The sequence below is a fragment of the Balaenoptera acutorostrata genome, chromosome 9, assembly GCF_949987535.1.
Source record: "Balaenoptera acutorostrata chromosome 9, mBalAcu1.1, whole genome shotgun sequence".
Lineage (NCBI taxonomy): Eukaryota > Metazoa > Chordata > Mammalia > Artiodactyla > Balaenopteridae > Balaenoptera > Balaenoptera acutorostrata.
Genome location: NC_080072.1, coordinates 68383904 through 68528082, shown reverse-complemented (window position 1 = coordinate 68528082; position 144179 = coordinate 68383904). Strand labels below are relative to the sequence as shown.

The window sequence follows — 144179 nt, the reverse complement described above, 5'->3', positions numbered from 1 at the left end:
AATATAAGTCCCTTCCTCCTCTCCAACCCAGTGAGCTGGGTAAGGGGCTTCTCTAGAAGTGGGTGCCTGGTTACCCAAGTTCCAAGTTCTGTTGGGCGCTCTCGCCAGGGAAGTGAGGTCACTTTCTGCGGTCTGCTTACCTGGGTTTCCTCCTTACACAAAACTCCCCAAGGCATCTGTGGGCTGCCGACTTCTCACCCCCCCCCCCACCCCATGCCTTGTCCATGCACAGTAGCACCACACAGCCCACTTCCCAGCCCACAGCCCCTGGGAAGCCTGGGGGCAGCCAGGGTTCCAGCTCTGAGGACACAGCTGGGTTCAGACCTGGCTCCTCCTCCTCATCAGGGATGCGATCCTGGACAAGCCATGTGCCTCTCAGGGTTTCCCCAGTCCCCCATCTGCCCACCGGGCATCACTTTGGCATCTACTTCTTACGGAAGCCGTCAGGTTACCACCTTTAAACACCCAGAGTGACTGTAAAACCCATGGCCTGGTATCACATGGAGCTCATGCGCAGACTTAGCAAAGGAAGGATTACGTAAAGGGCTGGCATAGCACAGAATACAACTGAAACAGGCCTGGGTCTCCTCTGGGATTTAGGGAAAGTCACTCCCCTTCCTGCCTGTTTCCCAGTGCCCCCCCTCATGGGAGAGTTGAAATTCAATAAAATTCAGACATCCTCCCCTCTAGCATACAACCAAAAAAATAAATAAATAAAAGATGCTATGAACATTTATGTATGAGTATTTGCATAGACATATGCTTTCATTTCTCTTAGGTAAATACTTAGGACTCAAATGAATAGATCTTATGGTATTTATATGTCTAACTTTTTAATAAATGACAACGCGGTTGCACCATTTCATATTTCCAGTAGCAGCATATGAGCATTCTCGTTCCTTCATATTTTTGCCAATACTTAGTATGTACAGTCTTTTAAATTTTAAAAGTGGTATATTATTTTGATTTTAATTTGCATTTCTCTAATGATTAATGATGCTGAATATCATTCGATGTATTTGCCACCTATATATCTTGTCTGGTGAATAATCTGTTCAAATATCATACCCATATTTTACTGTACTGTTTTATTATTCATGAGTTTTGCCAGTTCTTATGGACAAGTTCTCTATCTGATATATGATTCACAAATATATTCTTCTGCCTTTCTTTGAAAAGAGTCTTTTGAGGGCAGATTTTTAAAAATAATTATAAAGTCCAATTTATCAACTGGTCATGCTTTTGTTGTTTTATTCTTCTCCTCATGACCACACTTCTCCAAAAAAAAAGAAGATTTTGCTGAACGCAATATTACAAAGATTTTCAAGTAGAAGTCTGATGGGCTTAGGTTTTATGTTTAGGCCTATAACCCATTTGAGCTGACTTTTGTGGATGATTTGTGTTACATACTGGAGTTCTTTTTTTTTTTTTTTGCAGTTAGTGTTTCAGCACAGTTTGTTGAAAAGAGTATCCTTTCTACACGGAATTGCCTTTGCACTTTTGTTAGAAAAATCCTTTGTCCACATATATGTAGGTCTATTTCTTTTTTTCTTTTTTTTTTAACATCTTTATTAGAGTATAATTGCTTTACAATGGTGTGTTACTTTCTGCTTTATAACAAAGTGAATCAGTTATACATATACATATGTTCCCATATCTCTTCCCTCTTGCGTCTCCCTCCCTCCCACCCTCCTTATCCCACCCCTCTAGGTGGTCACAAAGCACCAAGCTGATCTCCCTGTGCTATGCGGCTGCTTCCCACTAGCTATTTTACGTTTGGTAGTGTATATATGTCCAGGCCACTCTCTCAATTTGTCACAGCTTACCCTTCCCCCTCCCCGTATCCTCAAGTCCATTCTCTAGTAGGTCTGTGTCTTTATTCCCATCTTACCCTTAGGTTCTTCATGACCTTTTTTTTTTTTTCTTAGATTCCATATATATGTGTTAGCATATGGTATTTGTTTTTCTCTTTCTGACTTACTTCACTCTGTATGACAGACTCTTCTGAGCTCTCTATTTTGTGCCATTTATCTACTTATCTATTTGAACACCAATACCACACAGTTGTGATCACTGTGGCTTTAAGAAAGTCTTGACATTAGGTAGTGTTACTCCAACTTTGCTCGTTGTAGTAATGTAATGCTACAATGTTACATGACTATAATGTTGGGAGTCAGGTTCTATAAGTGTCCATTAGGGCAAGCTGGCTTATAGTGTTGTCCTGTACTTTATGGTTTTCAGTTTGATCTATGGATCTATTTGATCTATGGCTCTGTTAATCTATGGATTTCAAAATTCAAAGAGATACTGAAATCTCTGAATATAATTTCCATTTCTCTGGCAGTTCTGTCAGTTTTTGCCCCATGTAATGTGAAGCTCTGTTATTAGGTGCATAAACATTGAGGATTCTTATGTCCTTTTCAAGATTTGATCCCTTTATCACTGTGAAATGACCTCTTATATCCGTGGTAATAATATTCTTCGTTCTGAAATCTATTGTTTCTAATATTAATATAGGCACTCCTGTTCTTCTTAGAATAGTGTTCGCATGGTATAACTTTTCAATCACTTTACTTTAGCCAATTTGTGACTCTATATTTCAAGTGTATAGGCAACATATAGTTGTATCTTGCTTTCTTAACCATCTGAAAACATCTGCCTTTAATTGGGATGTTTCCACCAATGATATTAAATATGATTATTGATATGGTTATCAGTAAGTCTATCATATTGCTACTTGTTTACTCTTTTCCCAACTGTTTTACCCCCTTTTTTCTCTGTTCCTGTCTTTAAAAAATATTGTTTATGATTCCATTTTGTCACCTTTTTTGGCTTATTATTTGTAACCTCCTATTTAAAGTTATTTTAGTTGTTTCTAAAGGGTTTATAATATATATCTTTAACTTACCATACTCTACTTGTATGTGATATTTTACCGCTTCACACATAGTATAATAACCATATTTTATGTATAAATAGATATACATATGTTTATTTTTCTCCTCCCAAATTTTGTAATATGTTTGTCATACATTTTATATTTACATAGATTATAAAAGCTTCATAACATTGTTATGATTTTGTTTAAATAATCCATTACTTGAAACGTTTCTAATAACAAGAAAAAGTCTTATATATTTACCCATGTAATTACAATTTCTGGTGTTCCTCATTTTTGTGCGTGTGTATATCCTTTGTAACATGGGTGTACATCTATAAGACATAAATTCTTGCAGCTTTGGGATCATTCAGGAAGGAAAACCCAGTCTCTATTACTCTATCTTAAGAAGTAGAAGTCTCGCCTTATCTGTCTTTTGTAAGTAGTATTAAAATAATTTTTTAATTAAAAGAAAATGGATTTTCTACTAATTTTATTATTAGTACTATTGTTTCAGTATTTAAAAAGTTAACTGTTTCTGGATTGTTAGTGAGAATGAAAATATCTTAGATTGCTTATTCGGGGCATACATACTTAAGGAAATATTAAATTAAGACGCACCAGTGGGAGACTGGAAAATATTGTGGTTGTTATCCATGGCTTCAATCTGGGTGATATTTTTACAAACAAATGTGTAGTTATGCATTTTTAAAAACATGTGGAAAAATAAGGTGATTTTTTTACTGACCATATACAATCCCATTGTCTCTTTGAAGAAATAATTATCTTGAATGTTTTACGGTAAATGGGCCAGAATTTTGAAGCCATTGACACTCTTTATTCCTTAAGGCCAACTTCTGTTTTATTTTTAAATAGACTTTATATTTTAGAGCAGTGTAAGTTCACCGCAAAATTGAGCGGAGCAAGGGGCTCCCCATATACGCCCTGCGCTCCCACATATGCACAGCCTCCCACACAAGCAATGTTTGCTACCATCGATGAAACTACATTGCACGTCATCACCAAAGCCCAGAGTGTAAAATTAGCGTTTACTGGTTGCTGTACATTCTATTTAAATAGAATAAATGTATAATGACACTTATTCTGTAAGTTTGAATAAGTGTATACAGAGTGTTTATCATACAGAATGTTTTTTTTTTTCCACTGCCCTAAAAATCCTTTGTGCTCCACCCTCCCTCCTCCCACCCCCTGGCAACCATTGATCTTTTTGCTATCTCCATAGTTTTGCCATTTCCAGAATGTCAGATAGTGGGAAGGATATATAGTATGCAGCCTTTTCAGATTGGCTTATTTCACTTAGTAGTATACAATTATGGTTGCTTCATGTCTTTTTTTTTTTTTTTTACTTGTGCCTAAAGTAAAAATTCAGTTTATTCATCTGTTTACAACACAGTACTCAAAAGGCAAAGTGTTTCACATCATAGATTTCACTTCCAGCTCCTTGGAATGTTCATTTCTTTGACTGTAAAGAGAGACTAGACCTGAAAGCCAGGTAATGCTTTTAGGCAACTAAACTAAGGATGAAGCAGGTGGGGTGGGCAGCGCTAACGTCATCCTCCCAGGGATGGGCACAAGGGGGCTCTAAGCCACAAGCTGATTGTGTAGAACTGTTAGCTGGGAGCGCGGAGCAGCCGTCCTGGACCCTCGGGCCACTGTGGGCTTCAGTCATCCCCACCACACAGGTACAGCAGCGCTTTCTGGGAGTCGCCCTTGGTGTCTTGCTGAATGTAGTAGTACAGGGACTTGCCGTACTTTTCCTTGAATTCAGATCTAATTTTCAACATGTTCACTTCACTGCGGGAGATCATGATTCTAATCAGGACCTTATCGCGAGTGCCCTTGCCCTTCATGGAGTCGTACAGTCTGTCAGCAAAATACAGGGGCTTGTTCTGAATGCACTGGACTCGGTTCAGGAAAGCATTTTCCAGGTCTCCTTTGACCTCCTCCTTGATGCTCTCCAGCATGTCATAAGGGCTGTAGCTCTTGTACCTTTCAAGTACTTTCTGGAGGCGGCACACACTCGGCTCGCTCATGATGCTGACCCACTTGGAAACATCAGTTCCTCTCCGCTTCACGCCAGCATCATAGAGATGCCGGGCATCTTGGTCAATCAGTTCATAATCAATGACAGAGCCATCCTCTGCTCTTCGACCCTTCCATAGGGCAACCATCGAAGACTTGAGGAAGTCATCAGATGTGTCAGAAATGATATCCTTCTCCAGATCGGTCTTGTATATTTCCTTGTAGACTCTGTTGATTTCCTGCAGCTCCTGGTTGGTCCTTGAGCAGATGATCTCAATGAGGGAGTCCTCATCGGTCCCCAGCCCCTTCATGGAAGCTTTCAGCTCGGAAGCCTCATACTGAGCAGGTGTCTTCAATAGGCCCCAAATCGCTGTCTCCAGGTGGCCGGAAAAGGCTGACTTCAGTGCTGATGCAAGTTCCTTTTTGGTCCTCCTCTGGTAGGTGAAGGCAATATCCTGTCTCTGTTCATTGCTGCAGTTGGTCAAAATGTTGACGATGGTGACCTTATCCACACCTTTAGTCTTGATGGCCTTTTCAATGTTCATCAAAATTGGTGTATGCTTTGACGGACCCGTATGCACTTGGAGGTGTGGAGTGATCACCCTCCAAGCTGAGCTTGCAGAGAATTTCATGAACGGTAGACATTTTGAAAGAAGCTGGGCCGGGTGCGGTGCGCTGAGAGCGTCGCCAGATGCAAAGCCTACATCATGTCTTTTTGTGGCTTGATAGCTCCTTTTAGTATTGAATAATATTCTGTTGTGTGGATGTACCATGATTTATTTATCCCCTCACCTAGTGAAGGACACCTTGGTTGCTTCTATGTTTCAACAATTATGAATAAAGCAGCTGCAAACAGGTTTTTGATAGACATAAGGTTTCTACTCCTTTGTGCAAATAACAAAGAGTGAGATTGCTGGACACAAGCATGTTTAGTTTTGTAAGAACTGCCAAACTTTCTTCCAAAGTGTCTGTGCCATTTAGCATTCCCACCAGCAATGACAGTTTCTGTTGCTCCACATCCTTGCCAGCATTTGACACAAGTTTTCTACTCCTTCATATTTTATATGGCAGTCCAGTACTTGTTAATAAATTTTTATTGAAATAAATAGATTAAGACAAACAGCATGGTATTCACAGGTGAAAACAAACAACAATCAGGAAGTCCCAGCTGTATTTACCCCAGAGGAAGAAGACCAGCGCTGGGAGCAGCTTACCTCCGCTCGCCGGCCCCCTGCCGGCTGCACCTGGCCTGGGATGTCTGGGCAGCTCCGGGGCTTCTCTTCTCGGGTCGCACTGGACAAAGGAGCCCGCCTGAGTCCTCGCCCAGGAAGAGGAGCGGGATCCGCAGACCGGGCACGCGGAGTCCTCAGGGGTTAGGTGCCGGCAGGGCGAGATAAGAGAGCCCAAGATGAGGGTTGCAGCCACAAAGGTCCCGCGAATCTCTGCCGTGCCCTTGTTTTCAGCACTGAATCTCACCACGACCCGCACACGATGCCCGCAGATCCGACTTCTTTTCTGACACTCGAACCACCTCCATCACGCGACAGTATCCTAAGGGACGGCCAGGACTCCTTGGCACCGCCAGGCACTTGTGGACACAATGATTTCTGGGTTCCTTAAGAGCAGCCTGTTTAACATCCAGGAATACGACCGTTCTCCCATCGCCATCCACGTCCTGCCAACTCCAACTCGGCCGCGGCGACTCCTGGCGGGACGGAACCTAAGATCTTTCCCAGACCGACGCGGGATCCGGCGCACTGCGGGCATCTTCCGCGTTCCTCGCCGAGCTCCTGGGAGCCGGTGTCCGGAGCGCCGCCCCGCCCCAGCGCTCCTCCCTCGGGCGGGTACCCTCAGCGGGCTGGGGGCCAGGAACCCACAGACCCCAGCGAGGGCCCTGGAAGATCTGATCCGCCGCCAGAACACTTTCTCCTGAAAAGGCACGCCTTTCTCTGAGATGGTGGATTTCTTTGGAAGGAGGAGGTTCCATTAGCGAGGATGCCAGAACCAAGGACGGAGCCTAAGCTCCCACCCGGACTCCAAACGGTCTGTCTCCAAGCGGCGACCTTGAACCTGAGGCGCGGCTGGGGCTGGGAGTCTCCAGACCTGCAGGGTCAGAGGAGCCTTAGGGCGGCCCTCAGCTCTCGCTCCCGCCCCATGGCCAAGGAATTCTGGGCTGTAGGGGTTCAGTCCGGGGACCTGAAGCCTTTATATACTATCTTTGGTTCAATATTTTTCTGTAGCACCACTTACTTTTTTTTACTAGATGCATTTATTTTTTAAAAGAAAAATTCATATTGTTTTCGTTAAAAAGCAGAATCCCTTGATATTTTAAAAGATAACACAATAAATACAGTGAAAACCATGTTTCTAAATTAAACAGATAGAAAATAAATACAAATAATAAATCTAATCAATTTACAAAAGCATAAAATATCATATACATTCATGAAAGAGGAGACTGGAATTGTTTATAGTAAGACAGAAATATATTTATTTATCTTTATATATTCTTAAGATAATAATATTCTTTATGTAAAAAGGCATCTAATGTAGAAATGTGCTCAAATTTTATATAACCCAAATTCATTTAACCCATTTCCAGGCTCTGTCATTTTTAAGTCATTTTGGACAAAACTTGCTACTCCGCCTTTACTCTTCCATGTAGTTTCTCATTAAGTAGGTTATAAGAAGGGGCTCTGGAGTTATAGGTCTCACTCTATATAGGGGAGTAATCAGGCCACAACTTCAATCCAGACAACTATTTTCCCATCAATAGAATTCCTGACATAGTCATCTCATTTAAAAATTCCATGTCTTAGATTATATGTATGAAAGCCAGATTAGATCATTTCAAACTGTGTTCAGAGGCTAAGAAGTAGAATACTTACTAGTGGCTTCAGTCTCCAGAGTAAGGTTGCCAGATCTCTCCTCCTACTGATCCAGAAACAAAAAATATAAGTAGGGATTTTTTTTTCTGTCCCCACATTAAGGTGGTTTTAATTTTTCTTGGAGCTGACAGAGTTTCGAGGAGAGAGGAGAGAGAAATTGGGAACAGTGGGTCAGAGCAGGGGAAGGGGAGAGGAATAGGAAGCACACCTGGAAATTGTAAACACTGTACTGGCCCATTGGCTTTCTGTGACTTACTGTTCTGCCTCTCCTACCTCATTCTCATTATTACTTTCACGTATTCATCTTGGCTCCTTTATCAGTCATCCTTTGTGCATTGTGACTAAGTGTGTTTTGCATGCCTCCCTCAGTGATCTCACCATCCCTATGGCTTCCATTATAATTCATGAATGTACATCTTCAAATAGAAGATGTCCCCCATGTTCCAAATTTGTATTTTTAAATATCTATAGGGCAAATCCAATTATATGTTATACGAACTGCTCGCTCCTAATTTATTTAATATAGCCCTGAATAGCTTCACTCTACCTCCACCTTCAATCATCTTCCAAAGTTCTGTTTCTTTTTAAAAAATCATTTGAAATAAATTTAAATTCTAACTTTATTTTGTCAAGTAATTATGGCAAAGAAGAGCAACCTAAGCACTAACAAAATGACGATGAGAACGATTTATTGTTTTATAGTATAGAATCAATGTGATGTTTAACTAAAAGATGATTTATGAGTGATCTGAAAACAAAGCCTGTCTAACTCTCCCCAGTCACATGACACTGGTCTTGTTACAGCTCCCCTGTCACCTCTGGTACCTCTGGGACTAGGATGGTAGGTCCAAGGCTAAGGACATGGACTGAATGGCAATTCATGGACATTCTGGATCAAGAGTTCAGGTCATTCTCCTGAAACTGGACAGATGGATCAGAATGACATGATAGGTTAAAATGAGGGGCTGCTTGGTTGTGTTAAGGAGAACATTCATTATAATGCTTTTCCCACACTCCCACTTTTATCAATAGGTGGCAAGATCTATTTCTTGCAGTGCAGCATGCCTGGATTATAAAGTAGAAGTGTGAGCTTTGTTAATGTTGCCCAAAGATCCCTTATACATAGCAACCCCTCTCGCTCTTTTTTCTAATTCTCAGACCTTTCTTTTGCTATAAGCACATTTGACCAGGAACAAATTCAGGAATAAGAATGACTGTCAGGAGGTTGCCAAAATCTGAGAAACCCCTACTCCTGTGCACTCTTTTTTTTTTTTTTTAAATATTTTATTTATTATTTATTTATTTATTTATTTTTTATTTTTGGCTGTGTTGGGTCTTCGTTTCTGTGTGAGGGCTTTCTCCAGTTACGGTGAGTGGGGGCCACTCTTCATTGCGGTGCACGGGCCTCTCACTATCGCGGCCTCTCTTGTTGCGGAGCAGAGGCTCCAGACGCTCAGGCTCAGTAGTTGTGGCTCACGGGCCTAGTTGCTCCGTGGCATGTGGGATCTTCCCAGACCAGGGCTTGAACCCGTGTCCCCTGCATTGGCAGGCAGATTCTCAACCACTGCGCCACCAGGGAAGCCCCCTGTGCACTCTTAAACAAAACAAATAGATGATATCTGATTGCCTTCAGGTTCTCTCTAATGTAATGAAAATCATAATTTTATATTAAGTAAGGTGGTAATGTAAAAGGTATGTATTTGAAATGTATGTATTAATTATGGTGAAAAATCATATGTTATAAATCTCAGAATATATGCAGTGGCTTCATCTTAATTTCTCAACACATAAGTGAAAAAAAAATCATTGATGTTTTAATGTGTTTTAATGTCCGGTACAAGAAAGGCTTATTTTTCTTCCCAAACTTGTGTTACCTTGAAATTTTTCTCTTCATTTTCTCCCAACTATATCATACTTATCCATCATACCCAAATTTAGTAATCCATTCTTTGAGGGTAATTTTGATCACTGATTCTGTATTTTCTTTGTAATTTCAAATAATGTGCATAAATATTTATTCTCTATCAGTGTTCTTTAATAATCTGTAAGTTACAAGAGGGTAAGATAAGTCTGAGTCAATTATGGTTTTAAATATAGACAAAAATCTTAAGCTGTATCACAGTGTATAAAATAATTCCACATCAGTGCAATGATAACAGTGAAAAAGAATAATAGAGAAAAATAGGGGCTTCCCTCGTGGTGCAGTGGTTAAGAATCCGCCTGCCAATGCAGGGGACACGGGTTTGAGCTCTGGTCCGGGAAGATCCTACATGCCACAGAGCAACTAAGCCCATGCGCCACAACTACTGAGCCAGCGCACCACAACTACTGAAGCCTGTGAGCCTAGAGCCCATGCACCACAACGAAGAGCGGCCCCCGCTCACCGCAACGAAGACCCAATGCAACCAAAAATAAATAAATAAATTTTAAAAATAAATTTATTTAAAAAAAAGAAAAAGAAAGCTCTCAGAAAAGTTGAGGAGTATATATTGTCAGAGAAAGTTTTCCTTAGTAGTTTTCTTAAGTCACTAAACAAAGAGGAAAGTAAATTGGAATGTATTAGAATTCATAACCCTGTGCATTGAGACACCATTGAAAATGCAAAGCAGTAATGGAAGAAGAGATTTGACATATCTCCATCCAACAAATGACTCTCTAGAGGAGAAAGGAAGAATCCAGAAAGTCAAAAAAAAAATAAAAAGACAAGTCAACTCAGTCGAAAAATGGGAGTGGGAGTTGATTTGAGCAGGCACCTCACCAAAAACGTGTATCCAAACGGCTGATAAACCTATGAAAAAGTGTTCCACTGCATTTGTCATCGAGTAAATAAATGCAAATTAAAACCACAGTGTCAAACACAAAATGACAAAAATATTAAAACAGGTAGAGGCATGTGTTAGCAAAAAAATGGAGGAAACAAAACAATTGTCTATTGCTTAAAAGTGTGTAAATTGGTATCATCACTTTGGAAAGCTCTTTGTGAGGCATAACTTATGCATTATGACTCAACTATTTCACTCCTAGTTACACACCTAGTATCAATATGGACATATGATCAATAAAAAGATATGCACAATGTCTTCATGACAGCAGTATTTATGCTTACTCAATTGGAAATGAACATGTTCGTCAGTAGTAGAAAGAGTAAATTGTGGTATACTCATATAATGAAATACTATGAAACAAAATAATAAAAACACTACATGTAACAGAGTGGATGAATCTCACCAACATAATTTTAAACGAAAGAAACCACACAGAGAAGAGTATATGCTGTTTGATTTCACTTATATAAATTTCAAAAAATGACAATTAGTATCAGAGTATATTAATCACCAGGTGTGATTACCTTTATGGGAGAGGGGTTACAGTTGGGACAGGGTTGGCAGTAGTGGAGCTGGATGTGGGAATATGTTTACTTGGTGTTATGAAATAGAACATTCTTTTGACAATTTCTTCACCATTATTCCATAATGTTTAGAGACTTCTAAGCAAGGAAGGTATATTCTTGCATCAGGAATGTGGAACTGTATAATTTTATTATGTTTCCAAATATTCTTTCAGATATGGTTTCCTGACTTGAATTCCAGGGACCTCTAAGGGCATTATTTCCCCCATATCATTACAAAGGGAGAGAAAATTACATCAGCGCACAGCATTTTCTAAGATGTGCTCAAATGGTCTCTTCCTGATTACTTTGTTACTGTGTGAAACCCACTTATTTTCCTTATTAAATGTGAAGGGTTCAAACCAATTTCATAAACATGCTCCTTTTCAAGGGATAATCATCTCTTTTGTTGTGTTGCCTAAAATACTAGCTATAGTTTGTCATTTCCTTTTCAACATGGCTCTATACATATATCAAAATTTACTAAACTGTACACTTAAAGTTGTTAAATAATATTGTATATAAATCATGCATCAAAAAAGCTAACAACAAAAAATGTTGCCAGAGTTAAAAAAAAAAAAAAGTGTATTGGAAGATAGAAACAAAAGGAGAGAAAAGAATAAAAGAATGAAGACAGATAGAGAAAAAGCAAAAACCAGCAGATTATTTAGAATTTGGGTGCTTGGATCAGATCGTCAACTTTCTTCAATTTTCCAATTGATAAAATGAAAAACAATTAGAAAGTAGTATGCTAACCATAGAGGAGCAACTTCATAGAAGTGAAGAGCAATTTTGCACCTTGACCAGCAGATATGTGGGAGAAACGCTGCCTGCTACCATCTGCAGAGCCTGTGAAGACTTGTGAGAAAGAAAGTGGTGCATATTTTTGTTGTGTCTGTCGTTTCTAATTTTGTTCTCCTCTCCTAGTATAACCTTTTGTTCTTTCTTCTTTCTCTCTCCGTCCAGTCTTTGCAAGAGCTTCAGCACTTTGCTAAAGGAGGTGAAAATTCCAGCCCAGCAGATATATTTCAAAGTTGCCAAGCAGCTCTCAGGAAGACCCCCAGGAATGTCAGAAGCTAGATTGCCCCGGCTCCTGAACCTCATCTCTTAGAGAAGCGGCCTGTTTTCCTTTCCCTGTTTGGTAAATGTATTATTTTCCCTATGACTTAGTAAAATCAGTCATTCTCTCCCTTGTATTTGTTAGAAAATTCACATGAAAAAGTGTTGCTAGAGGGGCAAGTGTCTCTGTCTGCTTCTCTTCATCCATCCATTTGTCTATCCTCCACCCAGTGCCCGGAATCGACTGCCCAAAAGTCCTAGGCAGATAAGAAATCCTTCAGAAGATGATGCACTTTCATGTAAAATCTGACGAGTTATAATTACCATTAAGAGATTCTCATAATTACCTGGAGTGAGATGAGGGTCAGAGGGAGCTAGCGCTTCGGGGCCGCCCATTTTACAAAGCCTTAGAAATCCTGAGGAAAAGCGGGGCAGGTGTTGACCCTAGTCAGGGATTTGAGTTGTGAATTTTGGTTTCACTTTTAAGACACGCCCTCTCTGAGTTCCTCCCGTGATCTCTTGTGTTTGGTTTAGGTCCTTAGATACATCCCAGGTTCCTTTTCGGACCCCAAAGGCGATCAGCATCAGCATCCTCATGTTTTTCTATGTCATCACTAACTTCAACACTCTGAGAAAGGGTCCCTGGACGGGCGGGCTGGGCGGACCCTGTCTCCCCCTAACGAAGGGCGCAGAGCCCGGCAGGGTCACCGGACGCTGGAGGCGCTGGCGACTCCTCTTGGCTCGCAGCCCCGCCGGCCCTCGCTCGCTGGCTCTCGGGCTCCCTCTAGCGGGCTCTCATTTTCCGCCCAGGTGAGAGAGGCTCTCCATCGTCCTCTCCCCGCTCTTGGTCTGTTCCATAGGCCCTCCCTATCCTTGTGTTGTTTTTTATTTTACCCCACCCGCCAGATTGCCCCGCGAATACACCCCTCTTCCCCTCTCTCCAGGTTCCCGACCTGAGACCCGAGTCACTAGCGGGAGCCGGAGAGTCATTGTGCGAATGGGCCTTGGACTCGGGACCAGTTGGGGCTTGTGGGCTCTTCTAGGCAGAAGAAGGTGGCGGTGCACGCCCTGGCCTGAGTTCCCGAGTCTGAACCCATGCGAATTGGAGAAGGACATATTGCTGTAGGCCTTCTAGGCTTTTCTCTCACCCTGGAGAGAAGTAGAACCTCACCCTCCACTGATCCTTCGTGTTTCCGCGATAAACAAAGTCTTAGCCTTGGGGACAATGGGACTCTACAGGTCCGGGTAGGCGTCCTCGCCAAGCCCTGCCTTCTTCTGTAGGTCTCGATGGTGATTCAGTTGGTTTTGTTGAAAATGACACATTTTCCTGGAGATCACTCATTTTTCACCCATGCACTCCTCCTTTTGCAAACACAGAAAGGAGTGGGCAGAATGTAGTGTTCTCTTTTATCTTGGAGCTGTGGATGAAGTAGGGAAGCAGCCTCTGCTCTATAAAAGGTTTAACCCCTCCCCTGTCTCTCAAGACCTTCAGATGTGAGGATTTCTCCACTCACTTGGGGACTGTCCCAACGACCAAAGTTCTCCACCATATTAGCCCCCAATACAGAGAAACAGCTGCCCAGGTATTCCCCTCACCTCCAGGGTTTTTTCACTGGTACTAATGAATAGTCAGGATCAAATCTTTTGGCACTTTGTTTCCTCCCTCTATCCTTTGAGGGTGGCTGGCTTACTTGAGTTATTTCCTAAGTCCAAATAATTCACAGATAAGTGGAAATACCTTGTGGTCCCCAGACATATCTGAGTCCTTTGTGTCGTATAGAAAAGTATTAAACCCTTGTGAGAGCTGGGTGTGTGGTCTACAATTAGGAATTAGAAAACCTGGGTCCTCAGGGGAGATTTTATATATATATATATATGTATGTATATATAGGACTCAAAACTATAAATTTTGGATATTCTTAGTCCTAGCAGTTCTAATTTATTTGAACTATTTCAACAAATTAGTTGGATAAATTTACAATTTATATGTAAACCATGTTTACTGCATAGGAAATTTGTAGCTAGTATACAGACCCCCCAAACATGGCTTGCATATTAATTTGTTTATCAATACACCCAAAAGGATGTGCACAAAATTTCATTAATACTAGATAACATAGACACCCCTACTATATAGACAGGACCTCATCAATCTTGTCCCCCAGTGTTTATGTGGGTATCTTTCCTAAAACTGTACAAATATTACATGTTTAATCTTTTGTAATATGATATTACAAAGAAATTGCTTTTATTCTTGTTCAGCTCGGTCATCTTCATATATGTTTAATCCTTACTAGTCACTTGTGTTGTTTCACTTTCTTCTTCTTCTTTTGTTTTTTTTTTTAAATTTACCTTGGTATATATAACGTCTTCGTTACTGGTTTCTAAGAACTCATTTATGAGTAAGAATGTTAACCATTTGTGAGGCAATGCAAATCAAATACCATATTTTATTGCCATCAATTTACTATGGTGTTTTGTATTTTGGTTGTGTATTAAAGTATAATCATGTTGTGTTTTCTGTAGTGAGTTCTTAGAAAAGTCCATTATTGTTAAGCCAGGACAAAATGACTTACAGATGGCTCCTTAGGGGGAGAAACTCGAGGGACTAGAGAAGGTGTGTGGAAGAGAGATCATAAAACACTGCAGAACTGACCTTCAGGAACAGCTAGAGGTGGCTAGCACAGTGGTAGAGATAGATCCAGGGAGACGAAGCTGTGCGTCTGCGAGGTTCTGGGGCAAAGGAGCAGAGAGGGCCTCTCAGGGTCATGGTCTCCCAAAATGGGAGTGCAAGGCTGCGATCTTAATGTAGCTCTGGCATCAGGGCTCTTCTAGCAACTGTCTCTCTAAAGGCCACTTCATGAACAGTAATACCGAGTTCTATTATATTAGGAAAGGTATTTTCTTCCCTCTGGATCCTTCCTAAATAGGAAGTGAAAAACGTGCTCTACTGATGGTATTTATATGCGATTAGTCTTCTTGGACTTTTATAAGGTGAAGATAGGTCAAGGTAGCTTTCTTCACTTCATAAGTCTAGAGGACTCGGTTGTTTTCATAAGGTGTTCAGTAATATGAACTCAACTTTTTGCCATCTTCTGGTTCTGCTTCTCTTCCCACTTCTTTTCTTGAGACATTCTCCTTCTTTGCTCCTGCCGCCTAAGTCTTGCTCCGTACATATTTTACTCCCAGTACTTTTTTCTCAGTATGAAGCTTGGTCCTGGAAGGGAGTTTTAGTTGGTTATGTCTGAGACTTGTAGGATGGTACCAGCCCCTTCACATGTTATTGTGGATTCCTTGCATATTTCAGCCTGCAAGCACTCACCCTACTCAGGTTCATCAGTTGTTCTTTAGGTGACCTGCCAGCTTTCAATGAATCCCTATTGCTAACTTTTGGGGTTCTGAAATTTATCAGATATCGTGTCCTTTCCTTCTGTTTCCTCCTAAACAGACTCTGATACCCCATGAATCTTAGATACCCCTGATTTGTCTCCATCTGTTCAAATTTTGGGACTTTCAGCCAATTTTGTTGGAGAAAAGGTTCACGAATTTTGATAGTGTATCCTAGTTTTTCTTCTGTTTTATTTAGAGTTTTGGAAATATTCCTAACGTACATTGCACTTCTTTTATATTGCCAGAATTCCCAAGTGTAGTTTGGAGAAATGCACTGTATAAAAAAATGAAGAGTGCCTCCAATCTGGATCGCAGTGTTTTTAGCAGTTTCCATAAGTTGTATATAAGAGAGAACTAGGACAAAGGAATTGTGAAGTAGTTCTCCAAGGCATCATGCTCTCCTTCACTTTGAATTTTTGAACATGCTGTTTCCTCTATCTGAACACTTCCATTACCCCTTTTCCTACTTAATCTCTATTTGTTCAAGGGCAAATTGTGGAATAATTTCCTTTCAGAAAATGTTTACATTTCAAAAAATGTGCTGCACTTCTAGCAATTTCGTTTGTACCATGGATCTCCTCCTATTATTTTGTGTAAATATACCTATATAGCAACAGCACTATTTTAAAAATTTCTAGAATGATGCTTTGGGCCAGAGTTAGAACCACATTCTAACAAGATTATAGGTCATCATGACATATATATTGTAGAATAATTTCATTAAGTGTATTTAATTTTTTAATGTAATTTATTTTGCTATCTGTTATGTATTAATGGTTTCTTGTCGGAATTCAGTAAAAGATAAGTATGGTAGATGGATGAAATAAAGGAATAAAGGAAGCTAAGTGCTATGATCTTAATGTCTGTGTCACCTCCAAATTCATATATTGAACCCTAATGCCCGACGTGATGGCATTAGGAGATGAGCTCTTTGAGAGGTGCTTAAGTTGTGAGAGTGGAGCCCTCATGAATAGGATTAGTGCCTTATAAAAGAGGCTCCAGAGAGATCTGGAGTGCCTTCTGCCAAGTGAGGACACAAGAAGTCTGCCCCCGAAACAGAGCCATCAGCCAACCACATTGGCACCCTGATCTGAGACTTCCAGTCTCCAGAATTGTGAGAAATAAATTTCTGTTGTTTGTCCAGTTTATGATTTTTTTATAGCAGCTCCAATGTATTAACCTAACATTTTCTATGAATCTACTGTGAGCCAGGTATTGTATAGGCATTAAATTTAATCTTCACTTATACTTATTCTCATTTCATGAATGTATACATGAGGAAACAGATAAGCAATGAGCTAATTATTTTAACCAATGTCATCTTATTGTAATAGCAAATTCACAATTTTAATCCATATTTGCCCAATTCCAGTATTTGTACTTTTTTGACCAAATAATGCTTTCTATTACTGATTACACTTACTGGTCATTCTTCAAAGTTAGAATGATATATTAAAGTTAAGAATTGTAACTTTTATCTCTGTATCCCATGCAACAAGGCATGGCTTAGAAAACATTAGGTGCTGAATGAATTAGAAAATGCATGCGTTAAATTCACAAGAAGAGCCCCACTTGACTGGATATCTCACTATCTATTCTGGGTTATAATCCTTACTAGCACTTCAGGGCAAAAATGACTTATGGGAAAATCTGCTGATTTTCAGGTAAAAAGAATGATCTCTTAGACCTAATTTTGCAAATTTAAAGTCAAGGAAGGAAGCAAGTAACACAAACTGCTAAAGGATTTTCCAAATAAATTCAACATGTTAGCCATCTAGAAGACATATAAAATTGATAAATCTCCAGTAACTTTAAGAGATTAAAAGCATATATTTACAGAGCATACCTGTGCATGAAATTGCATATGTCGGACTCTACGGGAAATAAATGTATTATTTTTTGAATACCAAATGCCTTGTGCACTACTTATCTGCTTGTTTTTTTCAATGAAAACTCAAAATCAGCTTTAATAAATATTTGTTTTAATAAAGTAAAACATAAAAACGTGTTTAAGAGTGTGCAATAGCCATCTATCTATCTATCTATCTAACCATCTATTTATCTAATTCAATGATCTTTATGTATTAAAATAAAACTATTTTCATATACCAATAGTGAACACTATAGACTTGGGTGACAATGATGCGTCACTGTGGGTTCATCAGTGGTAAAAAATATATGCTGCATACAGAGAGACAACCTATACTAGACGTGAGAACATGATCATAAAGGGATCCCTGAAAACCAAGATCAGACAGGCAGATCTACAGTCCCCAGAGCAGCATATTCTTCAGGAAACAGACTCTTGAGCCAGTGGTCCAGGTCCACCTTGTACTGTTTCTGCACCTCCTCAACCTGTTTCTTATCGTGCTCCTTCTGACTCTTCAGGATGTCTTGCCAGGTTCTCCACCATGTGATCCCTCAGGGGCCTATCTTGCAACTCCTGACTTGACCATGAATCTTGGTGGAACATCTGATATGTGTCCTTGGAGGTTGTTCAGTATCTCCATGAAATCTAATCCTCATGGAAAAATAGTTTTCTGGGGGAGACTTCACTACTTGCACATTTTCCTGAAACTTCTTTTGGCCTTTGATTTAGATTCCTTTGGGGACATCCGATTTCTTGGAATATTAGACTAGTTCAGAGTGGTGTTCCCCGAACTGAGCAATTTTCTCCTCAAACTCCTGTTTCTCCTTCTGGAAATCTTGAATATGTTTCAGCTTCATGTTCTCTGGGAACTCCTTGTCTTTCTCCTGGTACACAGTTTGGGGTGTTTTGGGGAGGACTAGGGATACATCTCCTTTAAAAAATGGGAGTAAGTTGTCAGGGGCTTCTTGGGTAACTCAGAATGTTTCTTCTGTGTGTGTGTGTGTGTGTGTGTGTGTGTGTGTGTTTGTGTGTGTGTGTGTGTTTTGCTTTTGTGAGGATTTTTAACATCTTCCTTAACTTCCAGGACTAATTCTTTTAAGGTGCAACATTTTCTCAAGTTATAAAACGTTTCTAACCATTGGAGTTTACACATTTCTCCAGAAATATCTTTAAAAGCTGCTTTTTCCCAGTCCATCAGTGACTGAGTTGTTTTCAATGCGTGGCTGTCATTGAACAGGGGATTATTCTCCACGTCTTCCAGGAACTTCACAATGTCATCTTTCTTTGCACCAATTGTGTTGGCCATTGGGCAACACCATTTCTAGGATTTGAGGCTACTTACAAGGTCCCAGTTCTGCAAACACCATCACAAGAGCTCCAACTTCCTCGCACTCAAGACTCAGCAGGTGAATTATTTCTTGAGGTTCTGTAGTGTGAGTGATGCCATGTTTCTGCAGAGAAAGGGAAGGAAAGGAACTTTCCTTCTATGCCATAAATGAGATAATCACACCTCGTCTAAGTCAATTCCATAATTTAATTGACCCTTAAAAGTAAAATGAAAACTGTCCCAAATTCTAATTTGAAATTTATGTTTCGTTTTCAGATGCATCATCTGTACTCTTTAAAATTCCCCTTGCCTCTCCAGCCTTCATTCCACCCAATTTTACAGGGCTTATCATAAATGGAACTTCTTAACAAAAAAATGAGTCATTCAATCAAGAGGCTTAGGATAAGAGATATAATCCAAGAAAATGGAGCAAAAAGATCAAAATGAGAAGAGAAATGGCTAAAAGGGAAGGACTTTCACTCCATAGTGCACTGAATACTTCCTTTGAATTGTAGGACTGAAGGTACAGTGAAGGATCTGGAGATAAAAATGAGACAAACCAAGAAGCTCCTTCTTGTACTCTGTAAAAAGAAAACAAAATACATCCAGCTCTTGAGTTTTTGTGGATAGGATATTATAGATTGAACTTGAACAAATTATTGTTTAATATATTCTTGTGGAGATGTGCCTGAGAATGAATGCTTTCTAGTGAACCATACTGTTTGTGCTTTCAAATGACCAGGGTATAATGAACATTATAGAACAATTACAATATTTTTTAGGTATCACATTATATTACAGAATTCTGTATTTCTGTCATCTGAATTATTCTTCGAATTTAAATTGGCTTTGGCCTTCCCACTGCTAAGGAAATTATACCACCTTATGCTTAGTAATATTTTATATGTCAGTTTAAATCCTGACAGTCACCATTATGTGAAGTCCTGTTTTCTGTTTCCATATCACTTTATGTAGGGTCTTCATCTTCCATTAGATTGTACTGATCGTCTTAGGGAAATCTCAAAATCAACGCTGTAAAACGAAATTATGCAGTAGTTATTTTAAACCTGAAAATAATGGAATTTTCTTAGGCTGTAAAGCTGCAAATCAATTACCTCTCTTTTGTTGACATTATCAGTTAGCATTTTATGTCTATTATGTTAGCTACATTTTGGAAAACCTTATCAATGCTGGAATAATATTTGTTTATATTAATTCTTTCATTCATGTATTTGTTCATTGATTCATCCTATACTTCTATGTATCATGTTATAAGTCTGCACTGGATAGTAGGAATATAGTAGTAAATAATATACTGTCCCTACTGTCTCCGAATTGCCTGTCAAGTAGTAAAAGTGCTAATTTGAGGAAGGTTTGTTGAATATTATGATAGGACGGTATATGCTCAGGGAGTGTGTAATAAGAGGAACTACACTGGTCTGTGTAGTCACGAAAAACTTCCCTGGAAAACTGTTGTTGAGCTGAAATGTGCTTAATGACTAGGGTTTAGAGAAATGATAAAGTCTGTCAAACACTTGGTTCTAACCAACTAGGTCAGCTTTGAAGAGAAAACTAAGCACCATTCCTTTTGTTTACTAACCTGATATATATATCACCTCATTCTTTCACCCCAATCTGGTTCAGATATGCAAGTAAAGCACACTGTTTACAATGTAGATGAATCTTGAAAGCATTAAGTGAAAGTAAACAGATATAAAAAGCCACACATTGTGTGATCCAATTTATTTGAAACAGTATAATAGAAAAATCCATGAAGAATAAAACTGGATTAGGCGGTGACTTGGGGAGGAGGGGGAATGGGGAGTAAATGTTAATGGGCATTGGTTTATTTTTGAGGTGATGGATATGTCCTAGAATTAGATAGTTATGGTTTCACCTTTTGAATATTACTAAAAGCCACTGAATTATATAGTTTAAATGGGGTGACCTTTACGGTATGTAACTTTTATTTTAATAAAACTATTATTTATGACAGAAGAAAAGCAACTGATTATACTCTATGAAATATTCCATAATAAGTTTTTATTACAAGAAAATTTAATTAACAAATTTATACATTCAACATGGTTATGCCATTTTATAAACATACACTCGTATGTTCCATTAAATTACAATGTGCTCAGAGATAGTCAGATATCATCCTGTGGCCTCACGTGAGGTTTAGGACAGCAATTTGTTCAGGCGAGAATTTCATCAATTAAATGGTCACGGAACTTGACTAGTCATGGAGATCTAAGGCAAAGGAAAGGCATCAGAGGGGAGGAGAAGGAGGAAGGAAGGAAACTATATATGAGGGAACCTCTGCAAACATCATAGAAGCTCACAATTCCATTGTCATAATCCAGAAACACTCCGATCCTACCCAAAGGCCTTTTCACATACTGAATTAAGGGTGGGGAGTTTGTGGACAAACTATAATGATTGTTCACCTTCACAGAAAATAGAAAAAATGCTTCTTCAGAATCAATAATGATATCAGTATCACTCGTCAAGATATCTTTACAGACTCCCAGAATCCAGTTCGAGGAGTGTGTCACATCCACCTCCCAGTAATGCCTCCCGGAGGTGAAGGCCACAGCTCCCCAGGCCACAAATCTCTCCACAATCTGGGGCTGTCTGGGCACACCTTGATGGTCACCTCCAAACGTCACACTTGTACCATCCTCAGAAAGGCTCACATTGTGAATGGCCGTTTTCTGACTCAGAACGTTATCCACTGCAGAAAGAGAAAAAATCAGGTCAGCAAGTGGGATTTCCATGGCCTGAGAGGCAGAGGCTCTCTACCCAATGAGTCTTTTCATTTTTCCTCCTCCAAGGAAATACAAAACGAAGACAAAAGGGAGTTCAGACTGGCTCTTCTATGAAGAACAAGAGTTATAACTATCTCTACAGCACATAGAAACACCTCAAATCATATAGAAAAAGAAAAAATCATGCAGACATATCATGAACTCTGTGAAGTCTGATTTAATGTCAATGTCTTGATAATTTATTTCAGGACTCACCGAAAACATTATTTTTTTTCTTTCATTTAGAAAACTTTTCTTGTGTCCTTTGTCTTTAATACGATCTAACAGGTAGCTAGCACTTGCTATCATGTGGGTATTTATTGGGCTATAGTCTCTACTTACTACCTTTTCAAAGGTCAAAATGTTGATAGAAATCCATCAATGAATAGTTTGGAAGCTTCTAAAAGGATGTTCTGGCTAACCATGTTCAAATATCCCTTGCCTTTCAGTTGTTTTGAAATTGATCTAATAGCATTACAATTATCCTGCCTAAGCCAATTTTAGTCTTTTCTGTCAATTCTTGCTGATTTTAGAAATAATAAATATTTTTGTACAATGCATAATAAATGCGCTTGTAATAGAGAACAAATTAAAAACCAGCGATGCCATATTTAACTTTTTAAGAGTGAAATAAACTGAATAAACACAATATTGATGGTTACTCACAAAAGTAAATATTCTATCTCTTTATAACCACATGAGCAAGCTGGTTGCTCTCTTCTTGCTCTGCTTATGTCATATTTAACTGAATATATATATATTTAGCTTTGCATTTTCGGTAAACTATAGGTTGCAAAGTTCAGCCTTGATCTTTGTAATACGACTATACAGGCAGGAAAAATGTAACAACTTTGGGAAGTTATGTACTACCTTCATGTCAGAAAAAATAAAATAACAATAAAAGAAGGCTCCTTCCCAAGAAGTTCTAATGAAATGTAGTCCTGCTCACCGAAGGTTGACTCTTACCTCTGAAGTTGCTCAGCATGTCTAGGATTCCAGTGACAGGCCAGGAAGTGAGCTCTGGGTTCACTGACTGAGGCTTTTGCATCTGTACAAAATCAGTCCTGTAACAAATGACGTCAGTTACATTTCAAGGTTAAAGGCTAATCACAGGACCATTACAAAAAAGCAGTTTTCAATCCAGGATATTTTGTCAGAATTCTCCTATTTTTCGTTAATTGGATATACATTATATTCTACACACTTGGGAATATAAAAAGTTACCATACTTTTTTCTAAATATAAATTACATCAAATTTCAACTTCCCCATTCTTCTCAGACTTTACTCCAATTTTCAACTTATTGAACTTCATTCACTTCCTCTATTCCAACTCAGGTAATGCAAAGATCCTGGGCATTTTACAGAGAGCAAAAAATTCAGGCAAAGCTTTTGGGACTTCAGTCAGCAAGTTGTCATCAAGGATACATTCAGTGTCTAAAAGGAAGAGTTCACTGAGCCAGACATGTTTGCTCTCAGCCCAGCAAGGGAATCCAATTCCGGCCTGGCTGCCTTGGTCCTGAAGGTCTAAATTTCCAGTGGGCACCAGGAAGCCATTAGCTCTGAGGTCCTACGTACAAGGGGGCTTGCTGTAATGGAACAGGCTGATTCACTGCTACTCCTAGGAACAAAATCACAGCCCCTCTTCCTATTAGGGAATTTGCCTCTTTCCTGCATTTTTCACCTTCCAACTCACTAGTGTAGGTGCTTCCTCTGTGATATCTTAGAAAAATCCCTTCCCTAAGTTTTATTGTGGTGAGTCTGGAGAGGATGGGGTGAGTGGGTGGAACAAAGCCCAGAATGTCAGAAAGTTTTCAGGTATATTTGAATTCAGCCAAATAAAAAGGAAACTTCTCAGACCAAGGATCAGAAGGCCTCTAGAATCCTTTTGAAATACAACAGAAAATAGCCAAAAAGACGATGTTAATAGATCAAAAGATGTACTGTTTGTCATCCATGTGCGAGGAGGTTCTGCACCTATGGATTCAACCATGGATTGAATCTGTAATTTCTGTTTTATTTTATTTATTTATTTAGTTAGTTAGTTAGTTAGTTAGTTATTTTACAGTAGGTCCTTGTTTGTTATCTATTTTTTTGTTAAATTTATTTTACTTATAGAATAATACATAGATACATTCTTTTCAAAAAGTTTGAACATTATAGGTAAAGCTAAAGTCTCCTTTGACCACCATTTTTAGTCCTGATCTTCTTCCCTATGGCTTGAGATAACCACTGTGTGTTATTTATTTTAAATCTAGCAGTGTACATGTCAATCTCAAATTCTAAATCTATCCCTCCCCTACATTCTTCCTCCCTGGTTCTAAATGGAAAATATTCAGAAAAAAAAATTCCTGGAAGTTCCAAAAAGTGAAACTTGAAAATGCCACATACCTGGGGACTATTTACATAGCATTTAATTTACATTTTATTAGGTGTTATAAATAGTCTAGAAATGACTAAAGTGTATGGGAGCACGCTTGTAAGTTATCTGCAAATACTATGGCATTTTCTATAAGGGATTGTGCATCCCGGGATTTAGATTTTGGGGATGGCCTGAAAACAACTCCCCGTGGTACCAAGGAATGACTATCCAACCACTTCATCAAAAAGACAACAACTTTTCCAGAAATCAAAAATCGTTAGCGTACACTCACATTTCGAATACATTTCCCGAAGCCTGCAATGAAAAAAAAAAAAAAATCATGTTAATCATGAGAGTTCTGTCCTTTTGCATCTTCTTTACTATTCTTGTTTGTTCAATAAGGTATTGTTTTTCTCATGCTCCTCTAAGGAACAATCAGAGGCTATCTTAATAACAGAACTTAAACTAAATCATGATGCGCTTCCTCAGGGCACGTTAAGGAAGGAAGGAAGGAGGCCAGGAAGAGTTTGTGTAATGATGCAACAACATCAGGTTTCCAATGTCAGTCATTGCTCAATCCTATTCCCAAGGAGAGATCTCACCATTTATGATAACAATTAAAGCAAAATAAGGAACCATATAAAACGAATTATAGAGTGCGTTGAAATTGACTACCAGTTCTAAAAATTTTACCTAGACAATGGGCAAAACCTCAATGTCTTCAGTAAGTGTGGGATAATAGAGAGTGACAATGTATTGAGAATTACTCCAAGAAAATTAACTTTGCCCTGGTCCCAGAATTTTGCTGATTTTGGATAATCTGTCTGGATAGTACTCCTGATCACACTGAAAAAATTTTGTCCTGTGTTAGCTAGTGAAAGGATTAAAAAAAAAACCTCCCAAAGATTACCAGGCTGTGAGAAATAAGGGATTGGACAAATAAAATAATGGGAGTCAAGGAACATCATCCCTTAGCTGAGATAAGAGTATATGCAGGTACCATTTCAATGTCATGGCAACGGTGCCCAGAACAGTACTTCTGTCTCTGAGGATGGGACCTCCCTTCTCACCTGGAGCAGCTCCACGTCAGGCTTGTGGCACACCTCAGTCAGCTCTCTGTACATTTCTTTCAGACTCTCTTTCTGTTGAGTCATTCTGAATTCACTCTCCCTGAGTTGCTGGAGAGTCTCCTTCGCTTCTTTCTCCAGTGCCTCCAGATGGAGTTGTTCCTCCTCCCGGAGGAACAGGTGGATCCTCTGATACTGAACTTTGATCATCACCTTCCTTACGGCCACATAGTTCTGCAGAGATAATAGATTCAAAGAATCACTCATCCTCATTCCCAACAGAAAACGTCAAATATTATTTCCTTACTGTCATCAGGAAAGTTCTTGACAGACTTTCTGCCTCACATTTCAAAAGGCCTGGAATATTTGCTGGTCCTTCCAGCCCGTCCTTTCTCTAAGTTTCTCGCCTCTTTTCCTGTTTAAATCAAGCCGTCTGAGGGGGTCCCAGTTTTTCTCCCTAGGAGGATTCTTCAGGGTTCTTACTCCATCAATTATTTCCTCTCTTACCCAAATCTTGTTTTTTCTTGTTCCTTTCCCTGACTTTTCTAAATATTCTTTTATTAGGTAAACCCCATACTGTGCATCTTTAAAAACATGCACTAATTCTCCTCTAGGTACTACTGCATTCCTCTCCTCACCTTCACAGACACACTTGGCACAATGTTGTCTTATACTTCATGTCTGAGAAGGTTTATTCACATCTTCAAAATGTGGCCTAGGAATACGTTTCATGCCTTGGTTTTCCCATATACTAGCACTCTTTGAACTAGTTTGTATTGATCTATTATAATCATGATTACTGATAGGTCATTTGAAACCACTACTCTTTCCAAGGAAAAGACCACTGTCCTTTACCTGGCAATTTGAATTTTGCTAAAAGTCTAAGCCAGGATTATATCTGTCTCCATGCAAACAAATAGAATATTTTTATTCTTACCTCTAACGACTGAATTTTGTTAGCTTCTTGATCCAGACTGTTTTGCATTTCTTGTGTCATTTTCCTTAAAGAGTCCATTCTCTTCAGAAGTTTCTCCTGCAAAATAACCATGAGCTTTAGTGACATAGATGATGATACCATAAATTCCATCCCCTTATGTATGAGCAAAGGCGGTCATTTAGAGCAAGGGTCCCCACCCCACTGGGCCGAAGACCACTACCAGTCCGCAGCCTGTTAGGAATGGGGCCGCACAGCAGGAGGTGAGCGGTGGGCAAGCAAGTGAAGCTTCATCTGCTGCACCCCATCGACCCCCATCCCTTGCATTACCACCTGAACCATCCCCCCAGCCTCCCCCTGCCCCCGTCCATGGAAAAATTGTCTTCCACGAAACTGGTCGCTGGTGCCAAATAGGATGGGAACCCCTGGTTTAGAAAATAGAAATCTTGAGTTTGAATAATGTGGTCAGATTTTTCCACATTAATCTAATTTGATTCTAATATTTTGAATATTAAAGTGACAGAAACATATAATGAAGAATTGAGGGGGACTTCCCTGGTGGTGCAGTGGTTAAGAATCTGCCTGCCAATGCAGGGGACACAGGTTAGATCCCTGGTCCTGGAAGACCCCACATGCTGCGGAGCAACTAAGCCTGTGTGCTCTAGTGAGCCTGTGCTCTAGACCCCATAAGCCACACCTACTGAGCTCGCGAGCCACAAGTACTGAAGCCTGAGTGCCTAGAGCCCATGCTCCGCAACAAGAGAAGCTACTGCAATGAGAAGCCTGTGCACCACAGCGAAGAGTAGCTCCCGCTCGCTGCAACTAGAGAAAGCCCACACGCAGCAACAAAGACCCAATGCAGCCAAAAATAAATAAATTAATTAAAAATTTAAAAAAGAAAGAAAGAATTGGGGGAACTTTACAGATAATGGAATCTCTCATTTCCATGCGAGAAATGAAATTTCTCATGTCCTAAGAAATTGAGACTCAGATTTTTATATAACTTGACTAAGGATGCGTCAACCTCACGTCAGGAGCCAGTGTGCCTGGTGCTGCCACATGCCCCAGGATACAGCAGTTCCACGTGTTTGGACAATTGGGCAACAACATTAAGACAATACACTTACATGATCGACACTGAAAAATCTCCCCCTCGACCATCTCCATCCCCATCAACTTCATTATCATCTTCATCTTTCTCTCTGATTTAGGAGCCTATAGGTTCCTAATTGCTTTAAAAGCATCACCTACCCGGTATTCCTCAGCAGCCCATTGTACTGGACTGTGGTTGTGAGCTGCATGCTCTGGGGACTCAGAGCAGGGGCCACAGAGCAGGGTCTTGTCAACCTCACAGAAGAGTCCTTTGGCTTCTTTGTGTGTCACGCAGATCTGCGCCTCCAAGCTGTTGGTTTGTTTAGCTGCGTCCTGTCTGGCGAGGGAAGCCAGACTCTTGAGTACAATATTGGTTTTGAAATCGGGCTTCTCTGATAGCCCCCTGCACTCAGGGCAGCTCTTTGGAGTCTGGTCTTCCTCCCAGCAGAGGTACAGGCAGGGACGGCAAAAGCTGTGCCCACAGTCTATGGTGACGGGGTCTATGAAGTAGTTCATACAGATGGAGCAGGTTAGTTCATTCTGGAAGGCTTGCAATGTGTCTGAATCCATGTTTCTGAAAATTCAAGACAGAAATAGAGAGGGTAAGAGAGAAAGTCTTTCTTCTGCCCTGATAAGGGAAAATAAAGCCTTTGGACAAAGTACTGTCTATTTGAACTCTATCTAAGTTACCTATTTGCTAACCCTCAGTACAAACCTAGAAATGGTGAATACAGACAGGTTCATGCTGATACAAATGATAAAATTAGATAAGCGAGTCCCTAGCAACTTTTTGGTTTAAAATAAACCGTGTTCTCAGTCATACCTAAATTACGTGGATGTGCTTAAAGCTTAGACCAGAGGGTAAATGGTAAGATGACTCCAGAGTTACCTTTATTGGCTGACTGGTACAGAAGCACATATATAGTCTCAATCTGTCTCTCTCTCTCTCTCTCTCCATGACTCCATGACTGGAACCCATACTTGCACACACTTTGTCTCTATGCTAACATTCTCTATGTCTCCTGCCTCTGAACTGACAGATGTGCTTTTCTAAAGACAAATAAAATTGTTTAGAATAATTTAAACTTAATATAATCAATGTTGGCTTTACCTTTGGCATCTTAAAACTATAAACATTTCAGTGTTTGCTTCCAACTTAAATAGCAAAACTCCTCCTTTCAAGACAAAAAGGAAAAAAATATGTTATTTCTAGTTCAGGAAAACAATTTTTCCTGGAGTCAGTTCAGATCATCAGAGCACTTCACATTTTGAACTAGTGAATGTTCAAGCTATAACAGTAATCAGTAAAAATTAATCAGTTGTTTTTTAAAACCAAAGAAAAAATTTGAATATACATGAGGATTTTCTCTCTACACTAGAAATTCCAAAGATGTAGTTAATGGAAGCAACATCATATCCTCTCTGTTTCTGATATTTCCCTATTTGACCAATGCCACTTCTTGGGAGTCCCTATGAGTTCATTGGATCTATCCTGAACACTTTTCAAATCTAGACTGCAAACTGAAGTCTTTAAAAATATAGCGCCTTTATTCTGGCATGGACATATATACATTACCAAATGTAAAACTGATAGCTAGTGGGAAGCAGCCGCATAGCACAGGGATATCAGCTCGGTGCTTTGTGACCACCTAGAGGGGTGGGATAGGGAGGGTGGGAGGGAAGGAGACGCAAGAGGGAAAAGATATGGGGATATATGTATACGTATAGCTGATTCACTCTGTTATAAAGCAGAAACTAACCCACCATTGTAAAGCAATTATACTCCAATAAAAATGTTTAAAAATATATATATAGCGCATATGACCTTTACAGGAAGATATTCTAATTAATTCAACACATTTAACTCTTATGTTCATCTGTATAAAGACTATGAAATGTATACATTATGTTGAACATTTTAGGTGCTCTACGTGTTTCATAAATACATATGTCTGTAGAAATCTCATTTAAAACCTAAAAACATCTAATATCATGTAAGGTAATGGAATAAAAATGATTACATATGTTAATATTACAAATATCAATATATTACAATTGCTCTAGTTACAGATATTTTAAATATTGAGGTCATTTAAAAAAAACTAAGACAACTACTTGTTTGCTTGGACAAAACCCAAGCAGGCCAATAGGTAAATGGAAAGGATTTGGATGAGAGAAAATAGGCATGAAGATATTTACAATCAATTCCTTACTTACCAGAGTCCACTGTGAGCGGTCTCACTTCTGGAAGGCTGCACGTCCTGGAAATCTGTGGATATCAGGGTCAACAAGAACTGCCCAACACCTGGTAGCTGCACTTTCCCTCAGTCACCCTGAGAGAAGCAGTTACCCCTGGACAAAGTTGCCTTTTAAAGGATTAGACTCTCCTGAGGCCACACCTACTTCTTGAGATTGGATAATACCTTCAAAGGGAAGTGGAAAAACTGATAAGTTTACTGAGAAAGGTGTGAAAATGGCTGATTGGGTTTTCGGTATATAGAAAACCCAATCTTAGGGAGCTGAGACCCTAAAAGAATATAGACTTCTTTTGGGGTAAATGCAAAAGAAAAAATTGGTGAAAACTTTTAAACAAAATACTTTATATATGTTATATATACATACATACTATATACATCAATGTATATGTTTATATTAATATGAATATAATATAGTAATTATTTACACAATAATTATGTGAGTAATTATATTTAATACAATGCATAAAGACGATTGTTTTTTACTGAGGTATAATTGACATATAACCTCATATAACTTTCAGGTATATAACGTAATGATTTGCTATTTGCATATATTGTGAAATGATCACCATATTAGTTAACATTCATCACAATACGTAGTTAAAAGTTATTTTTCTTGTTATGAGAACTTTTAAGATCTACTCTCCTAGCAACTTTTAAATATGCATTACAGTATTATTATCTGTAGTTACTATGTTATACATACTGTAGAATATTACTTTTAACAGAAGTGCCATAGTACCTGCATTTTGCTGACACCTATCACGGTTTATCAAATTACCAATGCTTACATACATGTTATTTCACAAAATTATCTATTGTTTGTTAATTGAAGCACTACTTATAAAAAAATATGAAAATAAATTGACCTTGCTAGAAATTTTTAAAGTGAAAATATAAAGGTCAATTTTTTTTGAATTTTTGAATTTTATTTAATTAATTTTTTTATACAGCAGGTTCTTATTAGTCATCCATTTTACACACATCAGTGTATACATGTCAATCCCAATCTCCCAATTCATCCCACCCCCACCCCCACCCCCCGCCACTTTCCCCCCCTTGGTGTCCATACGTTTGTTCTCTACATCTGTGTCTCAATTTCTGCTCTGCAAACCGGTTCATCTGTACCATTTTTCTAGGTTCCACATATATGTGTTAATATACGATATTTATTTTTCACTTTCTGACTTACTTCACTCTGTATGACAGTCTCTAGATCCAACCACGTCTCTACAAATGACCCAATTTCGTTCCTTTTTATAGCTGAGTAATATTCCATTGTATATATGTACCACATCTTCTTTATCCATTCGTCTGTTGATGGGCATTTAGGTTGGTCCATGACCTGGTTATTGTAAATAGTGCTGCAATGAACATTGGGGTGCATGTGTCATTTTGAATTATGGTTTTCCCTGGGTATATGCCCAGTAGTGGGATTGCTGGGTCATATGGTAATTCTATTTTTAGAATTGGAACAGTATGGAAACTCCATACTGTTCTCCATAGTGGCTGTATCAATTTACATTCCCACCAACAGTGCAAGAGGGCTCCCTTTTCTCCACACCCTCTCCAGCATTTGTTGTTTGTAGATTTTCTGATGATGCCCATTCTAACTGGTGTGAGGTGATACCTTATTGTAGTTTTGATTTGCATTTCTCTAATAATTAGTGATGTTGAGCAGCTTTTCATTTGCTTCTTGGCCATCTATATGTCTTCTTTGGAGAAATGTCTATTTAGGTCTTCTGCCCATTTTTGGATTGGGTTGTTTGTTTCTTTAATATTGAGCTGCATGAGCTGTTTATACATTTTGGAGATTAATCCTTTGTCCATTGATTCGTTTGCAAATATTTTCTCCCATTCTGAGGGTTGTCTTTTCATCTTGTTTATAGTTTCTTTTGCTGTGCAAAAGCTTTTAAGTTTCATTAGGTCCCATTTGCTTATTTTTGTTTTTATTTCCATTACTCTAGGAGATGGATCAAAAAAGATCTTGCTGTGATTTATGTCAAAGAGTGTTCTTCCTATGTTTTCCTCTAAGAGCTTTAGAGTGTCCAGTCTTACATTTAGGTCTCTAATCCATTTTGAGTTTATTTTTGTGTATGGTGTTAGGGAGTGTTCTAAATTCATTCATTTACATGTAGCTGTCCAGTTTTCCCAGCACCACTTATTGAAGAGGCTGTCTTTTCTCCATTGTATATCCTTCCCTCCTTTGTCATAGATTAGTTGACCACAGGTGCGTGGGTTTATCTCTGGGATTTCTATCCTGTTCCATTGATCTATATTTCTATTTTTGTGCCGGTACCATATTGTCTTGATTACTGTAGCTGTGTAGTATAGTCTGAAGTCAGAGAGTCTGATTCCTCCAACTCTGCTTTTTTCCCTCAAGACCGCTTTCGCTATTCAGGATCTTTTGTGTCTCCATACAAATTTAAAAATTTTTTTGTTCTAGTTCTGTAAAAATGCCATTGGTAATTTGATAGGGATGGCATTGAATCTATAGATTGCTTTGGGTAGTATAGTCATTTTCACAATATTGATTCTTCCAATCCAAGAACATGATATATCTCTCCATCTGTTTGTATCATCTTTGATTTCTTTCATCAGTGTCATAGATTTCTGCATACATATCTTTTTTCTCCCTAGGTAGGTTTATTCCTAGGTATTTTATTTTTTTGTTGCAATGGTAAATGGGAATGTTTCCTTAATTTCTCTTTCAGATTTCTCATCATTAGTGTATAGGAATGCAAGAGATTTCTGTGCATTAATTTTGTATCCTGCTACTTTACCAAATTCATTGATTAGCTCTAGTAGTTTTCTCGTGGCATCTTTAGGATTCTCTATATATAGTATCATATCATCTGCAAATAGTGACAGTTTTACTTCTTTTCCAACTTGTATCCTTTTATTTCTTTTTCTTTTCTGGTTTCCAAGGCTCAGACTTCCAAAACTATGTTGAATAATAGTGGCAAGAGTGGACATCCTTGTCTTACTCCTGATCTTAGAGGAAATGCTTTCAATTTTTCACCATTGAGAATGATGTTTGCTGTGGGTTTGTCATATATGGCCTTTATTATGTTGAGGTAGGTTCCCTCTATGCCCACTTTCTGGAGAGTTTTTATCATAAATGGGTGTTGAATTTTGTCAAAAGCTTTTTCTGCATCTATTGAGATGATCATATGGTTTTTTTTTTTTTTTTGATCATATGGTTTTTAGTCTTCAATTTGTTAATACAGTGTATCATGTTGATTGATTTGCATATACTGAAGAATCCTTGCATCCCTGGGATAAATCCCATTTGATCATGGTGTATGATCCTTTTAATGTGCTGTTGGATTCTGTTTGCTAGTATTTTGTTGAGAATTTTTGCATCTATATTCATCAGTGATATTGGTCTGTAGTTTTCTTATTTTGTAGTATCTTTGTCTGGTTTTGCTATCATGGTGATGGTAGCCTCATAGAATGAGTTTGGGAGTATTCCTTCCTATGCAATTTCTTGGAAGTATTTGAGAAGGATGGGTGTTAGGTCTTCTCTAAATGTTTGATAGAATTCACCTGTGAAGTCATCTGGTCCTGGACTTCTGTTTGTTGGAAGATTTTTAATCACAGTTTCAATTTCATTACTTGTGATTGTTCCGTTCATATTTTCTATTTCTTCCTGTTTCAGTCTTGGAAGGTTATACCTTTCTAAAAATTTGTCCATTTCTTCCAGGTTGTCCATTTTATTGGCGGAAAGTTGCTTGTAGTAGTCTCTTAGGATGCTTTGTATTTCTGTGGTGTCTGTTGTAACTTCTCCTTTTTCATTTCTAATTTTATTGATTTGAGTCCTCTCCCTCTTTTTCTTGATGAATCTGGCTAATGGTTTATCAATTTTGTTTATCTTCTCAAAGAGGCAGTTTAATTTTATTGATCTTTGATATTGATTTATTTCATTCATTTCTGCTCTGATCTTTATGATTTCTTTCCTTCTACTTACTTTGGGTTTTGTTTGTTCTTCTTTCTCTAATTCCTTAGGTGTAAAGTTCAATTATTTATTTGAGATGTTTGTTGTTTCTTGATGTAGGATAGTATTGGTGTAAACTTCCCTGTTAGAACTGCTTTTTCTTCATCCCATAGGTTTTGGATCATCGTGTTTTCATTGTCATTTGTCTCTAGGTATTTTTTGATTTCCTCTTTGATTACTTCAGTGATCTCTTGGTTATTTAGTAACGTATTGTTTAGCCTCCAAGGGTTTGTGTTTTTTACGTTTTTTTCCCTGTAATTCGTTTCTAATCTCATAGCGTTGTGGTCAGAAAAGATGCTTGATATGATTTCAGTTTTCTTAAATTTACTGAGGCTTGATTTGTGACCCAATTTGTGATCTATCCTGGAGAATATTCCATGCACACTTGAGAAGAAAGTGTAATCTGCTGTTTTTGGATGGAATGTCCGATAAATATCAATTAAATATATCTGGCCTATTGTGTCATTTAAAGCTTCTGTTTCCTTATTAGTTTTCTGTTTGGCTGATCTGTCCATTGGTGTAAGTGAGGTGTTAAAGTCCCCCACTATTATTGTGTTCCTGTCGATTTCCTCTTTTAGAGCTGCTAGCAGTTGCCTTATGTATTGAGGTGCTCCTATGTTGGGTGTATATATATTTATAATTGTTATATCTTCTTCTTGGATTGATCCCTTGATCATTATGTAGTGTCCTTCCTTGTCTCTTGTAACATTCTTTATTTTAAAGTCTATTTTATCTGATATGAGTATAGCTACTCCAGCTTTCTTTTGATTTCCATTTGCATGGAATATCTTTTTCCATCCCCTCACTTTCAGTCTATCTGTGTCCCTAGGTCTGATGTGGGTCTCTTGTAGACAGCATATATATGGGTCTTGTTTTTGTATCCATTCAGCGAACCTGTGTCTTTTGGTTGGAGCATCTAATCCATTCATGTTTAAGGTAATTATCGATATGTATGTTCCTATGACCATTTTCTTAATTGTTTTGGGTTTGTTTTTGTAGGTCCTTTTCTTCGCTTGTGTTTCCCACTTAGAGAAGTTCTTTTAGCATTTGTTGTAGGCTGGTTTGGTGGTGCTGACTTCTCTTAGCTTTTGCTTGTCTGTAAAGCTTTTGATTTCTCCATCGAATCTAAATGAGATCCTTGCCGGGTAGAGTAATCTTGGTTGTAGGTTCTTCCCTTTCATCACTTTAAGTATATCATGCCACTCCCTCCTGGCTTGTAGAGTTTCTGCTGAGAAATCACCTGTTAACCTTATGGGAGTTCCCTTGTATGTTATTTGTCATTTTTCCCTTGCTGCTTTCAATAATTTTTCTTTGTCTTTAATTTTTGCCAATTTGATTACTATGTGCCTCAACATGTTTCTCCTTGGGTTTATCCTGTATGGGACTCTCTGTGCTTCCTGGACTTGGGTGGTTATTTCCTTTCCCATGTTAGGGAAATTTTCGACTATAATCTCTTCAAATATTTTCTCTGGTCCTTTCTCTCTTTCTTCTCCTTCTGGTACCCCTATAATGCGAATGTTGTTGTGGTTAATGTTGTCCCAGAGGTCTCTTAGGCTGTCTTCATTTCTTTTCATTCTTTTTCCTTTAGTCTGTTCCACAGCAGTGAATTCCACCATTCTGTCTTCCAGGTCACTTATCCGTTCTTCTGCCTCAGTTATTCTGCTATTGAATCCTTCTAGTGTAGTTTTCATTTCAGTTATTGTATTGTTCATCTCTGTTTGTTTGTTCTTTAATTCTTCTAGGTCTTTGTTAAACATTTCTTGCATCTTCTTGATCTTTGTCTCCATTCTTATTCCAAGGTCCTGGATCATCTTCACTATCATTATTCTGAATTCTTTTTCTGGAAGGTTGCCTATCTCTACTTCATTTAGTTGTTTTTCTGGGGTTTCATCTTGTCCCTTCATCTGGTATATAGTCCTCTGCCTTTTCATCTTGTCTATCTTTCTGTGAATGTGGTTTTTGTCCCACAGGCTGCAAGATTATAGTTTTTCTGGCTTCTGCTCCAGGCATTTGATAAGAGAGGCAAGTAACTCTGAGAAACGGGCTGGAATTAGGTAAAGAAGAATAGTGAAAATAAATTTCCAAAAATGGAACAATTCTATTCCAGGAGAGTGGAGAAAGGATTTTGATGAAGAATGTTGAGCTGAAGGATGCTGACTTATCTTAGAGGCTGATTAACTGCATCTTCCTCCTTACAGGAGTGAGTCAACACAGCTGCACATGCCTCAGCCTCTGCTGCCAGAACTCCATGCACAGCCCATGTCTGGGCTGATGGACTGGCTCAACGGTTTCCGAGGTGAGTATCTCTCCATTGGTGTGTCCACCCTGAAAGATCCTTCAATAATGGTTTCCCCAGACAAACTTTCCCTCTTCATCTCTCACCTCATACAGGAGAACAGCCTACAAACAGGCACGTAGAGACATGTGTAGTCATAGAGTCACTAAAATCCTTACAAAATACATGCAGGCTGGTGCAGGGATAGATGTGATTCAGGCCTCATCAATTACTTATAAATTTGATAAATAATTTCTATAATGAATAAAAGGACATGTTCCAAAAATGGCTCCTTGAGCCCTAGAAATATCATCATATACAATGTCAGTTGTTCAATGAATTCTAGAAAATGGGTTATTAATCTAGGATATTCCAATTTCAGAGTCTAAGTGCAGTTACTTAGAGTTTGAAAACATTTTTGCTTGAAAGTTTCTTAGCAGTTGAATGTATAATGTGTTTTTCCATTGATATAATCAGAAAAAAATGCATAAGCTTCAAAAATTAAATGCAGAAACCACAAGGAGCCACATAAAGCTCCATGATAAACCTAACCCTGGAGGGTGCCTTAGCAGAAAGTGGAAGACTAGACCTCAGGTTGGAACCACATATCAAAGGGAGAAAATTCCTATAAGTAAACTACTTTTAAGAAGTCATCCTTAGTTTTTGTTTCTGCAGTGACCATTTGCTAACTTAACTGGAATAGTATAATACTGGCAGAGCGATCACCAATTCTTTAGTCAAGATGCACTGTGTTTCCGTTGATAGGGGTGGTGGAGGTGGAGTAAGGTACAGTGCCATGACCTTGGAGGTGACCAGTGCACATGTGCGCAGGCTTTTAGATGTCATGGAAAGCATCCATAGCCCTGACCTCCCTTGAGTTACAATCTCTGAACTTGTAGGAAGTGTTTTCCATGGGAACTATTTATTTGTTTCTTCAGCAGATATGCTGGCAACATTTGAATCCAATACTTTCCAGTGAGAGCTGCTCTTCTAATCTTAAAATATTTTTCCATTGAGACTCTAGGTGGACTCTCTTCTCTGGTAGAGAATTTGATTTTTAACATTGATTTTGACTGGCATATTCTCTCATCTCTCCACAGTAAAATTTTCATTCAATAATGAAGTAAGCAGTCAGCACATCAGGCTGTTTCATGATGCAAGAAGTTTGAAGTATGAACATGACAGCTTCTATGTGTCTTTGGATGGTGGAACTTCCAAGTATTTTGCTGCATGGGGATCCCGGGGCTTCACCTCTGGCAAACAATACTGGGAGGTGGATGTGGACAGCTCTTGGGACTGGGCTGTAGGCGTCTGTAAGGATTCCTGGACAAGGAAGGATGACGGCATACTGAAGGAATCCAACAGAGACAGCTTTCTCCTTGTGTGTGTGAAGGAGGATCATCATTACCATCTCTGGACCACCATCCCGACCACTCCTCTGTACATAGAGAAACCTCTGGGCAGGGTTGGCGTGTTCCTTGATTTTGACAGCGGGAGTATGAGTTTTGTGGATGTTGTCAAGCGCTCCCTCCTTTAGAGGTATGAGGATGGCCTGTTCACTTCCCCTGTCAGGCCTTTCATTTGTGCTGGCCACACGTGAGGCGGGCTAAGTCAGGACCCTGACTGGATGCTCAGGACTCCTTCTCTGAGGCAACCCTTCTCAGGTGCAGCAAGTCAAGGATACTTCATTGTCTTTAGGCTCTTTCTACTGTAATGGAACCTCCTTTATTGTTATTTGGTGTGAAGATAGTGTCAAATGCAACTTTTGTTGGTTTTGCTTCTTCTTGACAATAAATTCTTGTCCTGTAGCCATGTGTCTGGAGTATATGTTGTGGTTGTTCACCTCTTTTGTGAGCTTGCTGCATTCACCACAATATGACCGTGTGCTTCCCACTTCCTGGTCCCCAGTACAGGACCCCAGGGCTGGCACAGCATAGACAGACCTGGTCACCAACCAGATCCAAGTCAGTCCCTTACCTTCTCCTCCTTCCTCATGATCTACTCTGTCTTACACATCTATTCACCCTCAGGGCAAAAACCAATTTTCAAGGAAATCTCCACTGATCTTGGAGACTGGGATAAGCATTTCATTAAAGAACCCAGAATTTGCAGGTCCTTTTCTTTCACAATAGAATAAGGGAAAAGAGATAAAGAAAGATAACACCTCTTAAAGGAAGCACTTTATGGCTTCTCTTTGGTCTATCCGATATACCACCATCACTACTACCGCGCCTTGGGGCCATTATTAAACAAAATAAGGGTTGCTTGAACACAAGCAGTTTGATTTTAGGAGTGGATTTGATAACCCAGAAAGTTACTAAGTGAATGAGGGTTGGATAAGCAGGACAAAGGGGTGATTCACGTTCCTGGAGGGATTTCATCACACTGCAAAGAATGGCTCACAATTAAACAATCTGAATTATTTATTTCTGGGATTTTCCATTTAACATTTTCTGAGCAAGGTTTTAACAACCGGGTAACTGAACTCAAGGAAAGCAAAACTGTGGATAAGGGTGGATTACTCTATACTTAAAAAAAAAATCTAGGGAAGGGAGTGAAAGAAGTGCTTGGACTTCTGGTAATTTCCATGTTTCCCTGTGGGTCATGTTACTCTGGAACACACAATTAACACCTAGGTCATCAAAAACAAATACGAAGGTATGAATTTTACATACCCAGAGGGCTTGCATAAATGTGATTTTCCTGTTATAAGAAAGGCTGAGAGAATTTGCCTGAATTTATCATATTGTCAATAAAGCAGGAACATGTGGGTTCATTTCTGGAAAGTAACAGGATTTATTAAGTAACCCATTAATACAATTGCCTTCTATTAATGTATCTGAGGAAAAATCAGATTGATAGATGAAAGAAAGGATGTGATAAACTAATGTGACAAATTAAAGGATTTGATAAATTAATATCCATCATGGACTAAAAGCCTAAAATAAATAAGTAAACAGACATTGCCTTAACATATTAACAGTAATTTAAATTCTATGCAAATCAGCATTATTTTAGTAGTAGGAAACCCTGCTTTAAAGCTTTGAAGCATCAGCTTTAAAGTCACAATGAGAACAATAACACATCACCACTATTAACATTGTTTTAGACATATGGCAGAACACAGTGTGAAATAAACTTCACGTATAAAAAGTTAAATACTATCATTATTTCTGATATTACGATCGTTCACCTGAAACACACTTATAAACAGTAAAGTAAGTCACTAAGATTTCTAGAAACAAAATTAACACTCAAATATTAACGTTTGAGTGTAATTAATGTTAATGTTAAAAAAATTCACTTTTTTTGTATATAAAAGATACAACTACTTAGTAAATGCAAATGTTCTTGAAAACAAAAAATGAAAAAAGCCAGGAACTTTAAGGCAAAGAAAAAAAGAAAGAATAATGTGAGGGCATTAGTGTTAAACAGACTTTCCATTATTATTCATATGTCAGTGGGATAATTATATATATATATAAATATGTATAAAAATATATATTAAAAATATATATATATAAAAATATATATATTAGTAGAAAAGAGTCCGGGTTTCTGCTAAGAATAAATGCAGACACTGCCTGTAAAACAAGTGGAGCACCTCATTCAAATGAAACAGATGAGTATTTTTGATTTTTATTTTCTAAATCAGAAAGAAACACTTTATTGGCAGATCAAAGTTTAAATATACATATGGAAATACTGCTGCCCACAATCTATTCACTCTCAGTTGGAGAATGGCCTACTTCTAAACTGAGGAAGTAAGGAAAAGAGATAGCAAGACTTTGGCCATTTTCTTAAAGTCACCTAGCCCACCTCCCATCAAATATTCCCCACTGCATATCAAGTACAGGGGTCCATGAGGAGAAATCCACAGAGAAGGAATAGATCATAGACAGATGATAACAACACTTTTCACTCCAGGATAAACAGTTTAACCCATTGTTTCTTTACCCAACAGCTCAATCATTTCATTGTTTTTGCTTGTTTTGTTTTCCAAGAATCTTAATTGCATGGATTTCCAGGAGGAGGGATGGGTGGTATTGGAGGTGGGCGCAATATTAATTCGTATTTACAGTTATTCTGCCTGTAGTGTCCCCCTCCTCCCAAGTTTATGGACCTGATGCAGTGAATACTGCTTCAAGTTCTCTTCTTCCCAACCTGTCCTACTTTATATGGAGAAGGAAGGAAGGAGGAAGGAAGGAAGGAAGGAAGGAAGGAAGGAAGGAAGGAAAGGAGGGAGGGAAACTGGCAAGGAGGAGAGTCCCCTCCCTTTGGCATAGATTGCCTAGAGTTTTGCTTGAAATTCCTCGGTCCCACCCTTTAAGGGATGAAAACATATTCAGTTGGAATCTGAGTCAGAGGAGAAAACAGACAACCTCTGACTGAGTGTGAGATTCTTTCCTGCCTCATCTTCCCACGGGAAAAAGCCTCCTGAAAAAAAATTTTTATTAAAATGTCTTGAGCCCCTGAGATGGCCAACACTGAGCCTGCCAAAATGCAGAAAATACCTACTCCTCTGCCGTGTACTAACTCTGGAATAGCTGTCAGATGTGAATTCATCAAGGTTTATGGACTTAGCTTGATGAAAAAACTTAATATGAACATGAATCTAAAAATGGGCAGTTGAAAAAGATATCTTTTATTTGGCTAACAAATAGTAATATCATAAATATCAGGCACTTTGGAAATAAAAAACAGATGGAGCAAATAATATTTCCAAGAGAACACTAATAATCTGTTATGCCTAGTATTGCCCAGGGAAGATCCTTTTGCACCAGGGAGATTAAAAGAGACTTTCAGTTTATTCATCTCCCATGACAGGACCTAGGGCAGGTGAGAGATGCTGAGAGAAGCCAGGGTACCAGCAGTTATACATCCATCTGGACGGCAACATGGATTTTGACATGACCAGGCTCCCATCAAATTCTGGCACCTTCCTATCCTGAGTGGTGCAGCTCAACTTGGCTACAGGCAAATAGGAGTGAACTGCTGGTTGATATCAGCGTGGTTGGTGGGAAGAGTTGGTCAGTCTGTTTACCAGAAGGTGAACAAAAAAGTATAAAACTGCTGTCAGTACCACTTGGGCAACTAGAAATAGATGGAAACACTCACTTAGTAAAATAATGTGATAAGGCTCACCCAATCATCTGCTTTTCAACTTCTGTGAACAACTTCTGAGAAGATTTAAAACACACCGAGGGCCTAAAGCCTGCTATCAACCTGGCATTATCAATATGCTGGATAGCAAGAACCTGAATGCAGCAGCTAGCTACAAGCTTGTTAGGACTGGGTTTCAAGTGAGCATCTGAAAGTATTTTATAACACAGCTATCTCCACAACTTAGTGTATCATAGTGTTTTTCCTTCTATACCTAGGATGCAAGCGTTTCTAATCAGCATACTAGGAATCCAGTTTGAAATAATTCCATTTAAAGTGTTTGTCTTTCAAAGGTACTCAAGAAACCCAAATTTATAGGCCTGGGAGGAAAAGAGCTTTTCTGACTTGGGGAAATCTTGGTAGTTCTCTTAAAGTTTTTAGTTTTCCCTAAGATTGAAAAGGAGCTTGCCACCTTTTAAATCTAGAAATAGTTTCATGTAGTAGGTAATGAGTAATGAAAGGTATTATGACTTCCTGAGAATGTAAGTCCACTGCAGCAGCCTGGGTCACCAAATCCTATGTAAACTCAGGCTCACTGCTTGAAGGAGTGAAAAGCTGATATGGACCTTTTTAGACAGATCTTTATACCCTGTTCCTACTACAATTTATCTCCTTTTACACAAATGTTGCCCTCCATCATATGGTGGAATTTTCATTTGAGCCATTTAGGTATGGGAAGACTTGAGGTGATAAGGTTGATAACACAAATTCCTCTTTATGTGTGTGATCTATCCTTTATTCTCTGGAGCATAAACCATTTTCTAAGAGGCACAGCCACACACATACATTTAAAAATCAACATCTCAATTACACACACACACACACACACACACCCTACACACAGCTTCCTTGACTATTTATTTGAATGGTATTTACTTTAGAGTTCTATTTGGGGAGGATTGACATTTTTACCATATTTTGTATTCCTATCCACACATGTGGGCTTTCTCTCCATTCACTCATATTTCTTTAATTTCTTTGAATAGTAATTAATGGTTTATGTACATAAAATTTTACATTTTCCTTTAGACTTATTTATAGGTATTTGATGCTTTTGCTAATATTTTAAATGCATTTTTAATTTCCTTTTCCCCTTTTTATTGTTTATAGAAATGTATTTATCTCTCTTATTAATTCCACTAATTATAGCTTTCAGGAAATTTTCTAACCACACTATCATGTCATGTTAATAGTTCAAATTACTACAGCTTTATTTCTTCTTGACTCGTGTAAGATTTATTTCTTTTTCTTGTTCAATTGCATTGAATATGACATCTATAATGGTCTTGAATACAAGTGGTAATAGCAGACAATCTTGTTTCTTTCCTATTCTTAGGAGAAAACTTTCAAATTCTCCATAAATATGATACTACCTATACATTTTTTTAGATAATCTTTCTTAGATCGTAAAATTTTGCTCCTGTTTCTTCTTTAATAATTTTTAAAATTATGGATGAACATTGAGTTATACCAAATGCTTTTTTCCTGCATATATATATATATATTTTTTTTTCCTGCTAATGAGGTGATTTGCATTTATTCTGCTTTCAGATGTTAAAAGACTTTACCTTTCTAAAACAAACTCCACTAGGACATGGTATATTATGCCTTTATCTCTCACTAGGTTTGATTAGCTCATATCTTGTTTAGAATTGTTCCATCTATATTTATGTGAGAGTGTGCACCATAATTTTTATTTCTCATAATACCCTTGTCAGGCTTGGGTATCAAAATTATGACTTGGGAAGTATTATTTCTCTCTCTGATATATGGAAGAGTTTGTCTAAATTTGTGGTGTTTTGTTTTTTGTTTTCTTAAAATTTTGGAAAATTTCACCAAAAGATCAGTGGACAAAAATTTTTTTAAATAATGGATTCAGTTCCATCAGTATAAGTAATGTCATTCAGATTTTCTGTTTATCTTTCTGTCAGCTTTTGTAAGATGTGTTTTTCGAAGAATTTGTTCATATCATCTAAATTGTCAAGTGCCAAGACATGAAATTGTTCATAAAAACCTCTTATTACCTTATTAACATCTAAGGAATCTATACGTTTGCCTTTTTATTCTTGATTTAAACACCCCTCCTTTTTTGCTAGAGGATTATCAGTTTAATTCCTCTATTCAAAAAGCCAATTTTTGATGTTGTTGACTTTATCTATTGTCTGCTTTTTTTTTCAATTTCAGAATTTTCTGCAATTATTATTATTATTTTAATCCTAGTTTATTTGGCATGGATTTGCTTTTCTTTATTTACCTCTTTGAGGTAGGCTTTTCTTCTTTTTAATTATATGCATTTAGTGCTACAAATTGCCTTCTAAGCATTGCTTTAATTGCATCTCAAAAGTTTTGTTTGGATGCATCCTTAATATTATTCAATTAAAATATTCCATCATTGGTTTTTGTTTAATTCCTGCAGTTGCATAAGAAATACATAGTTGGAGGAAAATAGCTGTTGAGTGCCAAAAAGAATGGACTGTCCAAGCTGGGACTTGAATGTGTTCAGAATCTTTGCACATCTTCCCCCTACTTTCTTCTTTATCTCATGTAGCCTGACACTACAGGTTGAGATTCCAAAACTTTTATACAACCTGGTGTCTAGCAGGCTCTGGAAGGACATTAGAGGGTGAGAGAAAGGGAGAAGTCACTATATTTCTTCTCTTCCTCTCTGCCTAGGGCACCATGTCCTTCATGGTTCCAGCCTCCATCCTTGACTCTGGCTCTGAAAATAAGTAACATCACTACCATCCTACCTCCACAGTCTAGTTTGGTGGTGGCTCCTGCTGATGCTAACCTCTGAGTGGTTTCACTGTCTCTTATTTCTATTCTCGCCTCTCATTTCAGCAGTACAACCAATTCCTTGCATTACATTCCTTCTGTTTTAAATGACCAGAATATTTTCGATTTTTTTTGTTTAGATTCTTACTGACCCATTTTCCCTTCATATTTTAAAGCCTCAAGACCACAAGTTATAATGTGAATCAACTCCAGGTAACAAATTGTCCCTTATAAAATGGAATAAATGCAGTAATCTCTTCTAAAATGGACTAAGGGTGCCCTATTTGTGTTTCTGAGAGGAGACCATAATATTTTTGCTCTTTTTTTCCCCCAGAGTTTTTGATTTACACATAACCCTGAGCTGTCAATCAACAAGTTTAAATATTTATTTAAACTCGTTGAAATTTATTTAAAGGTACGTCTATAAACTAAAGGTGTTAAAGATATATAAAGTATGGCATTTCACTACCTGTGTTCTCAATTGATTCAACACAATCATCCAGTCTATATGAAACACTTACCTTTGCCTTTCAGGTATGGTGGGTGAACCAAAACAAGATAGCTGAGCCTTCTCCCCCAGAAAACTTACTGTATAGTTAGAAAGATAAGGCAAACACAAAACAATTTTTCAAAACGTGCTTAAATTAATCACAAGATTGAATAAAATACAACTGAAATGCTTAATGCAAGAAAGATTTAAAGAATAAAATAATAATAAAATTTTTATAGAAATATAATCTGAACCGTATATGTATTTTTAAACTTCTTAGTGTCCACATCATAAAAGGTAATTAAAAACATTTGAAATGAATTTCAATAATATACTTAAATATATTCAAAAATTATCAATAAAAATATAAATAATATTGAAAATATTAATGAGCTATTTTACATTCTTTTTTCTATACTAAGTTTTTGATGTCCAGCATGCATTTCATACTGACAGCACAGCTCAATTCAAACTAGTCACGTTTCAAGAGCTTGATATCTACATGTGGCTACCTTATTAGGCATTATGGAATTAGACAGACCACCTATTACATGGGAGACACAGTTTTCAAATCCTCAGCTGACAGAACAATTTCAAGCAGTCTTAGGAAGAGAGGGTGGTTTGGAACCCACTATCTCCAAATTCCATAGCAATAGATGAGCATCATAAACGGTCTCATGATGATAATTTTAGAGGAAAAGTTGTCAAAATCAGCCAGGCTGTTTGCTTTGTAAGAGAGGACTAATTGGCAGCTGTACTTGGCATCTTAATGTCCACCAGTGAAGATCTTTATTTTCTGGATACTGTGAATTGTATTCCTTAGGCCTTTTGTAGAATTTCCAAAGACTAGACTTTTCTTAGGATATTGTTCGTTAAAGAAGATTAGGTTATCTCAGGTGTAAACACAAGCTCAAATCATTTTGATTGGATTTACACAATGGCCTAATTTATTTTTAAGGAAACATCCACATGTTCCTGCAGTCCTCAATCCAAGGGACAGTGATTGCTCCATATATCTGTAATTCTTATATTCTGTTTTTTTAAAAAATAATTATTTATTTATTTGGCTGTGCCAGGTCTTAGCTGAGGCACACAGAACCTTCCTTGCGACATGCGGGCTCTTAGTTGCAGCACGTGGGATCTAGTTCCCTGACCAGGGGTTGAACCCGGGCCCCCTGCATTGGGAGTGCGGAGTCTTAGCCACTGGACCACCAGGGAAGTCCCTGTAATTCTTATATTCTTTAAACTTCTTTTTACCTTTTACTAGACAATACTTCATTGCTCCAAAGCTATTGTAATTAATCATTCTTTACGTTAACTTTCTCTGTTTATGTTTCTGTGTGGTTTCTCTGTCTTGACTGAATGCTAATGCATAAGTGTTATATCCACGCAAGGGAATGCTCTGTGTCAGTGGAATCTAATGACCTACAGCCACAATAATACATGGATGAAATGTCAAAGGTGAGTGAAAAAATCAAGTCCTAGAAAAATATACATGGTACAATTTTATTTATAAAAATTCTAAAAATACACAACAAATAACAAACTGATGTTTTCTACATGTGCAGTGACAGGAGTAGTTTTGTAAGTGCTGAATTAGACATGATTCTCTGATAATGCCACATAAGTGTATTAAAATTTTACTCTCTCCTTAATTTCAACACTTAGTTCAACTTCAGAATGACTTTCTATAATTACAGAATAAAAATCATCCATCTTTCTTATTCGATCTATATGGAGAAGAAAAAAGAATGCCAAGGTGGATATATGTATCTATCTGTATCTATATATGTATATATATGTACACAACTTTATTTTTCAGTTTATCAGTACATCCAACATGATTCTTTCTGAGTGATACATCATACTAATTCAATGTGTTCCCCAAAGAAACTTCTTAGGCTACTTCTCTCAGAGTCCCTGCTGCAGCCTGCACAGTGAAGGCTGCAATAGAAATGTGTCTCTTCACTTCTTCCCAGGCCTTGGAAGGATCCACCTTGCTTTCAATATCAAACAGAGCATCGAAGATCCCCGGGAATGACTCCCCCATATACTTGTTGTGGCTGCTTGGAGCATAGATGACATGTCTGTTGATAAAAATAGTTTGCTATCAGTTGCTCGAATTATATATACAAGGGAAAAAACAGGGACATTCTACAATTCATCGATTGTAAAATTCTAATTGCCACTTGTCAACTAAATTTACAAGTTCAATCTCCAAAGACTAGTCTATGAAATATGTGGCAATTAATTATATTTTGACTTTAGACGGATGACTTAAAGTGGCTCAGAGCAACAAAAATGATGACAACGATAGTAACAACAGCTTGTCACCTACTATGGATCACGCTTGGCATTAAATTATTTACCTATCATTTTTCTAATCCTTGAAAATAAACTCTACAGAGTTGATATTATAATTTCAAAGAGGAGGAAACTGAGGTCTGGGAGATGAAGTGATCACTCTCAAGGCACACTGCAAGTGATGACTTCAAAATACCACTTTATCCTCTGAAATGTAGCACAAATGTGATTATAGGGTTTCATTTGTGACCAGACAACCTATCATTGTGTTTTTCTCCTATTTAAAAAAGAAGTCATGTTATAATACCTAGCGTCAAGCATGAAGAATCATTAAAAACAGTTTTATAACATTCAACATGAACTAGGAAGAAAGTGATGTTTTACTGAAGGAGCTAAGCCAGTGCATGTAACAGCCCTGGAAGAGAAGGACAAGTTCCACAGTAAAGAGGTAAAGAAGGAAAGGAACATGATTATGCCACTAAGGGGAATCCATTCACCCTGTTTGGATGATGCCCTTACGCCCAATTCCAATTCTTTCATAGATAATCCCTAAACAGAAAGATGAGGTCGTTTCTGGCTGGTCAATGATCTAATTCTTTCTGAATACTTAGTAAGATCAACCTGGGGATAGTTGGTGTTTATCAGAAATAATTATGATTGTCAAAAATTAGAAGAAAACTAAATGTCAACATTAAGAGGTAGAGTAAATAAATATATATTTATTATGCCTTATGTATATGCATAAATACACATATATTCAAAATAAAATGAGAGGGGCTAAAATTATGTATTACCAAAGGACAAACATGATTTTATATCTGACAAGTAGAGTTGGGGAGATTTTTATTTTCTACTTCTGACTTCCTGGGTTTTCTAAATTTCCTGCAATGAACATATACTCTTTTATATACAGAAACAAAAAAGATAATAAAATAAAGATCTGTAGTAATCATATTACATTATATAAATAAGTAATATATTTATCATTTACTACATATATTTTGGAATTTTTTATATGCTTGCAAGAAATCAACTATATTTTTCCCACAGAGCAAAAAATAAGAAAAAAATTATATTAAAATAAAGAGTCATATTTTTATCCTTACCTATAAAAAGGCCTGTCTGGTAATCCTAAAGGATCAATAAATGCTCGTTCCAAAAACATAAGTTGATCATTCATAATTCTTAATAATATTGGGCTAGAAAAGGAAAGGAATACAGTTGTAGCTTCATGAAAATATGTGCACTACCCAGCAAAAAAAATTCAAAACAAAACTAAACACAGCTAATATATTTTAAATTCCTATAACATGCAAATTAAGAACAGTAGCATGCATAGTTACATTTTTTAAAATCCTACAAAATACTACTCTGCTGAGGCTTATAAAAGGACTGAAAAAGTTCAATGTGCCCATGGAAAAAAAATATAGTAATTTTTATTTATATTGAAATAATTAATTGATAAACCTAGGTATTCAAATATAGGCAAGACTTTTTTTCATCTTAAGTCTCATAATAATCTGTTCATAGAAGTCATTTCAATATTGAAATGGAATAGTCTATTAATGTTTAGTAGGGTACCTGGGGAATTATATATATTTACCAAATGACAGCTAATAATATTTTTATTATTATTTTTAAAGATAAACCTATCATGAACAAAAGGGGTGGTACTTATTTCACCCTTTCAACAATATTTGAATGCCTGCTATGTATCAGACACTTTTGGCTTTCACAGAGCTCACATTCCAAAGTGTGTGGGACAGTGTTACTGTAATAAAAATGACTCAATACAACTGAAAATTTACCAGCAAGCCTGGAGTAGGGCAACAACGTTATTAAATTCAACCTATTAAGTCTGTCATAATTTAATTAACTAATGAGAAATAACCATTACCATAAGGAATCATAAATTACTTTATATAAAAATTTAATTATCTTAGTTTTGTTATTTTTTAGATTTAATAATAAAACAATGTGCCCATTACTATTCTGAAAGTTTACAACATTTATTCTTTTTAATCTTCAGAGCAGTCCTCCAAATTATGCAGGATAATAGCCCTGTTCCACAGATGACATACTCAGATTCAGTAGATAAATGACTTGCCCAGGTCCACAACTAGAAAGTTTTAGAGTGAATAGTAGCTCAGTACTATTCCTTCAACTGCACTATGTTGACAACATGAAGACAGACTAATTAAAGGCCCCACAGTTTGGATTTGAGCTATTTTCAACTTTCATTTATTTAGCATCAAGAACTCGGGTTGTACAATAGTATAAAGGTAAACTGGGCATACACTTTACCTGTGAGCAGTTCACATAAACTAACAAAGGCGGCAATTGAATGAACCATAATTTCAATGAGACGTTACAGGTTTCCGAACCAAATTCATAAAGCATTGCTACAAACACAAAAATTCATGTGGTTACGCACACACCCCATTTGGATGTTCCTTGTACAGAGCAGGGTTCAGTCTGAAATATCCCTGGGAGGTAAATGCTCACAGCACCAGACGTACGTAAACAGGATCTATTTCCACCCGAAACAGGCTGGCCTCCCTAGGGCTGGAGGAGGTAGGTCTTGAGGTTGAATACTACGTGAGCATAAAAGTACCAAGGAGTCAACACTGTATCCTTTGATGGGTTAAGGGATTGATTTAAGAAAAGCAGGATTCAAGAAGTGTCTCTTCCTCACATTTCAAAGTTTTGGTTGAGAAACTCAACATCCACTTTAACTTACTTTAGCCAGCATTTACTCATATTATGTACAAAGCACGGCTCCAGGTTTTTCAGGATATGTAAACCATAATATAGAGACACAAACTGTACCTTAACTATCATTTAGAGATGGTAAGACAAATACAGAAATACTCAAGGAAGTGAAAGTTCAGTGTCCTGGATTACCATACCATGCCATCAGCAGTTCTCCACAAGGAAGAAACGTTATTTACTTAATGATAGAAAATCAGCTTAATAGACTATATGGTGTTTGGCATTTCTCTAAAATTTATTTATAATTGTTGATTTTTTTTACTCAGTAAAAAATTTGGAAAGAATTGTAAAGTATAAGAAAAAAAATCTTCATATTCACCCAAGGATAACACGATTATTATACTAATTGGTTTTCTGTAAGATTTTCTCTATATTCAATAAAATATTGTATATGTACAATTTTGTGACCTTTTTGTTTGCTTAACATTCTACTACAAATATCTTATTATACTTCCTTTATAACCATCAGTGTTAATCTTTACAAAATGTTTAAATGGGTGGACATTTGATTGTTTAGTAATTTCTGTCCTCATAGGTATTAAGGCTGTTTTGAATTATCTGGTATTATAATTTATAACTTTCTCTGAGAAGCCATGTTATTCCCTCAAATTTGAGACTCTTTCCTGAAGAAAAAAATTCAAGAAATAGAAATACTATGGCAAAGTGTAAGAACCCTGTCATGGCCCTAGAAACTTTAACAATATGTATTTACGCTTTTTAATAATTTAAAGCAATTCACAATGCTATCAGAAAAACATGAGAGCATCTGCTTCAGTGTACTGCCTGTAGCAATGTGCACAAACAAGTTTTAAATTGCTACTCATTTGGTATGAAAATAGTATGACATGATTTTCATTTGCATTTTTGAATTATTAGTAAATTGAATACTACATGATTTTCATTTGTATTTTTGAATATTAGTAAATTTGAATTTTTTTATCTGTTTCTGCACAGGTGGTATCTTCTTTTTGAATGATTTCTCTTGTCTAGTGCCAGTATTTCCAACTTTGTTCTTTTGATTTTCTTATCAATTTTCAAAAAAAAGTATTTTTATTATATCTATATTACCCCCCGTCCATATTTTCTGGAAAAGAGTTTTTCCAGTCTTTTATCTTTGATTTGGAGTATCAGTTTCCATATTATTAACCATTTTAATATTCTCAAATCTGATTGCATTGTTATTTCTAAACTTGGATCTCACTTCCAAGATATTTCAATTTTTGCTAAAAATTTCTTCTATCCTTGTTGTTTATTTTTGCATAGAATGTGAAGTGAGATTTTGAATTCACTTTTTTATCAATTCCTGAAAGAGCTTATACAATATTATTGTTGAATACCTTTCTTTCTCATTTGACTTTAATGTATCCTTCATTACAAATACATCCTTATATATCACTGGTCTATTTTTTGTTGTCTGCTCTTTGTCTTTCTATGTATTCTTGCATCAGTCTCCAAGGATTTGATATTTGTATCGTCACAATATTTTTAATATAGAGTAGATATTCACTCTCAAAATTCTACCTTTAAAAAAATTGTCCCTAATATTCTCTTTTTCTCCAGTCTTAAAATTTTGTTCATATTATGTTTTACTTTTGTGATTTTACAAGAATTAATCCCAAATGCTTAACATCTGAAAAAAAACTAATGGCTTTACCTTATTTGCTAGTCTGGATATACAGAATTTTTCCAGGTGGAAGTGAAGATTAGGAACTCTTTGTGTGGGTAATGACATTAAGAAAAGGGAGGAAGAAGGTGTGTTTTGGGAATACGAGAGCTTGGTTGAAATATGATTTACAGATGTTGAAAGAACAGGAGATAAAACTGGAAAAAGATGGGGACACACAGTGGAGGACCTTCAATGTTAAGATGGAAATTTTGTAACTACCACTCAGTTGGTAGTAAAAAAGGTACCAGCATTTCTCTACAGCACATATGCCACTCAGAATGTCAAAAATATCTCTTTGAGGGATATGGCAGCCCTGTATAGCCCTGTTAGAATGAAGAGAAAGAAAACAGAAAAAAACTTTCCAAAGATACTTCAACAACAAAGATGTCAGCTAGTATTTCTTTTTCATTATATCTATTACATGCATAACTTATATCTATATATATACAACATACTTGTTTTTGTCCAAGTCTTGGAGTCTCTCACTGAAGTTAGAAGCAATTTCTGTAAAATTCTTCACTGCAGAAAATAGTGATTCTGAAATAGAAATGAGGACCTAATGGCATTGTTCTATAGTTTAAGCAAAGGGAACAATATAGAAGGTTGTTCTCTTTTGTATTTAACAAGGTATTTATATTTTGTATATTGCAAGACAGGCATCAATGAAATGGATGATACATTTATATATATATATAATATTTGATCATACGGCATAGCAATAAATAATAAATGGGCCTAAGGTAGATCATTACATTTTAGAGATTAATAGAAACAAACAGACTGTGAATTTTGAAAAAGGAAGGGTATCATACCAAATGACACACTGTATGTTTTCATTTCTTGTGGATGTTTCATTGAAATATTGTAGATTTTATCAGCATACTTTCTTAAAACGACAGCATAATCTCGACAGTCAAAAGGGAGCACTATGGAATTGGCTAGTTCGAAGACGATTCCTCCTCGAACCTGGGCCACAGCAAGGTGATACTTAAAAGCTGGATCATAAAACTTTTCCACTAATTCATATGTTTCATAGACACTGTGATACAGTGGATAGCTGCTGAATTTGTTTGTTGCCTACAAAAAAACCCAAAAAACAAAATATATCTCTCGTGAGATAACTTATACAAAATGCATAGTACCATAGATACTGTTAATATTAGTAAGACTGTTTCTGTCAGCAATGAATAAAGGAAAGTATTTAAGTATCTCAGTAAGCTACTTACTAAAGGGTTAATATAATATTAAAACCCCAGGTTTTCACCAGTTAAAAAGTATGTGTATATAACATAAACAATACTATGAAAATTACCTTGGATAAAACCTAACATTTTTGCCTTTAAGAAAACAGGAGATGTAACAGAAATGTTTCTGAAGTAAAGACAAGATAATGTTGCATTTGGGTGAAAATAATTTAAGAAGACAGAGAATCATTAGAAGCAAGGAAATAAGCATGATACAATATTATATAGGGCAATGCTGCAAATCGTTTAATGACTGAAATTCCATGAATAACTTTCTGACAAGCAGTGTGCTGACAAGTGAAGAGTGAACAGTGAGGGTATCAGTAATAGATCCAAAATCTCACTAAGTAAAGAAGTAATGCTCAGACGGGTATAGAAAAACAAGAACATACACAAAAGGCAAGAGAGAACAACTTTTCAAATTCCGAGTTGCTGATTTATGCCTTTTGCCCATCGTTTAGATGCTTATCTATTTATTCATTTTTTTTTTTTTTTACTGATATAACAGAACACTTTATATAGTGGTGTGTTGAGAGTGGACTCTGGAATTAGCCTGCCAGAGTTTGAATCCAGGCTTCATGGCTTATTACCAAATAACTCTGGGAGGTTATTAACCCAAAAGTTATTAACCTTTCTTTGCTGTGGTTTTCTCATAAGTAAAATGTAGATAATATTAACATCTACCCTCATCACCAACCCCAATGGTAAGAGATTATAAAGATTTTCTGTCTGGGGAGAATAACTAGCCCAAGACAAAAGACCTATAGATTCTCAGCATTAGTTGGCTCCCAATGAAGCAACAAGAACACACATTCTCAATCCCTCTCTTGTGAAGCTCCCCCTACAACAAGCACCACCCCTGTGTACAGGGCTTCAATCAGCTTTTTATGGTCTCACTCCCAAATAAGATACATTGCCAAAGAGGGCCAGGCATTTGAAGAAAGGCTTTAACTTGAAAGATACAGACTAAAATAAAATCAGCCCACAGTAAGGAGGTACTACGGGGAATGGAGGGAAACAATAAAAAAGAATGAATGAATGGCAGAGTTGAGAAAAATATCCCAGAATGTAGAAAAAGACACAGATAAGAACACAAAAGAACAGATAAAGACATTGGAAAATAATGCTACAGATGTTAAACAAATTAATAATGGTTTGAGAAAGAGGAAAGAGGGAATAATCAAAGAAAAAAACATTTCCTCCAACTACAATACATAGGTTTCCAGAACAAAGAGTCCACTTTGTTCCCAGCTCAGCATATTAAAAATGGCATAATACACATGTACACCAAGGGCAACACAGTCATAAAAAGAAGATACTAAAATCTTCCTTTAAAAAAAACCAGAGGCAGGACTTCCCTGGTGGCGCAGTGGTTAAGAATCTTCCTGCCAATGCAGGGGACACAAGTTTGATCCCTGGTCTTGGAAGATGCCACATGCCACGGAGCAACTAAGTCCGTGTGCCACAACTACTGAGCCTGTGCTCTAGAGCCCCCGAGCCACAACTACTGAAGCCTGCGTGCCTAGAGCCTGTGCTCCGCAACAAGAGAAGCCACGGCAATGAGAAGCTGGTACACCACAACGAAGAGTAGCCCCCGCTCACTGCAACTAGAGAAAGCCCGCGCACAGCAACAAAGACCCGATGCAGCTAAAAATAATAAATAAATAAATAAATAAATTTATTAAAAAAAAAAAACAGAGACAAGAGATCAAGGAACAAGGGACTTCCCTGGTGGCACAGTGTATAAGACTCTGCACTCCCAATGCAGGGGGCCCGGGGTTTGATCCCTGGTCAGGAAACTAGATCCCACATGCATGCTGCAACTAAGACCTGGTACAACCAAATAAATAAATAAATAAATAAAATAGAAAAGAAAGAGATCAAGGAACAAACAACATCTCTCAACAGGCAATGAAGCAATGAGTTCAAAATTCTAAGGGTACAGAATTTTCAAGCAAAATTTTGTGCCCAGTCAAATTATTGAAGAATTTTGTGTAGTATAACAGACAAGCAAGGTGTTTAGCTGTCTTTCACCCTTTTCAAGAAGTGCCTGAAGGATGTGCTCCCAAAAACGTGGAGAGTAAATAAGAAAAAGGAAGAAAAATCTGGGAAACAGAAAATCCAAAATACGAGTGAAATGAAGATACTCTCAGATTTCTTAGTGAAGGAAAATTTCACAGCCAAAAGCTGTGCCACAGGCAGAAGGAATAACCAGAGAACCCAGAGGAGCAGAAGAGCCCCAACGCGGAAAATGGACTCAGCCAGTTCACCTGATGTGTTTGAACATACTAAGAGTTTGAGGTGAGTTAAGTATGGATACACGGAGGAGAAAAATATCTTCTAATCAACAAGGGTAGCACAACTATATATTGAAAAAATGCCATGAGGGAAAGTATTTGGGGGTTAGGAGAAGAAGTGATAGAACTGAATGCCTAGTTTTCCTAGTAAGAAGTAAATGGATAATACCTAAAACTGAAAAAGAAAGAAGTAGCAGTAGAAGCATATTATTTACAAACATGCAGATCGATATCAGAAGAAACCAATTAAAATACTGAAAGAATTTCAATTTGCTGAACAGAATCAGAGATGGAACAAGCACGGTGCTTAAGTCACTTTTTTTGATCCAGAATTATTTGTTTAGCTAAAATATATTCATAACTAACCATGAAGAACTTACTGATAGACTTACCCAATCTTTAGTGTACCGTGCTCTGCCTGAAGCAATTCCAAGTCTTTGGAAGAACACTTCAAAATCATTACCAGATCCTAATTTGCTAATCCTTTTAGGGATTAAAATACAGGATTATTTGAGTAACTTCTTCACTGAGTACAGATCAAAATTAATTAAACGAATCTCCACTCAATACTATAAATATAATTTTTAGATATATTGCCTTGGATATATTTTAGATATAAGCAGCAAAAAAAAAAAGGGGGGGGGAATGCCAATTCTGATCACAAAATATCTACTTCCATAAGACTGTTTTAGGGAGAGGTGACCATTGTTCTTTTGGGTTTCTGGATCCAATTCCAACCTGTTTGTGTGTGTGTTGTCGGGGGGCAGTTCCCCACACCAATAAGTGATTCTCCAGGCCATCAGCTGGGTATTCTACAATTCAACTCAATTCTGACATTGTCCATCCAGAGATAGGGTCAGGTTCCACACATTAAGGGCTCAGTCCCAAGAGACTGTCCCCCCCCCCCACACACAACCACCACCAGTGCTCCTGACCAACTGGATGTAGATGGGAGGTTCCCACGAGCCCCTCCTTGGGTTTGCTAGAGATGCTCATAGAACCCAGAGAAACATTTACTTACTAGATCATCAATTTATTATGAAAGGTTATAACTCAAGAACAGCCAGATGGAAGAGATGCATAGGGTGAGGTATGGGAAAGGGGTCAGAACTTCCACGCCCTGTCCGGGCTCGCTGGATTCTTCTAGTACCTCCATGTGTTCACCAACCAAGAAGCTCCCCAAACCCAACTCTTTTGGGGTTTTATGAAAGCCTCATTCCATAGTCATGATCAATTAAGTCATTGGACACTGGTGACTGAGTCAACCTCCAGGCTCTCTCCCTTCCTGGGAGGTTGAGGGTCAGACTGAAAGTTCCAACCCTCAAATCACTTGGTTGGTTCTCCTGGCAACCATCCCCCACCTTAAGTGGGGTCCGTGTCACCTCATTAACATAACAAAAGACACCTTTGTCCCTCTCATCACTTAGAAAATTCCAGGGGTTTAGGAGCTCTGTAAGAGATTAGGAGGACCAAATATGCACTTCTTATTATGAATCACAATATCACAATTGTATGTTGCTTTTTTAGAAAAAGATTATTGAAGTTGGAAAATATTTTCCTTCACTAACTTTTTTTATTACTTATATTTGTTGTACATGATAAAGTTAAAAGAATCAGAAAATTTTCAGATAACTCAGATTTAATTCCCATCCTTAAAATTTTAAATTATTCATACTGTTATCTTTAATCTCAAACTACTGAGATATTTATTCCTCTTCCCATGCTTGTGAAGACACAACTAAACCTGAAATGATGCCTATATTCTTCTTAGAACATTATGCAGTTAACAAAACACTTGTTAACTGTATAATGTTCAGAAAAAAGAATATTTATACAGTGATGAGAGGACAGACTTAAGTGCCATGTGTATATGTTACCTATTCAAAAGCGAACCATATTTTGATGGCCTACAGATTTAATTTCAAAACACACAGCAATATTTTGTAAGCAGATAGGGTAGGGGGTCCCTGGAGAAAGAGAACTAGGCATGGCTTTCTTGACATAAGACAACTCATTTTTGGCCTAAGCCATTTTGTGGTAAAGGCCTGGCCACAATGCTTATCCTTGAACAGGTCTCAGTAATTAATGATCTTAAGGCAGCAAGAGAATTTAGGAACAAATGACTTATCAGGCAAGAGAAGTAACAATAGCAAAGAAAATAAATCAGCTGTAAAGACTCCCAGTTCTGTTACAATGGTAAAAATTAGCCTGAAGAACATTTTTGAGCTGTTTTGCAGAATTTGGATCCCCTTGAGCACTCAACCCCCAGATCAGCTGAAACCTAAGGAATGATGATGTTGACCCTTTCTGAACTCAATCAACTAAAGCTTGGACTCTGTCAAACTTTGCCCCAATTCTATACTGAATTCTCCTCTGCTCAAACCCCCTCATGAATATGTATGTACCCTTAACTTGAAACTTCCCCCATTTTGCTATCCAGGGAGACACTGCTTTGGAAAAGATCCCCGGTACTCTCCTTACTTGCTGCAAGTAACACATCCTTCCTTCTCCCGCTCTTTGGCTTGGTTGTGCCATTTGGCTGACACCCACCAGGAGGCAAACCCAGTTATTGGGTAACAATTTTATTTGTAAACCTAAGCATCACTTTTTCTTTAACAGATATCAGAGAATTTTAAATTAAATTTTTATTATTTGTTGAAAGAAACTACCCTTTTATTTTCAACACAATTCCACAGTGAATTCAGTAAAGAGTTTTCTTTGTTTACCTGGGCAAGCCACTGAATTCAGGTGAAGGGCTTTTTTCATTCCAGCTCTCAAAAAGGGATTTGCCTTCAAAACCTTCATCAGGACTTTGGAGCTACACAAGTTAAAAGGGGGGGGGGGGGGGGGGAAAGAGAGAGAGAATACTTATAAATCAGATGTTTTAAAACCTAAACATCTATTAACCAGGGAATGAGTAGCCAAATTATATTCAGGAAAATAAGGAATGCAATTCATACATTAGCAGTCATTAAGAATTACAACAGTGAGTTTCTGACAATATGGGAAAATGCTCATGTTATTATATATAATGCACCTATTATAAAAAAAAATACATGGAGTGTATGGAAAAGGAAGCTATACATACCAAATTATTACCAAGCCATTGTATTCAGACGAATGGTCAAACTGTAAGATTTTTTTTTTTTTTGGTCTATTTTTCCAAATTAAGGGAGGCTGCTCTCAAAAACACATTCCTCCTCCACTTATAAAAAAAAAATGAAAAGAAGCAAGCTGGTTAAGGGAAGGTTTGTTTTTTTGTTTTTTTTTAAATATTGCTTTGTGCCAACAATTTTGTCAAATAATACATAACAAGTTTGTCATTAAATAATACATAACAAAACAAATGCACTAATATTTTATTTAATTAGTTGAGTATTTATTGTAATTGTGTTAAACACAGGGCTTTCAATACATTTTCAGATTTTACAGATGAGAATTCTAAGGGAGTACAATATGCCCTACTATTGAATGCTAAACTCAGAGCATTAAATGTTATGCCAAAATGTTTAGCACACTAAACTGTAACTAATACTCACTAAACTGTAACTGAATAATATATGGTATAAAAAGTTTTTATTTTTTATTTAATAAAAGTCCTATGCTCTATTTTTTAACAGGTTCAACTCAAAAAATTTTATAGACTACCTATTCTGTGGAAGACTTTTTGTAGATGTCAGCCATACAAAGTTTAATAATACAAATTACACACCATCTACTAGTGGGAACTATAAATAAAAATGTGGAATTCATGTGCTAGGTGCTATAATAGACGGATGTGCAAAGGTCGATGGGAACACAGATAAATTTATATAAATTTGGGGAGAGAGAAGTTATGTCAGCATCTTAAGTCATCAAATATCAATACATAAAGCAACAAAATAATTTCACTCAAGCTTACAAATTTACACAAAACTTTGATACAAGGGACAGTACCACTCCATTTATTTTAAGTAATATGAATTTGAAATAATGTATTTAGAAATATATTACTAAAGTCACAGTTTATCACTAAAATTTGAAATACCGTGAATCACCTACCCCAAACAAAAACAGAATTTAAAAAATCCAAAACTGTCAAGCATCATATAATTTCAAATTTGACCTAGAAAGTAGTGTTTTTGCATTTGTCACAGGGTGCCACCAAGCCACCTGGTAAACAAATATAACTGCCAAGCTTCCTTAGCATTGACCTCAAATTACATAAATGGTGGGAATTCTCTGAGACACAATGTTTCAGATATTTAATTTTGTATACACTTCATGGGAATTGTAAAACTGCAGGCACCTGACAGAGCTCTTAAGTAACAATATGAATAGATTAGTGCCATATTAAACTTTTCTATTCCTACTGGAGATGTTAATAAATTAAATTCCATGCTTGAGAAACCAAAGCTTAACAATATGTTTAGGATCTATTTAAAATCCCTATCTGAGGGAAATAATTGTCTTTCCTGGTAATTACATTTCAATTGGTAATTCTGTTAAATAAGCAAGTCTTTTTATCCTTTCCAGTTCAAATCAGGTAATCAGCAGTAACAGCAAAAATCTGCCATGCAAAACATTCCTTATGACTAACTTTAGGAATGGTGGCTTTATGGGGCAGGAGAATTAAAATGAAGAGTTGTCTATTGGTCCTATAGAAATTTAGGCACCACCTCTCCGCCAGGTTCAGTATGTTGTGCTGCTGTCAAAATTAAGAAAACTTTAGCTCAGTGGACTGAAGCCCACAGCAGGAAATCAGGAATTGGGTACATGGTCTTACCCAGTCTCTGTCCCAGGAGTCAGCACCTGGTTTTTTACACATTCTCTTTCTCAATTGGTTAGAAATGTCAACCCTTCCAGAGTCCTAAATTAATCGGTATCATTATATTAAAAAGTAAAAACCAGTTTTAAAATTAAGGAGTTAAACCGCAGGACCAAGTCCTGGTTCAGCTACTTGAACAAGTTGTGTGACTCTAGGGGCTAATGCTTTTTGGGCTCAGTCTTCTCGTTTTCAAATGGAGATGGTAGACACAATGCTCTCCATAGACTGCCTCAGATTGGTGTGGGAGAAATGGGCAAAAGTTATAAAACAACACAGATGTTTAACATAATAATGCCACCTCAAGAAAACATCATTTGTAGAACTTAAAATTCCATGTAATTATTTTTACCTCCTTTGTTAGGTTGTATACCAAGCTGTACATAAGTGGGGTACAATCAACTCTCAGAGTGTAGTTTCCTGAAAGACAAGAAGATAGTTTGTTTTCTATTTCATTTCTTTACTTTATTCTTCCATCAAAGACCGTTCCTAACTCCTTAGCCAGAATGATCCCTTTATGACCTAAGTCTGGGGAATTCCCTGGCGATCCAGTGGTTAGGACTCTGTGCTTCCACACAGAGGGAGGGCATGGGTTTGATCCCTGGTCGGGGAACTAAGATCCCGCAAGACACGTGGCCAAAAATAAATAAATAAATAAAACCTAAGTCTGATCAAAACTCTCCAACTCATCACTCAGTAAAATTCATCCTCACCATGAACCTTGGTGCCACACATGAAACAACCTCAGGTCACCTCTCCAAATCTTCACCTCCTACTCCACCCAAGCAAACGTTCTATACAAGAGAGATAATAAAAGTACTTACCTCACAGGAATATTGTGTTAAATAAATGTTTATATTTAAACATTGGTTGGTACTTTGTGTGAGTTAAGTTCTATATACGAATGTCAACATGATGGAAATACCTCAAACTGAGGACAGTAGTTCCTTTGAAGAGACGGTTATTTGAGAATGGTTTCAGTAGATATTGTTTTCTTTGTAAATTTTGCATTTTAACATTAGAAAGCTAATAGATGACTTATTTTATTATTTGAAAAATGAACAGTTAATAAAATTTGAAATATAAAACAAAGTGAGACAAGCTGTGTTCCAATCACAGAGTAATGAGTGTGCTATTTGCTCTTGATCCTGAAAATGCTGGGGAGACAGTGCAGCATTTTAAACCAGGGAATGACATAAACAGCAAAATCAAAGATAAAAAAAATGCATTAAAATCAAGTCTTAAAAAAAAAAAACTAGCAATAGAGAGAACATTATTCTACTTTTGAAGAATATATGTTTGGTATACTTATTCTGTGTGGCAAAGGTGTTTCATCTTCATATGTGTGTTTAAATAAGGATAATAAGGAATTCCCTGGTGGTCCAGTGGTTAGGACTCTGTGTTCTCACTGCCGGGGGCCCGGGGTTCAGTCCCTGGTCAGGGAATTAAGATCCCACAAGCCGTGTGGCACGGCCAGTAAATAAATAAATAAAGATAATAATAATCCAAGCTAACATTTTTGAACATTTACCCTGTGCAAGGCACAAGTCTGGGAGTTTTGCAAATATTAACTTCTTTTGCCCTTACAAGAGCCTTTGAGATATGTGCTCTTCGTAACTCTATTGAGAGGTGAGAAAGTAACAACCTGAGGTCACATAACTATAATAGAAAGTAGCAGTGCCGGGAATAAGGCCAAGCCCTGAGCCACTAACTAAGGAAAGTTAGAGGAAGGAAGAAAAGATAACTGAAATGCATGAACTAACTTAGGGGACAGTGCAGCTCAGATATGTGGACAAAGAAGAAAATGTAAATGCCAATGCGCCTCCATCAATATGCAATGCTTCAACTATTTTTGACAAGGCAGATTTACTAATAAACTAAAGAAAATATTCTATAAGTCCACCCTTCATTCACTTATTCATTCATTTGTTGCACCCATGCAAACACCATTTATTTAATAAGACATTAAGAATCCAGGAATGAAGAAGTATGATCCTGCCTGTTCCTGGCAGAAAAATATAGTCTAGAAAGGGAGAGGGTTTGTAAAACAAATAATTACTTAACAGCAGTGATGAGTGCTACAAAGATGGCTTCCCAGAAAAAAATAACATTCCTGGGGAGATTGTAGAATAAGAATTAAACAGATGGTGTGTCGAACAGCAATCTGAGCACAGAGAACAGCAGTTGCAACGGCTGAGAAGTTGTATGTGGTCAAGGGACAGAAAGATTCGTGCGGGGCTACAGTATAGTGACAACGGACTGTTTCAGTTTCTTGAAAATCGACTTGAGATTGTCCCTTAGTTTGAATCTCTGTTTATCAAAGCAAGTCCATTCTAAAAGGCCTGTCATTTCTCAAGCCTTTCCTGACGTTGCTATCATTCTCTCTTCTGAACTCCAAGATCAGTCTGATAATATCCTTCTGAGAGTACCTGCATATATTAGAATCCTAGACTGATTTATTTTATCATCTATACTGAGTCTTAAACTCTTGAGTACTAAACTATTCTTTACTAATCCCTAATTCCTTTGAAATCCTGGAAAGTACACTGCATAGAGAGGTGCTTAGTAAATATTTGCTGAATTGAAGAAAAAAATATTTAAGAAGAAAAAATTCTTGGTGAAAGATGAAATCTGGGAAATCAGCATTTGTTTTCAAAATTTGTATGCATGATATTATGATGACAGTAGTTAAATCATACCTTTTTGCTACCCCATTCTAAAATCATAGAAATCTTTAGTTCCATAACTGACTTATTCATTTAACAGATATTCACTGAATTCCTACCATAGATAAGGTAATCTGCCAGATGAAACAAACAAATCATAGTGTTGTTTCGAGAGCCCAAATCAGCACCCTAGAGCTCACAGCTGCCATGAGCATGACAAACCAGCAGCAAATTCCCTCACCACCTGTTCATGGATTTGCATTCCTAGTTAGTGCATCATTTACGAACTAAACTGCTGTTACTACCAAGGTCATATAGTTTCCTATGAAACCAATAATATTCACCTTCTATAGAAGAATCAGCATTAATATAGGCCACACCACGCACTTGAAGAAGTCTGGAATTCTCCTATAATATTAAATAAATAAATAAATAAACAAACAAATAGCCATAACCCCTTTCTAAAAAAAATGCACATCTACATTTACTGTGTGGAGGTTTCTGAATTAAGTTGGCCCAAGTTCACCCCAAATTTGACATGTAAGATTTTCAAGCATATGTTTGAAAGAATTTCAATAAAGGTCATTGGTAAGAAATAACAAGCAAAACATTTTTAAGACTAAAATTTGAGATGAGACTATCCACATTCATAATACAGTGAGTGGAAAAGGAGTTGATTTCTTTTTTTTTATTGGGTAGTTGCCGTGTGCGGGCTTTTGTGCGCGGGCTTTCTCTAGTTGCGGCGAGCTGCTCTTCGTTGCGGCGCGCGGGCTCTAGGCGCGCAAGCTTCAGTAATTGTGGCATGTGGGCTTAGTAGTTGTGGTGCATGGGCTTCGTTGTTCCGCGGCATGTGGGATTTTCCTGGACCAGGGATCGAACCCGTGTCCCTTGCATTGGCAGGTGGATTCTTAACCACTGTGCCACCAGGGGAGCCCAGGGGTTGATTTCTTAACCACACTATGGTTTTATCCCTCAAATTAAGTTCTCCTGTGTTATGACACCATCTACTGGTTAAAACTTTAAAACATTTTTCCTCAGCTTTAAAACACTGACAAAGTATAGCAGGATTTTTTTGATATAAGTGGATTATGAATCTCCAAAACGAGCAATTTTCTAAGTGTCCTGACTGTAAGAAATAAAGTGAAAAAACATGCAGCTCTAGGTAATGAAAATAAGATGAAAGAGACAAATCAACCTCAAAATATTTAGGCTCTTCTTGATGCCAGCATAAATCTTTGTCTACAGGAGCACTACTTTTTTTTCTACCCCAGAGAAAATTGAAGTTTACAGGGCTTCTCATAATTCCTAGATAATAGGAGCCAACTAAATATTTATAGCGTGACTAGAAGTTAATGGAATGTTAATTTTGCATATGTTTACAAGTAACACTTCTATTACACAAAGCCAACAATGCGTGCAGGTAAAATTACTTTCCAAGGAGCCTAGTAAATATTCTGTGGTGGGGCATTCCACTTCACTTTTAGCATGATTTAGAGTAGGTCATTACGATATGAGGAAGACAGTACAAGCTCAAGGAGTATTTAAATGTGATTAGCTTTAGGAGTTAATTTGAAAAAATTAAAACATTATATCTTATTATGATGTCCAGTTTCTAGTGAATTTACTTAGCTACTATCACACTCCCAGACAACGAAGATTAAATTATTTCCACAATTGACATTAAGCGGCTTTAAAAGTTCAAACAAAACTTAGTTCTCAAGTGACGAAAAAATTTTTATCACTGATTTTTGAACAAGAATATGTTGCTTCAGACTTTCTGGAAAAAAGTTTGAATATTTTCTGGCTGGATTGACCAGTTATTCTTACATTCTTGTGAATTAAATACTAACTGCTTTATTATTATGAAAATGCATGTTATATCGAATTATCAACTAACCTCTGCCCACTCAGTGGAACCAAGAAGACCAAATTCTTCTGCATCCCAGCTTGCAAACAAAATTGTTCTTCTAGGCCTCCATCCTGAAATACATGTGCATACTTATAAAAGCTGGGAAAATGCAAAACATTGCCAAGACATCACCATCCCCAGCAGAGTAACAACAGCAAAAATTCATTGGTTGTTTAGGAAGGGTGAATTATGGTGACAATCTTTACTTAACTTCCTTTTGAAAGATTTTAAAGCTTATCTGTCAATACAAAAGAGCACATCTGTATTGAAAAAGGGGGAAATGCAGACATGGTAAAAATCCTGTGAGATCATAAAATAGTCTAATAGGTTTATAATGATGGCCTATGCTAGGAAGCCATCTGTGGTCTGCAGCTGCCTAGAGTGAAAGAAGAAAATGCTGGATGTGGTCTGTGCTCTGAGACAATAGAACTGAGAGAAAATCCTTTACAACTCTTCCATGTGGTGTTGGCATCACACAAACAATTGTTCAATGTCAGCTGGTTGTGTGATTTCACTCCATTCTCTGCCAGAATTAGTCAACAGAAGCTCCATTCGCAACACTAGTGTCTGCTGCTGCTGAAAAGGACACCCTTCATTAGGACGGTCATATGGCTTGGAGTTATAAACACTGATCTTGAAGTTAAAGAAAGATCTTATTTCAAGCCCTGGTTCTTTCACTTACTAGCAGTATGACCAAGGGAATGTTACTCAAACTTGTTAGGCCTCTTGTTTCTTCACCTGCATACCAGGAAGAGCAGAGAAAAGATAACACTCCTTGATTGTTAGGAGGATTAAATGGAATAATATTTATAAATATAGCACTGAACAAGTGCTCCAGGCATGTAAGTTGTTATTGTTTGAGTACATATTTCATTTGTGCTTAAGGATATATATCCCTCTAGCTGTTGAGTCCAGAGCTTCATTTTTGTTAAATATATTAATAGCATTATTCAAATCTCCTATTAATTATTATTCCCCATCATTGCAGCCTTTTGGCATACTTTGTAATTGTCATAGTGATGTTTTGTATTTACCACGGGAATCTTCTGGCAAAATCATGAAACTTTTTGTAATACTATTAAACACAACCTGATTCACAAACTATGTAAATTCAGGTCTCCATAGTTCTATTTTCTTAAAAAATAAGATAGCTGTGTGGAAAAAAGAATAGAGCACCTTTACATTTGATTTCAAAGAGTGACATCATTGTTTTGTGGACTGGGAGCCAGAAAATCTGAATTTTAACCCTAGTTCTCTGATTCTGCCACACACCAGCTACAAAACGTTGGGTGAATTACTTGATTCTGGAAACCTCAGTTAACTTATTTGTAAAATGAAGACAGAAATAATTAAACATATCCCTCATCCTATGAGTTCAAAATAGATAACACTGTTTCTCTAAGAAAGTAAGTACCAGGCAAATGTAACATATTTTTACCACATTCATTGTTGCTAAAAAAAATATGTATGCATCACATTTACAGCCCGTAGACACCTAGTTTGCAGGGTCAGTAAACAAAGTAGACCTTCTGTTCTCAGTATGTAATGTTTACTTTAAAAAGTAACCATTTGAACTCAATTTTATTTTGGTTTTCATATGAAGATTCTAAAATGACTGAAGTGACTGTGCTAGTAGTATAATCTTAAATTCTGTGAGAGAAATCAAAGCTGGGGGTGTGAGAGTGCAGATATTAAACTTTTGACAGCATCCTATTAAGCAGGAAGACCAGCATTTTTCTGAATAAGCTTTCATCCCCTCAGTCAGTTGGTGTACTTGACCTGAGGCCTGAGGCTGGAAGATCCCAAGGAACTCCTGCTCACATTTCTCAGACCAGGACGCTTTGGCTTATGACCTAAATCTGGTGTCTACTCTCCAGTAAAGAATCCCATCTCTATCTTCTTTGTTGCCAGAGAAACCACTAATAGTATAATTCCTTTATTTCAGATTATAATTTAATATATAAATATAAATAATATGAACTTTATTATATAAATAAATGAATTATTTAAAATGAATATATAAAAATGAATAAACAATATCATTAACCAACATAAGTAATATAGCTGCTAGTTACTGAAAGCTACGCTCTGCTATTAAGCACTACTAAGCACTCTATGCTACTAAGATGATATAATTTGCATGCAGCCTCTCTGTTGTGTTTCACACAAACCTATGAGGTGGCATTTTTATACTCACTTTACTGAGGGCCAAACTGAGATTCAGAAAACATGGTGTTTTTACTTTTTGTTTACATTACCTTCTTTTTTCAGCTTTCCAAAACTCCTGACAATTTCATGAACAACAGCTGCTCCACTCTGAGGGTCAATGCCACCAAATACCCAAGAGTCACGGTGACCTCCAAGAATGACATATCTGTCTAGAAAGCATCATTGTAAAGTTACTTGCCATTCCAGGTCAAGAATAGAGGAAATTGCAAATGACTCAATAGCATCTAAACACAAAGCACTCAGGACTCAAGTTAAGATAGCAAAGGTTCCTGAAGACTTTTGTAAATATATCACTTTGTTCTGAATTTGATGTATGAAGAAAATATGAATGTGATAAGCAAATGTATACTTCAATTAATTACAGTAATTATAAGTATATAAGTAATGATAAGTGAGTATAAAAGTATCCTTATCACTTCTTTATATAATTCTCTGTTACTCCTCTCTTACCTATTTACACTATGTTTCCAGTATTTTCAAAGTAAGAGAACACAGTGGCCAAATAACGATTTCTCCACTTCCTACTCCTTCTACTTAGTTTTTAAGGTACAGTTGAAAGATTCTACCTTTCTATGATCTGTTCCCATTTTCTACAGGGAGAGGGAATTGCACCCCTATCCAGCTTTCTGGGCAGTCTTTTCATATTGATAAAGCATTTACCATGGGGCTTCCCTGGTGGCGCAGTGGTTAAGAATCTACCTGCCAATGCAGGGGACACGGGTTCAAGCCCTGGTCCGGGAAGACCCCACATGCCACATGGCAACTAAGCCCGTGCGCCACAACTACTGAGCCTGTGCTCTAGAGCCTGTGAGCCACAACTGCTGAGCCCTAGTGCCTAGAGCCTGTGCTCCGCAACAAGAGAAGCCACTGCAATGAGAAGCCCGCACACCACAACAAAGAGTAGCCCCCGCTTGCCTCAACTAGAGAAAAGCCTGCGTGCAAAAAAAAGTAAAAGGATTTTAAAAAAGCATTTACCACACTTAAATGTAGGGGTCTTCTTGTCTCTGGTCTGTGTCTTTTTAAAAAATCCCTCCATCCCCAAAGCCTAGCACAGAGCTGGCACAAAATATGTACTCAGTGAGATTCAATAAATAGCCAGTTGTACATTGTTTAGTGCTCATTGGAAGCACATCAATATTCTTTATCCCTGAAAGAAAGTACTGGCTGCTTGTACAAAAGATATTCAGTTTAATTCTATCTGTTTGGGTAGGAAATATAACCATATAGTTCCTAAGGAATCAAACATAATAAAGTAAGATTATTTTCAAATGTATCATTGAGCAGGTTATCTGAAATCATATGGAAATCACGTGTATATATATTCCACCCATTCCAGTGTAAAAAAAAAACCATGTAAAGGATTCATTAACTTCAGGTTATCTTAATTTTCTAAGAGTGTTACTTATCGTTGTAATGAAGATATTTCTCCAGGCAAAATATGTGGTAAAGAAATCCAGAAAGCTCAGATTAAACACCTGTAAACCATCTCTCCCTGCTCTTCCTCCCTTGGTCCTTTAATTGAAGCATGCATAGTTTATCAACAACCTCAGTCATCTGACCAATCTAGTCCCAAAATTTACTTTCTTCACAACATGCATCACAATGTAAAGTTACCTCCTATTGATCTATTTTGTGTTTATGTGAGTTCCATTAGGACAGAGAGTTGCTTTGCTTTGTTCACCTTACATTCCCAGAGCTCAGAGCAGTACCTGGCACCGAAGAATTGCCCGATCGATATTTGCTGAGCAAATGATCAATTTACCTGGCTCCACTGCCCCTCTGAGAGTTCCAATCACATTGTAAATTCTTTTCACTTTATTGTTGGAATGGATGTGCATCTTGACTTTTCTAATGCAAAAATAAAGGGCACAGGCTAAAAATACTGGTTAACAGCTTGCCACCCACAACTTTTAAATCTGACATTGTTTTGAATGTTTCTAAATGCGCGCAGGCAATAATTACATTGACCAATTGTCCAATTGTGAGGATATATGCGTATTCCCCTTTTCAACCTGTTGTTATGTCTCCTGCTGGTAGTAGATTTTACTTTTCAGTCATCCTCTGTAATTGTTTTTTGAAAAAGGTTTCCTCCCCCTAAAGAGAGTTATAATAAAAATAGTCTCTTAACTGGGTAGAGAAGTTTCCAGTAAATCCAGGTCCCACATTGTAGGGCACTTGGAGACTTCCTTTCCAGCTGTAATCCGGTGGTGCTGATCCACCCATTTTTCTGTTGAACACAAAAAATATTATTAGCTGAAGGAAACCTTTGAAGTTGTAAGTTACAATGTCCTTGAACTTGTTTTCTTGAGTGCCTGCTCATAATAGCTTCTATGAGTCATGGTAGTACAAAGTGCTTTGCATAGGGATATGCCATTTAACTCTTTTTTTTTTTTTTTTTTTAGTAGATTAATCTCGTATTACACTGCCATTTATTTATTTATTTATTTATGGCTGTGTTGGGTCCTCGTTTCTGTACGAGGGCTTTCTCTAGTTGTGGCGAGCGGGGGCCACTCTTCATCGTGGTGCACGGGCCTCTCACTGTCGCGGCCTCTCTTGTTGTGGAGCTCAGGCTCCAGACGCGCAGGCTCAGTAGTTGTGGCTCACGGACCTAGTTGCTCCGCGGCATGTGGGATCCTCCCAGACCAGGGCTCGAACCCGTGTCCCCTGCATTGACAGGCAGATTCCCAACCACTGCGCCACCAGGGAAGCCCTTAACTCTTAATACACTTCTTATGAGGTGGTTCTGCTATTTCTCCCCACTTCAAAGATAAGGAGGGTGAGGCTTAGAGAGATTAGGGAACATGCCCAAAGTCAGGCAGCTGATTAGTGGTACAATCGAGATTCAAACAGTTGGCAAGAATTTGGACTCTGTGTTACCAGTTTCCAACAGTAAACCATGTGAAAAGTGCTCTCAAGAGCATGCTCTGAAGAAACAGCAGGTGTCAGACTCTTCGGAATTTCCCATTATGTTATTTCTCCCACTGATAAATACATTCCCAAACACATGTATGGTCATCCTTTGCAAAGTACTTTTGCACTCATCTATTAGGGAGGGAGGAAGGGCAAAGGAAGGGATGTCACTTCAACCAACAGCCCCTCAAAGCTTTATACACTATTTATTTTTTTAATTCAAAAAGGTGGAAAGATTCAGGTGGACCAGCCCATATATACCACTAGCCCTGGTTATCTCTCAGCAGGTGATTGAGAAAAATAATATGATAGTATCTGTGGAATGCTGAGGTTCTTGCTGTTTCATTTCAGCATATCTTCCTTTACTGTTTAAGAGCACGGATTGACTTATTCTTGATTTGGGCATGGAAACCAAATGTACTTTTGCTACCTAGAAGCAGATAGAAGAAGATGGCTCCAGACAAACTTAAGAGAGTGAAAAACATCAATCTGTCTTTTATGGCTCCATCTCTGGTCCACACACCTGCATGCACCCTATGATTTACAGTGAAACATTTTCTGTAGTTTCCTCCTTTTTTCTGTGCCTGCGCACGGGTACTTATTCCCTGCCTACTCAGTTAAGGTAATGTGAATAGCTCAGCTTGACCTAGAATATATTTTATGTGCAAAACTACATCAATATGATTATCTTCTCATGGAAAACTAAGTATAAATAATATTTTGTTGTAAAATGCTCTATCAGAGAGTAAATATTTACTCTGTTTTTTTCCTATCGCATGAGGGAGTTTGTTTAATAAACATAATTTCATGTAATATACTATATAATTTATTTATCTATATACAATAAAATTTCACATGAAAAGCATCAAGTAAAATGAAGGGGCATTATACATTGTTAAATATCATAATGAATAGTCAAACTAGCAGAGTATTACGTATACAAAAAATGGTAGAAGCCAAGTGAAGAATATACATATACTTGATTATACATAAAATATTTTTATAGTAGTATATTGCAGACTAATAACATTGATTGCCTTTGGGATGGAAATGGGTAGGAGGGAAACTTTTTATTGTATACCCCTTTGAACTTTGAACTGTGTAAATGTATTTTCTTTTCAAAATAAAAATATGAAAAACAAAACAAGGTGCAAATTCATCAGGAAGTCAATTACATATTATAAGGAAGGTAATGAAGAGTCCAGATTCCCAGAAAATAATAAAATATAAAGCCAAGATTACAGTGCCCCCACAAGGACAAGAAAATATCACACATCTATGGAGAACAGAGGTTTTAGTCACTAAATTTCACTGGGATAATTAATCAGGGATATAATTTTCTTTAGGTCCCTCTTTCACTCTATAAATAAAAAATAAATTCTGTGAAAATTAAAAGGTTGAATATTTAAATTTCAAATCATAGAAATTTCAGAGAATATAATATTGGAAATGTCCTTGAAAGGATTTGATAGATCATAGATGCTCAATAAATATCTATAAACAACACTGAATTTAAAAATCTATATTGTGTAGCATAGTAAACTTTATTTGTTCATTTAGCAGAGATTTATTCTCTATAATGCTCAAGGTACTGTATTGTACTCACTAAGGAATACAAATATGTATAAGACATGGTCATTCTACCAAAGAGTTTATAAGTCAGAAAAAGATAGATATAAAACAGAGCATGATATATGATAGATAAAGTTCTGAAGGACAAAAGAGAGCTTAATTCCCCTTGTAGGATCAGAAATAATTTTCGTTCTACAGGAGGTTTCACTTATCTGGATTTTTAAAGAATGAGTAAGATGTGGGCAGGGAAGATGGAGGTAAAGAGCATTCCAGGTACAATGTATGATGTAAACAAGCACGAAGGCTGAAGAGTCAAAGCAAAAGTAAGGTATGGTGATTAATCTGGCTGGGGTATAAGATGATTAGGATACCATAACAGAGAAGCTTGAAAAGTAGTGAGACTTTGCTTCTGAGAACATGCATTTTACCCTATTCATCCTGCTGAGTACAGCTAAATTCCCTGGACTATAAATATATGAAAAATAAACATGAGACTCTGAAAGGTGGAGAAAAGAAAATAAACCAGCTCAGAACCTCAGGGTACAAGAAATGAAAAAGTGGTGAGTTCCTTGGGTTTTCATGTGGGCTCTCATATCTCATACAGAGAGATGAAGAAGCTGGCAAACCAGAAAAGCCAAGTGGCACATATAAAACACGTTGCCCAACAAAAGCCTTGAGTATGAATACATACTTGAATAGTATACATATTCAAGTGCACCTAGGACAATTTTCAGGATAGACCATATATTAGGCTATAAAAAAACTCAATAAATTTAAAAGGCTGAAATCATATCATCTCTTTATTAATCATACAAACCTTTTACTAACCCAACTATAGTATAAAGAATTTAGTAAGCAAGGATTCTTCAATATATGCAAATCAAGCAATGTGATACACCATATTAACAAATTAAAGAATAAACACCATATGATCATCTCAATAGATGCAGAAAAAGCTTTGGACAAAATTCAACACCCATTTATACTAAAAACTCTCCAGAAAGTAGGCATAGAGGGAACTTACCTCAACATAATAAAGGCCATATATGACAAACTCACAGCAAACATCATTCTCAATGGTAAAAAACTGAAAGCATTGTCTCTAAGATCAGGAACAAGAAAAGGATGTCCACTCTCGCCACTATTATTCAACATAGTTTTGGAAGTCCTAGCTATGGCAATCAGAGAAGAAAAAGAAATAAAAGGAACACAAATTGGAAAAGAAGTAAAACTGTCACTGTTTGCAGATGACATGATACTATACATAGAAAATCCTAAAGATGCCACCAGAAAACTACTAGAGCTAATCAATGAATTTGGTAAAGTTGCAGGATACAAAATTAATGCACAGAAATCTCTTGCATTCCTATACACTAACAATGAAAGATCAGAAATTAAGGAAACAATCCCATTTACCATTGCATCAAAAATAATAAAATATCTAGGAATAAACCTACCTAAGGAGGCAAACGACCAGTACTCAGAAGACTATACAACACTGATGAAAGAAATCAAAGATGACACAAACAGATGAGAGATATACCATGTTCTTAGATTAGAAGAATAAATATTGTGAAAATGACTATACTACCCAAAGCAATCTACAGATTCAGTGCAATGCCTATCAAGCTACCAGTGGTATTTTTCACAGAACTAGAACAAAAAGTTTCACAATTTGTATGGAAGCACAAAAGACCCCGAATATCCAAAGCAATCCTGAGGAAGATAAACGGAGCTGGAGGAATCAGGCTCCCTGACTTCAGACTATACTACAAAGCTACAGTAATCAAGACAGTAAGGTACTGGCTCAAAAACAGAAATATAGATGAATGGAACAGGATAGAAAGCCCAGAGATAAACCCATGTACCTATGGTCATCTAATCTATGACAAAGGAGGCAAGAATACACAATGGAGAAAAGACACTCTCTTCAATAAGTGGTGCTGGGAAAACTGGACAGCCACATGTAAGAGAATGAAATTAGAACACTCCTTAACACCATACACAAAAATAAACTCAAAATGAATTAAAGACCTAAATGTAAGACAGGATACTATAAAACTCTCAGAGGAAAACACAGGAAAAACATAAATCACAGTATCCACTTCCTAGAGTAATGAAAATAAAAACAAAAATAAACAAATGGGTCCTAATTGCACTTAAAAGCTTTTGTACAGCAAAGGAAATCATAAACAAGGCGAAAAGACAACCCTCAGAATCGGAGAAAATATTTGCAAATGAAGCAACTGACAAAGGATTAATCTCCAAAATATACAAGGAGCTCATGCAGCTCAATATAAGAAACCAAACAACCCAATCCAAAAATGGGCAGAAGACCTAAATAGACATTTCTCCAAAGAAGATATACAGATTGCCAACAAACACCTGAAAGGACGCTCAACATCACTAATCATTAGAGAAATGCAAATCAAAACTACAATGAGATATCACCTCACACTGGTCAGAATGGCCATCATCAAAAAGTCTACAAACGATAAATGCTGGAGAGGGTGTGGAGAAAAGGGAACCCTCTTGCACTGTTGCTGGGATTGTAAATTGATACAGCCACTATGGAGAACAGTACGGAGGTTCCTTAAAAAACTAAAAATAGAACTACCATATGACCCAGCAATCCCACTACTAGGCACATACCCTGAGAAAACCATAATTCAAAAAAACACATGCGCCCCAATGTTTATTGCAGCACTGTTTACAACCACCAGGACATGGAAGCAACCTAAATGTCTATCATCAGATGAATGGATAAAGAAGATGTGGTACATATATACAATGGAATATTACTCAGCTATAAAAAAGAATGAAAATGGGTCATTTGTAGAGATGCGCATGGACCTAGAGTCTGTCATACAGAGTGAAGTAAGTCAGAAAGAGAAAAACAAATATCATATATTAATGCATATATGTGGAATCCAGAAAAATGGTACCAATGAACCCATTTGCAAGGCAGCAATAGAGAGGCTGACATAGAGAATGGACGGTGGACACATTGGGGGAAGGGGAGGGTGGGATGAACTGGGAGATTAGGATTGACATATATACACTACCATGTGTAAAATAGACAGCTAGTGGGAACCTGCTGTACAGCACAGGGAGCTCAGCTCGGTGCTCTGTGATGACCTAGATGGGTGGGATGGGGGGATGGTGGAAGGGAGGTCCAAGAGGGAAGGGATACGAGGATATATGTATACATATAGCTGATTCACTTTGCTGTACAGCAGAAACTAACAAAACATTGTAAAGCAATTATACTCCAATAAAAAAAAAAGAGAGAAAGAAAAAAAAGAAGACAGCAGTGTTCTAAGAATAGCCATGTATGGATGCTGACTGCCATCATCATTAATAAATGATTCTGCACTGAAGCCAAAGAATTAATTTGAGAGCGATTTATGATAATGTGTTGTTAGGTGATTAAACTTCTGAGGAAAAAAAATAACAGAAAAAAATTTGGAAAATTTGCAAATATATGAAAATTAAACAATTGACTCTAAATAACCAATGGCTCATAGAAAAAAATCACAAGAGTAAATAGAAAATACTTTGAGATACATAAAAATGAAGACATAAGACACCAAAAGTTATGAGATGAAGTTAAAACAGTGTTTAGAGGGAAATATATAGCTGTAAACACCTACATTAAAAAACTAGGAAGCTATCAAATCAATAAACTAATCTTCCACCTAAAGAAATTAACAATGAAAAGCAAGCTAAATTCATATCAAGCATAAGAAAGGCAATAATAAAGACAGGAGCAAAAATAACAAAATAGAAACTAGAAAAAAAAAATAAAGATAAATGAATGAAAGCAAAAGTTGGTTCTTTGAAAAGATCAACAAAATTGACAAATCATTAGCTAGACTGACCAAGAAAAAAAGGGGAGAAGACTGAAAATCAGGAACAAAAGAGGGAATACTACTATTGACTTTACAGAAATAAAAAGGATTATAAGGGAACACTATAAACAATTATATACCAACAAATTAACCTCAATGAAATGAATTCCTGAAAAGATATAAACTACCAAAACTGAAGAAAGAGAAAATGTAAGTAGGCTATAACAAGTAATCAAAACTTCTCAGAAAGAGAAGCCCATATGGCTTCACTGCTGAATGCTACCAATCAATAAAGATTAAACACCAATCCTTCACATGCTCTTTAGAAAAACAGAAGGAACATTTCTAAAGTTACCCTATGCAACACACATTACCATGATACCAAAACTAGATAAAGAAATCACAAGGAAACTAAAGATAAATATGAATATTGACACAAAAATCATTAATAAAATACTAGCAAACCAAATTCAACAGCATTTTGAAAGGATTATACACCATGACCAAGTGAGATTTATTCCATGAATGCAAGACTGATACCACATACAAAAATCAAAAAGTGTAATATACCACATTAACAGGCTAAAGAAAAACCACATGATCAGAATAATTGATGCAGAAAATAAACAACCACAGCAACAATAAAACACTGGGGAAAATTCAACATCCATTCATGATGAAAATTATCAGAAAACTAGAAATATTGAAAGAAAATACAAGACAAACCTGAAATATTTTCTGATGTCAGAATACAAGTGCTTATAAAAGGATTGGAAGACCTGTATTTTTTTTATATTGCTGGTAGGATGTAAAAGGATACAACTGCTATGGAAAAAGTTTGTCAGATTCTTAAAAAAGTAAACATGCTATTATCATATGACCCGGCAATTGCAGTCCAGAGAAAAGAAAACTTATGTTGACACACAAATCTGCACACGGTTATCTGTAGCAGCTTTATTCATAATAGCTACAAACTAGTTGTCCTTCGAATGGTGAAACAAACTGTGATACCAAATACAATGGAACACTCCTCAGTATTAAAAAGAAAACAAACTATATATACAACAACTTGAACAAATCTCCAGAGAATTATGCTGAGTGAAGAAAAATCCCACAAGGGTATACATTTATATAACATTCTTAAAATGATGAAATTATAGAAATGGTGAACAGATTAGTAGTTGCTAGGAGTTAAGGTCAGAGGGTATGGATGGAGGCGGACAGGAAAGGAGTGGGTGTGGCTAAAAGGGCCACATGAGGGATCCTGGTGATGATGGAAATGTTTTGTGTCATGACTATAAAAAAAAATGTATCAATATCTTGGTTGTGATATTGTACTATACTTTGCAAGATGTTACCATTGGGGAAAGCTGGGTAAATGGCCTAGAGGGACCCTCTAGTACTACTTACAGTTGCATGTGAATCACAGTTATCTCAAAATAATGAGTTTAATTCTTAAAAATTAGGAACAAGCTAGATGGGCAGAAAATGATGTGCTAGAATTTCGTGGTTTGTCATGTAGCCTCTATTAAGCTGTGAGCGTCTATACTATATTTTGAGGCCCCTGAGAACAAAGCCTATATATAAATCATACTTTTACCACAGTGCTTGACAAAAAGAAGCCATTCCATAAGTGTATCTTGAGTGGACAGGCTGTAGGAAGCCATTAAAGGTCTTCTGAGCAGAGACACAAGAATGAGACAGTGCCTTGACAAAGAGGTGCCTACTAAATGCTTGTGCTGTTGAATAGAGAATAAGTGATGCTCAACAAAGCTGTCTTTTACATCAGGCATGAGTTTGGGTCCCAGATCTATCACATACTCTCTGAACTTTGATTTCTTTATTTGTAAAATTAGTTATCACAATACTAACTCATGTAGTTGTTTTATGGGCAAATTGATAAACAGTATGTAATCATTTAGCAAAAAGTAAGTGCTAGAATATAATTAGCACTCTATGTATGTTAGATGCTATTATCATTGTCTTTATTAGTATTGCCGTTGCTGTCATTATAATCCTGGTAGTTACTCAGGAAGACAAAGAGAAACCATATAACCACATTCCCTTCAGTATAGATGCAAAAAAGAATAAGAAAGAACATACACACTGTTCCCCTTTTCTCCCACCTAGGTAAACACAATTTTCTTTTTTCTATAATTCACATTTCATCAACTTTTTATTAAAGTTCTCGACATACCTGGGCCGTTATATAACTTTATGTCTCTCTGCTTCTTCTCATATACTTATTAAGAAACTTTCATTTTATGATATATCCAATTTGTAAAATACTGTCTATTCTAATTAATACATAATGTTACACTACTAACAGTTTGTGGGAATATGAGAACTGACTATAATGGATACATAGCACACTCCCTTGATAATTATGCAGAGGGAGTAAATACTGCCAATGAAATTCATAAACAAATTACATGTTCTTAAAATATTTTATGACTAAATTCCAGTCTGTAGAATGTTTCACTATACCTTAGAAGGTATGGATGGTGAAACAGAAACTATCTTATTGCTTTTAGTATACACAGATCATCTCCTCCTCCCAAATACATTTTTAATACATTTCTGTACTTCCAAAATTCATTTTTAATCATGGTGTTTTGAATGTAAAATATACTTCCATAGAATTTATGTTATTTAATGATGATTGCATTTACAAAATGACTTACTAAAGCTGACTTAAATACATTTGGTAATTTTTTTGATCAAGTATTAATAATTCTACTACCCAGTTAGGGCATAACCAAATTCAACTAGTTTACCAGAGCAGTCAAATGGTAGACATGGTTAAATACACCTCACGTCCAATTCTGTATGATCCTTCCTTCTTTCCTTCCATGCACTCTTTTTCTAACTACAAAGATAATATGGGTTCACTTTTTAAAACTTATAATTTAGGGATTATTTTATATATATATAATATTATATATATATATATTTGAAATCTACTTTTTCTATTTAATAGTACAGCATAAGCATGTACCCACATTGTTAAATACTCTTGTACAACATATATTTTAATGGCTTCATGTACTGTCATAGACAGTAATATATTTAACTACTTATCAATTATTGAAGATTTGTGTTGTTTACAATTTTCCGCTATCACAAGTAAAGCTACAATCACGTTCATCTTTTAAATATAATGAAAATTTAGACTTTATATTTACACAAACACATAGTCCGTGGTGCCCTCAAAAGTTGTGTCCCATCCTGAATCCTAACCCATGTGGTAAAGCTAAGAGCTCAAAAGAAAAAAAGACCAGGGTGCTTGCTCTTCCTTAATCTGCCCTTAAATTGGACAGACACCTCCAATTCTCTGATGACAGCCTCCTCACCTGTAAAAATGAGGGCACTGAACTAGGTCATAAAAAAGTTTTCTTATACATTCTAGAATAAAATGATTAAGAGTGTCTTAAACTCAAAGAAGAAAAGGGACTAACTGGCCAGATGCTCTGGTCTCCAGTGATTCTACTTTCAGAGAAGTCAGTGCTCTCTCCCCTCCTCAAGGATAATGGAGAAGAAGGGACGTGCAGATGGGAGAAAGCAGGACAGGAAAGAGGAAAGAGCTCCAATGTCAGGTTAAACAGTAACAACTTTGGAGAAGCTTCAATAGTGAAAGCAGAGGAAGAAGAGGAATGGATAAAGATGAAAATCAGTGGAAGATGCTTTCAAAGGGCATTATTCCAGGTCCATCAAGAAGCAGACAATAAGAGGTTTCAATAAGTAAGAGATTTATTAGGGGAAAGGCGTGTGAAGGAAATAGCAAGGGAGCTAAGAGAGGCTGAGAAAGCCATCAGACTGCAATGCAGGTCAGAAATGGGGTAAAAGAAAAAGAGAAGAAAGAAGAGTGCTGGTGGCAGAATCCCTCGATAGCAAGGCTGTCAGGGAGTCCTGAGCCAGAGTCTCCCATCAGAGGAGTCCCATGCCTCCCAGTATTGGGTCTCATTTAGTACCCTTGCTACATTTAGTTACTGACTGGGAGCATCTATGGGAAGCATGGCCTTGACACAAACAGGGTAATGGATTTCAAAACACAGTGGAGCACCTTATCAATTACACTCCCCACAGTTGATGATCTGAAAGACTCACTTTCATGGCTGTCACACACTGGATACCAGTATTTAAAGCAAATCCCAGGTTAGAACCATTGTTCTATAAAATAGTGATAAAATTGTATGCTTATTTAATTTTCCACCAACACACAAAAGAATGGATACTATCTGATTCGACTTATATCAAGTTCAAAACCAAACTAATCAATGATGATAGATATCAGAAAGTGGTTGCTTCTAGGGGGGTGTGGTAAAAATTGCGCACAGAAAACTTCAGTATCAAATAATGGAGATAAAAGCATGAAAGTTGAAGATAGCCAGTAAAGAGAATTACCCCAATAGCCATCTGTTTGTTTCTTACAAACTTACTGTAGGAGCTTCTGTGCATCATAGTATCCAATTGGATGAACAGGAATATTTGGAAGACCGACAGCCTCTGCGATTTCACGTCTATAAGCATATTCTGAAAAAAAGTTGAACATACTTCTAATAAAAATGGAGTCCCTTTCAAAATGTTCTCTGTAAATCACATTAAACACATTCTTAAATTGCATCTACTAGAACTGTTACAATTAAAAAGACAGACAGCTTCAAATGTTAGCGAAAATGTGGAGCAACTGAAACTCTCATACATTCTTGTAAGAGTGTATAATTAGAGAGTCACTTTAAATAACTTCTTTGAAAAGTAATGTTATACAGAATTATGCCCTATGGCAGAACAATTACACTCCTAGTTATTTACCCAAGAAAGATGGAAACATATGTCCACAAAAAGACCTGCACAAAATTGCTCATAGCAGCTGAATCTAGGTAGCCCATATGGGACACACACAGTCCAGCTGTTTGTAAACAGGAGAATGAATAAGCAATTTGTAAAACAGTCCCATAATAGAATTGTACTCAGCAATTAAAGGGAAGAAACTATTAACACACACAGCAACATGACTAACCTCTAATCGTTGTACTGAGTGAGATCAGCAAGGCAAATGATGAGGAAAAATCATAAATTTTTCTATGACTGGAAAATCAAACTAAGAAAGAAAAAAAATAATATGCCCACTTTGTGGCAGGCCTTTCCCAATGTGCAATGTGCATCTGTATTGTACATTAACCAGACCTCCTCAAACAGGAGGATGTAATCAACCTTTAAGAAAAATGGTTGCTTTATTCAGACACCAGCATTGTAATTTTAAGGTTATTTTAATTTCTTTTTCATCCCATACAGGGAGTTGTATTGACCAAAGGCTCCCTCTGGAGCCTTTGGTCAATACATAACTGACCAAAACATCTTTGATCAACTTTAGGTAGAATGCTAACCTGTCAATATAACACATAAATTCTTTGTCTCAGAAATGTATAAAATTGCATCTCTAACTCCTGACCAATGGAACAGTTCTCAGAGCTTCTGCAAATCTGTTCCCTGGGTTATAATCCTCAGTTTGACTCAAATAAAATTCTCTTCTCTTTCTTCTTAGCTTGACTGTTATTTGATTTTCCACCAACACACAAAACAATAGTTACTATCTGATTCCATTTATATGAAGTTCAAAACCAAACTCATCAATGATGACATATATCAAAAAGTGGTTGCTTCTAGGGGGATATGGTAAAAATTGACCAGAAAGGGGCACCAGAGAACTTTCTGGAGTCATAGAAATGTCCTATATCTTATTTTGAGTGATATAGATACATGCAATTTAAAAAATTTATTGAATTAACTCAAGACCTGTGCATTTTGTTATATGTAAACTCTACCTCAAAATAAAAACACATTTTCTGTCATTTCTTCAGATTTAAGAAAAATAAGAGCTATTTTTCCATTTTTTTCTTCAAAATTTTAAATTATAAGAGCTTTAGGTGATTGCAAAAGCTATTCTTTTTATAGTAAAATCACATAATAATATGTTGCATGGGATTTGTTTTAAAATTCTTTAGGGTAATAATGCAAAAAGGGAAGACGAAGAGATAAAATAAGATTGACAAAGTGGTGATAATTTTCTCTATTTTTTTGTATGTTAGTACTATTCCATAATAAAAAGTAAAATTAAAAGGAAAAGAAAAAAAATAGGGTACGAAAGGGAATTCAACAAATGCAAGCCTCACAGGGATAACATGATTTTTCTTTCTACAATGTCATCTTTTAAATTTGAGGATAATAAACAGAAATAGTCCAGATAATCTTATTTTATGCTCACAATTTTAACTTTATATAACCAACAGAGCTGGGGAGAAGTTGCACTTTTCAAAACTTGGGAATAAAAAGGCTAAGTAAGTAAAGTTCAGGTAGACTTATGTGATTTTATTATAGGATAATATGTATCGCTTAAAAAAAATCTATGATAATGTACTATATTCCAAGAAGATTTACGAAGCCAAAATGCATAAACTTTAAAGGAGTTTACAATTTGATAGAAAATCCAGATGAAATATAAATATGGAAATGCCATGGATACTTTGGTAACCTATTTTATCCAAGGTACACACCTTAGTTTTAAACCACACAAATTAAATGATCACAGATTTTTGTAAATGTCATCAACTAGCTGAGTACATTCAAAATAAATTAGCTCCCTTTGTTAATGATCTATTGTTTTACAGCAGAGCATTTCAGCATAAGACAAACATGTGGACTCTGGAGCCAGACCATCTGAATTTGAATCCCCACTCCTCATTTAGTGGTGTGATGGTCTAGGGCAGAGATTGCTTACTTCTAGTCTCGCTTCCCTCCTCTGTCAAGTAGAGATAATAACACAACAAAGCTTATAGGGCTGTTAATGCATGTAAAGAGCTAGCATTTAGGAAATACTCCTTGAAAGTGATCACTATTGTCTTTATACAGCAATGACACAATAAGCATTTTCTAGGCTCTAAATTCTAAATGTCATTTCAGGGATTTATAGAACTTCTTTTGTTCTACTATCCCTCATCTAAAACTAGAAATTTTAAAAACTGTGAAATCCATTAATTGGGGGGAATTTACTTGTCAACAAAACATGATCTGATGTAAACTAATTTGGAAGCAAGATCTGACTTGAGTAGACAGACTATTTATATTACTTACGTTCCTCTGCTTAATATGATTATTCATACATTTTACTGCAAAAATATTTACATGCTTGCTTCCCATTTTCTGCTCCAGCCTCCTATGTGAATGTTATGCAAGAAATGGTATATGCACCATATTACTTTTAAATATCTGAAAATGTCTGCATTTCAAAACCTATCAGACCCAAGGATTCCAAATAAGGGATAAGGGACCCGAACCAACAATTTTCTGAGTTCAAAATCCTTTATTCTTAGATACAAAGAGAACAAGAACAAGACATACTTTATCCATGTGTCAAAGGAAATCCTTCGGTAAAATCACTTTACAATGTTAAAGTTTTTGTGATGATTAAGGCCTGGCCACTCACCATTTGCTGGGTAGCCAGGTGTGAGAGGGTCCCCTGCACCATTAAGATTTAAGATATTTCCACGCTGAACACCACCTCCAGGAAGATTCCAACCAGCTGGATAGGACTCCACCCCGGGAGCAAAGTAATCAGCAGGATCCGAGTACAAAATGATCCCTTTGGCCCCAGCCAGCTGGGCATTTTTAACCTGGAAAAGACAGTCTTCCTTATTTTAGGTTGGTTACTCAAAATTACTCTTAAATAAGTAGCTAAACCTTATCTTCAATCTTTTATCCTTAGACTTACAACAAGGGACATCTCACAGAGAGTTGGCTTTTTCTTTTTCCTACTGCAAGCTCTAAAAATGAGTTTCCAGGGCTGAATCAGCCCTCAGAGCAGCAGATTTTAAAAACGTACATATAGGGCTTCCCTGGTGGCGCAGTGGTTGAGAATCTGCCTGCCAATGCAGGGGACGCGGGTTCGAGCCCTGGTCTGGGAAGATCCCACATGCTGCGGAGCAACTAGGCCCGTGAGCCACAACTACTGAGCCTGCGCGTCTGGAGCCTGTGCCCCGCAACAAGGGAGGCCGCGACAGTGAGAGGCCCGCGCACCGCGATGAAGAGTGGCCCCCGCTCGCCGCAACTAGAGAAAGCCCTCGCACAGAAACGAAGACCCAACACAGCCATAAATAAAAATAAATTAATTTTAAAAGAAAGTACATATAAAAAAATGTACATATTAGTGGTAGTGAGTATGTGCTATTTCCTTCCTCTAGTCTAGAAGCACAATAAGCAAGTAGACTCCACAGACTAGATTCCCATTTCTTCTATGGTTGAGAGGGAATATTTCTGAAATTTAGCTTCCCACAAAAGAGGAAAAAATATTAGCAAATCAAGCCAAATTAAGTGATAGTAACTTTCAAAACTGCTGTGTATAAATTGGTTTCTCTCATTACCTATAACAAGAATTAATACTAAAATTTAATTTAGTAAATATTTTCAAAGGTAACATTTAAAACAAAGATACTGAAGGTTAACAACAAATCAAATGCATGCTTCTTTGTAGACCACAGGCATAATGTGTAGGTATGGAAAAAACCTGCTCTGTTTCCCTGAACTTCTACACTGGCCGAATTCCAATGACCCAGTTTAAAACCCCTGTCTATAAGCTAGAAAATGTATCCTCCCTATTAGGTGGGCTGGTACAGAGTATGAGAAGATCACAGTCTTCTAAAAGTTTTAAGGATGTCGTTCTACCCATGTAAGGTACAATATAACTTTTAATTTTTGTGGAAAAGAAAAAAAAAAGATTATTTTTTACCTTATTTCCTCTGAAAATTTTCCCATATCTGGCAATCAGAATCTTCCCAGAGCAATTAATTTTCATGTCCCGCTCTAGTTTAAAGAAGTCTTCAGTTCGTGCGTAGTTAACATAGACTAGGTCACCCTGTTGAGATCACAGATGACTTAGTACAAGTAAGATTTAATAAAAGAGGTTTTTCTGTGTGAAGACTGTTTCACATCTTTGAAAGAGGTAAGAGACAAGAGTAAGCAAGAGGGTCAGAAAAGCATGAGCCTCAGGTAAGAGATTCAACAGAGAAATGAACTTGAATTGAGAAGGCAATTACCTGGGTAGAGACTTACGAATTAACTATTAAGTTTTGTTTATGTCGATGTCTCCTGTAAAGTGACCATAAAACTATAGAAGCGTTCACCAGAAAAATGCACGTAAATATACACACTGCAATTTGGAAGGGGCCAGATACCCTAGGTGAAAAAGTCCTAGATGAGAGCTGTATTCTCTTTGAAGTATATTCACAATGGGTCTTCACACCACCAGGTAAAAAAGAAATGTCAGGTAATACTGCTTTACTGGTCTGGCTTCAGGATTACGTGCGAGTATTCTAACATCTCAGAGTATCAACATTATCATTTGTAAAATGGCCTGTTAGATTAGATCAGTGTTCTTCACACATTTTTTTTTGCTCACCTACTCCCTAGATTATTTTTGAAGACAAATGTATCCCTCTTTTATTTTTTATTATTATTTTTTGGATTTTTTTAAACATCTTTATTGGAGTATAATTGCTTTACAATGATGTGTTAGTTTCTGCTGTATAACAAAGTAAATCAGTTATACGTATACATATATCCCCATATCCCCTCCCTCTTGCGTCTCCCTCCCACCCTCCCTATCCCAACCCTCTAGGTGGTCACAAAGCACTGAGCTGATCTCCCTGTGCTATGTGGCTGCTTCCCACTAGCTATCTATTTTACATTTGGTAGTGTATGTATGTCCATGCCACTCTCTCACTTTGTCCCAGCTTACCCTTCCCCCTCCCCGTGTCCTCAAGTCCATTCTCTACATCTGTGTTTTATTCCTGTCCTACCCCTAGGTTCTTCAAAACCACTTTTTAAAAAATTTTTAGATTCCATATATATGTGCTAGCATACAGTATTTGTTTTTCTCTTTCTGACTTACTTCACTCTGTATGACAGACTCTAAGTCCATTCATCTCACTACAAATAACTCAATTTCATTTCTTTTTATGGCTAATATTCCATTGTATATATGTGCCACATCTTCTTTACCTATTCATCTGCTGATGGACACTTAGTTTGCTTCCATGTCCTCGCTATTATAAACAGTGCTGCAGTAAACATTGTGATACATGTCTATTTTTGAATTATGGTTTTCTCAGGGTATATATGCCCAGTAGTGGGATTGCTGGGTCATATGTATGGTAGTTCTTTTTAATTTTTTAAGGAACCTCCATACTGTTCTCCATAGTGGCTGTATCAATTTACAATCCCAGCAACAGTGCAAGAGGGTTCCCTTTTCTCCACACCCTCTCCAGCATTTATTGTTTGTAGACTTTTTGATAATGGCCATTCTGACCAGTATGAGGTGATACCAAATTGTAGTTTTGATTTGCATTTCTCTAATGATCAGTGATGTTGAGCATTCTTTCATGTGTTTGTTGGCAATCTGTATATCTTCTTTGGAGAAATGTCTGTTTAGGTCTTCTGCCCATTTTTGGATTGGGTTGCTTGATTTTTGATATTGAGCTGCATGAGCTGCTTGTAAATTTTAAAGATTAATCCTTTGTCAGTTGCTTCATTTGCAAATATTTTCTCCCATTCTGAGGGCTGTCTTTTGGTCTTGTTTATGGTTTCCTTTGCTGTGCAAAAGCTTTTAAGTTTCAAAAAAAAAAAAAAAGCTTTTAAGTTTCATTAGGTCCCATTTGTTTATTTTTGTTTTTATTTCCATTTCTCTAGGAGGTGGGTCAAAAGGGATCTTGCTGTGATTTATGTCAGAGTGTTCTGCCTATGTTTTCCTCTAAGAGTTTGATAGTGCCTGGCCTTACATTTAGGTCTTTAATCCATTTTGAGTTTATTTTTGTGTATGATGTTAGGGAGTGTTCTAACTTCATACTTTTACATGTACCTGTCCAGTTTTCCCAGCACCACTTATTGAAGAGGCTGTCTTTTCTCCACTGTATATTCTTGCCTCCTTTATCAAAGATAAGGTGTCCATATGTGCGTGGGTTTATCTCTGGGCTTTCTATCCTGTTCCATTGATCTGTATTTCTGTTTTTGACACACAGGATTCTTGGTGGCTGCAGTAGCAGCCTTAGCATTTCATGCCCGTCTCTGGTGTCCTAGGCTTGCGCCCGTCTCTGGAGCTCATTTAGGCGGTGCTCTGAATCCCCTCTCCTCGCACATCCCAAGGTCTTTTGACCCTTAGGCAGGTCCAAACTTTTTCCTGGACTCTCTCTCGGCTAGCTGTGGCGCATTAGCCCGCTTCAGGCTGTGTTCATGCAGCAAACCGCAGTCCTCTCCCTGGGGTCTGACCTCCGAAGCCCGAGCCTCAGCTCCCAGCCCCGCCCGCCCCGGCGGGGGAGCAGACAAGCCTCTCGGGCTGGTGAGTGCTGCTCGGCGCCGAGCCTCCGTGCGGGAACCTCTCCGCTTTGCCCTCCGCACCTCTGTGGCTGCGCTCTCCTCCGTGGCTCCGAAGCTTCCCCCCTCCGCCACCCGCAGTCTCCGCCCGCGAAGGGGCTCCTAGTGCGTGGAAACCTTTCCTCCTTCACAGCTCCCTCCCACTGGTGCAGGTGCCGTCCCTATTCTTTTGTCTCTGTCTTTTCTTTTTTCTTTTGACCTACCCAGGTACGTGGGGGAGTTTCTTGCCTTTTGGGAAGTCTGAGGTCTTCTGCCAGCGTTCAGTAGGTGTTCTGTAGGAGTTGCTCCACATGTAGATGTATTTCTGATGTATTTGTGGGGAGGAAGGTGATCTCCACATCTTACTCCTCCACCATCTTGAAGGTCCTCCCCCCCCCCTTTATTTTTAAGTTGACATCTGAAATTTTTTGTCATGTCTTTAAGTTGTGGCAAACAATGCAATTTCCAGCACTTTATAAATATTAACATTTTTTGTAGCAGTTTTACCTCACTGTTTATTTATATCCAAAGGAATTTAAATATTGTAATGATTTATTATTCAATATCATCCATTTTAAAACCACACTCTTCAGTCAGAATTTTATCATCACTTTTTCTCCTTGAACTTGTATTTGCCCCTTTCCCTAAAGCATTTTACTCTAAAGTAAAATGTATTCGTGCTGGACACCAGTGCGTCGGTGTCCAGATTCCCCTTCACTGAAGATGTTCTTGCTCCAGCTGCAGGGAAGGCTCTCTGCAGGCAGCCTTAAAGAGTCAGCCCCTTGCTCACGATCAGCTACAGAGAGCCACCTTGTTCAAGGTCATGCCCCTTCTTAGGATGCACATGTTCAATGACTGATCGATGTGGGAATATGAATACCTGGACATCTTTGTCCAGCCCAGGACAATCCTGAAAGGCTATTCTGACTCCAGAGCTGCCCATTGGGTCAGCTGAGGCTGTCCTTGAGCTGGCATTGAGGTGCAACTTCTCCCTCTGCCTATTCCAGCTTCCTTCTCCTCCCTGCTACAGATATTGATACCAAGAGAACACTCCTTAATTACCATCTAGCATGCTAAATTCCATTTTAGTTTCTGTTACCTAGAATCTGGGTATGTTTGCAAGTCTTTTATTAATCACTGCCAAACTTGCCTTGATTAAGAATGTGTGTGTGTGTGTGTGTGTGTGTGTGTGTGAATAGTGCTTAAAAATATTTATTTCCTATGACAAGCTGTACATGTTAAGAAAATTCTTCAAGAGTAATTTACTATTATAATTATTAGTAGTATCAAATTGAGTCTAACAACATCATTACAAACTTTTATAAATAATACCTAAGCATAAAATTTTACTTGAAATACAACTTTTAGTGCTACGGGATGTTAAAGCATTAGGTCATGGATCTATGGATGAATAAATTATTTCCAGAATGAGTCAGGACTCACTCTTAGTTTTATTTACATTTCTTGTTTTTAGACAAGTTCTGAGAAACCTCGGGATGGGGATGAAAAAAATTGGAATTTTCCCTATATTATTTAAACTCTTTCCAAGTTACAACTCCTAAATCTCACACTGATCTATTATCCAAGTTAATTCTAATGATACCAGCTGGAAACTCAATTAGGCTCATCTTTAATTTTGTTCAACTATAAACCATTTGACTTGCCAAATCTTTGTTACCCAGCTCTTAGAATCTTTCACTATTGTCTCTTTGTTTGGAGCCCCAGAGATTTTTTTTTACTACTCAGAGATATTCTTCATCGTTTTGTGATGAATGAGTGATGTCTCTCATTCATAAAATAAGAGAAAAATAACTGTAAATAGGGAGGTGGAGACAGAGTACCAGTGGGACCTCACCACGGGCTAGTTCTCAATTCCATGAAAGAGTCCACTGAGAAATTGATGATGCAACTGATTTATTTAAAACGATCCTATGTCTGCCTTTGGAAAGTCTTCACATACCCTAGAGTTTGAAGTCCCTGTCCTACACGATTTCTAATATCCCATCATTTTATTTTGGTTATTGTTTTCCTCTTTAACTACATCTCATAACATGTGCACAACAAATTTATAACATATTGACATAAGGTTGTTTCCAAGCTGATTGTAGGATTCATTCCACAAACTTGTTGAGGGCATATCATTCTAGGAATTAGAGATACAGCAAATCCCTGTCCTTGAAGAAACTTACATTCATGTGGAAAGCAGAGAGATAAGATAATAAAAAATAAAATAACTAAGTAAATTGTATATTATATTAAAAGGTGATGAGTTCTGTAGAAAAATTCAGAAAAAAAGTTTAAATACAGTAGGCAAACAGGGAACTTGTACTGTACTCAGTTGGGTGCAATTTTCAAAAAAGGGAGAAAGTCTATTGAGAAGGTGACATCTGAATCTTTGCTTCAGTAAAAGGATTAGTTTTAGCTATTACTTTTCCTCCTAAGACCAATGCAGTATTAATGCACTATTGATGATAGCACTGTATGTCTGATTTATAACTGTTAGTCTTCTCTGGAGCTCACTCTTATCCTACTGTGAATACAAAGCCATTAACCAATGTGGTTTCAGTGAAATTTGTTTTAGTGTAAATGTTCTACTTGAAATTTATTCATATTTAATATCACCAACTTTGAGAAGACTAACTACTTCTTTAAATGTCTGTAAATTGTGGCTATCTTTTAATAAATCTGCACTCCTCACAAAGCAAATTATGATGGAGAAGGGATTGGAGAAGATATTAGTTTGAAAATGACAGTAAACTTTGAAAATGAAAACACGTGTGGACAGAGAGGCCCTCTCGGCACTTCACAAATGCAAGTTGTCACTGCTAGTTAGAAAAAAATCTTTGTTTTCAGACAATGACCTTCTTGTAAAATTTACACTGTACCATTGTTCTATAACTGGGAATAAATACTATCTTGCACTGTTAGCCTACAATTTTCCATTTCTTTTAAGCTTCCATCTTCCTGCGCTTGTTAAAAGAGACAGAATTGGGACGTGAGACCAGTGATTCTCAAAGCATGGTTCTTGAACCAACAGAATCAACAATATCTAGGAACTTGCTGGAAACAAACTCTCAGGCTTCACCCAAGGCCTACTGAAACTCAGGCGATGAGAATCAGAATCTGTGTTTTATATGATTGTTTATGATTTCCTTTGCTGTGCAAAAGCTTTTAAGTTTCATTAGGTCCCATTTGTTTATTTTTGTCTTTATATCCATTTCTCTAGGATGTGGGTGAAAAAGGATCTTGCTGTGATTTATGTCATAGAGTGTTCTGCCTATGTAAGGTGCAAGAGGGAGGGGATATGGGGATATATGTATACATATAGCTGATTCACTTTATTATACAGGAGAAACTAACACAACCTTGTAAAGCAATCATACTTCAATAAAGATGTTAAAAAAAATAATAAATGAGGAAATTAATAAAGACCCAAAGTGTGAAAACATAAAGAGAACACTGGACAATATCACAATTAAAGAATCCTTTTCAGTAAAAAGCAACATAAATAACATGAACAAATATGGGTGAAAAATTAGGAGAAGCTGTTTGCAATATCTAAACCAATATGAGATGAATAACTAAAATATTTAAGAAACCCCTGAAGTTAATAAGAAAAAGGCCAGAAACTCAACAGGAAAAGAAGGCTATAATTAATCATTTCACAGAGCAAAAACACAACATAGCTAATAAATATATTTAGAGATGTACAATCTTATTTGTAATAAAAAAATGTGAATCAAAATAAATTAAAACAACAACAAAACAATTAGATGAGCAAAATTTAGAAAGTTACATAACTTCAGCCGTTGATGAAAATGTGAGGAAAAAGGAACACTCATACAGTATTGGAGGGAGCAGTAAACTGCTACAGTCTGGACAGTGTGAAATGAAGTATTCCCTGAAAACCAGCAATCCCATACCTGGTTTAGTTTACACAGAGAGCCCATGTATGAGCATATTCACTCCAACACTGTTTGTGGTAATTTAAATTTAGAGGCAAACCACGTGTTTGCCACTAAGAGAATGGATAAGTTACATGTGGTGTGCATGATAACATGGGATAACATGCAACAGTGAAAAGTAACAAACTACTCTGACATAAAGCAATAGATTAAAACAAAAGTTGACTGAAAAACAGTAAGAGACCAAGTAAGACCTAAGGTATAATATTATTTGCATACATTTAAAATACACCAATCACAAAATTAAAGCCATGTTTTTGTAAGAATACATACATTGCTAAAAGTATAAATACATTACAGTGGGTGGCAGGGTGTAGTGGGGTGGAGAAGAGGAATGAGATTGAAAATAGGGATGAGAGATGAAAGGAAAGAAATTAAATTAGGGACCTTACATGGACCCATGATGGTAATGTGCCTTACCTTGAGGAATAAGTCTAGGTCACCTCAGGACACCTGAGTTCTAAAATATACTATCTCTTCATTCCCAATTTTTATATACCTTATTTCTATGTCATGTCAATAATGAAATAATTATAGTGATTATAAGCATTCTATTTATGTGCAAATATTTAGGGAGAATTTTTCTAATACTGTTCCCTTAACTATGATGTTAACTACTCATTTGAAGTAAATTTCATACAACCAATAGAAAATATTCTATTCTAAGTTTGTGAGAGTTTTTAAATTATAAGTTAATCAAATATTCAAAACATTAGAAAATAATAAAAATAGTGTGTTTTTTAACTTTAATTATTAAAAAACATGGCATTGCCTAATATTAAATCATCCTTATGTTCTTGCAATAAATCTTAACTAACTGGTGAAGATAGAGCTTTAAATGTCAATTCAATTCTAAATGTAAATTTTTTACTTAGGATGTTTCTGATGATAGTCAAGCCCTTATCTCCCTATTGAGTGATACTTTAATATGCCCAACTGTCTATTAGCAACTTCTTGGAATATATCCTAGGCACCTCAAACTCAATATGTCCAAAACTGAATCTACTTAATGTTAAATATTATGGTATGAGACATACCATTTTAAAAGACATTAATAAATTATATTCAACTCTTTCAAATTTAACTTTCTTATAAAAAAACAAAGTACTATGCAAGAATCTGGGGATTTACTGTAAAATCTCAGATGATAGTTATACACACTGCTTTATTGAGTAAACCACGTAACATTTTCTAAAACGGACATTCAGACATTCATACTCTTCACTTGAAAATGGCAACAATTTCAAATTCTCATTCAAGTTCTCTGAAAATTAATCCAAGTTATACAGTGGTAGTAAGATATGTAGTATTTTCATACAATGGAAATTATTTGGCAATAAAAAGGAACAATCTACTGATAAATGCAAAACATGTGAATTTCACAGACCCTATGCTTAGTGAAAGAAAGTAGACACAAATGATTACATGCTATCAATTCTATCTATGTGAATTTCTAGTATAGGCAAAACTAATCAAAGGTGGCAAAAAAAAAATCAGAATAATGATTGCCTTGAGAGTGTGTGGAGTTGATTGAGAAGGGGCTTAAAAGTACTTTCTGAAGTGACAGTAATAGTCTATATGTTGATGGGGTTTTAATTACACAGGTGTATGCATTTGTCAAAAGTCAATAAATGTACATTTTGGATTTCTCCATCTCAGTGTAGTAAATTTTATCTTAAAAAACACTATGAACACAAAATAATATGTATTCCTTTTTATTACTAAGAAATTCTATTTCTTAAATGTAAAAAAAAGATGAATTTGGATTACATCAAAAACCTCCTTAATACCCCTTTAATTATTGCCTGTATGTATAAGGAAGTTCTCTTTGTTATTTTTATTTTATTGCAAGCATTTTTACCTCTGGCATTCCTTGTGGAGAAAAGGCACTAAAAGGTGGAACAACATCTGAAACATTTTCATATCCTGGAGGAGGTGGTTCAAATAATGATGTGTTGAAAATCTAGAGAAACAAAATATAATAATCAGAAGCAAATCAGGCAAAGTTTGATTACTACAACCAAACAAGGAAATGTGTAGTATCTCTTTCTGTCAGTAGATGGTTAATGAAGCCTTTGGTATTTTAAAGATACAGATCAAAGAGCCAGCACTGTGCTAGAGACTATGAGGATTTCATGAGATGAATAAACTTAGAGACCCTTAGAGGATGTATAAGCACTAGCTTTTGATTTAGAAGGAAAACTTTAATTCCCAAATAAAAATAACAGCATACAGTATTCTTAGTCACTTATAAAAATGCTAAGATAATTACTTGGGAGCAAATTAAATGTTAAATTCACTTTGAACCAAATATAATATAATCTTTTAAGTGTATCACTGACATTGTTAAGTAGGAATCAATTTTTTTTTAGGTTCCAAACCACTACCTCTAAAAGAGAGCTCCAAGCTACAGGAAAAAGAAACTGACAGAATTCCAAAGGGAAATAAAAATAATCCACCAATATAGTGAGATAATCTAACATTCCTTTCCCAGCAGTTAATAAAGATTGCAGACAAAATAAGAATACATCAAGGATAAAGGCGATTTTAGCCAAACAATTAAGAAATTTGAACTAGTGAACAAATATAAGATCATTAAACTCAACAACTGAATACATTTTTTTCAAATAAACACAGAACATTTATAAAAACTGACCACACAATAGGCTATAAAGGAAACCTCAACAATTGCCAAACGATTAGTGTCATACAAACCACATTATCTGATCACAATGTAGTTAATTTAGAAAATCAGATCAAACCGATAGTGGAATAACTTTTAAATTTGGAATTTTAAAAATACCCCTAAATAGCTCCAAGGCTCAAAGATGAAAACATAGAAATTAGAAAATATTAAGATACTAATGATAACTAAAACACTTCTCCAAACTTGTGAGATCTAGTTGAAGTGGCTCTTAGAAGGAAATTTATGGTTTTAAATACTCATATTAGAAAAGAAGAAAGGTTGAACATCAATAAATTAAGTATTCAACTGAAAATGTTACAAAGAACAGCAAAATAGACACCGGGAAGGTAAAAGAGGAAATTATATAAAGTAAGAACAGAATTAATGAAACAAAAAACAGATATACAAGAAATGATTGCCAAAGCTGAAGGTTTATTCTTTGAAAATACAGGTAAAATTGACATATCTCTGTCAATGTCAATAAGAAAAAAATATAAGGTAAGCACAAATAAATAATATTAAGAGTTGAAAAAAAGTCATATCTATAGATGTCGTACAGATTCAAAAAGGTAATAAGAAAATACTAGGAAGAACTATGCCAATAATTGAAAACTTAGATGAAATGGAAAAATGCATTTTAAAAAATTTATTAAAACTGACATAAGGATGCATTTTTTTAAATCTAAATAGTCCTATAACAATAAAAAAAATTGAATCAGTAGTTTAAAATCTCCCACAAAACAAAGTATCAAACCAACTGGTTTTCCTTTGAGTTTGAAAGATGAAAGTAAAAGATTGTTTAAGTATAACACAAGCTATTTCAGAGATTAAAAACTCAGCTCATTTTATAAGGCAAGTCTAATCTAGAAATTATACCCCAATAAGCAAATTGCAGAAATACAGGCCAAACATGCTATGAATATAAACTGAATGTATATAGATATATGAGTTGAAAACTCTACTACTGAATAATATTACAAATTTCAAAAATGTAAGATTAGTGTAATATTAGAATATCATTTAATATAATTATCATTATGAAAAAGAAAAATTATACTCTCATCTCAAAAAATATCCAAAAAAAAGAAAAATAGTGTTGATAAAATTCAACATAAATCCATGACAAAAAGTCTTAGTAAACTTGGAAAGGAAGTGAATTAACGTAACCTGATACAAATATCAAAATTAAGGTGAAACATTAAAAACATTCAAGTCAAGGACACCTGCTATCACCACTCATTTTTAATGTTAAACTGTAAGTCCTGGTCCATGCAGTAATGCAAAGGGTGGTGGGTGGGAGATGGGGAGTGACTCTGAGCTGACATTATATTGTACTGACTAGAGCACCAGTTACCTACTTCTGATGCTGATAGAACTTAAAATGAAACCAAATCAACTACTACTCTTCAAAAATTCCCATATCTTCCATCTTTCCCATAATTTTTCTGTGGTCCACATAGGGTACAAATGCAGCTGAATCACTGGGAAAGATTATAAGAAAAACTATACTAAAGTGCAATAAAAATCCATCTAGAGACAAAGTCATCCCATCAGCAAGTCTTTCAGCCAAGGAAGTACTCAAGCTCGTCTCACTTGATTTGCCTTTATGGTAATCTTCAATTTTACAACACCACTGAGCAGGTGGATTTTACATCAAGTTTATGAGTTATTCTAACAACTAGGAAAAGTTTCTTAAGGTGATGGAAAAGAGTCTTTTGGGTGACTTTATCAAAGGTAGACAATACACCAGTGAGCACTGCTCACTATCCAAAATTCACTAATATAGCCTCAAATTATGTATTCTGAGTATAATTAAAATAATTTTGGTTTACAAATTTCTATTTACTTTTTGTGACATAAAAAAGGCAATATATATATAGTTCAATCCATATGGTACGTTATCCTTATGTAAACAAAGATAAAATAATGCATATAGTATTAAAAATATTTCTCGCAGAATCTATAAAATGCTAATCATATTTGTTGCCTGTGGGAAGGGGAACTCTTCTGTTCCCCTGTCTGTGTCGTGCAGGAAAGTAAAAGTTTGCAGTTTACCACATAGCTTGGTTATGAATAGCCACAATAATTAAACTAGGAGATGGGGACACAGTAAAAGAGCATTTGTAGTTGGGGTGAGAATAGAGCTTAACTGTCACAAGGTCAAAAGATAATGCCTGAATCTGAAACACAAGTAATACAAGCATGTCATTTAAAGAAACAGAAGTAAATACCAAAAGAATCAACTCAGTGTTGAACAGTGATTGCCTCAGGGAAGGGGGATATAGAGGGGTCCTTCGGAGAACTGTGTGATTCTTTATGTGCAGGTAAAACTTGGGTAAAAATAAAAATGATTTAATGATATAACTTTCAAAAAAGTTAATAAGCTTTTGGCAGCTAACACTTTTCAGGAAAATCTCCAAAATGAAACTTCTACAAGACAGGTTTATATTAAGTGACAGGCTTTAGAAATTTCATAAGTGCTTATAATAGCAAAAACAAATAATGAAATGAAATAAAAGCAAAGGTACAGTCAAAATTGGAAGTGAAGAGGAAGGAAAAAAGAAGAGAAATGAAAGTTTGCTATTTTCCTCATTGCACACAATTGCCAAATTTGATAGATCAAATTTGGTTTAAGTATGCGTATTTTTTTAACATTACCAATATTTTATTACATCATTAAATAATCTTCCTAAATATACATTTAAAGACCCCTTAATACTTAATTATATAGATATGCCCCTGCTCATTTAATAAAGGTTATGGGACCATAGGAAGTATATCAGTATTCCCCATACCTACCTTAAAAATATTTTTAAAATTTTGAAATAGTTTGATAATATTTTTAAAAGTTAAACTGTATTAACTACTATAATTTAAAATAGTGAATTGGAAACTTTCAACTCATATTAGGAAATTTAGCATGGGATTACATCGCTGACTGTAAAACAACATATTAATCATTAAGAAGAGGCTGATTCATTAGTCAATAAGAGGAGGTGATTAAAAATTTATATATACTTAAATCACATGACATTTTTAGTTGACTGATCAAACTAGACATATTTGAAGCTATATGCAATTTAGAAGGCCCAGCTAACAAAAAGACTGAAAGAAGCTATCCAGAGTAAAAGGGGCTACTTTAAATATAGTAGTTGTAAGGCAAATAGGGATGAATATTGAGTTATATTTTATGAGCTTTCATATTGAATATATATCGTGATAAGAAATATCTCAATAACTTGTATTATCTTCTTTCCCAAGTGCCCTAACTAGCAAGGAAGATTGTAAATTCTTTAGTGAAGATATAATTCTATAGTATTTCTCTCCAAATTCTCCTTCCAAATGCCCACACCCAAGTTCTGGGCACAGAGCTGAACACATGATCATATGAGATATAATCATTAAGTACCAATAAAAACCTGCTAGCTCAAACAGCACTTCTCTGAATTTTCTAGCAACTTCAAATCTATGCATGATCTTTTATAGTCCGAACCTATCAAAAAGGTATCAATTTAGTTGCTTAGAAGTTTACTAATATCTCATATTTTATATTAGTGTACAATACTAAAAAATAGAAAATAGCAAATGTCATCAAACATCAATTTCTCAGAATTGTTCAAACATCACATAAATTCAAACATCATAAGAAAGAGTTGGCACCAGAAATAAGATTATTAAAGGCATCATTCACAAGTGTCAATATTGATTTCTATCAGTACTTGGAGATGGTATAGGGCATTCTTTCACAGAAGGTATTTCAAAAGAGTAGACCAGGGGGGCTTATTTTTTCTTTCTTTCTTTTTACCTCATTTCCATCTTCATCAATTATTGAGATGTAGTTGGGATAAGTCTTATTTGGATAGGACAACAGGACATCATAATGGGCTAACTCAACAGAATCCAGGCCAAATTCTTTCCACTGAGACTGAATTTGCTTTGCAAGCTGAAAGTTTTGTTCTGTTCCAGCTAAATGTGGTATCCGTGTAAAATTACTGTTGAACAAAAATTGAAAGCGGTTAGAAATTTTTAGTCAGCCTTTATCTTAAATCAACAACCAAATAAGGCAGATTTACATTAAAAAATACTTTGAAGTGTTATACATTAAAAAAGCAAAGTGGCACTATTATTGCATCAAATAGATTTTCAAGTGTGTTTTGAAATTTTCATGCTCTAATTTGTACTCATTCAAGAGAAAAATTAGAAAAACTGATCTTTGTAGAGAATTGTTACACGCAATCCTGTAGATGTATCTCTATATATTAGATGAGGAAAGTGTTATATTCTTTCTTAAGACCCATGCATCTTTGAACTTTCATGGAATTATCTGTTTACTTCACCTTGTAAAATATAATTGGAAAATAAAAAATATTTTCATACAAAGATCAAGCTGTGACATGCCAAGAACTACTGATAATTACATTTATTTTTAAATACTGAAAGTTATAGCCAAGTGAGAAACCCTTTGATTAGCAACCATTTTAAAGTGCCTTCCTTAAGGAGTAATCTGAACATATTTACACAAGCTCAAACTGAATCTTTTGTACTCCATTCACCATATATACTTATTAAGTAAGTATAATACTTAAAATCAATGATGAGAATTAGTCTGACCACAAATTTCTTTAACAAATAAACTATGTGGCTAAATTTTAGCTACCACAAATACTTTCATGAATAGATTAATTTCCCATTTAATATGTCCAGATACTGGTGCTTTTGTTTGTTTTAAATTTCTCTCTCTTGGAAATTTGTTGTTTCCCTGAAGATTCAGTTCATTGGTATTTTCAAACCCCTTCAAGAAAAAACAAAAAATCCCATACGACAAAGCATCATGTATCATGATAAGACACTGATTTATTTCTAGCTCATGAACTTCTTGAACTTCATGAATTTCTGGTTCTAAATATGTAGATTTTTCTAAACTCAACACACTTCCATCCTGATGGTGATTTAAAAAAAAACTAATAGCCAACATTGCTATGATGATCCCAATTTCAAATGTTTGATTCTATTGTGTATCTTTAAAAAAAAAGGAGGAGGGGGATTCTGGTGATTAATTTTATAATTATATTAAAATCGTTTAAATTGTATTTACAAAAATAGTATTAAAATTCTCATTCAATAAATTTTTAGGGGCTTAAAACCTAACATGGGATTTCTAATGCGTATTTACAAAATAAAGTAATGAAAAGAACACAATTTTAAGAGCCAGCTGAGGAGTCTGTATATCACTTCATCAATGGATACCTGCAAAGAAAACAGAAAATGGCCAACAAGTTGCTATTTTCTTCCATATTACACAAATCCAAACTATAACATAACTAGATGCAGATTATGCATATTTCCTGAAGTCACAGCTATAACTCTATTCCTACATGAGAGAAGAATTGTTATGGGAGTCTTGAACCTGCTCACACACAGAGGAGATCATTATTAGACTTTGTTATTACTGAAACTGAGTCCCCCTAAAACCGAGCTCCCCTGCCAAGTTTATGATTAACCTCTCTAACCAAAGCTTTATTCTCTTTCTCATTCTGCCCCTGTTCCTCTCAGGATTAAGAAGTATCAGAGAAAAGGGGGGACTGAAACCAAGCAGTACCTTGCAGGCCCCTCCCAGGTACAAGAGCCCCTCAGTGTCCCCTGTTTCTTTTTTGTAGTAAAAGGCTTTAGTCTCCTAGGCCTTCCATGGGTTCCAAAGAGCAGACTCAAGCAGTTACTAATTAGGGAAGTGAGGGAATAGAGAAACAAAGGAAAAGCGGTCAAGCAAGAAAGTGATGATAGCTTAAACAGTATAAAAACGTGATGCGCTATCTTTGAGCTGTTCTGCAGAAACTAAGAACCCCACCCAGGTGGAGGATGGTGACTACATGCTGACCACAAGCACACAGACCCTAGACTAGTTGGAACCAGAAGGTTGATGATTCAGATTTCCAAAACATCACCCTGTTACTTCACCACCAACCAATCAGAAGAAAGTCCATGAGCTGCAACCCTCACCCCACATGTTGCCTTTAAAAACCCTCCCCTTTAGATAGCTAGTGGGAAGGAGTCGCATAGCACAGGGAGATCAGCTCGGTGCTTTGTGACCAGCTAGAGGGGTGGGATAGGGAGGGTGGGAGGGAGGGAGATGCAAGAGGGAAGAGATATGGGGATACATGTATATGTATAACTGATTCACTTCGTTATAAAGCAGATATTAACACACCATTGTAAAACAATTATACTCCAATAAAAACGTTAAAAAAAAATCAAATGGGAAAAATATTTTCGGATCATCTAAAGTATTTTGCCTATAAAAATAAAGGAGAGAAGGAGTTATATATAATGCTTAAAAAAAAAAAAAAAAACCCTTCCCTGAAAGCCACCTGGAATTTCTGGTCTTTTGAGCATAAGCTGTCTGTTCTCCCTATTTGGTGCCCTACAGTAAATGCTGGACTCCTTCACCTCAACCTGGTGTCAGTAGACTGGCTTTGCTGCACAGCAGGCTAGCAGACCCAAATTTGGTTAGGTAACATTATGAGTGAAATTCCTGGTAAAAGTTTTGTCATTACCCACCAAGATGCAATGGTGTTCTATGATCAGGTTTAGAACCCACTCATTTGGAGCAAAGTTAATCCTGAAAATGATGAGTAGGAAAAAAGATTTGTTTCCAAGGATAAATAAATCAATTGGCCACAAAATCAGTGTATTACAGGTTTTGCCACTAACTTGTTGTATAATCCTGGCCATGTCTTAAATTTCTCATCCATATGTGGGGAGAATATTGCTACCTCACTAATTCACAAAGATTTGAGGCTCAATTAGACAACTGATAATAAACAGAAATTCTTTTTTTTTTTGTTTTAATCAATTGAGAAGTGTGTCACAGTGTCTTGATTCTATTAGAATATCCAGTTATTTTCTAATAAGAAGAATAATTTACAAATTATCCAAAATAGCCAACAACATGTATTAACAAAAAAAATAGGCTCATACATCTCTGTCTGGCTAGAAAAGATTATATATGTTCCAAGTATCATTATGTTATCTCAATTAATAAAGGGAGCTATTGGTATTCCTGTTTTCATACATTGCATCTGGTTTACAAATGCACAGTGCTTACAGAAGTTAGATGACTTAAAGACAGCCAGTGAAAGATGGAACTGGTATTCAAATGTAGATCAGTGAAAGTCTAAGACACCCTTCTGAAATAATCTTGTCTTTCAGAACAGGGTGGAGAAGGAAATTCCCTCTAAAGACATGCAAAATAGTGAACAGATCTGAGAATTTAACCAGATGTTACAAAACAAAAGGGAAAACATAGAACATAGGACAACCTTGCACCCCAAGGGAGACTGAAAAGGCAGCCCCTACTTAACCCCCCCAGCCACTATTGAGAGTCAGGTGACTTAGAAGTAGTAGAGAATTTTTAGTAGTAAAGCAAAGGATGAGAAAGGGGAACAAGACAGAGGATCTGAGGCTTTAATGACCCCTAACCTAAGGGTCTAAATAGACTGAAAGCACTCTGATGGACAAATGGCAAATTGGAATTCTGGAGAGTCCAGGAGGCTTCTGGAGGTTCTGTGGTCCTTAGAGGGGTGAGTGGGGGTTCTGTAAATCTCTTTCTTTTGTTTGTTAATGATGAAAATCCTTGAGTTCTAAACAGTTAGAGGAGCTTGGTCAAGGCCACAGAGAATAAGCAAGAAGCTGACGGCCCAGAAGGTGAGCTAGAGGAAGGCATTCATTTTATTTCTTTGCTGGTCACTCCATCTCACAGGTTAGAAATGGAAAAATGAAGCAGAGGCAGCACCCCTGTCTAGGAGTGAAGATTATATCTCTCCAGACTTCCACTTTTATTATACCTATTATACATAATTATAGTAAAAGAAGTGCAAGAGGCAGAAGGAGTTCCACAAAATTTAAGCTTCTGGATATCTCACTTGAAATGGCCCTTCCAAAGACTTGATAGGTGCCCTAGCAAATGTTATTCATAGTTTTAATTCTATCGTAATTAAATAGACATATGTGTTTGTATGACTATGTGTATGTACATCTATACATATATATATTTACTTGACTGTTTTTACATAAAATTATAACTTGTATTCACTAAGGAGTCCTTTAATCGTTATCAGGACTTCAAGTATGTCACTTTGAAAAAGCTAAGTATTCCAATCAATTATTCAATAAAAGTGTTTTATTTTTAGTTGCCTTGCAAATACTTTTTTGTTAATTAATTAATTTATTTATTTTTGGCTGTGTTGGGTCTTCATTTCTGTGCGAGGGCTTTCTCTAGTTGCAACAAGCGGGGGCCACTCTTCATCGCGGTGCGCGGGCCTCTCACTATCTCGGGCTCTCTTGTTGCGGAGCACAGGCTCCAGACGCGCAGGCTCAGTAGTTGTGGCTCACGGGCCTAGTTGCTCCGCGGTATGTGGGATCTTCCCAGACCAGGGCTCGAACCCGTGTCCCCTGCATTGGCAGGCAGATTCTCAACCACTGTGCCACCAGGGAAGGCCACAAATACTTTTTAAATTTACTCATTTACCTCTTTTTCCCTACAGCAGGATAGCTATTTCAGGAAATAGGGAGCTGGTTTTTACACTAGGTCGCATATATGCTCTCTAATTTCATGCTCATCAGAACAATATCACTATCCCCACTGTATAGAGGTGAAAATGATGGCTGAGGAAGGTTAAGTATTCACTCAAAGTTACTTTAATATCAGTGGGCAAAGATGGAATTTAAACTCGTGTATGTCTGACTTCGAAGTCCAAAATTTATTCTTTTGACTAAAATATACTATCTTCCTCTGAAACAGGAGTCAGCAAACTATGTTTCACTGACCAAATCCAGCTCACTTCCTTTCTTTGTACAGCCCACAAGCTAAAAATGGTTATCACATTTTGAATAGGTGAAAAAAATCAAGAGGAATAATATTTTGTGACATATTTATATGAAATTTAAATTTGAGTGCCTACAAATAAAGTTTTATCGAAACCGTCACACTTATTCAATTACGTATTTACTATCACTTCTTTGGTGCTACAATAGCAGAGCTGAGTAGTTGGGACAGAGATCAGCTGGCCTACAAAACCTGGACCTTTACAGAAAAAGTTTGCTGACACCTGCTTTAAAACATCTATCATGATAAAGTTCAGTTGAAGGTACAATCCTCTCCAGATGAAACATGATACAAGATCTTCAGTAATAAAACCTTTTTAAAAAGTCAGTTTCTGTTTATGAAATATTGGATCAAAACTTCTAAACAGAATAATAAACTTTTAAGTATATGCTTACTACAAGAACGTCTTGATGTTCTCTGCTTTCAACTCATCCAAAAATGCTTTCTTCACACTATGCTGTGGAATGTTAGTAGCTCCACTGGAGGATTTTATAAACCATCCTGTAAAATACAAACAAATATAGGAATGAGATATGAGCTTATAGACAGGGCCTATTTTTCCTTATTATTGTATTTATCATATATAAAACATAAGTTATCAATGACCTCTGGCATTAACTGAGATTTTCTGAAGTTTCATTGCTCTTGCCTACTTCCATTGGAAAAAAAATCATGCAGACAGACTTAATTACAAATCAGCTGCAACATATTTTTTAATCCAATTTCAATAAGTATTGCTGATATTCTAAGAAATGTTTTATGAAATTAGCACTAAAATTGAAGATGGCTCAACTGATGGGGAAAATGAAGGCAAAAAGGAGATCCACCTTCTTTCTCCTTAAAGCTTCTATCCCCAGTGACGACTCCTCTGCTGACCCAGAATAAGCATTTAGTAAACGTTTGTAATGAATTAATTATGAGTATATTTCAAGTACATAAATTATTTCAAAGAGTTGAAGGCAATTCAGACTTGTAAGTTGTTCTGGTTCTGAAACTAAAGCAAAATATGCTTAAATATTTTGTGCTTGCAGTTGAAGCAGGCTTCAGAAGTTCAACTTCAGAGAGCTACAGTGAAACTCCAATTCACCCAACATCTCTGCAAGACACACAGTGAACACAGGGGCTAGAGGCAATGGGTAGCCAGATCGCGTAGAGCCATTAGCCCTGGTAGTTGGCTTCGTGACATAGTTTATTTAGATAAATGATATGATTTGTGCATAAAACAGTTACCAAAATCACCCAGCTAGCTTTCATGGAGCTTTCCAGTTATTAATCACATACACGTTACACACATGCATATATACACGCATATTGAAATAAACGGTTGGCAGCAAATGGAAATACAGTTCCACCAGTATGTAAAATAAAGGGACTTGGATTAGACTGTAGGATCAGGGCACTCGGAGGATGAAATGCTTGAATCGAGATCTAAAAAATGAGCTGGATAAAGAGGACGGAGGCCTGTGGGAGGGAGGGAGCAGAGAATCCTAGGAAAAAATTAACAAACATTAATAAAGAACCCACAGCCATTGAGCAGTGAATTTAAGGATGGGGCTGAGGGCAATACTGGGACGAATAAAATGCTTTTAAAAGATGCAGAAGGTCTTAATCCTCATGCTATCCTTGCCAAGTGTATTTCCCATGTTTACAGCTGAGAAAATTGAAACTCGAGTTGAAGTGTGCCCTTAACGAGCACACTTATCAAAGCCCCACAATAACCCTAATATCCACATGCTAGTTATGAGCAGAGTGTGGGCTCAAAGGTAACACAACAAACAAGAAGAGGCTGAATTTGAGCCAGCTTAGTTGGTCTATGCCCTGGTGTTCTAAATCCCAGAAAGGGGACCCAGAATTCACAGTAGGGCCGAACTCCCAGGCTATACCTTAACGCTAGTCCTGTGCATTAATGCCCAATTAGAAGTATCTCCTCACCAGGAAAGAATTTTTAAAAAGTGTCAATACCCCAATACTGTGCCAGGAGCTTTAGATGCTATTTCGTTTACGATTCCCACTAAGTTACAGATAGTATTCTTATAAAGGTTGACAGACTGTGGCTCAGAGAGACTCGGTAACTCGCTCAAGGCCACAGAGAAGTTGCAGAGTTAAAATTAGAATTTAAAAGAGTCTCAGCGAATCTGTGCTGCCCCCTGGTTATCATGGAGAGTTGGGTTAAGTCTGCAAAGCAGTACACAGGGGAAAACGCTAAAGAACTGCTATTAAGGATCTGTTCAGAGCACTGACAACGTCAGCCAGTTAGCTCCTAAATGTTCCTCTTTATTTACTCGCAAGGACGAAAGAATGAGAGAATAGGGCTCCCACGCAGCAGTGCCCTGAGTTCTACCTACTGTATACACGAAGCAGTTCCAGGCACAGGCACTAGATAAAGACCCCAAACAGGTAAGAGTCGTTTCTTGCAAAGCTCCTTGGACGACCTAGCAAATGCCCCCAGAGATCCGGCGCTCTTGCTAAAACGTACCGATTGCTCGCAGGGCCTCAGCAGTTGGAACTTTCTCAAGTTCAGTTTGAGTCTCTCCGTTGTACTCCTTAGCCTGGGTGACTGTCCTACAGTAGCCCGTCCAGAACCCAACTGTGCACCGCCCCCAGCAACTCCCACCTAACGCGCGGGAGCTCGTCCCCACGTTCCCCCAACCCGATCACCGCCCCCCACCCCCCGGGAGACCCGGAGACCAGCAGCTGGACCCACGCGGCAGCTGGCCCGGGAGCCCCGCGAACCGGCGAACAGCCGGGTAGGCTCGGGGCTGTGCGTGGCGAGGGCCCCCGTACCGAAGAGGAAGCCGAGGACGAAGAGGCAGGCGGCCAGCACCAGGGCCCCAGCGCACAGCCAGCGCGGGCGGCGCCAGGCGACAAAGGTCGAGTCGGTTTCGTGCAGGGGGTTCCACATCTCAGCGTGTGGCCGGCGGGGCCTCCGGGGACCGGCGCCTCTGCGGTGGCCCCCCTGCTGCCTCGCGGGCGCCGGGGCAAAGGCTTCCTCCTTCGAGGGCCGCGCTTACCAGCTCTGCAGCCTAGAGTTCACTCCCAGCGCAGTCCACTCGCACTCCCAGTTTCTCCGCCCCTGAAAGTATTTCTACTTTACTCTCAACCAATCCCGGAGAGCAAGAGGCAGCATCAGTCCCCAGAAGAAGAAAACCCGCTCCCTTCGGAGAGGTGCTTAAAAAAAAAAAAAAAAAAAAAAAAAAAAAAAAAAAAAAGTTTAGCTTGAAAGTTTCTAGCCCTTACTTTAAAATGAAAGGAAAAGAAGGACGAAAGGGAAGGAGGAAGCAGGGAACAAACTCTTCTCCTTTCTCCACTTCTAGACCACAATCCGATTCACAAAAAGAACACTAAGTTCTTGATGAACGATCCTCTTTTGTCTGTCTAGGAGAATGCATGTTCCAGGCAAGTTAGTAGACTAGACTAAACTATTTCTCAAGAACTTTTTTCAGATCTGAAATCCTATTAAATACTATTATAGCCCTAAAAGGAGTAAAATCAAGTAGAAAACGGTGGTGTCCAGTTCTGGCACTGCTTTGGATATTCAGGGAGTGAATTTTGGTGTCAATGCCAGTTACCACTGTGCTCTTTTTCCTAATGAAGATCATTGATACTAATCAATTATTAGGGAATTATTCCCCCCTTTACATAGCACAACCATTTTTAAAGAAATATTATTGGAATTTGCTGAAGGCAGAGAGTACATCTCTTTTTATATCAGAGCTGTCCTTGGCACTCTCTTACATTGTGGGTATGAAATCAGTCTTTGTTGAATTAACCTGAAGAGTCAATCACACATAAATCTACCCCTGTTATAAATTCTTAAAAAATTATAACAATGATATCTAAAGGAGGGCAATAACCACATGCTTTATAAAATCAACGATGTTCTTATAATCTGTAAGGGAGACTGCATGCATGACTTAGGAGTGCTTTATGGAAGCATTGTATTTAAAAGAATCTTGAAGTACCAGCAGAGTTTGAACCAGGGGAGATGAGAAGAAACTTTGGGTCTGGGAGCCAGAGGGATAGTCGAGGAATGGCAGATAGTTTGCTTTGGGAAAGGGAGCGAACAGGGAGAGAGTGAGGAGAGACGGGGCTACATCATAGAGAATGCTGGGTACTTTGATAAAGAATTTCAGAGCTAAGTGAAGAGATGTGGGAAAATTAAAATGTTAACAGTGAACCAAGACAACTACTAGATGACTTAGGACAGGAAAGGAAGGAGTTTCTTAATCCCTTTCTAACAATAGCTTATATTTATTAAACGTCTCCTAATCTTCCTGTTGTTAAATCTAACCAGGAATGGTGGAAGAATAATACTGAGCACTTTCTAAATGAGCCACTTTATATACATTAACTCGTTTAATCATCGGTACCCTTCGTGGTTGATACTATCACCCTTCCCATTTTACATGTAGGAAAACTGAAATTTAATGAGATGAAATAAATCACTCAAAGTCACAAAGCTAAGACGAAATCCAAAGTGTACCTTACTCTAGACCACTGTACTGCCTTCCTTGAGCATGGGCTGCATTTGCTAAGCTCTTTGCTTGTATTGGGAGGAGCAATGGGCTTGAAGTCGGAAGACTTGGACTTAAGCTTTGGATCTGGTCCTGTCTAAGCCTTGTACCCTGGAGAGTCACACATTCGATTTCCTTGAATGTATCTTCTCATTTGTAAAATATAGGATCATCTAATAACATTATTAAGTACCATCTGTTAATAAAGATGTTCTGAAGGTCAGATGCGAGTATAAATGAGGGAAATTATATTTATTAAATATAAGAAGGGTTTTGAACAATGTTACAACTACCTAAAAATTTAATTAATACCCTTATGGTGAACTGGGCTACATTTGAAGAAATCAGAGAACAAATGAACATCTGTCAAATCTTATTGAAAGGATTCCTTCTCTCCTCATGAAGCTTACAGTTTAGTGGGAAAAACATAGCTTTTACGAGTAATTAATGACTGATTAATATTATGAGCACATTCTACATGGCAGGCACTTGCTATATGCTTTACATAATTATTTCATTTAATTATCAGGATTTAGCCCAAAAGAATTTGAAATCTCTAACAGGTGGTTTTTCAAGCCACACTAGATTTTTCTTTTCTTTTCTTTTTTAAGATGCTCTCTCTCTCTTTCTTTTTTTTTATTTTTTATTTATTATTTTTGGCTGCATTGGGTCTTCGTTGTTGCACGCGGGCTTTCTCTAGTTGTGGCGAGGAGGGGCTACTCTTCCTTGTGGTGCACAAGATTCTCATTGCGGCAAGCCACACTAGATTTTTCTGTTGCCACTATTTCTCTTTTACAGCTGAAGAAACTAAGCTTTAATGAAGTTGATTAACACCCACCCTCCCCCCAAAAAATCCTGACACATGTTTGCTTTGATAAGCATTAGATCACACTATACTTCCTTCTTCGACTATTGAGGAAAGATTGTAGATGACTCTTCATATAAGGACTTGTAGAAGAAGAAGAATGCCAAATCCAGTAAGATACGTTCTTATTTTTCTTGATTATAACATTTATCATACTATGTTGTAACTGTGTTCACTTGTCTATCTTCCTGGATATTGTGAATTTTTTTTTTGAGGTCAAGGACTTTATTTGATACATATTTATACCCATAATCCCTGGCACAAGATAGCTAGGAATGGCTATTTGTTTCAATGAACAAACAGGTGAATGATTGAACAGAAGAACAACTTTAATGTTAAAAAGGAAAACTATTTGCTTGATAATTCACTATGTATTATGTCACCTAATGACAAATGAAAAATCTGACATCCCTACACCTTGCCTGGGTGCCTATTTGAGATTTCAAAAACATTGGTTTCATACAATACTCTCCCCAACCCTGCACCATTTACTTCCTTCACACATTCATTATGACTCATAAACTCCCAAGGAAAAATGAATACAACATCTGCTTAATACTGCTTTATTTTTGAAAGTGTCCGAAATTGCAAATGTACTCCTCTATGTGGACATCTTATTTCCACTTTCATATGCATAACTTCTTATATGGACGTATTATTTCCACTTTCATATGCATAATTTTTTCTCTCTTTAAAGATCCTGCTTAAAAATACCTGTGTTGTGAAGTCTTCTTGATATTCATAGACATTTGCTACTAATACACTGATCTCTGCTTTTCCTTAATTTTGTGTCAACCTTTTGTTACACATGTTACTCTCTTATTCCCTTTCAGATTTTAAGCTTCTTGGTGCCAGGAACTATATCATGTTCCTGTCTATTTTCCAGAGTTATCACAATGTCTCGCATATAGAAACATCCTCTTGAATGAATGGATGACATTATGCTAAGTAAGGAAGCAATTATGAGGTATAAGAGATCATTACTGTTACTGAAGAACTTTACTCAAAGGGGGAAGACAGGACCTAAACGGAAAGATAAATAACAATACCAGAAAGCAGAGATTATGAGCCAAAAAGAACAGCAATAGCTTGTGCTCAGGAAAGCATTTTGGGCTCCTTGTTTGTACCTAATGATTCATATTAACCTCATTAGCTTTTGTTTGAAGAACACCTTGAAATATTTCATAGTCCCATATGACCATCCATACACAAAAAAATGTGTGGGTGGATGGATCTAGAGACTGTCATACAGAGTGAAGTAAGTCAGAAAGAGAAAAACAAATATCGTATATTAACGCACGTATGTGGAACCTAGAAAAATGGTACAGATGAGCCGGTTTGCAGGGCAGAAGTCGAGACACAGATGTAGAGAACAGACATATGGACACCAAGGGGGGAAAACTGCGGTGGGGTGGGGATGGTGGTGTGCTGAATTGGGCGATTGGGATTGACATGTATACACTGATGTGTATAAAATTGATGACTAATAAGAACCTGCAGTATAAACAAACAAACAAACAAAACAACTAAAAAAAAAAAAATGTGTGGCTCTACTTTGTAGGTAGGTAGATAAGGTAAAATGTGACCTGATCATTCTCTTCCTCTCCCAGTGCAGGAAATAATAGATTCAGAATAGAAATATTAAATGAAGGAAACGTAATACACTTGTATCTGCTACTAGTTATCAGCTCTTACAGAATCTCTAGACTGAAAGCTCCAAAGAGGAAGGGCTGTGCCTGACAGAGCATTTGGCACATAATACTTATACAATAAATACCTTTAAGTGATTGAACAGTACAGCAACTATTAGATGATGAATAGTTATTACCTAGTTACAAAACTCTTTTAAACAATAGAACAGTATAGTATAAAATAAAACTATTTAACTTTAATTCAGTAATGAGAGAAAGCATTTTTGTCCTTTACTAATATATACTCATTTAGATATTTTATTCAGTCTGAAAAGCATTTCTTAAAATTATCACCAAGGGCCAAGTACTGGGCTGGGTCACAGAAACACCAAATAATAAGATCTTTTTTTGCTTAAGCTGGGATTTCTGACTCTCTGAACTGTAAGGTTCGGTAAAAGCAGATGCTCAATAAATAGTAGCTATTATGATTCCCTACCTATGACTGGCTAGAACTGAATATATATAAATCAGTACAAAATAGTTGTGCTGGCTAACCAGCCTTGGAGAGAATGTGTATAATCCAACCTTGTTAGGTTGAAATGATTTAAAACAGTCTTGACCAAGAAATCTTGCAATATTCCTGTGAACTCAGGTGGAAGGAAGCTTGAGAGCTCAAACAGAACAATATTGTCAGATTAATTTTCCAAGGTCTCTACTCTGTTTTTAACTTCCCAACTCAGAAATCTTAAGTGGAATCCAGTGCACTATATAGCGATTCTAAATTCCTTAACAAAGCACTGCAGGCTATCTCGATTTTGGATTCTTTCTGGCAACATCCTCCATTAACCTCCCTGTCGTGTACTCTAATGCAATTTCCTTAGTCTTGCTAACCTTCAGTTTACTCATCTATAAAATAGTAATAATACAAGTTCCTGTTGCACACGGTGGTTAAAAAAGGTTAGCAGACAAGCCTGGCACTTAGATCACTGTGAGTGAATAAGAGATGCTGTCGTTACGTATTTCAAAAAAATCATGTAAAATCATTATCTTATTTGATCAGATTATTTTAAGTAAATGTTATATATGTACTTAGAAATCTCCTGTGTTTGAAACCAATACACTATCATTACGCTAACCTACGCTTAAGAAAAAACTATTCTTATGAGAACAGTAAAGAAATATATTCCAAAGAGTAAAATGAGATACTCTATGCATAATACTAATATTTCTTTCATAAACTGAAAGTGATTAGATCAGTCAATATGGCGATAAGGACAAGATAAATCTGTCTTTGTACAGACATGAACTAAATCAAAAAGTATTACACTCATCTCTGGAATCTGTTTGAAAGAAAACAATTAAAATTATTTTAGCTCCTTTATCCCCAGGCTCTAACACATATTTACTTTTTAAAAATACTTTAATGTTCTAAAGAAATAAAAATACTTTAAAGCTCCATGACAAAGGAAACCATAAACAAAACAAAAAGGCAACCCACAGAATGGGAGAAAATATTTGCAAATGAAGCGACCGACAAGGGATTAATCTCCAAAATATACAAACAGCTCATGCAGCTCAATATCAAAAAAAAACAACCTAATTAAAAATGGGCAGAAGATCTAAATAGACATTTCTCCAAAGAAGACATACAGATGGCCAAGAGGCACATGAAAAGATGCTCTAACATCTTTACTATTAGAGAAACACTAACTATTAGAGAAATGCAAATCAAAACTACAATGAGGTATCACCTCACACTGGTCAGAATGGCTGCCATCAAAAAATCTATAAACGATAAATGCTGGAGAGGGTGTGGAGAAAAGGGAACCCTCCTACACTGTTGGTGGGAATGTAAATTGGTACAGCCACTATGGAGAACAGTATGGAGGTTCCTTAAAAACCTAAAAATAGAACTACCATATGATCCAGCAATCCCACTCCTGGGCACATATCCAGAGAAAACCATAATTTGAAAAGATACATGTACCCCAATGGTCATTGCAACACTATTTACAATAGCCAGGACATGGAAGCAACCTAAATGTCTATCAACAGAGGAATGGATAAAGAAGATGTGGTACATATATACAGTGGGATATTACTTAGCCACAAAAAAGAACAAAATAATGCCATTTGCAGCAACATGGATGGACCTAGAGATTGTCATACTGAGTGAAGTATGTTAGACAGACAAAGACAAATATCATATGATATCGCTTATATGTGGAATCTATAAAAATGTTACAAGTGAACTTATTTACAAAACAGAAATAGAGTCACAGATGTTGAAAACAAACTTAGGGCTACCAAGGGGGGAGGGGGGGATAAATTGGGAGATTGGGATTGACATATACACACTGCTATATATAAAATAGAAAACTAATAAGAACTTACTGTATTGCACAGTGGACTCTACTCAATACTCTGTAATGACCTATATGGGAAAAGAATCTAAAAAAGAGTGGATATATGTATATGTATAACTAATTCACCTTGCTGTAGAGCAGAAACTAACACAACATTGTAAATCAACTATACTCCAATAAAAATTAATTTAAAAAAACCTTTAATAAACATTTCTTGAACAAAAAAACAAAAACAGAAACAGAACTCCATGACTTCTACTTAACCTGTAAACACAGAACCCTTGAACTTTAAATTACACATTAAATAACGTAGCTTGGAAAGACAAGAACTCTCTTCTCCAAGTGATTTTCTATCTTTTTAAAATTTTCAATCTTTTAAAGTTGGAGGGTGGTTATATGAACATATACATTTGTAAAACTCTTTTCACTATACATTGAAAATCTGTGCATTTCATTGTATATAAATTATAAATCACAAAAATTGATTTAAACAAAAAGATAGGTGTATAGGTAAATGAGAATATTTCTTAATGATTCCTCTAAATTCCACTCTTTTAAACTAATTAATTCTCATTCTCCTAAACTAGGGGAATCTTTGCAGACAAGTTTCTTTGCTTCGAAATTTTGAGAAATAGAATATTTAGCTTTTCAATCAAATGATAGAATGGGATTGTAAAAGGACATGTTTTAAGAAAAAATATAGGGGGTTTCGGTTAAATTTTATTACTAAAAAGAAGCATGTTAATCTTTTTAAGAAATGTATATAGAAGTATAGGAAATAAGAAGCTCAAAGTAATCTTTTACACCCTTCTTTCCTTTCCTACACCATATCACCCTCCAGAGGTAAGTATTGTAAACATTTTAGTATTAATCCTTCCTGACGTTTTTCGATGCATATACACAATACCTGTAAAAATACAAAATGATATCATGCTATGCATTTATTTATTTTTTTATTTAAAAAAGCTTTTAATTGATGTGTACATACTTACAGAAAAGTACACAAATCATAATCGTACAGCTTCATGAATTTTTACGAGGTGCAAACAATGGTAATTCAGCATCAGGATCAAGAAACAGAACTTTACTAGGAACTCCAGATGCCCTCCTCAATCCCCTTTACATCTCTACTCCTCACATTGAATAATATCCACTATTCTGTCCTGAATTCTAACACCAACGTTTAGTTTTGCAATTTCTATAAATAGAATTATATAGTATATTTACTTTTGTGTTCTACATCTTTCACTCAGAATTACATTTGTGAGATACTTTCAGTGGTGTACTAGTAAATCAGCTCTGGCAAGGGAGGGAAAAGCCCTGATCTGTGGCATCTCTTAATTTCCATGATGCAAATACACCCACCATGGTAGATTTAAAGCTAACAACGTGATGTATGTGATTTGGAAGGAGATGCCCGTAATTGCATTTTTGGGGGTTGCATTCGGTCTTTGTTGCTGCGCACGGGCTTTTCTCTAGTTGCAGCGAGTGGGGGCTACTCTTCGTTGTGCTGCATGGGCTTCTCATTGCAATGGCTTCTCTTGTTGTGGAGCACAGGCTCTAGGCACGTGGGTTTCAGTATTTTCAGGGCACGGTCTCAGTAGTTGTGGCTCGCGGGCCCTAGAGCACGCAGGCTTCAGGGGTTGTGGTGCACGGGCTTAGTTGCTCTGCGGCATGTGGTATCTTCCTGGACCTGGAATCGAACCCGTGTCCCCTGCATTGGCAGGTGGACTCTTAACCGCTGCGCCACCAAAGAAGTCCCCCATAATTGCCTCTTTTAAGCTGGTAGGAGCAGGTTTCAGCATACTACTGGGCCATATTTTTTCCATGTAGCAATCATTCACTCATTCTCTGGGCTATGAACTAACCTATTGTACAAATATGCCACTATCTATTTATCCATTTTCCTCTTGATAGACATCTAGATCATCTCCAGTTCTTAGCTGTTAGAAACTGTGCTTCTACAAACATTTGGCGATTATATGTATTTATTTCTGTGGATATATATCTAGAAGTCACTCTTACCAGCAGTGTATGTGAAATTCTAATTCCTCCATATGCTTGCCAACTAAATTGTATTTCCCTGACAGCTAATAAAATAGAACAGCTTCTCCTAAGTTTGTTGCCCCACTTGTGTTCTTTGAAGTGACTGTTCAAGTGTTTTGTCCAATTTTCTGTTGGGTATTCTGACTTTTTCTTTCGGTGTTTTTGTAGGAATTTTTTTGTACTTATGCCTATAACTTTATAATATGTTTATTTTACTCAATAATGCAGGCTTTCATAGTAGTACATAAATTTTTTCCTTTATTGTTTTTAGTAGCCTTATAATATTTTAAAGAATAGATGTGAAAAATAGATTTTTTCATTCTTAAGCATACCAAAACTTTCTATGTGTATCTGATTCATATAAGAGTTTAATATATTGAATAAAAGCTGAAATCTGTCCTGGAAAGTAGCACCAGGAATTTTGTTATGAATAAACATTTAAAAGGAAGAGTGGCCCTTAAAGAACTTGAAAAATGAAAAAGTATTCTCCAGTCTGATGAAATAGAAAGGGCCATTTTATTCCACACACAGCAGAATAATCACAGAATGCTGGTGATTTTAGTTTGGTAAGAAGCAAGGTGAGTGTGATTTGGATAGGATAAAGTGAAAATTGTTGAGATTTGTTTGGAATATAAAAGTAAGAGCTCAGCCAGAAGCTCATTAGTAATAACTATTGGCAAAGGTCACAGTTTTGAAGGTCTGTAAGGGGAATTCTGAGAAAAAATACATTATTAAGACTTAGACTAAAGAGAATTAAATTAGCAAGTGTCTAAAGAAATATCTTCCTCAGAGTTCTTGAGAAAATATGGAGAATGGTAAACTAAAGATTCAATTAAATGTAATTTTATTGGGAGAGGGGAGGAGTGTTGATTGGTGGGATGTTTCATTGTTTAAGCTAGAAACTAAAAACTCTGTTTTTTGGGGTTTTGGTTTTGTTTGTTTTTTAAATAATTGGAAATCATTTACACTATTGTTGGGAGTGCAAAATGGTGCAGCCACAATGGAAAACAGCATGAAGGATCCTGAAAAATTTAAAAAGAACTACCTTATGATCCAGCCGTCCCACTTCTGGATATTTATCCAGAAGGATTGAAAGCAGGACTCGAAGAGATATTAGTACTTCCATATTAATTGCAACATATTCACATAAGATAAGATGTAGAAGCAACCTAAATATCCATCAACCAATGAAAGGATTTTTTTTTTTAAATACAGTAGGTATACATAACATAGAATACTATTCAGCCTTAAAAAAAAAGGGAATCCTGCAATATGTGACAACAATGATGAAACTTTAGGACATTATGCTAAGTGAAATAGGCAGTCACAGCAGGGAAATACTGCATGCTTCAACCTATATGAAGTATCTAAAGTAGTCAAACTTGTAGAAGCATAGAATATCATGGTGGTTGCTAGGGAGTTGCTAATGAAGGGCTATAAAATTTTAGTTATGTTGGGCTTCCCCGGTGGCGCAGTGGTTGAGAGTCTGCCTGCCAATGCAGGGGACACGGGTTCGAGCCCTGGTCTGGGAGGATCCCACGTGCCGCGGAGCAACTGGGCCCGTGAGCCACAATTGCTGAGCCTGCGCGTCTGGGGCCTGTGCTCCGCAACGGGGGAGGCCCCGATGGTGAGAGGCCCGCGCACTGCGATGAAGAGTGGCCCCGCTTGCCGCGCCTGGAGGAAGCCCTCGCACAGAAACGAAGACCCAACGCAGCCATAAATTAAAAAAAAAAAAAAAAAAAATTTTAGTTATGCAAGATGAATAAGTTCTAGATATATGCTGCATAACATTGTGTCTACAGATAATATTGTGCATAATAGGTAGCAGTATTGTTTTGAACACTGAAAAATCTGTTAAAAGGTCAGATATATTAAATATTCTTACCACCATTAAAAAAAAAGAACAAAAAAAACTAGATGGCAATTCTAAAACTAAAGGATGCTAAAAGGCCCCAAATATAACCAAAACAATACATTAACAAAAATTTAGTTTTTAAAATATGGTATCTTAGATTCACTGAGAGTATTCACTTCGAAAATATTAACAAAAAATATTATTGAAAAGACACAAACATTCACACATACAAATATGCCAAAGTACATATTTTCAAAGTCATGGCTTTGAAATCAGACATATTTGATTTTAAATCTACCTCAGGTGCTCCCATACACAATTATAGGTAAATTGTTCAGTTTTACCCCTTTTATAGTCTCTGCCAACTCCACAGAAAAGGCTCTTCTCAAAGTTACCAAGACAGTGGTCAATTCTCTTTGCTCCTCATTTTCTCTCTCTCTCTATTTCTCTCTCTCTCCCTGTCTCTCTCTGTCTCTCTGTCTCTCTCTCTCTCTCCCTCCCTCTCTTTTATTAGTGGAATGGACTGCACCTTGGCACTGTATAGCCATGAGTTATCTACACCCATACGGAAATCTGTTTCTACCAAATGAGAAAAACCTGACCAAAGTGTAGGTTTCCATTAAGATCAGAGTTCTTTAGACCTATGTAGGAAGAATTTTAAATAACGTAAGAACCAAAAGAAAATTAAACCCAGTGATATAACCACCTGAGTGAGGTTGCAGAGTCTTGTGAGAAGAAAAATTAAGTCAAATCTAAACCCAAGCATGTAATCTCTGTTGGTTATTAGACCTACAAGACTATTAAGTGAATTGATATAGTGGCTACAAATAGGGCATCATAGGCACAGTATCTCTGGTCAGTATCTCAGGTAAATATGCCAAACATGTAGGAGAGTATCCTTGAAGACTCTTTGCAATGGCACCAATATTTCCTTTGTGAGAAAGCATATTTTTACCTCTAGAATATTTAGATTTAAACATAGAAATGTTTAGGTAATCAAATTAATTATTTATTATTCCATTAATTATTATTTCAAAACTGTGCTTTGTGATATTTAAGAGAATCTGTCCTATTCGATTAGACTTGATTCTAATATAAGCTATATAATTGAGTAATTCAGTTAATCTTTTGGGTTTTAAATTGAAATTACTTACTATATTTATATGCAGTTTTACTGAAATACATAAAAGAAGTTAATATTCCCCATAATTATAAATTAAATTTTTTTAGACTTATAAGAATTAATTTTAAGGACTTGATAAGGTTTGTCAGGTGATTGAATTGCCTAAAAATTAACAGAATACATTAAATGTATAAATGCTGTTTAAAATGTTTGACGGTATTTAATTAACTGTGTAAAATAAGACTAAAATTATAAAAGGTCCCAGGTTTATTGTTAAAATTTATTTGATTTATTAATTGAATAAGATATATATGCTGAAATTAAAGTAAGAAAGAACAAGTTCTTTTTTAAATTTCAAACTTCAATCAACCAAATATAGATTATAAAAATTAAAGTAAAATTCTGAATAGTTTTTTTTTCTATATAAAACCCGTCCTTAAGGATATTTGAAACAATTTTTTAAATGTTACAATACAGATCCTCAAAGAGTTTAGTAAAGTGAAATGCTAGTTCCCCAATTAACACTTTCTCTTCCAGACCAGATGACATCACTTCTCTCAAACTGGCATTCCTTCTCAGTCTCCTTTGCCAGCTCCTCCTTTATCAGCCCTTTAAATGTTGGACTATCTCAAGGCTCTGCCTTTGGCCCTGTGCTCTCTTCTTTCTATAGCATCTCTTGAGGTGATTTCAAACTCGAAGTATGGTCCATGCTCTGGTAGAAACTGCTCACCAAACACATTTCCTGTTTCCTAGGCAAACAGCGAGGCCAGAAGTTCTCAGTCTCCCTTGAAGTTAGGTAGGCCCACATTACTGCGTAAGAGTTAATAAAATATAGGAGGAAGTGATATATACCACTGCCAAGTCTAGCCTTTAAATACTTCCTACATATTCTTCTCTCTCTTCACTTCAATCATTTGGCTGAATACACAAGATCTAGCAGAGATATCAGAGGCTCTAGGGGATGGTATTGCCTCAAGATGGAAAGAGCATCCATTTCTGAATCGTTACTTGGAGGAGTAACCAGCAATCAAGAATGCCCATTGGATTTTATAGATGTGAAAAATAAACTTCTATTTTTTTTAATCCAATAGATTTGTCACAGAAGTCACTGTCACTAATATCACTGATCTTGATAGAATCCTCCATTTCTTCATGTTTTTCGTCAGCCTAGACTTCACTGCTGGGATCCAGAATTAAACACCCAATTGCTTAATTGAAATCTCCACCTGAGAGTCTATCAGGTCCACCAGTATTAGTCAGGGTTCTACAGAGAAACAGAACTGATAGGCTATATAGAGATATACAAAAGAGAAGATTTATTATAGGAATTGACTCACATGGTTATGGAGGCCAAGAAGTCCCACAGTCTACTGTCTGAAAGCTGGAGAGCTAGGAGAGCTGCTGGTATAATTCAGTCCTCGACCGAAGGCCCAAGAAGAGGCGTGGTAGGGGTGTGTCTCTCGTATAAGTCTTCAAGTCTGAAGGCCCAAGAACCACTTCCTCTGATGTCTGAGTGCAGGAAAAGATGAACGACCCAGCTCAAGAAGAGAGAGAGGAAACTCGTCTTTCCTTCACCTGTTTATCCTGTTAGGACCCCAATCACGTTGGTAAGGGTGAATCTTCTTTACTCAGTTTACTGAATCAGATGCTAATCTCTTCCAGAGACACCCTCACAGATACACCCAGAAATAATGTTCTACCAGCTCTCTGGGCATCCTTTAATCCAGTCAAGTTGATAAATAAAAGTCACTTCACTACCACCCCCAACACATTTACTGTCCACTCTCCAGCATCACCCCCACCTCCACCCAGACTTCCCTGTCTGCCCTATATGAATAAATGACACCATTCTCCATTGTTGTTCAGGATAAAAGCCTAAGGCATTCTTTGTCCATTTGCCAATGAAATATCTATTGAGTCTCCTATGCATCAGGAACTATGCCAGGTACAGCAGATACAATAGTAAACAAAGTAAACCTGGTTGCTCTTCTCTCTTTTAGTCATACCCAACCACCACTAGGGTCCTCCTAAAAAATAAATGCAATCATATCTGACTCTTGCTTGAAAATCTTTGCCTTTACTCTTTTTTTCCCTTCAAAATAAAGTTGAATTGTTTTCATCAGGATATGCACATTTTCCCAGGACCTTATACAAATCTATTCTTGTAGTGGACATCTACCTTGAAAACCTCATGCCTCTGGGTACAGTTAGTTGAATGAAGAAAAGATATCTGATTCCATTTAGCGGACGGTCTTCTTTGCTGAGGTAATGAATTGGAGTTTGAAGTGGCTGGAAGTGTTACATATGTGACCGGTCAGCTTCTGCCTACCACATGGATACATTCACAGAGAACTGGGATTAACTAGAAAGTATAATAAAGCATGTGTCCAGAGAGGAGCAGAGATAGTGTTAGAAATGGAGTACTCCCTTAATTCCTGACCTTCAAGATCTTGATTCCAGGGTTTCTTGACACCCAGTGTCATTCCTACCCTTGGGTTCTATGAGATACTCTTGTGTCCTTGTAATAAACCCCTACCCCTTTGTCCATTCTCCTTTTTGCTTAAACTAATTTTGGTTTATTTTACTTGCAACATTGAATCCTGAATATTTAAGCTCTTCAACCTCATCTCTCCTTCAGCTCTACTCCCCCATTCTCTAATCCCATCATCTATCATAAAAACTTGTTACATAAAATTTCAAATGGTTTCTGAAACATTCTTGTCTGTTTTGTGGCATTAGGCTTTTATAAAATCTGTCTCGTGCCTCAAATGCCCATTACCACTTAACTTTCTGGAAATGTTCTAGTTGTATATTAAGGTTTTTCTCAAATATCACCTCTGCAGTTCACTTTTTCTGGATTTTGCCAAGAAGATGTTTTCATCTTCTGTGTTGCCATAGTACTCCATCTACACATCTGTTACAGCATAAAGGACATGAAATCACTATTGAGAGATTTTCTTCCACATTAGACTAACTCAAGTGTAGGAATGGTCTTTAATTCTGAAAAGCATTTGGATTAGTTTCTATATTTCTGAGAGTATACCTGATGTATAGAAATGCTTTGTCTTTAAGCCAACTAAATAGAATTCTTTAAAAATTAACTTTGTCAATACCATTGGAAGTAGAAAACTATCACACACTGATACATACATAGACATACATAAACATACAGAGAGACAAAAACAGAGAACTTATGGTTCTAAAATTTTACCAAGAAGCAGATAGGGTAGGGGTCCCTGGAGAAAGAAAACCAGACATGGGTTTCTTGACATAAGAAAAGCTGTTTTTTGGCCTAAGCTATGTTGTGATCTAAGCCTGGCCACAATGCTTGCTCTTGAACAGGTCTTGGTAATTAATGATCTTAAAAGAACAAAATAACTCAGGAACAGATGACTTTTATCAGGCAAGAGAAGTAACAATAACAAAGATAATAAATCAGTTGTAAAGACTCCCAGTTCCACAATGGTAAAGATTAACCTGAAGAACATTTTTGAGCTGTTTCGCAGAATTTGGACCCCCTTGAGCACTCAACCACCAGATCAGGTGGAACCTAAGGAATGATGATGTTGACCCTTTCTGAATTCAATCAACTAGAGCTTGGACTCTGTCGAACTTTGCCCTAATTCTATACTGAATTCTCCTCTGCTCAAACCCCCTCATGAGTATGTATGTACACTTAGCTTAAAACTTCCCCAATTTTGCTGTCCAGGGAGACACTGCTGTGGGAAAGATCCCCAGCACACTCCTTACTTGCTGCAAGTAATACATCCTTCCTTCTCCCGATCTTTGACTTGGTTGTGCAATTTGGCTGACACCCACCAGGAGGCAAAGCCAGTTTTTTGGTAATAGTATAATAATACAAAACCCACAAGTTTAGGAAAGAGTGGTTGGATCCAAATTGTGTTTCTGGTAGATACATAAGTTAAGTTTATCAGCTCAAATGGCACAAACTTTTTATTAATATTTGTGGAGAGTGTTAAGATTTTCCATTTTTTCATTTGCTTAGTTTCCAAATAGCCTTTCCCCTTTTTTTCTTTCCTTTCCTTTTCTTTTTTCTTTTTCCTCTGATAAGAATTACCTCTCTGAAGTTTCTGTTTCAAAGAGATGGCCCTCAGTTCCTAGAGAAGACCAGGTAGAACATTTATGTCTTGAAGATACAGGGAATGAATGCAAGTTTCTTCAAGAAGGACTTTTGATCCTAAATCCAGAATTTTACAATACTTAAAAGTCTTTTGAGATGAATAGGGGAGGTTTGGGGATTGGTAAAAAGATAGGTGAGCTTTTAATTGTTTCTAGAGCTGCATTTCTGTTCTTGTAAAGACTTGATCTGTTAGAAAAATACTGTTGTTTTTAATTCCTCAAAGAATGGGTTGCAACCTAAATGACAATGAAGCTGACCTATCCATCCAACTACATTATCTTCAATTTTCTTTAGGAAAATTAATAAACAGAAACCTCATTTAAAATGGAGTTGGGAGGCCAGAAGGGGGAGCTCTCATGCCCTACCACTTAACTTCAATTGCAGACCCAACAGGAAGAAACTTACCTTTACGTCTCCAACAGGAAGAAGGTTACTACTTTACTGCCCAGCAGGAAGAAGAAAGAATTTCTCCTTGCTTGGAAACAGACCAGCCAATGAGAGACTGTCACAGCTCAACCAATGAAAACTTCCAGTTCCTATAATAGGACTCTCTGTTTATAACAACTCCTTCACTTCTCCCTTTTCTAGAAAAGAACTTTCCTCTCCTTTGTCCTCCAGACTTGCCTGTGGTTCACCACCATAAATTGTATGTCCCAAATTGCATTTTTTTTTTTCTGTTCTCAAATAAACTCATTTTGCTGGTAAAATAACTGGCTGTTTTATTGTGTAGGTCAACATTACTTGGTGTCAGAGAGTGGGATCCAGAGAAGACCCCCCAATAACTCTGAGGCTGGTTATTGGCTGGTTATTCTTTGGTGCTGGTACCCACAGAGCCCACTGAGCTCACTGGTTTCTTGCAGACCCTGGAGCTGTGCTCTTTTTGCATTTTAAACCTTTCCAGGCTTTATTCACGGCACCTGCCCTTTTTTTTTTTTGAAGGTTTTGTCCTTTCTGTTAAAGGCCTTGTCTTTTTTGTGAATACTCATTTGGCAGTTTGGCCTGACTCTTTTGAAATTGGGCTGTTCATATTGGAAATGTGCTGCTAAGCCTTTGGTCAGATTCCTTTGGAACCAGCCTGTACCTATTGAAATTGTGCTGTTTAGGATTTTTCTTTGCTTTTCTCTAGAGTAAAACCTCTAAGAAATGGGATCCAAGTTATCTAAAAGTTTTGAGCATGCCCTCTCTTTTCAGAAACCCCAGTTTTTAATTTTATAAATTAAAACCACAGTCCCTCCTCATGCACATTTCTATCTAAATGGACCTACTTAACCAAAAGTAATTTAGAACACTGATGCCCATTATGGGGAACTTTTTGAACTCCCCAAATTTACTTTTCTTAAAATTGAATTGGACAGCCGTGGCTTTAAAATTGTCAAAACTGAATGGGATACTTATTTCGATTGGTATTTTGAGGCTTTCAAGTGTTATCAGAAGTCTAAAATTTCTTCACTGAAAAATACAATTTTTAAATAACTGAGGCAAACAAACAATTAAAGAAAGACAAAATGGCTTCTGAGACTGCTCTTTCCCTCCCCCCACCACCCAAGTCTTTTTATCCAGATACGTGGGAGTCATCCTTGTGATCAGGCCCCACCTCCAGCACCATATTTCTCCTTCTGTTCTGCACTGCCTCTACCTCCCCTATAACCTCTGCTTCTCCATTCCAGTTCTCTCACCAAACTTCCCTTTTTTCCTAAAACTTTCCGCACTCTCTCCTCCTCTGAACCTATCAGAACCTGTCCCTTTAAAGTTAAGTCTTCTGATGATACAAACAAACCTCAAGTTTTTTATGTTCCCTGGACTAAGGCCAAATTGTGAGCCACAGTTAAAGAGTTTCCTAAAGTAACTAAGGATCGCCCCCACCCCATAGGTTTGCTGAAGAATTCAACATAGTTATCAAACTTCCCAACCTGGTTTTTCAGATCTATATGTGTTAGTTTACATGCTTGTTGGTGAGAGTCAGGCCAAACATTGGATAAAACTTGCCCAATGGGAACTTCCTGAAAGAGATTTAAAAAACAAACTCCTAACTTTTGGCAAGAGTCTAGAACACTCGCTGTAGAACTCTACCCAGCACTTACAGTAGCTTTTCTTAGGCCTATTGATTGGAACAAAATTCAGGCTAGCACACAAAAATCTGATGAACCTTTTCATGGCTATTATAATCAACTTCAGATTTTTTTCAAAGAAAATTCTCATCTTCCTTCAGATGTTGAATCTACTTGGGTAGCCTTTAACTCTATGCTTGTTAACATTTTGAACTGGTGTCTTTCTTTTTCAGTTAAAAGGACCAGAGTGGAATGAGAAACTATGTCCACTCCAGATTTAGTTAATTTGGCAAATCAGCTCACTCGCACCCTAGATGAGTCATCTAAAAGAAAGACTGCTAAAATTCTTAATTTTCAACTCCAGCTAATGAAGGTTCCCAAACAAAACCAAAGCCCTCCTAATTTCTGCTATTATTGCGAAGAGCCAGGACATTGGAAGAAAGATTGTCACCAACTTAAGTGCTTCAGGTGCCTTTAGCCCTCTAATCACCTTTTTCAATGTCCTCCTAATTCCCAATGGTCTAAAGGGATGCAAAAGATACTATCCTCTCAATATCCAGAGCCACTGGCACAGATAGCCAAAGGAAAAAATGGCTTAGACAATTATCCTGAGAGTTGGCAATAGTGAGTGGTAGGACCCTAACTGCAAATATGGTACAATGCATATTTCTGTTCAGCCATATCTAGCCACTAATAGGATGTAACCCACATTTATCTCTAGTCATATTTTAGGGGTCCACAACCTGACAATTGTCAAGCCAAGTTCTCAGGACACAAAACAAAACAGACAAGAAGGTAATAGCTGTTCCTGGGAGAGAAAGCGTTGACAACCAACGAGTACCTGAAAGCAAATTCATGAGTCACAAGTCAAAGATCTAATTCTTACTTTTTTTTTTTTTGCCTGGCAATCTGAATTTGGAAAGGAAGGAACAACATGAAATTTACCTTCCTCTCTCTACCAAACACCACAGATAGAGATCTGAGAGAACTGACTTTGGTAGGAATTCTCACCCTTTGCTGGCTTCTGCCATTTTGCCCAGGATCCCATTTGCAGGCTCTGGAACGAGTGGGATGTCCCAGCAGGTCTCATCTTGGTCACCAGGAACTGTAGCAGAGGAAAAATAATTTTTCCTATACCGTTTATGGTGAGTGCTTGGCTGAGATCTCTTTTTCTCTAGGATACCTCATATATAGATAAGCTTATCTAAGTTAAAATTTCTCCACTGTGGTCACTGAATTCAAAATATTTGTTGGTAAGGTTAACTTGCTTGTTCAGCCTTAGGACAAAATTTTATTTACCCGAGGCTTAAGTCAGGCCCAGTCCAACCCCAGACCCAGTCCAGTAGGTCAAACCCAGTCTGACTCTGGCCAGTTTCTGGAAAAAGAAATGCACAAATAAATTCTGGAAGCTAATAATGTAAAAGCTGCAGAGCTAGGATCCAAGAGGGATGTACCCACCATCTCCAGAGGCATCGAGAAAGCAGGGAATTCAAGGGCTCAGCAGGCACATTTGCTTGGTTGCTTCTTGCTCCTGGGGGTGTTGGGGGAGGTTGGAGGGAGTCTCCTTTGGTTCCGCATTCTGAAACCAGAACCATTAAAAGATAAACTCAGGTATATTAAAAATTTTAAGAGTAAAAATCGAATGGAATTTGGCAACATCAAGCCAGAAGTGGTTAGGAATGCTCCACTGACAGGAACACAGGAGAGGTTTTCTAGAGAAAAAGCGGGAGAAAAGTAAGAAAATTATTGATTGGGTATAGTTTAAAGCCTTGTTTCCTGTTTGTGATTGGTTGTGCTTAGCATTTGGATTTCATAACATTAAGGCATTTATAGGGTTAGATTTGGGTTTGATTACATGGGTCACAATGGCATTAGGGCCACACCATCTAATGGTTTCCTATTTTAATTAATTTAACACTTCTCATTTATTGGTTCAGGATTTTGGATTTTATCTCAAGTCCAGTGGGTATCAGGCAAGGATCTCTTGCCAACGATATCTCTAATGCAAGTTATTTAGGTTTATAAGGATTTTGTTGTTGTTGGAGCAGTAACTCGTTAAGCAACCATTTGAGGGCTTAGGAGAGGTTGTTTGCGAGCTATTTCACACTCTTCTGATTTATATTGGGGTACTCAATGCCCTCTTGCACTAGAATACTTTGTAATTTTCTTCAGAAATGTCTATACTATGACTGTCCATTTCCAATATGTACTATATCTCGGTTAAGAAACTCTTTATGAATTTCCACGTTTTCTTCTGCCAAGAGCTGAACTAAACAAGACGTATTTTGAGCCACTGGCCAATAATATGCAAAAAAATTCTTTTTTTTGATATAAGTTTACTAGCTAGAATGGCTTTGGAGGAGAAAGACCTCTTTACCCTTCAGAAGTGGCAGGAAAATCAAGCTGTTCCTCAGAATTGGCTCATCCACCTGTGACTCTGACATGATTATATGAAGTGATATTAATGCAGTGATATTAATGCAGGTTTTGTAATTCAGTTTGTTGTTTCTTGTTCCAATGAGGAACTTGATCTGTTCTTCTGTTCCAGCTCTTCCCCTTCACAGCAAGTAAATCAAAGGAGAGGAGGGAGTTGGGGGTGGGGGGGGGAGGGTGACGAAAACCTGATAGTGAGGGTTTCAAGGTGACATTCTCCAGAAAGAATGAAAAATTATGCCAACCATTCGAAACACATTGTGGAGTTTGAATTTTGATTAGAATTTTTTTCTTTATGTCTTTTTGCTCCAGTTTTTTTTTTTAATTCTCCTTTAAAAATGTGTTATAGTACAAATTAGATTTTAAAACTCCACCTTTGTCCTAGCTGAATTGATAGGTTAAGGAATGCTTCCAGATCTCAAACCTAAATGAATAGGGGAATGGCTTATCCCTAAGTGGCAAGCCAGTTAGGAGGGCCCTCTTTGGAAAGCCCAGTCACAAGAAAATTGATATGAAGTGGAAACCAGGAGTTTTTCTATAAAAATAATCCTTTACCCTTCTGCCCATAAAAAAAAAAAAATTTATTTAGTTTTTACAGTGTTGTAGGGATTTTCCAGCTACTGCTAATAGTGAGGGAACAGATTTAGTCTCTGGACAAGGACAGAGTGAGAATTGCAACATAGTTTCAGATTCCGGAAGAACCAGGGTTCCTGCCATGGATTGCCAAAATATCCATCTATAGCTTAGCTTCTGTTTAGATGATCATTCCTGTGTCTCTTAGATATTCTTCTTCCTGATCTTGGGAAAGCTGCCCAATTCCATCTGTGTTTCTATCTGGATACTAGGCACATTTATTTTCTTGTTATCATGTATTATTCATATATAATTCAACTGGATTTTGCTGTTTAATAGAAAGAACACTAGACCAGGAATCAAGAGCTGTGGTTTAAAAGAAATGATAACAGAACAATGTAAATTCCTCTTACTTTGTAACTATTTAGCTTTTAAAATTATTTAAACTGCTACAAAATTATTCATAGTACTTTCATTCTTAATTACTTTTCTTAACAAGCTGCAACAGCTGCTGTAAAAATTCTGGAATCATCTCTGAGTAAATAAAACAACACATCGTAAGGATAAAAATTTTTTTAAATAAAAGAAATAATAATGTAATAATAACTAACAGTTATTGCTTATTTGCTATGTGTCTGGGATTGTGATAAATGGTTTACATGGGCAGTTGAAAATAAATGAAATGTTAAGTAAGCAACACACTAGATATATATGATAATATTCAGTTTGGTTACAGAATAAAATATAAAATAAAATTATCTATGGTGTACATGCAGTCATTAGTGTGCTTTGTATTTAGGCATAAGTGGGAAGTATTTCAGACAATTTTTACAGCCAAGCCGAGTAACTCAGTAGAAGAGAAGTCTGCCTTTATTATTACTACTTTTTGTCAAGCCTAAGCATCTGGATGTCTTACTTTCACTAGAAAGCAGCCTGGGCATTGCAAGACCAGTGTATTTACTATCATAGATACATAACACAGCTGAGTCATGCCCTTCATTCAGAAGCCCCAGGGGAACATGGTGCTATATAATGGGGTGAAATGAGAAGCAGGGAAGAGAGGAAGCATAACTTCTTTAGAGGTATGAATCCAAGATCCTTAAGAGAGCAGAGTAGTTTTCTCATTTTTTTGTTTCTTTCTGTACCTCCTTTCAATTGAAGAGAATTCAGGTCATGAACACTTTTTTTCCCTTTCCATTTTCATTATTGACTTTACATAAACATGGAGTAAGCTACTGACAAAAAGACTGGACTTTGTCATCCCAGATCAACTCTATCATTCAATTAAAACTCTGCACACAGGAAAATAATTTGGATTAATAAGCAAGTGGAACAGATGTTTGTGCTAGTTCATATTTCAGCAGATAGGACACCTCCAAAATCATCATCATCATCACTATTATAGCTGTGGGTTTGTACATTCTGGGTTCTCAAGTTTTGACAACAAGAGTAAGGTAAGGTTGTCCCAGCCCAAAATATGGAGGAGTTCTATAACTGAGGACTTTGAAATACAATTAAAGAATTCTTCTCTTTTGCATGGCCTAAAATCTGCAAATCCTCTTCTATATGTCTTCATATTCTGTTCTTCTGCATTCAGATGATTCTTTGTACTGAAAAGAAATTAACCATATATATGTACATCCTTAGTATTCAGAATTCACTGTACATATCCAGGTGTATATGTGCAGTGTCCCTCTATTTCTCCTTCTGTCTCTGTTTCTCCCTGTGTGTGCTGACCACTGCCTGCACCATTTAAAATGCACTTCTCTTCCAAAAAGAGTGTATTATTCATGGAGATCTCAACTGAAAAATTTCCTTGCATTGGACGGAAATGTGCATAGAATATCTTCCTTTGGCTGAAACAGCTTAGAATTGTTATTGTTTAACCATTTTATGGCCCATAACATGTTAGGGAAGTATGCTTATTTAGTACATCTTCTCTATATTCTTGTTTATTTTTCATTCTGTTGTACTTTGTGAATCTTTTATAAGCCACCTCAAGTCTTTTTTGGGGGGACTAAGTCTAGAAATGTGTTACTTCTATGCTCCAGCCCAATTTATATGTGCCTGTTCTAGGCTGAATATGTTTCCCCAAATTTTATATATTGAAGTCCTAAGCCCCAGTACCTCAGATGTGACCTTCTTTGGAGAGGGGGTCTTTACAGAGGAAATCATGAGGCCATTAGAGTGGACCGTAATCCAATATGACTAGAGTCCCTATGAAAAGGGGAAATTTGGTCATAGATGTTTATAGAGGGAAAATGTCTTATGAAGAAGAAGGCAGAGGTCAGGGTGATGCTTCTACATGCCAAGGATGCCAATCCTTATCATCAACAGAAGCTGCAGGAGGGACATGGAACAGAATTTTCTCTCACAGCCCTCAGAAGGAACCGACCCTGCCAACATTTTGATTTTAGGCTTCTAGCCTGCAGAACTGTATCAATAAATTTCTGTTGTTTAAGCCACCCAATTGTGGAATTTTGTTATATCATCCCTAGGAAACTAATACAGTGTCTCTAGTGAAACAACTGTCTTGTTAACTGCAGATTTTTTTCTTTGGCATTTCTGTTCTATACTGGAGTAGGCATTCATCAGCAGAAGTAAATTTGCTTGTCACATACTTTACTCTGTGGTAGTTTTGTAAGGGATACAAAATACGACATGATTCCTGCCTTAAAATATGAAATTTATTAATCAAATATCTATTGAGTGCCAGATGTAATTATGTAACAGGCACTCAGTCAGGATATGGATCTCACAGTGGCGAGTACAAGAGCTGGTGATCCCTACTCTCATGGAGGAAATAGTCTGGAAGATGGCAGTGGGGTGAAGCATTAAGAACATACACAAGATAAAATAATTGCATGTTATTATAAATAGTTTGAAGGAAAAGAAGGCAAATCACATTTTTATAATAGCAATTTCATTGCATACAAATATGTGATCATTGCCAAGTAGGAAAGAAACAACTGTGCATAGAGGAGGGAACGGTGATCATCCTTGGCTGTGAGATGGTCTGGGAAGCCCTCCAAGGGAGGGCATTTGAGCTCAGCTTACAAAGAGCAGTTGACTTTGATAGAGGGTAGGGAGAGACCCCATTTACAGTTGATGTACACTTGATTACATATGATTCCCAAGATGGGAATAAGCATGAACCTCTGGGTCACTAGTAGTCCACGTGTCTGGAACATAAAGAAATAGAATAAGCAGAATGATATGGTAATCATAGCTATTATTATTTTTTAATGCTTACTAAGTGCCAGGAACTGAAACAAAGGTTTACATTATCTTATTTACATTCACATTTTTTACGAGGTGGCCTGTAGTTGTCCCAGTTTACAGATGAGAATGTTGAAGTTTGCTCAATCATTGCTTTGAACTCATGTTATTATACCACACAACACACCACCAAGACTGATTCATAGGAATAACTGTGATTTGGAATGAGGTCTCTAACTCCAACAAACTGTTTATTCCATGAAAGAGGACTGTGTCCCCACATACAGTCAGAGGATGGGTTGCAGGCAGATTTTAGAATACTTTGTATTCCTAGCTAAAGACTGCAAAGTTTATTTTAGAATAAACAAAGGGAGAAATAGAACTTTGGCAAAGTAGTTACATGAACTGAAATGTGTTTTAGTATATACATGCTAAAACATTGAAACAGGAAGAAATTGGGGAATATAGAATCCCTTAGCCCTTAATAAAGGGAAGATCCAGATGAGAAATACAGATGTATTATTAGGATGGCTTAATGTGCACAAGAAGCATCTGAGGTGCCTCTTAATAATCCCTATTTCCAGGCACTATCCCAGGGGATTGTTGATGTGAGGAAGCTTGAGACAATATTCTGTTCTCACTTAGCCAAAAGATTAGGGAAGCGATGTGAGCCAAACTTCCTTCTTCAACAGCAAGGCTTTGGCCTGCAGGGACCAGAATTCATTCATCTTTTCATTCATTTTCCCACTAGGACCTGAGATCTTGCTCATAATAAGCATGTGGATGAATTGAATTGAACTGTCGGAGTGAAAGACTCTTGTCAAAGAAGAATCATTAGGATTGTTTGAATTGAAAAAGAGAACAAATTCAAGAAAACACGATTTGTAAGTCTGGGAGAGAGAGCACGTGGGCGTACAGGGATGGTTATATGTGACCAACAAAACAAAATTAAATGAAATCTCTAGCCTATTATATCTGAGTGATCTGCTGCTTAGGGTGCATGATTAAGTTCCTAGCAGGTTTTATGTCTGTTGGGTACTTTTCCTCTACAGACTCTGAAAGCACTTTGAAGAGGCTGCGGCACCATTAGGAGGCAACATAAAGCACCATTTGATTAGAGCCCCCTGCTCTGGAAACACGCAGGCAGCGCTCTTTCTGCTGAGTGCCAGAGGGGAAGCAGAGAACAGTTTTTTTTCCATTGAAATAGCAGGAAGATATGTAGGGAAGCACAATATTGTTTTCTGAGTTGGAAATTGGCTAGAACATAGACATGTGAGTGCCCATCTTCTCTAAAACACGCTGGATTCCAATACATATGAAAGGCGTGAAACATTAAAATCAATGGCAGGCTCAAAAGATACTAAAGCCCTTATTTAAGAAGTCCTCATTTATTGACCTGAAGGTAGTTGGCATTCCAATAAATATCTGTTGAAATAAAAATATCAGTAACAAATTTAGGGCATACATGCTCTCAAGGGGTTGCTGGCTTGTTTCTCGTACCTCTTCTGTTGCTGGACCTAGACGTAGAAAGGTTGTCTGTCCTTCTTTCTCCTAGTTGACACTTCCAGATCATTTTCCTTCTGTCCTCCTTAAAAATCCCCCAGCATAATGCTCATATCATTAGATTATATTACTTATTACTCTTATTTATTGCTTTAAGATTGTATCATGTGTGTCTTTACAGCACTCCTGTGTGTCATATAAGTTTTTACAACACTCCTGTCATAACTCACGATAAATGTCCATGGATTAAATTTCCAAAATCCTGACCTCTCTTTCAGAGAACTTCCATTCTATTTCAGCTACTCAGGTCCTTGGTTGTACCCTAGAATAATCCGTAGTTAGCTGCTCTGTCCTGCTGCCACATGAGTATTCTCTCTTCTTTCATGCTACTAAGAATGAACTAACCATGATCCTATATGCTAATACTTGTACACTGGGTCTCACTCCCTTTCACTTCAGCAATTAGACTCTCTCTCTCTTCTTTATGCAATATTTCTCTGTCTCAAGCAGACCATTACCAAAATCATGCAAACATACTGTAATATCTTCTTTTTTTAAAAAAAAAAACCTTCTTTAAATAATCTCCAACTATTACCTGATTTCTCTGCTTCCCTATGTATCAGAATTCCTTGAAAGAGGTTTCTTATACTCATTCTGTCCCCTCTCTCTCCTCCAGTTCTGTCTTGAATCTACTCCAAAAGGTCTCCACAGTAAACAAAAAGTAACCCTTCTCAAGATTATGTATGACTTCCATTGTGCTAAAATCATTGATAAACTCTCAGTCTTTGTCTTAATTAATTTCTCCATAGCTTTGAAAAAAAATTTTTTATTGAAGTATAGTTGATTTACAGTATTGGGTTAGTTTCTGGTACGCAGCAAAGTGATTCAGTTATACATATACATATTCTTTTCCATATAGGTTTTTACAAAATATTGAATATAGTTCCTGTGCTAAACAGTAGGTCCTTGTTAGTTATTTATTTTATATACAGTAGTATATATATTAATCCCATCCTCGTAATTTATCCCTCCCCTGCTTTCCCCTTTGGTAACCATAGTTTGTTTTCAATATCTGTGAGTCTGTTTCTGTTTTGCAAATAAGTTCATTTGTATCATATTTTAGATTCCACATATAACTAATATCATATGATATTTGTCTTTGTCTGACTTACTTCATTTAGTATGATAATCTCTAGGTCCATCCATGTTCCTGGAAATGGCATTATTTTATTCTTTTTTATAGCCATGTAGTATTCATATATATATGTATACTACATCTCTTCTTCATCCATTCATCTATCGGTGGACATTTATGTTGCTTCCCTGTCTTGGCTATTGTAAATAGTGCTACTATGAACATTGGGGTGCATGTATCTCTTTGAATTACAGTTTTCTCCAGATATATGCTCAGGAGTGGGATTGCTGGATCATATAGTAGTTCTATTTTTAGTTTTTGAAATAACCTCTGTACTGTTCTCAATAGTGGCTGCACCATTTTACATTCCTACCCACAGTGTAGGAGGGTTCCCTTTTCTCCACATCCTCTCCAGCATTTACTGTTTGTGGACTTTTTAATGATGACCATCCTGATTGGTGTGAGGTGATACCTCACTGCAGTCTTTATTTGCATTTCTCTGATTATTAGCGATGTTGAGCATCTTTTCAAGTGCCTATGGGCCATCTGTATATCTTCTTTGGAGAAATGCCTATTTAGATCATCTGTCCCTTTTTTGATTGGGTTGTGGATGACTCTTTCCTTGAAATACTTTCTTCACTTGGCTTCTGGAAGCTTCTCTCTCAGTTCTCCTATTCCTCTTGGTTGTTTCTTCTAGCTCCCATTGTTGACTCTTCTCATCTCTCCACTGGGGTTCACTGGGGTTTGGTTCTTAGATCCCTTCTCTTCTGTATCAACACTCATTCCCAAGGTGATATCACCCACTCTTATGGCTTTAAATATTATCTGTATGTTGATGATGCTCAAATGTTCTTTCCCCTGAACTTAAGATTCTATTCAACTGCTACTGGACATCCTCACTTGCGAAGTTAATAGACATCTCAAATTTAATACATCCTAAGTTGGACTCTTGATACCAGCTCCTCCAAACCTGATCTTTCTGTACACTTCTTGATCTCATTTAATGTCAACTTCTTCTTCCAGTTGCTTAAGCAACTTGGAGTCACCCCCCTTCCCAAGTGACTTTCCTCTTTTTCTCATACATATTCAATCCATCAATCAATACTGTTAATTATACCTTCAAAATGTATAAATAATCTGATTATTCCTCTGCCAAGGCCAACTCCTCCAGGTGACCTTGATCTGTTTCCTGGGTAAATACAATAGTCTACTTTTGGTGTCTCTGATTCAGAACTTGCCTCCCTCCTATGGTCTGTTCTGAATATAGCAGCTAGGTCAGATTGGGTAATGTCACCCTTGAACCCTAAGCTCTACAGTGGTTTCCCACCATCCTCCTTACAATGGCCAACAGCCCTGCATGATCTGGCCACCATTTTTTTCTTCAGACCTAACTTATTCTTCTCCTTTCAGGCCTCATTCATTAATCACACTGTCCTCCTTGGTGTTCTTCACACTCAACGCATGCTTCCAACACAGAGTTTTATTGTTCCCTTTACTTGGAGCACTTTCTCCCAAATACCCACATGTCTCCCTCCATAACCTCCTTCAGGTCTTTGCTAAAATGTCAGTTTCTCAGGGAGGCTTTCCCTGACCACCATACTTAAAATTATACTCCTCCCAGCACTATCTATCCTCCATCCCTGATCAATTTTTCCTAATAATATTTATAGCCATCTGACTTACTATATATTTTACTTATTTATTTATTGACTTTTCTCCCCTCTAGAATGTAAGTACAACGAGGGCTTGGCTTTTGTTTACTGTTCTATCTCTAGCACCATGGAGAATATCTGATACATAGTAGGCACTCAATAAATAACACTTGAGTATCTCAAAGTCAGACAACTCTGGTTTCTGTCCCCCAGCTCCTCTACTTACCAGATATAGAAATAAGAAATATTGAGAACACTAGGAACACCCCTGTGTTATTGACCAGAAACAGTAACATACTCTTTTTCTCTACAAGGACCAAGTTGATCAATACTGAAGAAATATCGTGACATTCATACTCATGAAATTAAATTGAATAAAAATATATTTAGATGCTAGATGCTTTTTGATACATTTGAGAGAATGGATTGAGACCTTTTGCTTTTTAAGTCAGGTGGACTTCCAACCCCTTTTAAGAATTAAGTTAAAAAGGTCTCATTTTCTCTGAAGGCTTCCTGACTTCCCAGTCAGTCACTCCTTCCTCATCATCCTCTCATCAGCATGTTTTTACATATCTTAATTTTAGCCCTTATCACATTTATTATAGTTCCCTGTAACGAGTTTATTTCTCCAGATAGGCAGTGAGGTTCCTGAAGAAAGGGGTAATAGATATCTGCCTTTGCTAGAACTGTTTCTCTCATGTAGTAAGTTCTCTTAGGTCTTTTTTGAATAGATGATGTAATTTAGGTGCAGATGGCACAATACTGGCAACAATTCACTGTTATTAAAAAGAAAATGACTGTAAAACAGAGCTTTGCTTATAGACATATTAATAAGAGGGGAACAATGGAAGACTATCTTCAAAAATTTTAACGTACTCTCCAAATGTTGGACTTAATAACCCTAGAAAAATGTTAATAAACATAAATGCAAAAGTACTTTATTTTTATTCTTCCTATATTTTGTATCACCCTGATTTAGACACCAGATGTCACTAGGAGACTGTGGTCCATGTCGCTCTTCCTGTAAACAAGAAGGAAACAAAGGCTGGACATTGTAACATGAAGTAAAATCTATTTCCTTGTAGAAATTCATCTGAATGTAAATCCTAGTAGCTTTAATATTTTATTTTTGAACCTGATTTTGACATAATCTAGGTTAGAATAAAGAACACTGGACAGGGAATCAGAAATCTTGGGTTTTAGCTCCCACTCTGACATTTTCTTTTTTTCTTTTTTTTTTTAATCAAGATTTTAAGACAGTTTTTTTTTTTAATTTTTAAATTTTATTTAATTTATTTTTTATACAGTAGGTTCTTATTAGTCATCAATTTTATACACATCAGTGTATACATGTCAATCCCATTTGCCCAATTCATCACAAAACGCCCCCCCACCCCCCCAAGGCTTTCCCCCCTTGGTGTCCATATGTTTGTTCTCTACATCTGTGTCTCAATTTCTGCCCTGCAAACCAGTTCATCTGTACCATTTTTCTAGTTTCCACATATATGCTTTAATATACGATATTTGTTTTTCTCTTTCTGACTTACTTCACTCTGTATGACAGTCTCTAGATCCATCCATGTCTCAACAAATGACCCAATTTCGTTCCTTTTTATGGCTGAGTAATATTCCATTGTATATATGTACCACATCTTCTTTATCCATTCATCTGTCGATTGGCATTAAGGTTGCTTCCATGACCTGACTATTGTAAACAGTTCTGCAATGAACAATGGGGTGCCTGTGTCTTTTTGAAGTATGGTTTTCTCTGGGTATATGCCCAGTAGTGGAATTGCTGGATCATATGATAATTCTATTTTTAGTTTTTTTAGGCACCTCTATACTGTTCTCCATAGTGGCTGTATCAATTTACATTCCCACCAACAGTGCAAGAGGGTTCCCTTTTCTCCACACCCTCCCCAGCATTTGTTGTTTGTAGATTTTCGGATGATCCCTCTTCTAACTGGTGTGAGGTGATACCTCATTGTAGTTTTGATTTGCATTTCTCTAATAATTAGTGATGTTGAGCAGCTTTTCATGTGCTTCTTGGCCATCTGTATGTCTTCTTTTGAGAAATGTCTATTTAGATCTTCTGCCAATCTTTGGATTGGGTTGTTTGTTTTCTTAATATTGAGCTGCATGAGCTGTTTATATATTTTGGAGATTAATCCTTTGTCCATTGATTCGTTTGCAAATATTTTCTCCCATTGTGAGGGTTGTCTTTTCATCTTGTTTATGGTTTCATTTGCTGTGCAAAAGCTTTGAAGTCTCATTAGGTCCCATTTGTTTATTTTTGTTTTTATTTCCATTACCCTAGCAGGTGGATCAAAAACGATCTTGCTGTGATTTATGTCATAGAAAGTTCTTCCTTACAGTGTTTTATAGTGTCCAGTCTTACATTTAGGTCTCTAATCCATTTTGAATTTATTTTTGTGTATGGTGTAAGGGAGTGTTCTAATTTCATTCTTTTACATGTAGCTGTCCAGTTTTCCCAGCACCACTTATTGAAGAGACTGTCTTTTCCCGATTGTATATCCTTGCCTCCTTTGTCATAGATTAGTTGACCATAGGTGTGTGGGTTTATCTCTGGACTTTCTATCTTGTTCCATTGATCTATGTTTCTGTTTTTGTGCCAGTACCATATTGTCTTGATTACTGTAGCTTTGTAGTATAGTCTGAAGTCAGGGAGTCTGATTCCTCCAGCTCCGTTTTTTTCCCTCAAGACTGCTTTGGCTATTCGGAGTCTTTTGTGTCTCCATACAGATTTTAAGATTTTTTGTTCTAGTTCTGTAAAAAATGCCATTGGTAATTTGATAAGGATTGCATTGAATCTGTAGATTGCTTTGGGTAGTATAGTCATTTTCACAATATTGATTCTTCCAAACAAAGAACATGGTATATCTCTCCATCTGTTGGTATAATATTTAATTTCTTTCTTCAGTGTCTTATAGTTTTCTGCATACAGGTCTTTTGTCTGCTTAAGTAAGTTTATCCCTAGGTGTTTTATTCTTTTTGTGGCAAAGGTAAATGGGAGTGTTTCCTTAATTTCTCTTTCAGATTTTTCATCATTAGTGTATAGGAATGCAAGAGATTTCTGTGCATTAATTTTCTATCCTGCAACTTTACCAAATTCACTGATTAGCTCTAGTAGTTTTCTGGTGGCATCTTTAGGATTCTCTATGTATAGTATCATGTCATCTGCAAACAGTGACAGTTTTACTTCTTCTTTTCCAATTTGGATTCCTTTTATTTCTTTTTCTTCTCTGATTGCCATGGCTAGGACTTCCAAAACTATGTTGAATAATAGTGGTGAGAGTGGACATCCTTGTCTTGTTCCTGATCTTAGAGGAAATGCTTTCAGTTTTTCACCATTGAGAATGATGTTTGCTGTGGGTTTGTGGTATATGGCCTTTATTATGTTGAGGTAGGTTCCCTCTATGCCCACTTTCTGGAGAGTTTTTAGCATAAATGGGTGTGGAATTTTGTCAAAAGCTTTTTCTGCATCTATTGAGATGATCGTATCGTTTTTCTTCTTCCATTTGTTAATATGGTGTATCACATTGATTGATTTGCATATATTGAAGAATCCTTGCATCCCTGGGAAAGCTCCCACTTGATCATGGTGTATGATCCTTTTAATGTGTTGTTGGATTCTGTTTGCTAGTATTTTGTTGAGGATTTTTGCATCTATATTCATCACTCATATTGGTCTGTAATTTTCTTTTTTTGTAGTATCTTTGTCTGGTTTTGGTATCAAGGTGATGGTGGCCTCATAGAATGAGATTGGGAGTGTTCCTTCCTCTGCAATTTTTTGGAAGAGTTTGAGAAGGATGGGTTTTAGCTCTTCTCTAAATGTTTGATAGAATTTACCTGTAAAGCCATCTGGTCCTGGACTTTTGTTTGTTGGAAGATTTTTAATCACAGTTTCAATTTCATTACTTGTGATTGGTCTGTTCATATTTTCTATTTCTTCCTGGTTCAGTCTGGGAAGGTTTTACCTTTTTAAGAATGTGTCCATTTCTTCCAGGTTGTCCATTTTATTGGCATAGAGTTGCTTGTAGTAGTCTCTTAGGATGCTTTGTATTTCTGTGGTGTCTGTTGTAACTTCTCCTTTTTCATTTCTAATTTTATTGATTTAAGTCCTCTCCCTCTTTTTCTTGATGAGTCTGGCTAATGGCTTATCAATTTTGTTTATCTTCTCAAAGAACCAGCTTTTAGTTTTATTGATCTTTGCTATTGTTTTCTTTGTTTCTATTTCATTTGTTTCTGCTCTGCTCTTTATGATTACTTTCCTTCTGCTAACTTTGGGTATTGTTTGTTCTTATTTCTCTAGTTCCTTTACGTGTAAGGTTAGATTATTTATTTGAGATTTTTCTTGTTTCTTGAGGTAGGCTTGTATAGCTATAAACTTCCCTCTTGGAACTGCTTTTGCTGCATCCCATAGGTTTTGGATCGTTGGGTTTTCATTGTCATTTGTCTCTAGGTATTTTTTGATTTCCTCTTTGATTTCTTCAGTGATCTCTTGGTTATTTAGCACCGTATTGTTTAGCATCCATGTGTTTGTGTTTTTTATGTTTTTTTCCCTGTAATTGATTTCTAATCTCATAGCATTGTGGTCAGAAAAGATGCTTGATATGATTTCAATTTTCTTAAACTTACTGTGGCTTGATTTGTGACCCAGGATGTGATCTTTCCTGGAGAATGTTCCATGCGCAATTGAGAAGAAAGTGTAATCTGCTGTTTTTGGATGGAATGTCCTATAAATATCAATTAACTCTACCTGGTCTATTGTGTCATTTAAAGCTTCTGTTTCCTTATTTATTTTCATTTTGGATGATCTGTCCATTGGTGTAAGTGAGGTGTTAAAGTCCCCCACTATTATTGTGTTCCTGTTGATTTCCTCTTTTAGAGCGGCTAGCAGTTGCCTTATGTATTGAGGTGCTCCTATGTTGGGTGTATATATATTTATAATTATCTTCTTCTTGGATTGATCCCTTGATCATTATGTAGTATCCTTCCTTGTCTCTTGTAACATTCTTTATTTTAAAGTCTATTTTATCTGATATGAGCATTGTTACTCCAGCTTTCTTTTGATTTCTATTTGCATGGAATATCTTTTTCCATCCCCTCACTTTCAGTCTGTATGTGTCCCTAGGTCTGATGTGGGTCTCTTGTAGACAGCATACATATGGGTCTTGTTTTTGTATCCATTCAGCAAGCTTGTGTCTTTTGGTTGGAGCATTTAATCCATTCACGTTTAAGGTAATTATCAATATGTATGTTTCTATGACCATTTTCTTAATTGTTTTGGGTTTGTTTTTGTAGGTCCTTTTCTTCTCTTGTGTTTCCCACTTAGAGAAGTTCGTTTAGCATTTGTTGTAGAGCTGGTTTGGTGGTGCTGAATTCTCTTAGCTTTTGCTTGTCTCTAAAGCTTTTGATTTCTCCATTGAATCTGTATGAGATCCTTGCCAGGTAGAGTAATCTTGGTTGTAGGTTCTTCCCTTTCATCACTGTAAGCATATCATGCCACTCCCTTTTGGCTTGTAGCGTTTCTGCTGAGAAATCGCTGTTAATCTTATGGGAGTTCCCTTGTATGTTATTTGTCATTTTTCCCTTGCTGCTTTCAATAATTTTTCCTTGTCTTTAACTTTTGCCAATTTGATTACTATGTGTCTCGGTGTGTTTCTCCTTGGGTTTATCCTGTATGGGACTCTCTGCGCTTCCTGGACTTGAGTGGCTATTTCCTTTCCCATGTTAGGGAAATTTTCAACTATAATCTCTTCAAATATTTTCTCTGGTCCTTTCTCTCTCTGTTCTCCTTCTGGAACCCGTATAATGCAAATGTTGTTGCATTTAATGTTTTCCCAGAGGTCTCTCAGGCTGTCTTCATTTCTTTTCTTTCTTTTTCCTTTATTCTGTTCTGCAGCAGTGAATTCCACCATTCTGTCTTCCAGGTCACTTATCTGTTCTTCTGCCTCAGTTATTCTGCTATTGATTCCTTCTAGTGTAGTTTTCATTTCAGTTATTGTATTGCCCATCTCTGTTTGTTTGTTCTTTAATTCTCCTAGGTCTTTGTTAAACATTTCTTGCATCTTTGCCTCCATTCTTTTTCCGAGGTCCGGGATCATCTTCACTATCATTATTCTGAAGTCTTTTTCTGGAAGTTTGCCTATCTCCACTTCATTTAGTTGTTTTTCTGGGGTCTTATCTTGTTCCCTCATCTGGGACATAGCCCTCTGCCTTTTCATCTTGTCTACCTTTCTGTGAATGTGGTTTTTGTTCCACAGGCTGCAGGATTGTAGTTCTTTTTGCTTCTGCTGTCTGCCCTCTGGTGGATGAGGCTATCTGAGAGGCTTGTGCAAGTTTCCTGATGGGAGGGACTGGTCTCTGACATTTTCTAGTTCTTTGACTACCTGGTAAGTTTATTCACCCTTCTGGTCTCTGAAAGGTTTCTCATTTGAAAATAAGGATAGCAAAAGAAGATGATCCCCATAAATGCTTCAGCTCTAACTTCTGATGATTTTATTCCCTCCTCTTGCTACTCCTTAGGGTGTAGCAAAGAGTTCCTCACCTCCAGTGGTGACTGGGAAGTCAGCTCAAATGAGAATTCTGGGTACATTTTACACTCTCAATTTTATTCTAAATGCAGGCTTTCATGGATTGTGACCTACTGTGAAGCTGGAAAACCTTCATGTTCTCATTGCCACTCCATCTCCAGATGTTGGTTGACATGTCGTGTGAAATTCCTTTTCCCTCTAGAGAATGCTCCATTTTTATTATAAAAATATTGCACAAATTTGTTTAAGATATCAATATGTAAATATGATACTTTTAGCAATAGTCATTTTGGGGGTTTCATTCTCACTGGGAAATGAATTATTTACCTTAGGTATTTCTGAATACTAATCTGAATATTCTCTCCCTTTGTTACCAGTTCTCTGTTCTGCCTACCCATCCATCTACCTAAAACTCATACAGCTTAATCTTTTATTTAAGGTGTTACAAAGCAGCCTGCAATCACAAACCACTTGTAGAAGACTCAGACACTGTTGTATGAGTGCCTCATTTATCTCTTTCTGTGAATATTTATGCATTGGTTGATATATACATTTCATATGGTTCTTCCTTTTTTTAACATCTTTATTGGAGTATAATTGCTTTACAATGGTGTGTTCGTTTCTGCTTTACAACAAAGTGAATCAGCTATACATATATGTATATCCCCATATCTCCTCCCTCTTTTGTCTCCCTCCCACCCTCCCTATCCCACCCCTCTAGGTGGACACAAAGCACCGAGCTGATCTCCCTGTGCTATGGGGCTGCTTCCCATTAGTTATCTATTTACATTTGGTAGTTCTTTTGATGGTGAGGGTCCAGCAGTCTCAAACCATTCCTTTGTAATTCTTTTACTATGGATTAAGCCACATAGTAGTATCTTTGAGAATAACCTCAATTAGTCGGAGCCCTTAACACTTAGAGCCAATAATCCACTACCCAATTTACATGAACCAAGTTTACAAATGTTTTTGTAGAATTTATTCATTCCTGAAACATATGTTGCGTACTTACTAAGCGCTTTGCACTGTTGATGGTCTGAGATTTAGACAACAAATAATACACCGGGTAACCTGGGCACAGCACGAATAGGTATGGACACAGCAAAGTGATGGACACTGCAGTGGAGTTATGTCAATGTGCAGTGGGGGGCTAGAGGAAGGCAAGCCTAAGCCGTCTGGGGGAGCCCGAGAAGGCTTTACAAAGATTTACAAAGTTACCCTTGATCTGCATTTCAAAGAAAAAGTCAGCAAGTTTGGATGGGAGGTTGGGAGACTATTTCAGGCAAAGGGGGCAGCAGAGGCAAAGAAACAGAGGTACAGAACTGCATATTAAACTGGAGAACTGCCTGTGTGTGGTTTGTGCTTATTGGTTAGTGAGGGGGTGATACACTGGGAGGTGAGACTGAATTAACGTCACCCATTGATTTCTCTTTGAAACTTATAAAATGTTCTCTTGCCTTTCTCTCTTCATGTACTTTGATAACTTTTCAAGGGTCAGTTCAAGTGTTTCTTAGAGAACTATTCTTCATGATCTTTGTTTCAGTGACTCATTGCTACTCTTTATTTATATGTTGGTGGTTTGACAGGTACATGGGCTCTTGCCTCAGCTAGACAGTGAGTTCCCCTGGGTCATGTTTGTACTTAGCAGTCACATTGAAATGTTATTATTCAATATATAGAGGATGGAAGGAAGAAAAGAAGAAAAGAACAGAGAGGAGGAGGAAACAATGGAGAATTCTACCTACTGTACTTACTTAGCAGCATCATATGAGATAATGTATAAAGTGTTCCATCCAATTCGGGGGGGTGGGGTTCCAGGTCCCCGAGGTTGAGTACCCGTGCCTTGTTCTGCCTGACAGCCTAGGACTGATCTACTTGCAGACTTTTAGTGCTCTGGTTGCTGAAAACAATATCACATGGCTCTGTGCAAAGTACAGTGCCCATTTCATGGGTTTATGGAGGCATATATGCCAAAGTTGAGAGTCTGATTGAAAACTTAGCAGTCCTGTGTGGTGTCTTACAGTACTTTGCATTTTGAAAGAAACTCATAACATAGCTATATGGAGTTTGGTTGTCGTGGTTATTGTAAACTTCCATGAGTGTCTCATATTGTGTTATTCATATGCAGGTTATTTATACAGTCATTCTACCCACTATTCTTAAAAGCTGATATGATTTAAAGTTGCCACTGCATCTTTATGGTTCTCTTTCATTCTTGTATCTGCAATCAAAGCCAGATGCACTAGCATCTGTTTTCCTTTGTTAATGCCAAATCTCACTTCCAAAAGTCAGCTTTCTTTTGACTTTTTTCCTCAAATCATACTTTAGGGCTTCAAGAAAACATGGAGGCCACCAAACCAATACTCACTCTTTACAGCTGAGGAAACTGAACTCCAGGGAGCTTTAGAGATTTATACAAGCTCACATGGTGTTAGTGGAAGAATGCTAAGTCTTCTTGTTTATGTGTCTTTTCAGATAAATCATATTATCCTGGAAAACAGAGTCATTTTAAAAATTTGGTTTAGTTCAGAAAGTTTGCATGAAGTATGAAGTTGTTTGATGTAATAATTATTTATATTGTTACAATTTGTTTTATTTTATCTATAATAATTCATCAAATCATTATAAGCTTAAATACTTTACAAAGTAATTCCACATTAATCATTTTGTTGTGTCTTATTCATACTCATTTGAAGAACACAGGTAGATATAACTTTATTATTAATCTCATGTCCCAGATGATCACATTGAAGTTCAAGGGTTTGTGGCCTTGCTCAAAGTCACATAGCTAGTAAAAGTAGGTGCCAATATATAAATACAGGTCTTCTGACTCCAAGTTTACTCCAATCCACCAAAAGTATTATTTAAATTAAAGTATTAATTGTCTACAGAAAGTAAACTTGAAGAAATAGGTTAGTCAGTTTTAAGCTATTCCTTTGCTTGGAAGCAGATGTGATCATTTTCATTCTCTTTAAAGCACTGGTTGCATGGTAAAACTGGACACTTCCTGTGTCTCCTGAATTGGAATTTCATTATTTAATCTGAAGTATTAATTTGAAATATTAGACATTAGATACAGTTAGGTTTATGCATAATTTTGTAAGCTTAGTTCAGAGTTAGATGTAACATAATTGTTTTTAGGTTCTCTGTGCTAATGCTTCTATCCATCAGAGCAGATAATCGAGGAGTCCTCTATATGTGTCATATGCATGGACTTCTTCAAATTATCAACATGGCACTTAGCTTTCTTATCTTGGAAATCTCTTAGTTCTTTTACAATATTGCAACAGTACAACTTCCAGAGGAAAATGTAATTTTGATCATTTTGTGTTTTTATGAAGAAATAATGATTATTATTAAATGTTGGTTCTATTTATATTGAGTTACTGTTAAAATGCCATATGGTGACTATTTAATTATATGCTACTTCCTCTTAAAAACACTTGAAAATGGGATCACATATGCTATAGATTAATAATATATAAGTACATATATATTACTTATATATTTCTTCAACCACGGTTGAAGAAAAATCAACTGTGGTTGAAGAATGATGCATGATGCTTGAAAAAGAGAAGAAAGAAGGAAAATTTCCCCCAATTCAGCATTTTTTGTTCTTCTACAATCATTCTTTTCTAGATCAAGAAGATTCTTGGAATTTGTATTATTGAATACTTTTTTTTTAAGCTAAGGAAACTACAGATCTAAGTGTTTTGCCAAAAATCACACAGTCAGTTGGTAGCAGCACCAAAACCAGAACATAGTTATTTTTCAACTATGTGCCAGAGTCCCCCCAGCCCCTGACTTCCTTAATAATGTATTACTTAATAATTTAATTTCACTTGAACTTCTCCTTTGTAATCCCCAAAGTACATTATATTACAAAAAAGAGGAAGTTCTGAAAGAATATATTTATGATCAAATTTTAATTTTCCTTTTTTATATAGCATCTAGCATTTTCTCATCCAATGTGCACTGCAAATAACTATCATAAATATTGTAAACACCTGATTAAACTTTCTCTTTTATCACTCCATACAAAGACATAGGTGGGGGACCCATGCGAGCATCTCCTCACACCATGGTTAGATTATTGGCTAGTACAACTCTGAGCCCTTCTCCCCACTCCCAATCATTCCCAGCCACCATATCCTATGCTTTTCCAATCCAGCTGACAAGACCATCTTCCTAAAGTCTTTTAAGTTCTCAGAACAAAATCCTCAGTGGTTCATTTCAAGAAACATTAAATCAAAATTTCTCTAACAAGGTTCTACAAATCTAACCCTATTCACTAGTATTGTGATGGAGAGGGAAGGTGTGCATGAGGCAATTTTTTTTCACTTCTTATTTTTAAAATAATTTTTATTGGAGTATAGCTGCTTTACACCGTATTAGTTTCTACTGTACAACAAAGTGAATCAGCTGTACATATATATATCTCGCCTCTTTTTTGGATTTCCTTCCCATTTAGGTCACCACAGAACACTGAGAAGAGTTCCCTGAGCTATACAGTAGGTTCTCATTAGTTATCTATTTTATACATAGTATCAATAGTGTATATATGTGAATTCAAATCTCACTTCTTTTTTTTTTTTTTTTTTTACAGAGTTTTACTTTTTTTTTTTTTTTTTTTTTAATTTATTTATTTATTTATTTATGGCTGTGTCGGGTCTTCGTTTCTGTGCTAGGGCTTTCTCTAGTTGTGGCAAGTGGGGGCCAATCTTCATCGCGGTGTGCGGGCCTTTCACTATCGCGGCCTCTCTTGTTGCGGAGCACAGGCTCCAGACGCGCAGGCTCAGCAATTGTGGCTCACGGGCCCAGTTGCTCCGCGGCACGTGGGATCTTCCCAGACCAGGGCTCGAACCCGTGTCCCCTGCATTGGCAGGCAGATTCTCAACCACTGCGCCACCAGGGAAGCCCCTCACTTCTTTTTTAAAATTTTTATTGGAATACATATAGTTGATTTACAATGTTGTGTTAGTCTTAGGTGTACAGCAAAGTGGTTCAGCTGTATAGATAGATATAAAAATATATATATTCTTTTTTTACATTCTCTTCCATTATAGGTTATTACAAAGTATTGAGTATAGTTCCCTATGCTATACAGTAGGTCCTTGTTGTTTATCTATTTTATATATATTAATGTGTATATTTTAATCCAAAACTCCCAATTTATCCCTTCCTCTCCTCCCCTTTGGTAACCGCAAGTTTTTTCTATGTCTGAGTCTATTTCTGTTTTGAAAATAAGTTCATTTGTATCATTTTTTTATATTCCACATATAAGTGATAGCATATGA

The 144179-nt window shown here is 36.8% G+C and overlaps 3 protein-coding genes across 3 annotated transcripts; all 3 read right to left on the bottom strand.

Annotated features, from left to right (window-relative positions):
- Window positions 1-4252: 4252 nt before the first annotated feature.
- LOC103001705 (annexin A2-like) lies at window positions 4253-5656 on the bottom strand. Its single transcript, XM_057553942.1, is given in 2 exon segments — window positions 4253-5464; window positions 5466-5656. Coding segments are annotated over 2 exon segments (1005 nt in total). The 5' UTR covers window positions 5567-5656; the 3' UTR covers window positions 4253-4560.
- Window positions 5657-21051: 15395 nt separating this feature from the next.
- Window positions 21052-29437, bottom strand: LOC103001439 (tripartite motif-containing protein 64-like). Its single transcript, XM_007188911.2, has 6 exons — window positions 29325-29437; window positions 27267-27681; window positions 26019-26114; window positions 25065-25315; window positions 22620-22720; window positions 21052-21580 (listed from the first exon to the last, which is right to left on the bottom strand). The coding sequence occupies exons 2-6, from the start codon at window positions 27675-27677 to the stop codon at window positions 21087-21089; spliced, it is 1353 nt and encodes a 450-aa protein (XP_007188973.1). The 5' UTR covers window positions 27678-27681; window positions 29325-29437; the 3' UTR covers window positions 21052-21086.
- A 16132-nt stretch (window positions 29438-45569) lies between these two features.
- On the bottom strand, window positions 45570-104275 carry FOLH1 (folate hydrolase 1). The gene is made up of 19 exons (XM_057553873.1): window positions 104006-104275; window positions 101617-101722; window positions 96146-96332; window positions 91516-91617; window positions 83072-83197; window positions 81773-81959; window positions 78729-78822; window positions 68085-68183; window positions 67719-67804; window positions 65986-66105; window positions 63716-63798; window positions 62163-62226; window positions 59505-59572; window positions 57075-57166; window positions 54741-54831; window positions 51620-51884; window positions 51263-51344; window positions 47476-47568; window positions 45570-46152 (listed from the first exon to the last, which is right to left on the bottom strand). The coding sequence occupies exons 1-19, from the start codon at window positions 104121-104123 to the stop codon at window positions 45963-45965; spliced, it is 2253 nt and encodes a 750-aa protein (XP_057409856.1). The 5' UTR covers window positions 104124-104275; the 3' UTR covers window positions 45570-45962.
- Window positions 104276-144179: the final 39904 nt, after the last annotated feature.

Excerpts from the sequence above, each read along its gene's own strand:
- LOC103001439 (XM_007188911.2), bottom strand. The coding sequence starts at position 27,677 with ATGGATTCAGACACATTGCAAGCCTTCCAGAATGAACTAACCTGCTCC. Across the intron at positions 26,115-27,266 it reads GGGCTGCTGAGGAATACCGG|GAGAAACTTCTGAAGAGAAT; the intron begins GTAGGTGATGCT and ends GTTATTTTGCAG. Across the intron at positions 25,316-26,018 it reads ACAAAATTCAGTCGTTAGAG|AACTATGTGGCCGTAAGGAA; the intron begins GTAAGAATAAAA and ends TTATCTCTGCAG.
- FOLH1 (XM_057553873.1), bottom strand. The coding sequence starts at position 104,123 with ATGTGGAACCCCCTGCACGAAACCGACTCGACCTTTGTCGCCTGGCGC. Across the intron at positions 63,799-65,985 it reads TGGAAAGCTGAAAAAAGAAG|GATGGAGGCCTAGAAGAACA; the intron begins GTAATGTAAACA and ends CATGTATTTCAG. Across the intron at positions 59,573-62,162 it reads TGCTGATTCTTCTATAGAAG|GAAACTACACTCTGAGAGTT; the intron begins GTGAATATTATT and ends CTTGTCTTTCAG.